Below are 119,547 nucleotides of genomic sequence, written 5' to 3'. Positions count from 1 at the left end.
TTCATTAGCATAGCTGACATTATTTAAACTAACTGGCTGGCTGCTAAGGAGCTACTCTCTTGATGTCCTACGTGATGAGGCCAAGCTCTCTATAGACTTGCTTAAAACTGTAATGGAATAATCATGATAATATAAGTACATAAATTAATGTCACATTTCTGCATGTACCCAACTTGGTTTACAGATTAGACAAAATCACTAAACAAAGTATTACATACACCGTGGGGGGGAGATATGGGGTTGCGGGGGGTGCAGGGTCGGCGCTAAAGTGGTGCTAGCTGGGGCTACAACCCCAGCAGAAATTGCAATAGCACCACCAAGAAATTAACTGCAGCTGCTTTGCTTTCTCTGTATACTTTTGAATACAGCTTGTTTCTCCAGCTGATCTAGTGAAACAGCGCCCCCAATTACCATAGCAACCACACAGCAATAAAGTTATAAACTCTGTCAGATCCACTCTACACTTCTGCTTATTCGTTCGTTGTCAATGTCTTGCCGTTGCTGTCCTCAGATCAGTTAAGCTGATCTAAGATCACTTAAGGTGACGTCACTCACTCTCACTCACGAGAGAGATTGATTGTATACATCCAGGCGCAGATCCATGTTCTCACGAGACTAACGGATGCCCCACACACACACACATTGTGCTTTTACAAGCGAGCGTGGGCCTGGCACGTGCATTATTTTGGCTGGTGTGGAAAAATGTATCAATTTTTGGTCAGAAAATGACCTCATCCAGAGGAATCAGTGGTGTCTCAGCCTGAGCCTGTCTTAATTGAAAGTGACATGCAGAAAGAAGTAAGTGGGGATGAGGACGACAGCAGTTCATCGAAGGAGTATGAGGGCGAAGTAGAGGAACAAGAACTGGAGCGGGATTCGGAAGAGGACGTGGATGTAGCTGCTCTTAGTGCGAGTGGGAATACAGTTAGCGATGTTAGCCAGCAGCCTGAGGAAGGACCCTGTGGGCTAGCATTGAAAAAGTACCCTTCACTGCACGCAGCAGTTTGGCAATCAGCAAAGGAGTTTTATTTGTGGCTGGTTTGACCTGTACTCCTGGCTGGAATATTCAATCACAGAAGATGCTACATTCTGCTTCGCATGCAGGCATTTCCTGTGTGGAGGACATGGGTTCCATTCTGAGTCTACCTTCACTGTCACCGGTTACCGCAACTGGCGGAAAGCTACAACAGCTTTCAAAACCCACCATGTAAGTGCAGCTCATAAGTTTGCTATGGAGGCATGGGCTGAATTCAGATTGAGAAACAAGACGGTTCAAGATTGGGAAATATGCTAGACAAAGGACATGCAAAGATTGTCCAAGAAAATTGTGAGAAAATGAGAGCAGTGGTTGTGTCTCTACGCTATACTGCGTGCCAAGGCATTGCCCAGCGAGGACACCGGGAGAATGATGGATCTGGCAATAGGGGAAACTTTGTTCAGTTTCTCAGTGTAATTGGGAAGTTTGATAAGACTGTAGCTAAAAAAAATAGAGGACAATCCTGAAAATGCAAGATCCACCCATCACGATATCCAAAATGAAATTATGGGTATTATGGCGGATACGGTCAGACGTCAAGTAAGTGCAGAAATCAAGGAGGCTGGATATTTTCCCATCATGGTGGATGAAAGTAAAGACTTGAGCAAAAAGGAGCAAATATCAGTGGTAGTGCGGTATCTGAATAACGAAACAGTGTTTGAAGAATTCTTGCACTTCACTCCAGCAGAAAGGTTGGGTGCAGAGTCGCTTCTTAAAAGCATTGAACAGACACACGCCCAGTGTGTTATTGATAAGAACACCTACATAGGTCAGTGTTATGACAGTGATGTCCGGGTGCAATAACGAGGTACAAGAGAGGTTCAGGAAAGAGGTCCCGCAGGCATTATATATACACTGCCATGCTCACAGACTTAACCTTGTTTTAGTGGATGTTGTGAGCAATGTACCACAAGCGGGTGAGTTTTTTGAAACTGTGCAGCTGCTTTACAACTTATTTTCAACTCTGTTGCCCATGATCTTTTCATGAAGAAACCAGGAGAACTGGAATCATCTGCACAGCCCGTGGAATTGAAGAAATTATCAGATACACGCTGGGCGTGGCAGTATACAGCTTTGTGGGCTATAAGGAAATCACTCCCTGCCATTCTATCTACACTACAGGATATTATGCGTCAAGCAAATGCACGGAGGAAAACGGAGGTCAGAGCTGTAAATGGACTGATTGATGAGCAGTTTGCTTTACTTCTCACTCTGTTTGAGGATTTATTCTCAGTCACCAAGTTCATGTCAGCCCAGCTACGATCTCCCAGTTTGGAACTTTCATCCGCTGTGGACTTGGTTCAGTCTGTCATCGATGCACTCTCAGCAAAACGGGGAGAGGAATCATGGGGTGAAATTCAGGCAAGAGCTAGGGACCTGTGCGACAAGGCCGGTATGCAGAGCAGACCACATGAAAGGAGACAGGCCCAGCCACCCCGCCGCCTACATGATTTTGTTGTTGAGGCCCAAACTGAACGCACACCTGACACATCCTCTGATGACCTTGGCAACCACTGTTTCTATCCTGTTATAGACAGACTTCTGACTGAAATGAAAAGACAGTTCTTAATTGAGACTGGGGGTGTTCTGACTGGAGTCTCACCATTCAGTCCCAAACACAAGTTCTTCCTCAACAGGAATTGTCATTGGCCAATTGCCGAATACTATGCAGTGACTGAGTGAACCTGACTGCAGAGCTACATCAGGTTCAGCGTCTGCTGGAAACAAAACAAAAGCAAGGACAGACAGTGAATGACACAGTGGAATTTCTAGCTCTAACGAGACCCTACCGCGATGCATTTGTAGAATTATGCAAACTGATCTGCATATTACTGACTCTTCCTATTACATCTGCCTGCCTCATGCGAACGGAGTTTCTCTTGCCTCAGACGTGTCAAAAACTACTTAAGGAATAGCAGCGTTGATGCTCGGAACAGCAACTTGGCTCTGTTGACCATAAACAGCCAGAGGACCAAAGCACTTGACATCCAGAAAATCATTGATGCCTTCGCCACCAATCACAACAACAGACAGATTGTGCTTCTCTGAAAACATTAATGGTGAGTGCAGTTGATTTTTTAAAAATTTGGGCCAAGGTTAATTCTGATTATTATTGTTATTTTCTACCCCATAGTCCTTATGTTTCCTGCAAACCCTAAAATACTACATTTACTGCTATTAAGCCTACTGGTTTTGCTTACACTTCCAAGGGTGATTCTGTTGATTTTTGTTTTAAATTCAATAGCCAAATTAATTGAGGTATTGCATGGTCAGAGTACGATTTGTCCAACTCCTGGTAAAGCCTTGCATCTGTTGTTTGCCCTATTTGACTTGCATAACAATGTATCTTTTGGCATTGCTGTCTATGTAATGCGAATAGCAGTGGGTTCATTTTGTGTCTTTCAGTTGAAAAGCACACATTTGATGCTGATTGCGGGATTGGTGCGTGATTCACGTTGTCCGCTGTTGCTCGGATGCTCTGTTTGTTTTTTTTGTTTCTGCTCCATGTAGCCCAGGTTGCCTCCGATGCCGTTGACACTGTAACAGTTCAGTTCTATATTAGATCTATAAGTTGCTGTTGCTTGTGAATATACAGAGGCATTTATAGTAGGCACATAATGCTTGAAACTGACTTTTTAACGCCACGCGTCTGGCCTTGCGAATACGTATTACCATACAGTGCATCCCTCAGCACCATCAATGACTAATTCAGCCCCTCCGTAGCACCAGCAAGCAAAAATCTCTGGCGCCGCCACTGGTGGGGGGGTGAGGGGTGAGCGTTTTTTGCAGGGTGGGATGTCTGTGCACAGGCATTTTGAGCCGAAAGATCCGTTCGGGTGCTGTCCTGTGTTCAGTCTCCCCTCATAAGTGAAAAGCTGACCCCCCCTGCGACATCCTGGCTAATCTGCCCTGCACCCTTTCCAGCGCAATCCCGGTCTGCGGGGCTGGGGATGGGGCCGCCTTTTCATTCACCCTGTGGGCCTCAGGAAGCTCCCTGCATTTCCTCAAGGAAAACACTGACACCGTGCGGTCGGGTTCGGCAACGACCAGTCGCTGAAAACCAATCGTGGTGCACATTTCCTTTTTTAGAAAACATGCAGATTCAGGTCTGGGATTTCTCACCAGTAAACTACAGCAGCTAATCAAATAATCTAGATTTGCGGCATTTCTGGTAACGGTAGTCTAGGAGGAGCACGTGGAATAGTAGGAAATAGATCTTTAACAGATTTGTTCGCCTGATTATTGAGGGGTGTGGGTTAAGCATGCATGCGGATGGCAGAGAAGAAAAAGCATACTTACCTGGCAGGGGAGAGACCGTGATCATTAAGGCGGTTCTCCCAGGACGAGGCTATCCCATTGCACTTCGGGTGTGCTGACGCCTGCGATGTCCCCAAATGCGGGATACTCGACTGCAAAATTTGTGGTAGTGGGGGACTGCGTTCGCGCTCTCCCCTGATTTCTAATCTAAAAACAGAGAATCCCTCGTTAGAATTTTCTGCAAGTCCTGTGCAGTCTTCCAGTACTGAGTGCGTGTATTAACAACCGACGGTTCACTTCGTATGTCTCGCTGCTTCTAGAACCACTCCCTTGTATGCTTACTGAAATGCTGGGGGCCCTGCTGAAGGGTCTCGGCGGCTACTTACCTTTTCCCATCCCTTTTTTCCAAACAAAATACACTTGATAAAATTATTTATGACAAACCATTCAATAACTCTGAATTCATGACTATTTCATTCTGTAGTTTTAAAATTTTAGTCACTCACGTGGCACTCTGCTAGTTCATCTTCTATAACACAACCGTAGTTGAGGGGTATATTCCGCGCCACCCAACCACTCCCACTCGCAGGGGAGAAGAACCCGAAAGAAACATTCAGCGGATATTTTTTCCAACTTTCAGACCCAAGGCGATATTTCCTCCCTTAATATCTACATCCAGGAATCATAATCTCAATTTAAAAACTCCTTCAGGACAGAGTTGAAACCTCGAGATCAAGGGTCTGTCTCATCCGAAACGTCGACTGTCCATTTCCCTCTGCAGATGATGACTTCAGCCGACACTTAAAGTCTGTTGGTGCTGATCACAGCATCTTTTGTCCCTTGGAGTATTTTTTCCACCCCGTATTCAATCCTCCATGTTCTATTGTAGAGGGCAGAGGAAGTTCACTATTTAAGGGAGACAGTTTTAAATACCACAGGCGCCAATCAACACGGCGTTGATGCAGGAATATCTCACTGTGGTAAAATAGTTTAACTTGGTCCTCAGGCCAAGAGATAAAGTCCATGAGCAGGATACTTGTTGCCAGTGGATTGGATGAGTTTCTGCTTACAGTCTGCTGTTGGTCCACTGTTCATTTTCCCAACATAGATACTGCCTGACTTTCAAGGAGGAGGTACAGGAGCCACAGGAGCCAGAAAACACACACCCAACTTTTCAGGAACAACTTCTTCCTCCCTGCCATCAGAATTCTGACCTCAAGCCCACTAACTCACAATATTTTGCCGCCATTCTGCAATAATTATTTCATTTATTTTATATGTATTTCTTATCGTATTTCTATACAAAGTTTTAAAACTTATGATGTATTGCAATGTTCTGCTGCCACAAAACAAATCCCTTCAAACTCCTAGTCCTGAAAATATCATACAAAGGTGTCTCACTTTAAGGACTCTTTATCTTGTTATTTCATGCTCTCATTATTTATTGCAAAAGGTAAATAGATATATAGATTTGCATTTGCACAGTTTGCTGTCTTGTATGCTCCACTTGATCTTTCATTGATCCTGCTTACAGTTACTATTTTATACATTTGCTGAGTATCTCGGGGTGTCTATGTGGTGACTTGTATGTACTCTGATAATAAATCTTACTTTGAACTTTCAACTGCACCACCCTCTCAGACAACAAGTTTCCAGATTCCAACCACCCTCTGGGGGATGAAGTTCACTCTCAGGCCCCACTAACCCTCGTTTGTAAACTCTGGTTTGAACTCGACTGTCCACTGGGTAAACAATGACCTTGTCCATGCTACCTGGGCCTCTCTCTCCCATTTATGATCACCATTACCCTCCCAAAGAAAACAGATCTAAACTGACCCGTCACTGGATTTCTCTCAGTTGTCGGGAGATGGAGGCAAAACCCAACAGCTTGAAAATTGATGAGAAACACTTATAGAAGACGTTAAGAGATTTCCTCCGAATAGAAATATCAAATATTTGCATTTTTATGATGAGGGAGTTAGTTTAAAGGAGATTTTCTTTCACACAGAGGCTGGTGGTTTTCCCCGGAACGAGCTGCTTGTCGTGGTGGGGGAAGCAGATCTGGTGCAGTTTAAGAGCGTTTTAAATAAGAACATGACCGGGTATGAAGAGATAGGGATCGTGTGGAGAAGGGATTTAATTTAATTTGGCATAACGTTTTGTGCACAGACATCCGAACTCTCCCGGAAGTTCCGGGAGTCTCCCGCATATTGATTGCGGCTCCCTGACGCCCAGAAATTATATACAATATCCCGGAAATCGGTTTTTTTGAGAGGGAGAGGGAGTGTTGCAAGGACGTGGCTGGGGACGAATGCAAGTACAGGACACAGATGCTGAGGCAGAGTCGTTAGGCGTAGCACCACTGCGAACGGGGAGCCGATATCCAGGAGACGATGCAAAGCTTAGAGCTAACAGTTCTCAGGAATAAGAAACAAGGTTTACTCTCACAAGGGTCGACCAACGAACTGGTGGCTTCTTGCTGTGGTCACAGGGTTTTTATCCTGCCGTTTCTGATGGGAAGCAGGTGCGTGTAGTTAGTGGAACCTGGGAATGATTGGAATCTAAATGAGGTGATTGAGGCCCAATTCTTGAGGCAAATGGCAAGGTAGGGGTTTGCCAGAAGGGACCATGACAGGCAGAGGGAGAGCGAGCATCCTGATTGGTCTCCTCGTGCTAAGAGTGGTCCCCAACCACCGAGAAAACGATATGATTTGGCGATATGAGTCAGCTGTACCTTCCCTCATTCCCTCTGTTGAACTTGAATGCATGCGAGGTCATTACGCACGCGTCATCCATGTCAGCGTGGGAAGAAGATCAACTCCTCGAGCTTGCAAGTGATGGTGGGCTGAAAAGTTGCAATGATTTTATATGTCCATACGAGGAAAATATGCGCTGTGTATTTAGTATCGAACCGTTACTTAAAATGTTATGATGCTATTGACTTATTGACTTATCACTATATTCATGCGACGAAAATATGCGCTGTGTGTTTAATATTAAATTCGTTACATACACCCTTTTAGAAACAAAGTTGAGTGTATTAGCCACTTATAAGTGACCTATAGTTGACCTATCACTTATATTTCGGTCGTGATTAACACGCACCTACCCCACCCCACACTCACCACGCCCCCCCCGTCGTCAAAAATATTGTCAATATTAAACTGATCTCCGTTTAAAAAATGGTTGGGGACCCCTGCTAAGTAGACCTATCAGTTTTCTCCGTGGGTGGGCTTTACAGTCGACCTCAAAAACAATGACAGTGTTGCTCGCTGCACTGTTTGCAAGAGTGACTTTTCTATTGCCCATGGTGGGTTAAAATGTAAAAGACAAGTTGAGGTGAGTTTAACAGGTGTCATTCGTTCATTAGCATAGCTGACATTATTTAAACTAACTGTCTGGCTGCTAAGGAGCTACTCTCTTGATGTCCTACGTGATGAGGCCAAGCTCTCTATAGACTTGCTTAAAACTGTAATGGAATAATCATGATAATATAAGTACATAAATTAATGTCACATTTCTGCATGTACCCAACTTGGTTTACAGATTAGACAAAATCACTAAACAAAGTATTACATACACCGTGGGGGGGAGATATGGGGTTGCGGGGGGTGCAGGGTCGGCGCTAAAGTGGTGCTAGCTGGGGCTATAGCCCCAGCAGAAATTGCAATAGCACCACCAAGAAATTAACTGCAGCTGCTTTGCTTTCTCTGTATACTTTTGAATACAGCTTGTTTCTCCAGCTGATCTAGTGAAACAGCGCCCCCAATTACCATAGCAACCACACAGCGATAAAGTTATAAACTCTGTCAGATCCACTCTACACTTCTGCTTATTCGTTCGTTGTCAATGTCTTGCCGTTGCTGTCCTCAGATCAGTTAAGCTGATCTAAGATCACTTAAGGTGACGTCACTCACTCTCACTCACGAGAGAGATTGATTGTATACATCCAGGCGCAGATCCATGTTCTCACGAGACTAACGGATGCCCCACACACACACACATTGTGCTTTTACAAGCGAGCGTGGGCCTGGCACGTGCATTATTTTGGCTGGTGTGGAAAAATGTATCAATTTTTGGTCAGAAAATGACCTCATCCAGAGGAATCAGTGGTGTCTCAGCCTGAGCCTGTCTTAATTGAAAGTGACATGCAGAAAGAAGTAAGTGGGGATGAGGACGACAGCAGTTCATCGAAGGAGTATGAGGGCGAAGTAGAGGAACAAGAACTGGAGCGGGATTCGGAAGAGGACGTGGATGTAGCTGCTCTTAGTGCGAGTGGGAATACAGTTAGCGATGTTAGCCAGCAGCCTGAGGAAGGACCCTGTGGGCTAGCATTGAAAAAGTACCCTTCACTGCACGCAGCAGTTTGGCAATCAGCAAAGGAGTTTTATTTGTGGCTGGTTTGACCTGTACTCCTGGCTGGAATATTCAATCACAGAAGATGCTACATTCTGCTTCGCATGCAGGCATTTCCTGTGTGGAGGACATGGGTTCCATTCTGAGTCTACCTTCACTGTCACCGGTTACCGCAACTGGCGGAAAGCTACAACAGCTTTCAAAACCCACCATGTAAGTGCAGCTCATAAGTTTGCTATGGAGGCATGGGCTGAATTCAGATTGAGAAACAAGACGGTTCAAGATTGGGAAATATGCTAGACAAAGGACATGCAAAGATTGTCCAAGAAAATTGTGAGAAAATGAGAGCAGTGGTTGTGTCTCTACGCTATACTGCGTGCCAAGGCATTGCCCAGCGAGGACACCGGGAGAATGATGGATCTGGCAATAGGGGAAACTTTGTTCAGTTTCTCAGTGTAATTGGGAAGTTTGATAAGACTGTAGCTAAAAAAAATAGAGGACAATCCTGAAAATGCAAGATCCACCCATCACGATATCCAAAATGAAATTATGGGTATTATGGCGGATACGGTCAGACGTCAAGTAAGTGCAGAAATCAAGGAGGCTGGATATTTTCCCATCATGGTGGATGAAAGTAAAGACTTGAGCAAAAAGGAGCAAATATCAGTGGTAGTGCGGTATCTGAATAACGAAACAGTGTTTGAAGAATTCTTGCACTTCACTCCAGCAGAAAGGTTGGGTGCAGAGTCGCTTCTTAAAAGCATTGAACAGACACACGCCCAGTGTGTTATTGATAAGAACACCTACATAGGTCAGTGTTATGACAGTGATGTCCGGGTGCAATAACGAGGTACAAGAGAGGTTCAGGAAAGAGGTCCCGCAGGCATTATATATACACTGCCATGCTCACAGACTTAACCTTGTTTTAGTGGATGTTGTGAGCAATGTACCACAAGCGGGTGAGTTTTTTGAAACTGTGCAGCTGCTTTACAACTTATTTTCAACTCTGTTGCCCATGATCTTTTCATGAAGAAACCAGGAGAACTGGAATCATCTGCACAGCCCGTGGAATTGAAGAAATTATCAGATACACGCTGGGCGTGGCAGTATACAGCTTTGTGGGCTATAAGGAAATCACTCCCTGCCATTCTATCTACACTACAGGATATTATGCGTCAAGCAAATGCACGGAGGAAAACGGAGGTCAGAGCTGTAAATGGACTGATTGATGAGCAGTTTGCTTTACTTCTCACTCTGTTTGAGGATTTATTCTCAGTCACCAAGTTCATGTCAGCCCAGCTACGATCTCCCAGTTTGGAACTTTCATCCGCTGTGGACTTGGTTCAGTCTGTCATCGATGCACTCTCAGCAAAACGGGGAGAGGAATCATGGGGTGAAATTCAGGCAAGAGCTAGGGACCTGTGCGACAAGGCCGGTATGCAGAGCAGACCACATGAAAGGAGACAGGCCCAGCCACCCCGCCGCCTACATGATTTTGTTGTTGAGGCCCAAACTGAACGCACACCTGACACATCCTCTGATGACCTTGGCAACCACTGTTTCTATCCTGTTATAGACAGACTTCTGACTGAAATGAAAAGACAGTTCTTAATTGAGACTGGGGGTGTTCTGACTGGAGTCTCACCATTCAGTCCCAAACACAAGTTCTTCCTCAACAGGAATTGTCATTGGCCAATTGCCGAATACTATGCAGTGACTGAGTGAACCTGACTGCAGAGCTACATCAGGTTCAGCGTCTGCTGGAAACAAAACAAAAGCAAGGACAGACAGTGAATGACACAGTGGAATTTCTAGCTCTAACGAGACCCTACCGCGATGCATTTGTAGAATTATGCAAACTGATCTGCATATTACTGACTCTTCCTATTACATCTGCCTGCCTCATGCGAACGGAGTTTCTCTTGCCTCAGACGTGTCAAAAACTACTTAAGGAATAGCAGCGTTGATGCTCGGAACAGCAACTTGGCTCTGTTGACCATAAACAGCCAGAGGACCAAAGCACTTGACATCCAGAAAATCATTGATGCCTTCGCCACCAATCACAACAACAGACAGATTGTGCTTCTCTGAAAACATTAATGGTGAGTGCAGTTGATTTTTTAAAAATTTGGGCCAAGGTTAATTCTGATTATTATTGTTATTTTCTACCCCATAGTCCTTATGTTTCCTGCAAACCCTAAAATACTACATTTACTGCTATTAAGCCTACTGGTTTTGCTTACACTTCCAAGGGTGATTCTGTTGATTTTTGTTTTAAATTCAATAGCCAAATTAATTGAGGTATTGCATGGTCAGAGTACGATTTGTCCAACTCCTGGTAAAGCCTTGCATCTGTTGTTTGCCCTATTTGACTTGCATAACAATGTATCTTTTGGCATTGCTGTCTATGTAATGCGAATAGCAGTGGGTTCATTTTGTGTCTTTCAGTTGAAAAGCACACATTTGATGCTGATTGCGGGATTGGTGCGTGATTCACGTTGTCCGCTGTTGCTCGGATGCTCTGTTTGTTTTTTTTGTTTCTGCTCCATGTAGCCCAGGTTGCCTCCGATGCCGTTGACACTGTAACTGTTCAGTTCTATATTAGATCTATAAGTTGCTGTTGCTTGTGAATATACAGAGGCATTTATAGTAGGCACATAATGCTTGAAACTGACTTTTTAACGCCACGCGTCTGGCCTTGCGAATACGTATTACCATACAGTGCATCCCTCAGCACCATCAATGACTAATTCAGCCCCTCCGTAGCACCAGCAAGCAAAAATCTCTGGCGCCGCCACTGGTGGGGGGGTGAGGGGTGAGCGTTTTTTGCAGGGTGGGATGTCTGTGCACAGGCATTTTGAGCCGAAAGATCCGTTCGGGTGCTGTCCTGTGTTCAGTCTCCCCTCATAAGTGAAAAGCTGACCCCCCCTGCGACATCCTGGCTAATCTGCCCTGCACCCTTTCCAGCGCAATCCCGGTCTGCGGGGCTGGGGATGGGGCCGCCTTTTCATTCACCCTGTGGGCCTCAGGAAGCTCCCTGCATTTCCTCAAGGAAAACACTGACACCGTGCGGTCGGGTTCGGCAACGACCAGTCGCTGAAAACCAATCGTGGTGCACATTTCCTTTTTTAGAAAACATGCAGATTCAGGTCTGGGATTTCTCACCAGTAAACTACAGCAGCTAATCAAATAATCTAGATTTGCGGCATTTCTGGTAACGGTAGTCTAGGAGGAGCACGTGGAATAGTAGGAAATAGATCTTTAACAGATTTGTTCGCCTGATTATTGAGGGGTGTGGGTTAAGCATGCATGCGGATGGCAGAGAAGAAAAAGCATACTTACCTGGCAGGGGAGAGACCGTGATCATTAAGGCGGTTCTCCCAGGACGAGGCTATCCCATTGCACTTCGGGTGTGCTGACGCCTGCGATGTCCCCAAATGCGGGATACTCGACTGCAAAATTTGTGGTAGTGGGGGACTGCGTTCGCGCTCTCCCCTGATTTCTAATCTAAAAACAGAGAATCCCCCGTTAGAATTTTCTGCAAGTCCTGTGCAGTCTTCCAGTACTGAGTGCGTGTATTAACAACCGACGGTTCACTTCGTATGTCTCGTTGCTTCTAGAACCACTCCCTTGTATGGTTACTGAAATGCTGGGGGCCCTGCTGAAGGGTCTCGGCGGCTACTTACCTTTTCCCATCCCTTTTTTCCAAACAAAATACACTTGATAAAATTATTTATGACAAACCATTCAATAACTCTGAATTCATGACTATTTCATTCTGTAGTTTTAAAATTTTAGTCACTCACGTGGCACTCTGCTAGTTCATCTTCTATAACACAACCGTAGTTGAGGGGTATATTCCGCGCCACCCAACCACTCCCACTCGCAGGGGAGAAGAACCCGAAAGAAACATTCAGCGGATATTTTTTCCAACTTTCAGACCCAAGGCGATATTTCCTCCCTTAATATCTACATCCAGGAATCATAATCTCAATTTAAAAACTCCTTCAGGACAGAGTTGAAACCTCGAGATCAAGGGTCTGTCTCATCCGAAACGTCGACTGTCCATTTCCCTCTGCAGATGATGACTTCAGCCGACACTTAAAGTCTGTTGGTGCTGATCACAGCATCTTTTGTCCCTTGGAGTATTTTTTCCACCCCGTATTCAATCCTCCATGTTCTATTGTAGAGGGCAGAGGAAGTTCACTATTTAAGGGAGACAGTTTTAAATACCACAGGCGCCAATCAACACGGCGTTGATGCAGGAATATCTCACTGTGGTAAAATAGTTTAACTTGGTCCTCAGGCCAAGAGATAAAGTCCATGAGCAGGATACTTGTTGCCAGTGGATTGGATGAGTTTCTGCTTACAGTCTGCTGTTGGTCCACTGTTCATTTTCCCAACATAGATACTGCCTGACTTTCAAGGAGGAGGTACAGGAGCCACAGGAGCCAGAAAACACACACCCAACTTTTCAGGAACAACTTCTTCCTCCCTGCCATCAGAATCCTGACCTCAAGCCCACTAACTCACAATATTTTGCCGCCATTCTGCAATAATTATTTCATTTATTTTATATGTATTTCTTATCGTATTCTATACAAAGTTTTAAAACTTATGATGTATTGCAATGTTCTGCTGCCACAAAACAAATCCCTTCAAACTCCTAGTCCTGAAAATATCATACAAAGGTGTCTCACTTTAAGGACTCTTTATCTTGTTATTTCATGCTCTCATTATTTATTGCAAAAGGTAAATAGATATATAGATTTGCATTTGCACAGTTTGCTGTCTTGTATGCTCCACTTGATCTTTCATTGATCCTGCTTACAGTTACTATTTTATACATTTGCTGAGTATCTCGGGGTGTCTATGTGGTGACTTGTATGTACTCTGATAATAAATCTTACTTTGAACTTTCAACTGCACCACCCTCTCAGACAACAAGTTTCCAGATTCCAACCACCCTCTGGGGGATGAAGTTCACTCTCAGGCCCCACTAACCCTCGTTTGTAAACTCTGGTTTGAACTCGACTGTCCACTGGGTAAACAATGACCTTGTCCATGCTACCTGGGCCTCTCTCTCCCATTTATGATCACCATTACCCTCCCAAAGAAAACAGATCTAAACTGACCCGTCACTGGATTTCTCTCAGTTGTCGGGAGATGGAGGCAAAACCCAACAGCTTGAAAATTGATGAGAAACACTTATAGAAGACGTTAAGAGATTTCCTCCGAATAGAAATATCAAATATTTGCATTTTTATGATGAGGGAGTTAGTTTAAAGGAGATTTTCTTTCACACAGAGGCTGGTGGTTTTCCCCGGAACGAGCTGCTTGTCGTGGTGGGGGAAGCAGATCTGGTGCAGTTTAAGAGCGTTTTAAATAAGAACATGACCGGGTATGAAGAGATAGGGATCGTGTGGAGAAGGGATTTAATTTAATTTGGCATAATGTTTTGTGCACAGACATCCGAACTCTCCCGGAAGTTCCGGGAGTCTCCCGCATATTGATTGCGGCTCCCTGACGCCCAGAAATTATATACAATATCCCGGAAATCGGTTTTTTTGAGAGGGAGAGGGAGTGTTGCAAGGACGTGGCTGGGGACGAACACAAGTACAGGACACAGATGCTGAGGCAGAGTCGTTAGGCGTAGCACCACTGCGAACGGGGAGCCAATATCCAGGAGACGATGCAAAGCTTAGAGCTAACAGTTCTCAGGAATAAGAAACAAGGTTTACTCTCACAAGGGTCGACCAACGAACTGGTGGCTTCTTGCTGTGGTCACAGGGTTTTTATCCTGCCGTTTCTGATGGGAAGCAGGTGCGTGTAGTTAGTGGAACCTGGGAATGATTGGAATCTAAATGAGGTGATTGAGGCCCAATTCTTGAGGCAAATGGCAAGGTAGGGGTTTGCCAGAAGGGACCATGACAGGCAGAGGGAGAGCGAGCATCCTGATTGGTCTCCTCGTGCTAAGAGTGGTCCCCAACCACCGAGAAAACGATATGATTTGGCGATATGAGTCAGCTGTACCTTCCCTCATTCCCTCTGTTGAACTTGAATGCATGCGAGGTCATTACGCACGCGTCATCCATGTCAGCGTGGGAAGAAGATCAACTCCTCGAGCTTGCAAGTGATGGTGGGCTGAAAAGTTGCAATGATTTTATATGTCCATACGAGGAAAATATGCGCTGTGTATTTAGTATCGAACCGTTACTTAAAATGTTATGATGCTATTGACTTATTGACTTATCACTATATTCATGCGACGAAAATATGCGCTGTGTGTTTAATATTAAATTCGTTACAAACACCCTTTTAGAAACAAAGTTGAGTGTATTAGCCACTTATAAGTGACCTATAGTTGACCTATCACTTATATTTCGGTCGTGATTAACACGCACCTACCCCACCCCACACTCACCACGCCCCCCCCCCCCCGTCGTCAAAAATATTGTCAATATTAAACTGGTCTCCGTTTAAAAAAAGGTTGGGGACCCCTGCTAAGTAGACCTATCAGTTTTCTCTGTGGGGGGGCTTTACAGTCGACCTCAAAAATAATGACAGTGTTGCTCGCTGCACTGTTTGCAAGAGTGACTTTTCTATTGCCCATGGGGGGTTAAAATGTAAAAGACAAGTTGAGGTGAGTTTAACAGGTGTCATTCGTTCATTAGCATAGCTGACATTATTTAAACTAACTGGCTGGCTGCGAAGGAGCTACTCTCTTGATGTCCTACGTGATGAGGCCAAGCTCTCTATAGACTTGCTTAAAACTGTAATGGAGTAATCATGATAATATAAGTACATAAATTAATGTCACATTTCTGCATGTACCCAACTTGGTTTACAGATTAGACAAAATCACTAAACAAAGTATTACATACACCGTGGGGGGGAGATATGGGGTTGTGGGGAGTGCAGGGGCGGCGCTAAAGTGGTGCTAGCTGGGGCTATAGCCCCAGCAGAAATTGCAATAGCACCACCAAGAAATTAACTGCAGCTGCTTTGCTTTCTCTGTATACTTTTGAATACAGCTTGTTTCTCCAGCTGATCTAGTGAAACAGCGCCCCCAATTACCATAGCAACCACACAGCAATAAAGTTATAAACTCTGTCAGATCCACTCTACACTTCTGCTTATTCGTTCGTTGTCAATGTCTTGCCGTTGCTGTCCTCAGATCAGTTAAGCTGATCTAAGATCACTTAAGGTGACGTCACTCACTCTCACTCACGAGAGAGATTGATTGTATACATCCAGGCGCAGATCCATGTTCTCACGAGACTAACGGATGCCCCACACACACACACACACACATTCTGCTTTTACAAGCGAGCGTGGGCCTGGCACGTGCATTATTTTGGCTGGTGTGTAAAAATGTATCAATTTTTGGTCAGAAAATGACCTCATCCAGAGGAATCAGTGGTGTCTCAGCCTGAGCCTGTCTTAATTGAAAGTGACATGCAGAAAGAAGTAAGTGGGGATGAGGACGACAGCAGTTCATCGAAGGAGTATGAGGGCGAAGTAGAGGAACAAGAACTGGAGCGGGATTCGAAAGAGGACGTGGATGTAGCTGCTCTTAGTGCGAGTGGGAATACAGTTAGCGATGTTAGCCAGCAGCCTGAGGAAGGACCCTGTGGGCTAGCATTGAAAAAGTACCCTTCACTGCACGCAGCAGTTTGACAATCAGCGAAGGAGTTTTATTTGTGGCTGGTTTGACCTGTACTCCTAGCTGGAATATTCAATCAGAAAAGATGCTACATTCTGCTTCGCATGCAGGCATTTCCTGTGTGGAGGACATGGGTTCCATTCTGAGTCTACCTTCACTGTCACCGGTTACCGCAACTGGCGGAAAGCTACAACGGCTTTCAAAACCCACCATGTAAGTGCAGCTCATAAGTTTGCTATGGAGGCATGGGCTGAATTCAGATTGAGAAACAAGACGGTTCAAGATTGGGAAATATGCTAGACAAAGGACATGCAAAGATTGTCCAAGAAAATTGTGAGTATATGAGAGCAGTGGTTGTGTCTCTACGCTATACTGCGTGCCAAGGCATTGCCCAGCGAGGACACCGGGAGAATGATGGATCTGGCAATAGGGGAAACTTTGTTGAGTTTCTCAATGTAATTGGTAAGTTTGGTAAGACTGTAGCTAAAAAAAAATAGAGGACAATCCTGGAAATGCAAAATCCACCCATCACGATATCCAAAATGAAATTATGGGTATTATGGCGGATACGGTCAGACGTCAAATAAGTGCAGAAATCAAGGAGGCTGGATATTTTGCCATCATGGTGGATGAAAGTAAAGACTTGAGCAAAAAGGAGCAAATATCAGTGGTGGTGCAGTATCTGAATAACAAAACAGTGCTTGAAGAATTCTTGCACTTCACTCCAGCAGAAAGGTTGGGTGCAGAGTCGCTTCTTAAAAGCATTGAACAGACACTCGCCCAGTGTGTTATTGATAAGAACGCCTACATAGGTCAGTGTTATGACAGTGATGTCCGGGTGCAATAACGAGGTACAAGAGAGGTTCAGGAAAGAGGTCCCGCAGGCATTATATATACACTGCCATGCTCACAGACTTAACCTTGTTTTAGTGGATGTTGTGAGCAATGTACCACAAGCGGGTGAGTTTTTCGAAACTGTGCAGCTGCTTTACAACTTATTTTCAACTCTGTTGCCCATGATCTTTTCATGAAGAAACCAGGAGAACTGGAATCATCTGCACAGCCCGTGGAGTTGAAGAAATTGTCAGATACACGCTGGGCGTGGCAGTATACAGCTTTGTGGGCTATAAGGAAATCACTCCCTGCCATTCTATCTGCACTACAGGATATTATGCGTCAAGCAAATGCACGGAGGAAAACGGAGGTCAGAGCTGTAAATGGACTGATTGGCGAGCAGTTTGCTTTACTTCTCACTCTGTTTGAGGATTTATTCTGAGTCACCAAGTTCATGTCAGCCCAGCTACGATCTCCCAGTTTGGAGCTTTCATCCGCTGTGGACTTGGCTCAGTGTGTCATCGATGCACTCTCAGCAAAACAGGGAGAGGAATCATGGGGTGAAATTCAGGCAAGAGCGAGGGACCTGTGCGACAAGGCCGGTATGCAGAGCAGACCACGTGAAAGGAGACAGGCCCAGCCACCCCGCCGCCTACATGATTTTGTTTTTGCGGCCCAAACTGAACGCACACCTGACACATCCTCTGATGACCTTGGCAACCACTGTTTTTTGCGGCCCAAACTGAACGCACACCTGACACATCCTCTGATGACCTTGGCAACCACTGTTTCTATCCTGTTATAGACAGATTTCTGACTGAAATGAAAAGACTGTTCTTAATTGAGACTGGGGGTGTTCTGACTGGAGTCTCACCATTCAGTCCCAAACACAAGTTCTTCCTCAACAAGAATTGTCATTGGCCAATTGCCGAATACTATGCAGTGACTGAAGTGAACCTGACTGCAGAGCTACATCAGGTTCAGCGTCTGCTGGAAACAAAACAAAAGCAAGGACAGACAGTGAATGACACAGTGGAATTTCTAGCTCTAACGAGACCCTACCGCGATGCATTTATAGAATTATGCAAACTGATCTGCATATTACTGACTCTTCCTATTACATCTGCCTGCCTCATGCGAACGGAGTTTCTCTTTTCTTTTTCTGCAAGTCCTGTGCAGTCTTCCAGTACTGAGTGCGTGTATTGACGACCGACGGTTCACTTCGTATGTCTCGCTGCCTTGTAAGGTTACTGAAATGCTGGGGGCCCTGCTGAAGGGTCTCGGCGGCTACTTACCTTTTCCCATCCATTTTTCCAAACAAAATACACTTGATAAAATTATTCATGACAAACCATTCAATAACTCTGAATTCATGACTATTGCATTCTGTAGTTTTAAAATTTTAGTCACTCACGTGGCACTCTGCTAGTTCATCTTCTATAACACAACCGTAGTTGAGGGGTATATTCCGCGCCACCCAACCACTCCCACTCGCAGGGGAGAAGAACCCGAAAGAAACATTCAGCGGATATTTTTTCCAACTTTCAGACCCAAGGCGATATTTCCTCCCTTAATATCTACATCCAGGAATCATAATCTCAATTTAAAAACTCCTTCGGGACAGAGTTGAAACCTCGAGATCAAGGGTCTGTCTCATCCGAAACGTCGACTGTCCATTTCCCTCTGCAGATGCTGACTTCAGCCGACACTTAAAGTATGTTGGTGCTGATCACAGCATCTTTTGTCCCTTGGAGTATTTTTTCCACCCCGTATTCAATCCTCCATGTTCTATTGTAGAGGGCAGAGGAAGTTCACTATTTAAGGGAGACAGTTTTAAATACCACAGGCGCCAATCAACACGGCGTTGATGCAGGAATATCTCACTGTGGTAAAATAGTTTAAGTTGGTCCTCAGGCCAAGAGATAAAGTCCATGAGCAGGATACTTGTTGCCAGTGGATTGGATGAGTTTCTGCTTACAGTCTGCTGTTGGTCCACTGTTCATTTTCCCAACATAGATACTGCCTGACTTTCAAGGAGGAGGTACAGGAGCCACAGGAGCCAGAAAACACACACCCAACTTTTCAGGAACAACTTCTTCCTCCCTGCCATCAGAATTCTGACCTCAAGCCCACTAACTCACAATATTTTGCCGCCATTCTGCAATAATTATTTCATTTATTTTATATGTATTTCTTATCGTATTCTATACAAAGTTTTAAAACTTATGATGTATTGCAATGTTCTGCTGCCACAAAACAAATCCCTTCAAACTCCTAGTCCTGAAAATATCATACAAAGGTGTCTCACTTTAAGGACTCTTTATCTTGTTATTTCATGCTCTCATTATTTATTGCAAAAGGTAAATAGATATATAGATTTGCATTTGCACAGTTTGCTGTCTTGTATGCTCCACTTGATCTTTCATTGATCCTGCTTACAGTTACTATTTTATACATTTGCTGAGTATCTCGGGGTGTCTATGTGGTGACTTGTATGTACTCTGATAATAAATCTTACTTTGAACTTTCAACTGCACCACCCTCTCAGACAACAAGTTTCCAGATTCCAACCACCCTCTGGGGGATGAAGTTCACTCTCAGGCCCCACTAACCCTCGTTTGTAAACTCTGGTTTGAACTCGACTGTCCACTGGGTAAACAATGACCTTGTCCATGCTACCTGGGCCTCTCTCTCCCATTTATGATCACCATTACCCTCCCAAAGAAAACAGATCTAAACTGACCCGTCACTGGATTTCTCTCAGTTGTCGGGAGATGGAGGCAAAACCCAACAGCTTGAAAATTGATGAGAAACACTTATAGAAGACGTTAAGAGATTTCCTCCGAATAGAAATATCAAATATTTGCATTTTTATGATGAGGGAGTTAGTTTAAAGGAGATTTTCTTTCACACAGAGGCTGGTGGTTTTCCCCGGAACGAGCTGCTTGTCGTGGTGGGGGAAGCAGATCTGGTGCAGTTTAAGAGCGTTTTAAATAAGAACATGACCGGGTATGAAGAGATAGGGATCGTGTGGAGAAGGGATTTAATTTAATTTGGCATAACGTTTTGTGCACAGACATCCGAACTCTCCCGGAAGTTCCGGGAGTCTCCCGCATATTGATTGCGGCTCCCTGACGCCCAGAAATTATATACAATATCCCGGAAATCGGTTTTTTTGAGAGGGAGAGGGAGTGTTGCAAGGACGTGGGTGGGGACGAATGCAAGTACAGGACACAGATGCTGAGGCAGAGTCGTTAGGCGTAGCACCACTGCGAACGGGGAGCCGATATCCAGGAGACGATGCAAAGCTTAGAGCTAACAGTTCTCAGGAATAAGAAACAAGGTTTACTCTCACAAGGGTCGACCAACGAACTGGTGGCTTCTTGCTGTGGTCACAGGGTTTTTATCCTGCCGTTTCTGATGGGAAGCAGGTGCGTGTAGTTAGTGGAACCTGGGAATGATTGGAATCTAAATGAGGTGATTGAGGCCCAATTCTTGAGGCAAATGGCAAGGTAGGGGTTTGCCAGAAGGGACCATGACAGGCAGAGGGAGAGCGAGCATCCTGATTGGTCTCCTCGTGCTAAGAGTGGTCCCCAACCACCGAGAAAACGATATGATTTGGCGATATGAGTCAGCTGTACCTTCCCTCATTCCCTCTGTTGAACTTGAATGCATGCGAGGTCATTACACACGCGTCATCCATGTCAGCGTGGGAAGAAGATCAACTCCTCGAGCTTGCAAGTGATGGTGGGCTGAAAAGTTGCAATGATTTTATATGTCCATACGAGGAAAATATGCGCTGTGTATTTAGTATCGAACCGTTACTTAAAATGTTATGATGCTATTGACTTATTGACTTATCACTATATTCATGCGACGAAAATATGCGCTGTGTGTTTAATACTAAATTCGTTAGATACACCCTTTTAGAAACAAAGTTGAGTGTATTAGCCACTTATAAGTGACCTATAGTTGACCTATCACTTATATTTCGGTCGTGATTAACACGCACCTACCCCACCCCACACTCACCACGCCCCCCCCCCCCGTCGTCAAGAATATTGTCAATATTAAACTGGTCTCCGTTTTAAAAAATGGTTGGGGACTCCTGCTAAGTAGACCTATCAGTTTTCTCTGTGGGGGGGCTTTACAGTCGACCTCAAAAATAATGACAGTGTTGCTCGCTGCACTGTTTGCAGGAGTGACTTTTCTATTGCCCATGGTGGGCTAAAATGTAAAAGACAAGTTGAGGTGAGTTTAACAGGTGTCATTCGTTCATTAGCATAGCTGACATTATTTAATCTAACTGGCTGGCTGCTAAGGAGCTACTCTCTTGATGTCCTACGTGATGAGGCCAAGCTCTCTATAGACTTGCTTAAAACTGTAATGGAATAATCATGATAATATAAGTACATAAATTAATGTCACATTTCTGCATGTACCCAACTTGGTTTACAGATTAGACAAAATCACTAAACAAAGCATTACATACACCCTTGGAGGGCGACCGTCGAGGGGAGATATGGGGTTGCGGGGGGTGCAGGGGCGGCGCTAAAGTGGTGCGAGCTGGGACTATAGCCCCAGCAGAAATTACGATAGCACCACCAAGAAATTAACTGCAGCTGCTTTGCTTTCTCTGTATACTTTTGAATACAGCTTGTTTCTCCAGCTGATCGAGTGAAACAGCGCCCCCAATTACCATAGCAACCACACAGCAATAAAGTTATAAACTCTGTCAGATCCACTCCACACTTCTGCTTATTCGTTCGTTGTCAATGTCTTGCCGTTGCTGTCCTCAGATCAGTTAAGCTGATCTAAGATCACTTAAGGTGACGTCACTCACTCTCACTCACGAGAGAGATTGATTGTATACATCCAGGCGCAGATCCATGGTCTCACGAAACTAACGGATGCCCCACACACACACACATTGTGCTTTTACAAGCGAGCGTGGGCCTGGCACGTGCATTATTTTGGCTGGTGTGGAAAAATGTATCAATTTTTGGTCAGAAAATGACCTCATCCAGAGGAATCAGTGGTGTCTCAGCCTGAGCCTGTCTTAATTGAAAGTGACATGCAGAAAGAAGTAAGTGGGGATGAGGACGACAGCAGTTCATCGAAGGAGTATGAGGGCGAAGTAGAGGAACAAGAACTGGAGCGGGATTCGGAAGAGGACGTGGATGTAGCTGCTCTTAGTGCGAGTGGGAATACAGTTAGCGATGTTAGCCAGCAGCCTGAGGAAGGACCCTGTGGGCTAGCATTGAAAAAGTACCCTTCACTGCACGCAGCAGTTTGGCAATCAGCGAAGGAGATTTATTTGTGGCTGGTTTGACCTGTACTCCTGGCTGGAATATTCAATCACAGAAGATGCTACATTCTGCTTCGCATGCAGGCATTTCCTGTGTGGAGGACATGGGTTCCATTCTGAGTCTACCTTCACTGTCACCGGTTACCGCAACTGGCGGAAAGCTACAACAGCTTTCAAAACCCACCATGTAAGTGCAGCTCATAAGTTTGCTATGGAGGCATGGGCTGAATTCAGATTGAGAAACAAGACGGTTCAAGATTGGGAAATATGCTAGACAAAGGACATGCAAAGATTGTCCAAGAAAATTGTGAGTATATGAGAGCAGTGGTTGTGTCTCTACGCTATACTGCGTGCCAAGGCATTGCCCAGCGAGGACACCGGGAGAATGATGGATCTGGCAATAGGGGAAACTTTGTTGAGTTTCTCAATGTAATTGGTAAGTTTAGTAAGACTGTAGCTAAAAAAAATAGAGGACAATCCTGGAAATGCAAAATCCACCCATCACGATATCCAAAATGAAATTATGGGTATTATGGCAGATATGGTCAGACGTCAAATAAGTGCAGAAATCAAGGAGGCTGGATATTTTGCCATCATGGTGGATGAAAGTAAAGACTTGAGCAAAAAGGAGCAAATATCAGTGGTGGTGCAGTATCTGAATAACAAAACAGTGCTTGAAGAATTCTTGCACTTTACTCCAGCAGAAAGGTTGGGTGCAGAGTCGCTTCTTAAAAGCATTGAACAGACACTCGCCCAGTGTGTTATTGTTAAGAACGCCTACATAGGTCAGTGTTATGACAGTGATGTCCGGGTGCAATAACGAGGTACAAGAGAGGTTCAGGAAAGAGGTCCCGCAGGCATTATATATACACTGCCATGCTCACAGACTTAACCTTGTTTTAGTGGATGTTGTGAGCAATGTACCACAAGCGGGTGAGTTTTTTGAAACTGTGCAGCTGCTTTACAACTTATTTTCAACTCTGTTGCCCATGATCTTTTCATGAAGAAACCAGGAGAACTGGAATCATCTGCACAGCCCGTGGAGTTGAAGAAATTGTCAGATACACGCTGGGCGTGGCAGTATACAGCTTTGTGGGCTATAAGGAAATCACTCCCTGCCATTCTATCTACACTACAGGATATTATGCGTCAAGCAAATGCACGGAGGAAAACGGAGGTCAGAGCTGTAAATGGACTGATTGACGAGCAGTTTGCTTTACTTCTCACTCTGTTTGAGGATTTATTCTGAGTCACCAAGTTCATGTCAGCCCAGCTACGATCTCCCAGTTTGGAGCTTTCATCCGCTGTGGACTTGGCTCAGTCTGTCATCGATGCACTCTCAGCAAAACGGGGAGAGGAATCATGGGGTGAAATTCAGGCAAGAGCTAGGGACCTGTGCGACAAGGCCGGTATGCAGAGCAGACCACATGAAAGGAGACAGGCCCAGCCACCCCGCCGCCTGCATGATTTTGTTTTTGCGGCCCAAACTGAACGCACACCTGACACATCCTCTGATGACCTTCGCAACAACTGTTTCTATCCTGTTATAGACAGACTTCTGACTGAAATGAAAAGACAGTTCTTAATTGAGACTGGGGGTGTTCTGACTGGAGTCTCAGCATTGAGTCCCAAACACAAGTTCTTCCTCAACAGGAATTGTTATTGGCCAATTGCCGAATACTATGCAGTGACTGAAGTGAACCTGACTGCAGAGCTACATCAGGTTCAGCGTCTGCTGGAAACAAAACAAAAGCAAGGACAGACAGTGAATGACACAGTGGAATTTCTAGCTCTAACGAGACCCTACCGCGATGCATTTATAGAATTATGCAAACTGATCTGCATATTACTGACTCTTCCTATTACATCTGCCTGCCTCATGCGAACGGTGTTTCTCTTGCCTCAGACGTGTCAAAAACTACTTAAGGAATAGCAGCGTTGATGCTCGGAACAGCAGCTTGGCTCTGTTGACCATAAACAGCCAGAGGACCAAAGCACTTGACATCCAGAAAATCATTGATGCTTTCGCCACCAATCACAACAACAGACAGATTGTGCTTCTCTGAAAACATCAATGGTGAGTGCAGTTGATTTTTTAAAAATTTGGGCCAAGGTTAATTCTGATTATTATTGTTATTTTCTACCCCATAGTCCTTATGTTTCCTGCAAACCCTAAAATACTACATTTACTGCTATTAAGCCTACTGGTTTTGCTTACACTTCCAAGGGTGATTCTGTTGATTTTTGTTTTAAATTCAATAGCCGAATTAATTGAGGTATTGCATGGTCAGAGTACGATTTGTCCAACTCCTGGTAAAGCCTTGCATCTGTTGTTTGCCCTATTTGACTTGCATAACAATGTATCTTTTGGCATTGCTGTCTATGTAATGCGAATAGCAGTGGGTTCATTTTGTGTTTTTCAGTTGAAAAGCACGCATTTGACGCTGATTGCGGGATTGGTGCGTGATTCACGTAGTCCGCTGTTGCTCAGATGCTCTGTTTGTTTTTTTTGTTTCTGCTCCATGTAGCCCAAGTTGTCTCCGATGCCGTTGACACTGTAACAGTTCACTTCTATATTAGATCTATAAGTTGCTGTTGCTTGTGAATATACAGAGGCATTTATAGTAGGCACATAATGCTTGAAACTGACTTTTTAACGCCACGCGTCTGGCCTTGCGAATACGTATTACCATACAGTGCATCCCTCAGCACCATCACTGACTAATTCAGCCCCTCCGTAGCACCAGCAAGCAAAAATCTCTGGCGCCGCCACTGGTGGCGGGGTGGGGGGTGAGCGTTTTTTGCAGGGTGGGATGTCTGTGCACAGGCATTTTGAGCCGAAATATCCGTTCGGGTGCTGTCCTGTGTTCAGTCTCCCCTCATAAGTGAAAAGCTGACCCCCCCTGCGACATCCTGGCTAATCTCCCCTGCACCCTTTCCAGCGCAATCCCGGTCTGCGGGGCCGGGGATGGGGCCGGCTTTTCATTCACCCTGTGGGCCTCAGGAAGCTCCCTGCATTTCCTCAAGGAAAACACTGACACCGTGCGGTCGGGTTCGGCAACGACCAGTCGCTGAAAACCAATCGTGGTGCACATTTCCTTTTTTAGAAAACATGCAGATTCAGGTCTGGGATTTCTCACCAGTAAACTACAGCAGCTAATCAAATAATCTAGATTTCCGGCATTTGTGGTAACGGTATTCCAGGAGGAGCACGTGGAATAGTAGGAAATAGATCTTTAACAGATTTGTTCGCCTGATTATTGAGGGGTGTGGGTTAAGCATGCATGCGGATGGCAGAGAAGAAGAAGCATACTTACCTGGCAGGGGAGAGACCGTGATCATTAAGGCGGTTCTCCCAGGACGAGGCTATCCCATTGCACTTCGGGTGTGCTGACGCCTGCGATGTCCCCAAATGCGGGATACTCGACTGCAAAATTTGTGGTAGTGGGGGACTGCGTTCGCGCTCTCCCCTGATTTCTAATCTAAAAACAGAGAATCCCCCGTTAGAATTTTCTGCAAGTCCTGTGCAGTCTTCCAGTACTGAGTGCGTGTATTGACGACCGACGGTTCACTTCGTATGTCTCGCTGCTTCCAGAACCACTCCCTTGTAAGTTACTGAAATGCTGGGTTTCGGGACAGAGTTGAAACCTCGAGATCAAGGGTCTGTCTCATCCGAAACGTCGACTGTCCATTTCCCTCTGCAGATGCTGACTTCAGCCGACACTTAAAGTATGTTGGTGCTGATCACAGCATCTTTTGTCCCTTGGAGTATTTTTTCCACCCCGTATTCAATCCTCCATGTTCTATTGTAGAGGGCAGAGGAAGTTCACTATTTAAGGGAGACAGTTTTAAATACCACAGGCGCCAATCAACACGGCGTTAATGCAGGAATATCTCACTGTGGTAAAATAGTTTAACTTGGTCCTCAGGCCAAGAGATAAAGTCCATGAGCAGGATACTTGTTGCCAGTGGATTGGATGAGTTTCTGCTTACAGTCTGCTGTTGGTCCACTGTTCATTTTCCCAACATAGATACTGCCTGACTTTCAAGGAGGAGGTACAGGAGCCACAGGAGCCAGAAAACACACACCCAACTTTTCAGGAACAACTTCTTCCTCCCTGCCATCAGAATTCTGACCTCAAGCCCACTAACTCACAATATTTTGCCGCCATTCTGCAATAATTATTTCATTTATTTTATATGTATTTCTTATCGTATTCCATACAAAGTTTTAAAACTTATGATGTATTGCAATGTTCTGCTGCCACAAAACAAATCCCTTCAAACTCCTAGTTCTGAAAATATCATACAAAGGTGTCTCACTTTAAGGACTCTTTATCTTGTTATTTCATGCTCTCATTATTTATTGCAAAAGGTAAATAGATATATAGATTTGCATTTGCACAGTTTGCTGTCTTGTATGCTCCACTTGATCTTTCATTGATCCTGCTTACAGTTACTATTTTATACATTTGCTGAGTATCTCGGGGTGTCTATGTGGTGACTTGTATGTACTCTGATAATAAATCTTACTTTGAACTTTCAACTGCACCACCCTCTCAGACAACAAGTTTCCAGATTCCAACCACCCTCTGGGGGATGAAGTTCACTCTCAGGCCCCACTAACCCTCGTTTGTAAACTCTGGTTTGAACTCGACTGTCCACTGGGTAAACAATGACCTTGTCCATGCTACCTGGGCCTCTCTCTCCCATTTATGATCACCATTACCCTCCCAAAGAAAACAGATCTAAACTGACCCGTCACTGGATTTCTCTCAGTTGTCGGGAGATGGAGGCAAAACCCAACAGCTTGAAAATTGATGAGAAACACTTATAGAAGACGTTAAGAGATTTCCTCCGAATAGAAATATCAAATATTTGCATTTTTATGATGAGGGAGTTAGTTTAAAGGAGATTTTCTTTCACACAGAGGCTGGTGGTTTTCCCCGGAACGAGCTGCTTGTCGTGGTGGGGGAAGCAGATCTGGTGCAGTTTAAGAGCGTTTTAAATAAGAACATGACCGGGTATGAAGAGATAGGGATCGTGTGGAGAAGGGATTTAATTTAATTTGGCATAACGTTTTGTGCACAGACATCCGAACTCTCCCGGAAGTTCCGGGAGTCTCCCGCATATTGATTGCGGCTCCCTGACGCCCAGAAATTATATACAATATCCCGGAAATCGGTTTTTTTGAGAGGGAGAGGGAGTGTTGCAAGGACGTGGGTGGGGACGAATGCAAGTACAGGACACAGATGCTGAGGCAGAGTCGTTAGGCGTAGCACCACTGCGAACGGGGAGCCGATATCCAGGAGACGATGCAAAGCTTAGAGCTAACAGTTCTCAGGAATAAGAAACAAGGTTTACTCTCACAAGGGTCGACCAACGAACTGGTGGCTTCTTGCTGTGGTCACAGGGTTTTTATCCTGCCGTTTCTGATGGGAAGCAGGTGCGTGTAGTTAGTGGAACCTGGGAATGATTGGAATCTAAATGAGGTGATTGAGGCCCAATTCTTGAGGCAAATGGCAAGGTAGGGGTTTGCCAGAAGGGACCATGACAGGCAGAGGGAGAGCGAGCATCCTGATTGGTCTCCTCGTGCTAAGAGTGGTCCCCAACCACCGAGAAAACGATATGATTTGGCGATATGAGTCAGCTGTACCTTCCCTCATTCCCTCTGTTGAACTTGAATGCATGCGAGGTCATTACACACGCGTCATCCATGTCAGCGTGGGAAGAAGATCAACTCCTCGAGCTTGCAAGTGATGGTGGGCTGAAAAGTTGCAATGATTTTATATGTCCATACGAGGAAAATATGCGCTGTGTATTTAGTATCGAACCGTTACTTAAAATGTTATGATGCTATTGACTTATTGACTTATCACTATATTCATGCGACGAAAATATGCGCTGTGTGTTTAATACTAAATTCGTTAGATACACCCTTTTAGAAACAAAGTTGAGTGTATTAGCCACTTATAAGTGACCTATAGTTGACCTATCACTTATATTTCGGTCGTGATTAACACGCACCTACCCCACCCCACACTCACCACCCCCCCCCCCCCCCCGTCGTCAAGAATATTGTCAATATTAAACTGGTCTCCGTTTTAAAAAATGGTTGGGGACTCCTGCTAAGTAGACCTATCAGTTTTCTCTGTGGGGGGGCTTTACAGTCGACCTCAAAAATAATGACAGTGTTGCTCGCTGCACTGTTTGCAGGAGTGACTTTTCTATTGCCCATGGTGGGCTAAAATGTAAAAGACAAGTTGAGGTGAGTTTAACAGGTGTCATTCGTTCATTAGCATAGCTGACATTATTTAATCTAACTGGCTGGCTGCTAAGGAGCTACTCTCTTGATGTCCTACGTGATGAGGCCAAGCTCTCTATAGACTTGCTTAAAACTGTAATGGAATAATCATGATAATATAAGTACATAAATTAATGTCACATTTCTGCATGTACCCAACTTGGTTTACAGATTAGACAAAATCACTAAACAAAGCATTACATACACCCTTGGAGGGCGACCGTCGAGGGGAGATATGGGGTTGCGGGGGGTGCAGGGGCGGCGCTAAAGTGGTGCGAGCTGGGACTATAGCCCCAGCAGAAATTACGATAGCACCACCAAGAAATTAACTGCAGCTGCTTTGCTTTCTCTGTATACTTTTGAATACAGCTTGTTTCTCCAGCTGATCGAGTGAAACAGCGCCCCCAATTACCATAGCAACCACACAGCAATAAAGTTATAAACTCTGTCAGATCCACTCCACACTTCTGCTTATTCGTTCGTTGTCAATGTCTTGCCGTTGCTGTCCTCAGATCAGTTAAGCTGATCTAAGATCACTTAAGGTGACGTCACTCACTCTCACTCACGAGAGAGATTGATTGTATACATCCAGGCGCAGATCCATGGTCTCACGAAACTAACGGATGCCCCACACACACACACATTGTGCTTTTACAAGCGAGCGTGGGCCTGGCACGTGCATTATTTTGGCTGGTGTGGAAAAATGTATCAATTTTTGGTCAGAAAATGACCTCATCCAGAGGAATCAGTGGTGTCTCAGCCTGAGCCTGTCTTAATTGAAAGTGACATGCAGAAAGAAGTAAGTGGGGATGAGGACGACAGCAGTTCATCGAAGGAGTATGAGGGCGAAGTAGAGGAACAAGAACTGGAGCGGGATTCGGAAGAGGACGTGGATGTAGCTGCTCTTAGTGCGAGTGGGAATACAGTTAGCGATGTTAGCCAGCAGCCTGAGGAAGGACCCTGTGGGCTAGCATTGAAAAAGTACCCTTCACTGCACGCAGCAGTTTGGCAATCAGCGAAGGAGATTTATTTGTGGCTGGTTTGACCTGTACTCCTGGCTGGAATATTCAATCACAGAAGATGCTACATTCTGCTTCGCATGCAGGCATTTCCTGTGTGGAGGACATGGGTTCCATTCTGAGTCTACCTTCACTGTCACCGGTTACCGCAACTGGCGGAAAGCTACAACAGCTTTCAAAACCCACCATGTAAGTGCAGCTCATAAGTTTGCTATGGAGGCATGGGCTGAATTCAGATTGAGAAACAAGACGGTTCAAGATTGGGAAATATGCTAGACAAAGGACATGCAAAGATTGTCCAAGAAAATTGTGAGTATATGAGAGCAGTGGTTGTGTCTCTACGCTATACTGCGTGCCAAGGCATTGCCCAGCGAGGACACCGGGAGAATGATGGATCTGGCAATAGGGGAAACTTTGTTGAGTTTCTCAATGTAATTGGTAAGTTTAGTAAGACTGTAGCTAAAAAAAATAGAGGACAATCCTGGAAATGCAAAATCCACCCATCACGATATCCAAAATGAAATTATGGGTATTATGGCAGATATGGTCAGACGTCAAATAAGTGCAGAAATCAAGGAGGCTGGATATTTTGCCATCATGGTGGATGAAAGTAAAGACTTGAGCAAAAAGGAGCAAATATCAGTGGTGGTGCAGTATCTGAATAACAAAACAGTGCTTGAAGAATTCTTGCACTTTACTCCAGCAGAAAGGTTGGGTGCAGAGTCGCTTCTTAAAAGCATTGAACAGACACTCGCCCAGTGTGTTATTGTTAAGAACGCCTACATAGGTCAGTGTTATGACAGTGATGTCCGGGTGCAATAACGAGGTACAAGAGAGGTTCAGGAAAGAGGTCCCGCAGGCATTATATATACACTGCCATGCTCACAGACTTAACCTTGTTTTAGTGGATGTTGTGAGCAATGTACCACAAGCGGGTGAGTTTTTTGAAACTGTGCAGCTGCTTTACAACTTATTTTCAACTCTGTTGCCCATGATCTTTTCATGAAGAAACCAGGAGAACTGGAATCATCTGCACAGCCCGTGGAGTTGAAGAAATTGTCAGATACACGCTGGGCGTGGCAGTATACAGCTTTGTGGGCTATAAGGAAATCACTCCCTGCCATTCTATCTACACTACAGGATATTATGCGTCAAGCAAATGCACGGAGGAAAACGGAGGTCAGAGCTGTAAATGGACTGATTGACGAGCAGTTTGCTTTACTTCTCACTCTGTTTGAGGATTTATTCTGAGTCACCAAGTTCATGTCAGCCCAGCTACGATCTCCCAGTTTGGAGCTTTCATCCGCTGTGGACTTGGCTCAGTCTGTCATCGATGCACTCTCAGCAAAACGGGGAGAGGAATCATGGGGTGAAATTCAGGCAAGAGCTAGGGACCTGTGCGACAAGGCCGGTATGCAGAGCAGACCACATGAAAGGAGACAGGCCCAGCCACCCCGCCGCCTGCATGATTTTGTTTTTGCGGCCCAAACTGAACGCACACCTGACACATCCTCTGATGACCTTCGCAACAACTGTTTCTATCCTGTTATAGACAGACTTCTGACTGAAATGAAAAGACAGTTCTTAATTGAGACTGGGGGTGTTCTGACTGGAGTCTCAGCATTGAGTCCCAAACACAAGTTCTTCCTCAACAGGAATTGTTATTGGCCAATTGCCGAATACTATGCAGTGACTGAAGTGAACCTGACTGCAGAGCTACATCAGGTTCAGCGTCTGCTGGAAACAAAACAAAAGCAAGGACAGACAGTGAATGACACAGTGGAATTTCTAGCTCTAACGAGACCCTACCGCGATGCATTTATAGAATTATGCAAACTGATCTGCATATTACTGACTCTTCCTATTACATCTGCCTGCCTCATGCGAACGGTGTTTCTCTTGCCTCAGACGTGTCAAAAACTACTTAAGGAATAGCAGCGTTGATGCTCGGAACAGCAGCTTGGCTCTGTTGACCATAAACAGCCAGAGGACCAAAGCACTTGACATCCAGAAAATCATTGATGCTTTCGCCACCAATCACAACAACAGACAGATTGTGCTTCTCTGAAAACATCAATGGTGAGTGCAGTTGATTTTTTAAAAATTTGGGCCAAGGTTAATTCTGATTATTATTGTTATTTTCTACCCCATAGTCCTTATGTTTCCTGCAAACCCTAAAATACTACATTTACTGCTATTAAGCCTACTGGTTTTGCTTACACTTCCAAGGGTGATTCTGTTGATTTTTGTTTTAAATTCAATAGCCGAATTAATTGAGGTATTGCATGGTCAGAGTACGATTTGTCCAACTCCTGGTAAAGCCTTGCATCTGTTGTTTGCCCTATTTGACTTGCATAACAATGTATCTTTTGGCATTGCTGTCTATGTAATGCAAATAGCAGTGGGTTCATTTTGTGTTTTTCAGTTGAAAAGCACGCATTTGACGCTGATTGCGGGATTGGTGCGTGATTCACGTAGTCCGCTGTTGCTCAGATGCTCTGTTTGTTTTTTTTGTTTCTGCTCCATGTAGCCCAAGTTGTCTCCGATGCCGTTGACACTGTAACAGTTCACTTCTATATTAGATCTATAAGTTGCTGTTGCTTGTGAATATACAGAGGCATTTATAGTAGGCACATAATGCTTGAAACTGACTTTTTAACGCCACGCGTCTGGCCTTGCGAATACGTATTACCATACAGTGCATCCCTCAGCACCATCACTGACTAATTCAGCCCCTCCGTAGCACCAGCAAGCAAAAATCTCTGGCGCCGCCACTGGTGGCGGGGTGGGGGGTGAGCGTTTTTTGCAGGGTGGGATGTCTGTGCACAGGCATTTTGAGCCGAAATATCCGTTCGGGTGCTGTCCTGTGTTCAGTCTCCCCTCATAAGTGAAAAGCTGACCCCCCCTGCGACATCCTGGCTAATCTCCCCTGCACCCTTTCCAGCGCAATCCCGGTCTGCGGGGCCGGGGATGGGGCCGGCTTTTCATTCACCCTGTGGGCCTCAGGAAGCTCCCTGCATTTCCTCAAGGAAAACACTGACACCGTGCGGTCGGGTTCGGCAACGACCAGTCGCTGAAAACCAATCGTGGTGCACATTTCCTTTTTTAGAAAACATGCAGATTCAGGTCTGGGATTTCTCACCAGTAAACTACAGCAGCTAATCAAATAATCTAGATTTCCGGCATTTGTGGTAACGGTATTCCAGGAGGAGCACGTGGAATAGTAGGAAATAGATCTTTAACAGATTTGTTCGCCTGATTATTGAGGGGTGTGGGTTAAGCATGCATGCGGATGGCAGAGAAGAAGAAGCATACTTACCTGGCAGGGGAGAGACCGTGATCATTAAGGCGGTTCTCCCAGGACGAGGCTATCCCATTGCACTTCGGGTGTGCTGACGCCTGCGATGTCCCCAAATGCGGGATACTCGACTGCAAAATTTGTGGTAGTGGGGGACTGCGTTCGCGCTCTCCCCTGATTTCTAATCTAAAAACAGAGAATCCCCCGTTAGAATTTTCTGCAAGTCCTGTGCAGTCTTCCAGTACTGAGTGCGTGTATTGACGACCGACGGTTCACTTCGTATGTCTCGCTGCTTCCAGAACCACTCCCTTGTAAGTTACTGAAATGCTGGGTTTCGGGACAGAGTTGAAACCTCGAGATCAAGGGTCTGTCTAATCCGAAACGTCGACTGTCCATTTCCCTCTGCAGATGCTGACTTCAGCCGACACTTAAAGTATGTTGGTGCTGATCACAGCATCTTTTGTCCCTTGGAGTATTTTTTCCACCCCGTATTCAATCCTCCATGTTCTATTGTAGAGGGCAGAGGAAGTTCACTATTTAAGGGAGACAGTTTTAAATACCACAGGCGCCAATCAACACGGCGTTAATGCAGGAATATCTCACTGTGGTAAAATAGTTTAACTTGGTCCTCAGGCCAAGAGATAAAGTCCATGAGCAGGATACTTGTTGCCAGTGGATTGGATGAGTTTCTGCTTACAGTCTGCTGTTGGTCCACTGTTCATTTTCCCAACATAGATACTGCCTGACTTTCAAGGAGGAGGTACAGGAGCCACAGGAGCCAGAAAACACACACCCAACTTTTCAGGAACAACTTCTTCCTCCCTGCCATCAGAATTCTGACCTCAAGCCCACTAACTCACAATATTTTGCCGCCATTCTGCAATAATTATTTCATTTATTTTATATGTATTTCTTATCGTATTCCATACAAAGTTTTAAAACTTATGATGTATTGCAATGTTCTGCTGCCACAAAACAAATCCCTTCAAACTCCTAGTTCTGAAAATATCATACAAAGGTGTCTCACTTTAAGGACTCTTTATCTTGTTATTTCATGCTCTCATTATTTATTGCAAAAGGTAAATAGATATATAGATTTGCATTTGCACAGTTTGCTGTCTTGTATGCTCCACTTGATCTTTCATTGATCCTGCTTACAGTTACTATTTTATACATTTGCTGAGTATCTCGGGGTGTCTATGTGGTGACTTGTATGTACTCTGATAATAAATCTTACTTTGAACTTTCAACTGCACCACCCTCTCAGACAACAAGTTTCCAGATTCCAACCACCCTCTGGGGGATGAAGTTCACTCTCAGGCCCCACTAACCCTCGTTTGTAAACTCTGGTTTGAACTCGACTGTCCACTGGGTAAACAATGACCTTGTCCATGCTACCTGGGCCTCTCTCTCCCATTTATGATCACCATTACCCTCCCAAAGAAAACAGATCTAAACTGACCCGTCACTGGATTTCTCTCAGTTGTCGGGAGATGGAGGCAAAACCCAACAGCTTGAAAATTGATGAGAAACACTTATAGAAGACGTTAAGAGATTTCCTCCGAATAGAAATATCAAATATTTGCATTTTTATGATGAGGGAGTTAGTTTAAAGGAGATTTTCTTTCACACAGAGGCTGGTGGTTTTCCCCGGAACGAGCTGCTTGTCGTGGTGGGGGAAGCAGATCTGGTGCAGTTTAAGAGCGTTTTAAATAAGAACATGACCGGGTATGAAGAGATAGGGATCGTGTGGAGAAGGGATTTAATTTAATTTGGCATAACGTTTTGTGCACAGACATCCGAACTCTCCCGGAAGTTCCGGGAGTCTCCCGCATATTGATTGCGGCTCCCTGACGCCCAGAAATTATATACAATATCCCGGAAATCGGTTTTTTTGAGAGGGAGAGGGAGTGTTGCAAGGACGTGGGTGGGGACGAATGCAAGTACAGGACACAGATGCTGAGGCAGAGTCGTTAGGCGTAGCACCACTGCGAACGGGGAGCCGATATCCAGGAGACGATGCAAAGCTTAGAGCTAACAGTTCTCAGGAATAAGAAACAAGGTTTACTCTCACAAGGGTCGACCAACGAACTGGTGGCTTCTTGCTGTGGTCACAGGGTTTTTATCCTGCCGTTTCTGATGGGAAGCAGGTGCGTGTAGTTAGTGGAACCTGGGAATGATTGGAATCTAAATGAGGTGATTGAGGCCCAATTCTTGAGGCAAATGGCAAGGTAGGGGTTTGCCAGAAGGGACCATGACAGGCAGAGGGAGAGCGAGCATCCTGATTGGTCTCCTCGTGCTAAGAGTGGTCCCCAACCACCGAGAAAACGATATGATTTGGCGATATGAGTCAGCTGTACCTTCCCTCATTCCCTCTGTTGAACTTGAATGCATGCGAGGTCATTACGCACGCGTCATCCATGTCAGCGTGGGAAGAAGATCAACTCCTCGAGCTTGCAAGTGATGGTGGGCTGAAAAGTTGCAATGATTTTATATGTCCATACGAGGAAAATATGCGCTGTGTATTTAGTATCGAACCGTTACTTAAAATGTTATGATGCTATTGACTTATTGACTTATCACTATATTCATGCGACGAAAATATGCGCTGTGTGTTTAATACTAAATTCGTTAGATACACCCTTTTAGAAACAAAGTTGAGTGTATTAGCCACTTATAAGTGACCTATAGTTGACCTATCACTTATATTTCGGTCGTGATTAACACGCACCTACCCCACCCCACACTCACCACGCCCCCCCCCCCCGTCGTCAAGAATATTGTCAATATTAAACTGGTCTCCGTTTTAAAAAATGGTTGGGGACTCCTGCTAAGTAGACCTATCAGTTTTCTCTGTGGGGGGGCTTTACAGTCGACCTCAAAAATAATGACAGTGTTGCTCGCTGCACTGTTTGCAGGAGTGACTTTTCTATTGCCCATGGTGGGCTAAAATGTAAAAGACAAGTTGAGGTGAGTTTAACAGGTGTCATTCGTTCATTAGCATAGCTGACATTATTTAATCTAACTGGCTGGCTGCTAAGGAGCTACTCTCTTGATGTCCTACGTGATGAGGCCAAGCTCTCTATAGACTTGCTTAAAACTGTAATGGAATAATCATGATAATATAAGTACATAAATTAATGTCACATTTCTGCATGTACCCAACTTGGTTTACAGATTAGACAAAATCACTAAACAAAGCATTACATACACCCTTGGAGGGCGACCGTCGAGGGGAGATATGGGGTTGCGGGGGGTGCAGGGGCGGCGCTAAAGTGGTGCGAGCTGGGACTATAGCCCCAGCAGAAATTACGATAGCACCACCAAGAAATTAACTGCAGCTGCTTTGCTTTCTCTGTATACTTTTGAATACAGCTTGTTTCTCCAGCTGATCGAGTGAAACAGCGCCCCCAATTACCATAGCAACCACACAGCAATAAAGTTATAAACTCTGTCAGATCCACTCCACACTTCTGCTTATTCGTTCGTTGTCAATGTCTTGCCGTTGCTGTCCTCAGATCAGTTAAGCTGATCTAAGATCACTTAAGGTGACGTCACTCACTCTCACTCACGAGAGAGATTGATTGTATACATCCAGGCGCAGATCCATGGTCTCACGAAACTAACGGATGCCCCACACACACACACATTGTGCTTTTACAAGCGAGCGTGGGCCTGGCACGTGCATTATTTTGGCTGGTGTGGAAAAATGTATCAATTTTTGGTCAGAAAATGACCTCATCCAGAGGAATCAGTGGTGTCTCAGCCTGAGCCTGTCTTAATTGAAAGTGACATGCAGAAAGAAGTAAGTGGGGATGAGGACGACAGCAGTTCATCGAAGGAGTATGAGGGCGAAGTAGAGGAACAAGAACTGGAGCGGGATTCGGAAGAGGACGTGGATGTAGCTGCTCTTAGTGCGAGTGGGAATACAGTTAGCGATGTTAGCCAGCAGCCTGAGGAAGGACCCTGTGGGCTAGCATTGAAAAAGTACCCTTCACTGCACGCAGCAGTTTGGCAATCAGCGAAGGAGATTTATTTGTGGCTGGTTTGACCTGTACTCCTGGCTGGAATATTCAATCACAGAAGATGCTACATTCTGCTTCGCATGCAGGCATTTCCTGTGTGGAGGACATGGGTTCCATTCTGAGTCTACCTTCACTGTCACCGGTTACCGCAACTGGCGGAAAGCTACAACAGCTTTCAAAACCCACCATGTAAGTGCAGCTCATAAGTTTGCTATGGAGGCATGGGCTGAATTCAGATTGAGAAACAAGACGGTTCAAGATTGGGAAATATGCTAGACAAAGGACATGCAAAGATTGTCCAAGAAAATTGTGAGTATATGAGAGCAGTGGTTGTGTCTCTACGCTATACTGCGTGCCAAGGCATTGCCCAGCGAGGACACCGGGAGAATGATGGATCTGGCAATAGGGGAAACTTTGTTGAGTTTCTCAATGTAATTGGTAAGTTTAGTAAGACTGTAGCTAAAAAAAATAGAGGACAATCCTGGAAATGCAAAATCCACCCATCACGATATCCAAAATGAAATTATGGGTATTATGGCAGATATGGTCAGACGTCAAATAAGTGCAGAAATCAAGGAGGCTGGATATTTTGCCATCATGGTGGATGAAAGTAAAGACTTGAGCAAAAAGGAGCAAATATCAGTGGTGGTGCAGTATCTGAATAACAAAACAGTGCTTGAAGAATTCTTGCACTTTACTCCAGCAGAAAGGTTGGGTGCAGAGTCGCTTCTTAAAAGCATTGAACAGACACTCGCCCAGTGTGTTATTGTTAAGAACGCCTACATAGGTCAGTGTTATGACAGTGATGTCCGGGTGCAATAACGAGGTACAAGAGAGGTTCAGGAAAGAGGTCCCGCAGGCATTATATATACACTGCCATGCTCACAGACTTAACCTTGTTTTAGTGGATGTTGTGAGCAATGTACCACAAGCGGGTGAGTTTTTTGAAACTGTGCAGCTGCTTTACAACTTATTTTCAACTCTGTTGCCCATGATCTTTTCATGAAGAAACCAGGAGAACTGGAATCATCTGCACAGCCCGTGGAGTTGAAGAAATTGTCAGATACACGCTGGGCGTGGCAGTATACAGCTTTGTGGGCTATAAGGAAATCACTCCCTGCCATTCTATCTACACTACAGGATATTATGCGTCAAGCAAATGCACGGAGGAAAACGGAGGTCAGAGCTGTAAATGGACTGATTGACGAGCAGTTTGCTTTACTTCTCACTCTGTTTGAGGATTTATTCTGAGTCACCAAGTTCATGTCAGCCCAGCTACGATCTCCCAGTTTGGAGCTTTCATCCGCTGTGGACTTGGCTCAGTCTGTCATCGATGCACTCTCAGCAAAACGGGGAGAGGAATCATGGGGTGAAATTCAGGCAAGAGCTAGGGACCTGTGCGACAAGGCCGGTATGCAGAGCAGACCACATGAAAGGAGACAGGCCCAGCCACCCCGCCGCCTGCATGATTTTGTTTTTGCGGCCCAAACTGAACGCACACCTGACACATCCTCTGATGACCTTCGCAACAACTGTTTCTATCCTGTTATAGACAGACTTCTGACTGAAATGAAAAGACAGTTCTTAATTGAGACTGGGGGTGTTCTGACTGGAGTCTCAGCATTGAGTCCCAAACACAAGTTCTTCCTCAACAGGAATTGTTATTGGCCAATTGCCGAATACTATGCAGTGACTGAAGTGAACCTGACTGCAGAGCTACATCAGGTTCAGCGTCTGCTGGAAACAAAACAAAAGCAAGGACAGACAGTGAATGACACAGTGGAATTTCTAGCTCTAACGAGACCCTACCGCGATGCATTTATAGAATTATGCAAACTGATCTGCATATTACTGACTCTTCCTATTACATCTGCCTGCCTCATGCGAACGGTGTTTCTCTTGCCTCAGACGTGTCAAAAACTACTTAAGGAATAGCAGCGTTGATGCTCGGAACAGCAGCTTGGCTCTGTTGACCATAAACAGCCAGAGGACCAAAGCACTTGACATCCAGAAAATCATTGATGCTTTCGCCACCAATCACAACAACAGACAGATTGTGCTTCTCTGAAAACATCAATGGTGAGTGCAGTTGATTTTTTAAAAATTTGGGCCAAGGTTAATTCTGATTATTATTGTTATTTTCTACCCCATAGTCCTTATGTTTCCTGCAAACCCTAAAATACTACATTTACTGCTATTAAGCCTACTGGTTTTGCTTACACTTCCAAGGGTGATTCTGTTGATTTTTGTTTTAAATTCAATAGCCGAATTAATTGAGGTATTGCATGGTCAGAGTACGATTTGTCCAACTCCTGGTAAAGCCTTGCATCTGTTGTTTGCCCTATTTGACTTGCATAACAATGTATCTTTTGGCATTGCTGTCTATGTAATGCGAATAGCAGTGGGTTCATTTTGTGTTTTTCAGTTGAAAAGCACGCATTTGACGCTGATTGCGGGATTGGTGCGTGATTCACGTAGTCCGCTGTTGCTCAGATGCTCTGTTTGTTTTTTTTGTTTCTGCTCCATGTAGCCCAAGTTGTCTCCGATGCCGTTGACACTGTAACAGTTCACTTCTATATTAGATCTATAAGTTGCTGTTGCTTGTGAATATACAGAGGCATTTATAGTAGGCACATAATGCTTGAAACTGACTTTTTAACGCCACGCGTCTGGCCTTGCGAATACGTATTACCATACAGTGCATCCCTCAGCACCATCACTGACTAATTCAGCCCCTCCGTAGCACCAGCAAGCAAAAATCTCTGGCGCCGCCACTGGTGGCGGGGTGGGGGGTGAGCGTTTTTTGCAGGGTGGGATGTCTGTGCACAGGCATTTTGAGCCGAAATATCCGTTCGGGTGCTGTCCTGTGTTCAGTCTCCCCTCATAAGTGAAAAGCTGACCCCCCCTGCGACATCCTGGCTAATCTCCCCTGCACCCTTTCCAGCGCAATCCCGGTCTGCGGGGCCGGGGATGGGGCCGGCTTTTCATTCACCCTGTGGGCCTCAGGAAGCTCCCTGCATTTCCTCAAGGAAAACACTGACACCGTGCGGTCGGGTTCGGCAACGACCAGTCGCTGAAAACCAATCGTGGTGCACATTTCCTTTTTTAGAAAACATGCAGATTCAGGTCTGGGATTTCTCACCAGTAAACTACAGCAGCTAATCAAATAATCTAGATTTCCGGCATTTGTGGTAACGGTATTCCAGGAGGAGCACGTGGAATAGTAGGAAATAGATCTTTAACAGATTTGTTCGCCTGATTATTGAGGGGTGTGGGTTAAGCATGCATGCGGATGGCAGAGAAGAAGAAGCATACTTACCTGGCAGGGGAGAGACCGTGATCATTAAGGCGGTTCTCCCAGGACGAGGCTATCCCATTGCACTTCGGGTGTGCTGACGCCTGCGATGTCCCCAAATGCGGGATACTCGAATGCAAAATTTGTGGTAGTGGGGGACTGCGTTCGCGCTCTCCCCTGATTTCTAATCTAAAAACAGAGAATCCCCCGTTAGAATTTTCTGCAAGTCCTGTGCAGTCTTCCAGTACTGAGTGCGTGTATTGACGACCGACGGTTCACTTCGTATGTCTCGCTGCTTCCAGAACCACTCCCTTGTAAGTTACTGAAATGCTGGGTTTCGGGACAGAGTTGAAACCTCGAGATCAAGGGTCTGTCTAATCCGAAACGTCGACTGTCCATTTCCCTCTGCAGATGCTGACTTCAGCCGACACTTAAAGTATGTTGGTGCTGATCACAGCATCTTTTGTCCCTTGGAGTATTTTTTCCACCCCGTATTCAATCCTCCATGTTCTATTGTAGAGGGCAGAGGAAGTTCACTATTTAAGGGAGACAGTTTTAAATACCACAGGCGCCAATCAACACGGCGTTAATGCAGGAATATCTCTCTGTGGTAAAATAGTTTAACTTGGTCCTCAGGCCAAGAGATAAAGTCCATGAGCAGGATACTTGTTGCCAGTGGATTGGATGAGTTTCTGCTTACAGTCTGCTGTTGGTCCACTGTTCATTTTCCCAACATAGATACTGCCTGACTTTCAAGGAGGAGGTACAGGAGCCACAGGAGCCAGAAAACACACACCCAACTTTTCAGGAACAACTTCTTCCTCCCTGCCATCAGAATTCTGACCTCAAGCCCACTAACTCACAATATTTTGCCGCCATTCTGCAATAATTATTTCATTTATTTTATATGTATTTCTTATCGTATTCTATACAAAGTTTTAAAACTTATGATGTATTGCAATGTTCTGCTGCCACAAAACAAATTTCAAAATATACTTTATTCAAAAATAAATATATACAATAAACCATTCAATAACTTTTCATCCTTTACATACGTTTCCATTATACACAGTACATATCCATATTTATAGTCATCCACGTGGCTCTCCAGTAGTTCAGCTTACCATCTCATTTCATTGTTGAGGGGTATACTCCCCGCCCCCGACCCCTCCCACTCCCACGAGTGGAGAAACCTATACTGTGGTCCTTCCCCACCGGGCCCTTGCGGTGTCTGCACCGAGTTTCAGTGCGTCCCTCAGCACGTACTCCTGCAGTCGAGAATGTGCCAGAAACAAATCCCTTCAAACTCCTAGTCCTGAAAATATCATACAAAGGTGTCTCACTTTAAGGACTCTTTATCTTGTTATTTCATGCTCTCATTATTTATTGCAAAAGGTAAATAGATATATAGATTTACATTTGAACAGTTTGCTGCCTTGTATGCTCCACTTGATCTTTCATTGATCCTACTTACAGTTACTATTTTATACATTTGCTGAGTATCTCGGGGTGTCTCTGTGGTGACTTGTATGTACTCTGATAATAAATCTTACTTTGAACTTTCAAATGCACCACCCTCTCAGACAACAAATTTCCAGATTCCAACCACCCTCTGGGGGATGAAGTTCACTCTCAGGCCCCACTAACCCTCGTTTGTAAACTCTGGTTTGAACTCGACTGTCCACTGGGTAAACAATGACCTTGTCCATGCTACCTGGGCCTCTCTCTCCCATTTATGATCACCATTACCCTCCCAAAGAAAACAGATCTAACCTGACCCGTCACTGGATTTCTCTCAGTTGTCGGGAGATGGAGGTAAAACCCAACAGCTTGAAAATTAAAGAGAAACACTTATAGAAGAGGTTAAGAGATTTCCTCCGAATGGAGGAGGGACAAGTGGCTGAGGAACTGGTCTAGGGGGCAGGGTTTCAGATTTCAGGATCATTGGGACCTCTTCTGGGGCAGGTGGGACCTGTAGAAGAGAGACGGGTTACACTTGAACTACAGGGGGACCAATATCCTTTCAGGGAGGTTTGTTAGTGCTATTGGGGAGGCTTTAAACTGGATTTACAGGGGGATGGGAACCAGAGTGCCGGAGCTGACAGTGTGGCTGGGGTGAAAATAAATGATGTTGAAAGTTTAAGCAAATCCGCTGATAGAAAGGTTGTGAGTGGTGGTAAAAATCTTCTGAGGTGTATATATTTCAATGCTAGGAGTATTGCAGGGAAGGCAGATGAGTTGAGGGCGTGGATTGACACGTGGAATTATGATGTTATAGCAATTAGTGAAACTTGGCTACAGGAGGGGCAGGACTGGCAGCTTAATATTCCAGGGTTCCGATGTTTCAGATGTGATCGAGGCAGAGGAATGAAAGGTGGGGGAGTAGCTTTGCTTGTTCGGGAAAATATTACAGCAGTGCTCAAGCAGGACTGATTAGAGGGCTTGTCTACTGAGTCCTTATGGGTGGAGCTGAGAAACAGGAAAGGTATGGCCACATTAGTGGGATTGTATTACAGACCACCCAATAGTCAACGAGACTTGGAAGAGCAAATCTGCAGAGAGTTAGCAGGCAACTGCAGGAAACATAAAGTTGTGGTGGTAGGGGATTTTAATTTTCCATACATTGATTGGGACTCCCATACTGTTAGGGGTCTAGATGTTTTAGAGTTTGTAAAATGTGTTCAGGAAAGTTTTCTAAATCAATATATAGAGGGACCAACTAGAGGGGATGCAATATTGGATCTCCTGTTAGGAAACGAGTTGGGGCAAGTGACGGAAGTCTGTGTAGGGGAGCACTTTGGTTCCAGTGATCATAACACCATTCGTTTCAATTTGATCATGGAGAAGGATAGATCTGGTCCTAAGGTTGAGGTTCTGAACTGGAAGAAGGCCAAATTTGAAGAAATGAGAAAGGATCTAAAAAGCGTGGATTGGGACAGGTTGTTCCCTGGCAAAGATGTGATTGGTAGGTGGGAAGCCTTCAAAGGGGAAATTTTGAGAGTGCAGAGTTTGTATGTTCTTGTCAGGATTAAAAGGCAAATTGAATAGGAATAAGGAACCTTGGTTCTCAAGGGATATTGCAACTCTGATAAAGAAGAAGAGCGAGTTGTATGAAATGTACAGGAAACGGGGAGTAAATCAGGTGCTTGAGGAGTATAAGAAGTGCAAGAAAATACTTAAGAAAGTAATCAGGAGGGCTAAAAGAAGACATGAGGTTGCCTTGGCAGTCAAAGTGAAGGATAATCCAAGTATATTAATAGCAAAAGGATTGTAAGGGATAAAATTGGTCTTCTTGAAGTTCAGAGTGGTCGGCTATGTGTGGAACCAAAGGAAATGGGGGAGATCTTAAATAGGTTTTTTGCCTCTGTATTTACTAAGGAAACTGGCATGAAGTCTATGAAATTGAGGGAATCAAGTAGTGAGATCATGGAAACTGTACAGATTGAAAAGGAGGAGGTGCTTGCTGTCTTGAGGAAAATTAAAGTGGATAAATCCCCGGGACCTGACAGAGTGTTCCCTCGGACCTTGAAGGAGACTAGTGTTGAAATTGCGGGAGCCCTGGCAGAAATATTTAAAATGTCGCTGTCTGTGGGGGAGGTGCCGGAGGATTGGAGAGTGGCTCATGTTGTTCTGTTCTTTAAAAAAGGATCGAAAAGTAATCCGGGAAATTATAGGCCGGTGAGTTTAACGTCAGTAGTAGGTAAGTTATTGGAGGGCGTACTGAGAGACAGAATCTGCAAGCATTTGGATAGACAGGGACTTATTAGGGAGAGTCAACATGGCTTTGTGCGTGGTAGGTCACGTTTGACCAAACTGTTGGAGGTTTTCGAGGAGGTTACCAGGAAAGTGGATGAAGGGAAGGCAGTGGATATTGTCTACATGGACTTCAGTAAGGCCTTTCATAAGGTCACGCATGGGAGGTTAGTTAGGAAAATTCAGTCGCTAGGTATACATGGAGAGGTGGTAAATTGGATTAGACATTGGCTCAATGGAAGAAGCCAGAGAGTGGTGGTAGAGAATTGCTTCTCTAAGTGGAGGCCTGTGACTAGTGGTGTGCCACAGGGATCAGTGCTGGGTCCATTGTTATTTGTCATCTATATCAATGATCTGGATGATAATGTGATAAATTGGATCAGCAAGTTTGCTGATGATACAAAGATTGGAGGTGTAGTAGACAGTGAGGAAGGTTTTCAGAGCCTGCAGAGGGACTTGGACCAGCTGGAAAAATGGGCTGAAAAATGGCAGATGGAGTTTAATACTGACAAGTGTGAGGTATTGCACGTTGGAAGTACAAACCAACGTAGAACATACAGGGTTAATGGGAAGGCACTGAGGAGTGCAGTGGAACAGAGGGATTTGGGAATACAGATACAAAATTCCCTAAAGTTGGCGTCACAGATAGATAGGGTTGTAAAGAGAGCTTTTGGTACATTGGCCTTTATTAATCAAAGTCTTGAGTATACCCAGCCTCCCCCCTCCCCCCTCTGATCCCAGCTCTCATCCGTGCCGGGTCTTTACCATCCCCTCCGACCTTCAACTGTCGGAGGCAGAACACTCTGTTCTCAGTAAGGGCCTCACGTTTGTCCCCCTTCGCCCACACCTCAGCGAGTTCCGTGTTCGCCACGATGCGGAACTTTTCTTCCGCCGTCTCCGTCTCCGAGCCTACTTCTTCGGCAAGGACTCTTCCACCCCCACCGATGACCCCTTCTCCCGTCTTCAACCCTCCTCTTCTTCATGGACACCCCGCTCTGGTCTTCTGCCTGCTCTGGATCTCTTTATTGCCAAATGCCGACGGGACATCAACCGTCTCGACTTCACCGCACCTTGTCCCCATTCCAACCTCACTCCTTCGGAACGCTCTGCTCTCCACTCCCTCCGCACTAATCCTAACATTATTAAACCCGCTGATAAAGGGGGTGCTGTTGTAGTCTGGCGTACTGACCTCTACCTTGCCGAGGCACAGCGACAACTCGCGGATACCTCCTCTTATTTACCCCTCGATCGTGACCCCACTAAGGAGCACCAGGCCATTGTCTCCCACACTATCAACGACTTTATCCGCTCAGGGGATCTCCCATCCACTGCTACCAACCTTATAGTTCCCACACCCCGCACTTCCCGTTTCTACCCCCTACCCAAGATCCACAAACCTGCCTGTCCTGGCCGACCTATTGTCTCAGCTTGCTCCTGCCCCACCGAACTCGTTTCTGCATACTTCGACACGGTTTTATCACCCCTTGTTCAATCCCTTCCGACCTATGTTCGTGACACTTCTCACGCTCTTAAACTTTTCGATGATTTTAAGTTCCCTGGCCCCCACTGCTTTATTTTCACCATGGATGTCCAGTCCTTATATACTTGCATCCCCCATCAGGAAGGTCTCAAAGCTCTACGCTTCTTTTTGGATTCCAGACCTAATCAGTTCCCCTCTACCACCACTCTGCTCCGTCTAGCGGAATTAGTCCTTACTCTTAATAATTTCTCCTTTTGCTCCTCCCATTTCCTCCAAACTAAAGGTGTAGCTATGGGCACCCATATGGGTCCTAGCTATGCCTGCCTTTTTGTTGGGTTTGTGGAACAATCTATGTTCCGTGCCTATTCTGGTATCTGTCCCCCACTTTTCCTTCGCTGCATTGGCGCTGCTTCCTGCACGCATGCAGAACTCATTGACTTCATTAACTTTGACTCCAACTTTCACCCTGCCCTCAAGTTTACCTGGTCCATTTCCAACACCTCCCTCCCCTTTCTAGATCTTTCTGTCTCTGTCTCTGGAGACAGCTTATCCACTGATGTCTACTATAAGCCTACTGACTCTCACAGCTATCTGGACCATTCCTCTTCTCACCCTGTCTCTTGCAAAAACGCCATCCCCTTCTCGCAATTCCTCCGTCTCCACCGCATCTGCTCTGAGGATGAGGCTTTTCATTCTAGGACGAGGGAGATGTCTTCATTTTTTAAAGAAAGGGGCTTCCCTTCCTCCACTATCAACTCTGCTCTTAAACGCATCTCCCCCATTTCACGTACATCTGCTCTCACTCCATCCTCCCACCACCCCACTAGGAATAGGGTTCCCCTGGTCCTCACCTACCACCCCACCAGCCTCCGGGTCCAACATATTATTCTCCGTAACTTCCGCCACCTCCAACGGGATCCCCCCACTAAGCACATCTTTCCCTCCCCCCCTCTCTCTGCATTCCGCAGGGATCGCTCCCTACACAACTCCCTTGTCCATTCGTCCCCCCCATCCCTCCCCACTGATCTCCCTCCTGGCACTTATCCGTGTAAGCGGAACAAGTGCTACACATGCCCTTACACTTCCTCCCTTACCACCATTCAGGGCCCCAAACAGTCCTTCCAGGTGAGGCATCACTTCACCTGTGAGTCGACTGGGGTGATATACTGCGTCCGGTGCTCCCGATGTGGCCTTTTATATATTGGTGAGACCCGACGCAGACTGGGAGACCGCTTTGCTGAACATCTACGCTCTGTCCGCCAGAGAAAGCAGGATCTCCCAGTGGCCACACATTTTAATTCCACATCCCATTCCCATTCTGACATGTCTATCCACGGCCTCCTCTACTGTAAAGATGAAGCCACGCTCAGGTTGGAGGAACAACACCTTATATTCCGTCTGGGTAGCCTCCAACCTGATGGCATGAACATTGACTTCTCTAACTTCTGCTAGGCCCCACCTCCCCCTCGTACCCCATCTGTTACTCATTTTTATGCACACATTCTTTCTCTCACTCTCCTTTTTCTCCCTCTGTCCCTCTGAATATACCTCTTGCCCATCCTCTGGGTCACCCCCCCCCGTCTTTCTTCCCGGACCTCCTGTCCCATGATCCTCTCGTATCCCCTTTTGCCTATCACCTGTCCAGCTCTCGGCTCTATCCCTCCCCTGCCTGTCTTCTCCTATCATTTTGCATCTCCCCCTCCCCCTCCAGCTTTCAAATCCCTTACTCACTCTTCCTTCAGTTAGTCCTGACGAAGGGTCTCGGCCTGAAACGTCGACTGCGCCTCTTCCTATAGATGCTGCTTGGCCTGCTGCGTTCACCAGCAACTTTGATGTGTGTTGTTTATTGAGTATAAGAGCTGGAATGTTATGATGAGGTTGTATAAGGCATTGGTGAGGCTGAATCTGGAGTATTGTGTTCAGTTTTAGTCACCAAATTATAGGAAGGATATAAATAAGGTTGAAAGAGTGCAGAGAAGGTTTACAAAGATGTTGCCGGGACTTGAGAAACTCAGTTACAGAGAAAGGTTGAATAGGTTAGGACTTTATTCCCTGGAGCGTAGAAGAATGAGGGGAGGCTTGATAGAGGTATATAAAATTATGGTGGGTATAGATAGAGTGAATGCAAGCAGGCTTTTTCCACTGAGGCAAGGGGAGAAAAAAACCAGAGGACATAGGTTTAGGGTGAGGGGGGAAAAGTTTAAAGGGAACATTAGTGGGGGCTTCTTCACACAGAGAGTGGTGGGAGTATGGAATGAGCTGCCAGACGAGGTGGTAAATGCGGGTTCTTTTTTAACATTTAAGAATAAATTGGACAGATACATGGATGGGAGGTGTATGGAGGGATATGGTCCATCTGCAGGTCAGTGGGACTCGGCAGAAAATGGTTCGGCACAGCCAAGGGCCAAAGGGCCTGTTTCTGTGCTGTTTCTATCGTTCCTCATTCCCTGTCACGCCCACTGTTGAACTTGAATGAATGCGAGGTCATTACCCACGTGTCATCCATGTCAGCGTGGGAAGAAGATCAACTCCTCGAGCTTGCAAATGATGTTGGGCTGAAAAGTTGCAATGATTTTATATGTTCATACGAGGAAAATATGCGCTGTGTGTTTAATATTAAATTAGTTAGATAAACCCTTTTAGAAACAAAATTGAGTGGATTAGCCACCTGTAAGTGACATATAGTTGATTTATCACTTATATTCGGTAGTGATTAACGCACACCTCCCCCAGCCCCCCTGTCAGCAAGAATATTATCAATGTTAAACTGGTCTGCGGTGCAAAAAAGGTTGGGGACCCCTGCTAAGTAGACCTATCAGTTTTCTCTGTGGGTGGGCTTTACAGTCGACCTCAAAAATAATGACAGGGTTGCTTGCTGCACTGTTTGCAAGAGTGACTTTTCTATTGCCCATGGGGGGTTAAAATGTAAAAGACAAGTTGAGGTGAGTTTAACAGGTGTCATTCGTTCATTAGCATAGCTAACATTATTTAAACTAACTGACTAGCTACTAAGGAGCTACTCTATTGATGTCCTACGTAATGAGGCCAAGCTCCCTGTAGACTTGCTTAAAATTGTAATGGAATAAACATGATAATACAAGTATATATATTAATGTCACATTTCTGCAGACACCCAACTTGTTTAACAGATTAGACAAAATCACTAAAGAAAGTATTACATACACCCTTGGAGGGGGCGCGGGGTGCTTTTGCAGGGTGGGATGTCTGTGCACAGGCATTTTGAGCCGAAACATCTGCTCCTCTGCGCACTCTCCCTGCATAAGTGAAAAGCTGACCCCGCTCCAGCAACATCCTGGCTAATCTCCCCTTCACCCTTTCCAGCGCAATCCTGGTCTGCGGGGCCGGGGACGGGGTCGCCTGTTCATTCACCCTGTGGGCCTCAGGCAGCTCCTTGCATTTCCTCAAGGAAAACACAGACACCGTGCGGTCGGGTTCGGCAACGACCAGTCGCTGAAAACCAATCGTGGCGCACATTTCCTTTTTTAGCAAACATGCAGATTAAGGTCTGGGAATTGCTAACAATAAACTACAGCAGCTAATCAAATAATCTGCTAAGGAGCTACTGTACTGATGTCCTACATGATGAGGCCAAACTCCCCGTAGACGTGCTTAAAGTTGTAATAGAATAAACATGATAATATGAGTACATATATTAATGTCACATTTCTGCATATACCAAACTTGGTTTACCCATTAGACAAAATCACTAAACAACCTTTGAGGTCGACCGTGGGGGGGAGATACGGGATTGCGGGGGGCGCAGGGGTGGCGCTAAAGTGGTGCTAGCTGGGGCTATAGCCTCAGCAGAAATTGCAATAGCACCACCAAGAAATTAACTGCAGCTGCTTTGCTTTCTCTGTATAGTTTTGAATACAGCTTGTTTCTCCAGCTGATCTAGTGAAACAGCGCCCCCAATTACCATAGCACCCACACAGCAATAAAGTTATAAACTCTGTCAGATCCACTCTACACTTCTGCTTCTTCGTTCGTTGTCAATGTCTTGCCGTTGCTGTCCTCAGATCAGTTAAGCTGATCTAAGATCACTTAAGGTGACGTCACTCACTCTCACTCACGAGAGAGATTGATTGTATACATCCAGGCACAGATCCATGGTCTCACGAGACTAACGGATGACACACACACATTGTGCTTTTACAAGCGAGCGTGGGCCTGGCACGTGCATTATTTTGGTTGGCGTGAAAAATGGATCGATTTTTAGTCAGAAAACAACCTCATCCAGAGGAATCAGTGGTGTCTCAGCCTGAGCCTGTCTTAATTGAAACTGACATGCAGAAAGAAGTAAGTGGGGATGAGGACAACAGCAGTTCATCGAAGGAGTATGAGGGCGAAGTAGAGGAACAAGAACTGGAGCGGGATTCGGAAGAGGACGTGGATGTAGCTGCTCTTAGTGCGAGTGGGAATACAGTTAGCGATGTTAGCCAGCAGCCTGAGGAAGGACCCTGTCGGCTAGCATTGAAAAAGTAGCCTTCGCTGCAAGCAACAGTTTGGCAATCAGCGAAGGAGTTTTATTTGTGGCTGGTTTGATCTGTACTCCTGGCTGGAATATTCAATCTCAAAAGATGCTACATTCTGCTACGCATGCAGGCATTTCCTGTGTGGAGGACATGGGTTCCATTCTGAGTCTACCTTCACTGTCACCGGTTACCACAACTGACGGAAAGCTACAACAGCTTTCAAAACCCACCATGTAAGCGCAGCTCATAAGTTTGCTATGGAGACTTGGGCCGAATTCAGATTGAGAAAATAAGATGGTTCAAGATTGGGAAATATGCTTGATAAAGGACATGCAAAGATTGTCCAAGAAAATTGTGAGTATATGAGAGCAGTGGTTGTGTCTCTACACTATACTGCGTGCCAAGGCATTGCCCAGTGAGGACACCGGGAGAATGATGGATCTGGCAATAGGGGAAACTTTGCTGAGTTTCTCACTGTAATTAGGAAGTTTGATAAGGCTGTAGCTAAAAAAATAGAGGACAATCCTGGAAATGCAAAATCCACCCATCACGATATCCAAAATGAAATTATTTCTATTATGGCAGATATGGTCAGATGTCAAATAAGTGCAGAAATCAAGGAGGCTGGATATTTTGCCATCATGGTGGATGAAAGTAAAGACTTGAGCAAAAAGGAGCAAATATCAGTGGTGGTGCGGTATCTGAATAACGAAACAGTGTTTGAAGAATTCTTGCACTTCACTCCAGCAGAAAGGTTGGGTGCAGAGTCGCTTCTTAAAAGCATTGAACAGACACACGCCCAGTGTGTTATTGATAAGAACGCCTACATAGGTCAGTGTTATGACAGTGATGTCCGGGTGCAATAACGAGGTACAAGAGAGGTTCAGGAAAGAGGTCCCGCAGGCATTATATATACACTGCCATGCTCACAGACTTAACCTTGTTTTTGTGGATGTTGTGAGCAATGTACCACAAGCGGGTGAGTTTTTTGAAACTGTGCAGCTGCTTTACAACTTATTTTCAACTCTGTTGCCCATGATCTTTTCATGAAAAAACAGAGAGAACTGGAATCAACTGTACAGCCCGTGAAGTTGAAGAAATTGTCAGATACATGCTGGACATGGCAGTATACAGCCTTGTGGGCTATAAGGAAATCACTCCCTGCCATTCTAACTACACTACAGGATATTATGAGTCAACCAAATGCACGAAGGAAAACGGAGGTCAGAGCTGTAAATGGACTGATTGACGAGCAGTTTGCTTTACTTCTCACTCTGTTTGAGGATTTATTCTCAGTCACCAAGTTCATGTCAGCCCAGCTACTATCTCCCAGTTTGGAACTTTCATCCGCTGTGGACTTAGCTCAGTCTGTCATCGATGCACTCTCAGCAAAAGAGGGAGAGGAATCATGGAGTGAAATTCAGGCAAGAGCTCGGGACCTGTGCGACAAGGCCGGTATGCAGAGCAGACCACGTGAAAGGAGACAGGCCCAGCCACCCCGCCGCCTACATGATTTTGTTTTTGCGGCCCAAACTGAACGCACACCTGACACATCCTCTGATGACCTTGGCAACCACTGTTTTTTGCGGCCCAAACTGAACGCACACCTGACACATCCTCTGATGACCTTGGCAACCACTGTTTCTATCCTGTTATAGACAGATTTCTGACTGAAATGAAAAGACTGTTCTTAATTGAGACTGGGGGTGTTCTGACTGGAGTCTCACCATTCAGTCCCAAACACAAGTTCTTCCTCAACAAGAATTGTCATTGGCCAATTGCCGAATACTATGCAGTGACTGAAGTGAACCTGACTGCAGAGCGACATCAGGTTCAGCGTCTGCTGGAAACAAAACAAAAGCAAGGACAGACAGTGAATGACACAGTGGAATTTCTAGCTCTAACGAGACCCTACCGCGATGCATTTATAGAATTATGCAAACTGATCTGCATATTACTGACTCTTCCTATTACATCTGCCTGCCTCATGCGAACGGAGTTTCTCTTGCCTCAGACGTGTCAAAAACTACTTAAGGAATAGAAGCGGCGATGCTCGGAACAGCAACTTGGCTCTGTTGGCCATAAACAGCCGGAGGACCAAAGCACTTGACATCCAGAAAATCATTGATGCTTTCGCCACCAATCACAACAACAGACAGATTGTGCTTCTCTGAAAACATTAATGGTGAGTGCAGTTGATTTTTTAAAAACTTGGGCCAAGGTTAATTCTGATTATTATTGTTATTTTCTACCCCATAGTCCTTATGTTTCCTGCAAACCCTAAAATACTACATTTACTGCTATTAAGCCTACTGGTTTTGCTTACACTTCCAAGGGTGATTCTGTTGATTTTTGTTTTAAATTCAATAGCCAAATTAATTGAGGTATTGCATGGTCAGAGTACGATTTGTCCAACTCCTGGTAAAGCCTTGCATCTGTTGTTTGCCCTATTTGACTTGCATAACAATGTATCTTTTGGCATTGCTGTCTATGTAATGCGAATAGCAGTGGGTTCATTTTGTGTTTTTCAGTTGAAAAGCACGCATTTGACGCTGATTGCGGGATTGGTGCGTGATTCACGTTGTCCGCTGTTGCTCGGATGCTCTGTTTGTTTTTTTGTTTCTGCTCCATGTAGCCCAGGTTGTCTCCGATGCCGTTGACACTGTAACAGTTCACTTCTATATTCGATCTATCAATTGCTGTTGCTTGTGAATTAACAGAGGCATTTATAGTAGGCACATAATGCTTGAAACTGACTTTTTAACGCCACGCGTCTGGCCTTGTGAATACATATTACCATACAGTGCATCCCTCAGCATCATCACTGACTAATTCAGCCCCTCCATAGCACCAGCAAGCAAAAATCACTGGCACTGCCACTTGGTGGGGGGCGTTTTTAACAGGGTGGGATGTCTGTGCACAGGCATTTTGAGCCAAAAGATCTGTTCGGGTGCTGTCCTGTGTTCAGTCTCCCCTCATAAGTGAAAAGCTGACTGCCCCTGCGACATCCTGGCTAATCTCCCCTGCACTCTTTCCAGCGCAATCTCGGTCTGCGGGGCCGGGAACGGGGTTGCCCTTTCATTCACCCTGTGGGCCTCAGGCAGCTCCCTGCATTTCCTCAAGGAAAACACTGACACCGTGCGGTCGGGTTCGGCAACGACCAGTCGCTGAAAACCAATCGTGGTGCACATTTCCTTTTTTAGAAAACATGCAGATTAAGGTCTGGGATTTCTCACCAGTAAACTACAGCAGCTAATCAAATAATCTAGATTTGCGGCATTTCTGGTAACGGTAGTCTAGGAGGAGCACGTGGAATAATAGGAAATAGATCTTTAACAGATTTGTTCGCCTGATTATTGAGGGGTGTGGGTTAAGCATGCATGCGGATGGCAGAGAAGAAAAAGCATACTTACCTGGCAGGGGAGAGACCGTGATCATTAAGGCGGTTCTCCCAGGACGAGGCTATCCCATTGCACTTCGGGTGTGCTGACGCCTGCGATGTCCCCAAATGCGGGATACTCGACTGCAAAATTTGTGGTAGTGGGGGACTGCGTTCGCGCTCTCCCCTGATTTCAATCTAAAAACAGAGAATCCCCCGTTAGAATTTTCTGTAAGTCCTGTGCAGTCGCAGTCTTCCAGTACTGAGTGCGTGTATTGATGACCGACGATTCACTTCGTATGTCTCGCTGCTTCCAGAACCACTCCCTTATAAGGTTACTGAAATGCTGGGGGCCCTGCTGAAGGGTCTCGGCGGCTACTTACCTTTTCCCATCCCTTTTTTCCAAACAAAATACACTTGATAAAATTATTTATGACAAACCATTCAATAACTCTGAATTCATGACTATTTCATTCTGTAGTTTTAAAATTTTAGTCACTCACGTGGCACTCTGCTAGTTCATCTTCTATAACACAACCGTAGTTGAGGGGTATATTCCGCGCCACCCAACCACTCCCACTCGCAGGGGAGAAGAACCCGAAAGAAACATTCAGCGGATATTTTTTCCAACTTTCAGACCCAAGGCGATATTTCCTCCCTTAATATCTACATCCAGGAATCATAATCTCAATTTAAAAACTCCTTCGGGACAGAGTTGAAAACTCCAGATCAACGATCTGTCTAATCTGAAACGTCGACTGTCCATTTCCCTCTGCAGATGCTGACTTCAGCCGACACTTAACGTCTGTTGGTGCTGATCACAGCATCTTTTGTCCCTTGGAGTATTTTTTCCACCCCGTATTCAATCCTCCATGTTCTATTGTAGAGGGCAGAGGAAGTTCACTATTTAAGGGAGTCAGTTTTAAATACCACAGGCGCCAATCAACACGGCGTTGATGCAGGAATATCTCACTGTGGTAAAATAGTTTAACTTGGTCCTCAGGCCAAGAGATAAAGTCCATGAGCAGGATACTTGTTGCCAGTGGATTGGATGAGTTTCTGCTTACAGTCTGACATGATCCTTTACATCCTGACATGATACAATGTTGGTGATGCACAGAAACTCCAACAATTGTGTGGAGAGCAGCTGGGAAATGGCCCTTCCACCCAACTTGTCCAAGCCCCACAACAGCATCCTCCCGTGTAGTCCCAGTTGCCCGCAACCTGTCAATCACCTCCCCTCCATGTACCTGTCCAAACACACATCTCAAAACTCAGCCTGCTGCCAATACCAATCGTCATTCCCAGCATATGGGATTCTCTCCCAAGGCAGCGAATTAAGCTGTTTTTGGTGACAATGCAGGAGCTACTGGCGAAGGGCAACATCACCTTGTCAACTTTGGGGACTGGTCACCTTCTTGAAGAACCAAAAGCCTTCTGGTAAAGTAATGCCAAACTGCACCTGTGAGAGTCGGGAAGTGTTGACAAAAGAGATCCAGAAAGAAGGTGTGCTGGAAATTAAAAGGAAGATATCCCTGGGAAAGGGAGTTAGAGGAGGGAACATTTAATGAGATACAGTGATACTTTAACACCCATAAATTGTTGACTTCATGTTTTTGAAAACAAAATGGCAAGTTTTCCTTCTCTGATGATGAAATATAATTACACCCAATTTTTTAAAAAATTAAAAGATAATGCCAAACTGCACCTGTGAGAGTCGGGAAGTGTTGACAAAAGAGATTCAGAAAGAAGGTGTGCTGGAAATTAAAAGATTTATTAAAAACATGTTACAAGATACCTAAAACTGTACAAAGTTTACATTCCAAAATAGATGACATTAAAAAAAATAAAGTAACCCAATACAGAAAACCCGATCAAAGGAATTGAATAGACCTAGTTACCGGTGTTCACAATTAGTACATCACAGCCAGATTCAGGACATTGACATGACCCCGTGGTGTTACAGTGAAGACTATTCCCAAGTGCCAACATCAGCATCAGTCCCACTGAAGTGTCCAGAGAGCTCAAACTGTGCAAGCCCCAGACAGTCACATTTACAGTTCTTTAATCCACCTCCTCAATAGTTGGTCCAGCAGAACTGGCATTCCCAGCCTCTGCCCTCCACGATTCCCCTGTGGCTGCTCCTTGGTACAGTTTGGCAATGATGGGATTGCAGAGTTTTTCCAGCTCTTTCTGCTTGTGCTCAAACTTCTCCTTCTGATTCTTCTCCAGCCAGGATATTGTCTCATTGCACAGGTCAATGACTTTCCTCTTGTCCTCAGCACTGATCTTTCCGGCCATCTTCTCATCCTCCACAGAGCCCTTCATGTTGAAAGCATAGGACTCCAGGGAGTTCTTGGCTGCAATCTTCTGCCGCTGCATTTCATCCTCATTCTTGTACTTCTCTGCATCTTGCACCACCCTGTCAATTTCCTCCTTACTCAGCCTGCCCTTGTCGTTGGTGACGGTGATCTTGTTTGTTCTCCCGGTGGTCTTGTCAACAGCAGAGTCATTGAGAATGCCATTGGCGTCAATATCCAGGTCACTTCAATCTGGGGTATGCCATGAAGAGCAGGACGGATTCCACTCAACTCAAACTTGCCCAGAAGGCTTATTCAGAAAGTTAGAAGGCATGGGATCCAGGGAAGTTTGGCCAGGTGGATTCAGAATTGGCTTGCCTGCAGAAGGCAGAGGGTGGTGGTGGAGGGAGTACATTCAGATTGGAGGATTGTGACTAGTGGTGTCCCACTCGGATCTGTTCTGGGACCTCTACTTTTTGTGATTTTTATTAACGACCTGGATGTCAGGGTAGAAGGGTGGGTTCGCAGGTTTGCAGACGACACAAGGTTGGTGGTGTTGTAGTTAGTGTAGAGGATTGTCAAAGATTGCAGAGAGACATTGATAGGATGCAGAAGTGGGCTGAGAAGTGGCAGTTGGAGTTTAACCTGGAGAAGTGTGAGATGGTACACTTTGGAAGGAGAAACTCCAAGGCAGAGTACAAAGTAAATGGCAGTATACTTGGTAGTGTGGAGGAGCAGAGGGATCTCGGGGTACATGTCCACAGATCCCTGAAAGTTGCCTCACAGGTGGATAGGGTAGTTAAGAAAGCTTATGGGGTGTTAGCTTTCATAAATCGAGGGATAGAATTTAAGAGTTGTGATGTAATGATGCAGCTCTATAAAACTCTGGTTAGACCACACTTGGTGTACTGTGTCCAGTTCTGGTCACCTCACTATAGGAAGGATGTGGAAGCATTGGAAAGGGCACAGAGGAGATTTACCAGGATGCTGCCTGGTTTAGAAAGTATGCATTATGATCAGAGATTAAGTGAGCTAGGGCTTTACTCTTTGGAGAGAAGGAGGATGAGAGGAGACATGATAGAGGTGTACAAGATAATAAAAGGAATAGATAGAGTGCATAGCGAGCGCCTCTTCCCCAGGGAACCACTGCTCAATACAAGAGGACATGGCTTTAAGGTAAGGGGTGGGAAGTTCAAGGGGGATATTAGAGGAAGGTTTTTTACTCAGAGAGTGGTTGGTGCGTGGAATGCACTGCCTGAGTCAGTGGTAGAGGCAGATACACTACTGAAGTTTAAGGGACTACCAGACAAGTATATGGAGGAATCTAAAGTGGGGGCTTATATGGGAGGTAGGGTTTGAGGGTCGGCACAACATTGTGGGCCGAAGGGCCTGTACTGTGCTGTACTATTCTATGTTCTATTAAGATTGTTGTCCTTGGTCACGGCTCTCTCGCCTTCAAACACCTGAATAAGGACCCCAGGCTGGTTATCAGAGTAGGTGCTGAAGATCTGGGTCTGCTTGGTGGGGATGGTGGTGTTACACTTGATAAGGGTGGTCATGACTCCACCTGCCGCGTCCACCCCAGTGACAGAGCAGCAACATCCAGGAGTAGCAGATCCTGAACATTCTCTGACTTGTCGCCCATCAGAATGGCCGCCTGGACAGCTGCCCCATAGACCACAGCCTCGTCGGGGTTGATGCTCTTGTTCTGCTCCCTACCGTTGAAGAAATCTTGCAGCAGCTTCTGGATCTTGGGGATTCGGGTGGAGCCTCCGACCAGGACAATTTCATGGATCTGGGGTTTGTCCAGCTTGGCATCTCTCAGAGCTTTCTCCACTGGCTCCAGAGTGCCCCTGAACAGGTCAGAGTTCAGCTCCTCAAAGCGAGCCCTGGTGATTGAGGTGTAGAAATCAACACCCTCAAACAGAGAGTCAATCTCAATACTGGCTTGGGCGCTGGAAGACAGAGTTCTCTTTGCTCTCTCACAGGCCGTCCGCAGCCTCCTCACCGCTCTCTTGTTCTGGCTGATGTCTTTCTTGCATTTCCGCTTGAACTCCTCAATGAAATGATTGACCATGCGGTTGTCAAAGTCCTCTCCTCCCAGGTGGGTATCTCCAGCTGTTGATTTCACTTCAAAGATACCGTCATCGATGGACAGAATGGACACATCGAAGGTGCCACCACCCAGGTCAAAGATGAGAACATTACGCTCCCCTTTGCCTTTCTTGTCCAGACCATAGGCAATGGCAGCTGCTGTTGGCTCATTGATGACACGCAGGACATTGAGACCAGCTATCACACCAGCATCTTTGGTTGCCTGGCGTTGGGAGTCATTGAAGTAAGCAGGAACGGTGATGACAGCGTTGGTGACATTGTAGCCAAGGTAAGCCTCAGCAATTTCCTTCATCTTGGTCAGTACCATGGAGGAGATTTCCTCTGGGTAAAAGGTCTTGTTCTCCCCCTTGTACTCCACCTTCACCTTTGGCTTCCCCACATCACTCACCACCTGGAAGGGCCAGTGCTTCATGTCGGACTGCACCGTCGGGTCATCAAACCTCCTCCCAATAAGCCGCTTGGCATTAAAGATGGTATTGGTGGAGTTCATTGCCACCTGGTTCTTGGCTGCATCACCGATGAGCCTCTCGGTGTCGTTGAAGGCCACATAGCTGGGGGTGGTGCGGTTGCCCTGGTCATTGGCGATGATTTCCACCTTGCCATGCTGGAAGACTCCAACACAGGAGTAGGTGGTGCCCAGGTCGATACCGATGGCTGTCCCCGTTGATGCAGACATCTGTGTTTCTGACGAAAGCTCCAACGTTTTTTATTGAAATACCAGAAGGAATTCCTTGCTTCTCCAAGCCGATCGTTACTGCCTGGTCCGCTGCTCCGCCCCTTAATGTAGTCCCAGCGCAGCGGTCTGGGCGGTGCTTTGTTCTTGAGGGACGACCCTGTAAACCAATGAAAACGCCGGCCAGTGACTCACCGCCGAAGGTTGGAGAAGGTTCGAGGCGGCGGCCAATCACAGTGCTGCTAGTCCAAGACTTGCCGGGGCTTCGCGAAAATTCTGGTAATAGCGAGGAAGATCTGGAGCAGGCAGGGAGCTTCCGGCTGAAAACCAAGTCATTCGGGAAACCTTTGAAACACTTCTTAAACAAAACGAAACCAGCAATTTCTTCCAAAAGTTCCCCACGCGCAAGAAAAAGTCTCAAGCACCTTCTGGGGAGAGAATTCCCTGGCCTTAAGGGACGAAACCAGCAAACAAGGAACGACAGCTCTGGTTAATATCTGCAGGACGAAATTAGTAACAGAGCACTTAAAAGTATAGAACTGAAAGTCAGAGTTTATGACATTAAATTTTGACAAAAGGACTTTTGCGGTGTTTGTGACCAAAACAGGACGTGACACGGAGTTTAAAAAATATTATCAGACTGACAGAAGTGATGGTGAAGTTTGCACATGATGTTTTTTTTTGTTTTGGTATAAATATACAGGTTCAAATGTCATAATTACTCCTTTTGCAGCCCTAGCATAGTACATTGCTAAGGGAAGGTGACTTAAACAGGTTAAAATAAATTATCTGTAACGCAGCGATGTTAGTGTTGTCAGATTCTCCCAGACTCTGCACCAGATCTACCTCGCCACCTCCAGAATTTTCGCAAAGTCCCAGCGGCTTGCGGGCTCTCAGCGATACTCCCCGCGTAGGGTCGGTTATGAAACAAACAACGAATGTGTATGTGGTGTGGGGATAATATTGTTTTTCAGATTTATGAAACGACAATTTACGATGGAAAGCATTTATTTTATTTGTTAATGGGATTGAAATTTACCCGATGACTTTTTAGCTAATTTCTATCGAGGTTGACAGCGCTGAACTCCACCTCACCTCTGACCGGGAGCCTTTTTCTTTCTTTAGCCGTGGATTGGCCAGAATACAGCATGATATTGTAAGATTGAGTGGCAATCTTAGATATTTGGCGACAGTGCGGAAAATAATTAATTGAGGTGAAATCAGCATGTACATTTAAAAAATGGTGTAAAAGCCAGCTGAGATTAATCAGCCAGAGCATTAATTTTATTTTATAACAATTTCATGGCTGTGGTGTCGGAAAGCTTTACTGTTTAATTTGGCTCAATGCTGAGATGTAATCCTGGAGGATACAGAAGACTTGTGGAGGTTGTGGATGATGTCTATATTAGTGATATTGCCCTAATATGTTGACCCGCTGCTGGAGGTTCCTTTGGGCCAGAGGTGTAAGGTGCTTGGATCAGCTCCGGATCAGAATCGGGTTTGTCACAGACGGACACTCAGTGGCCACTTTACTAGGTACAGGTGTGTGTCTGCTGGTTAATGTAAACCACTAAACAGCCAATCATGTGGCAGCAGCTCAGTGCATAATAGCATGCAGACATGGTCAAGTTGTTGTTCAGACCAAACATTGGATTGAGGAAGAAATGTGATTTTTACTGTGGAATGACTGTTGGTGCCAGACAGGGTGGTTTGAGTATCTCAGAAACTAATGATCTCTGGGATTTTCGTTCACAACATTCGCTAAAATTTACAGAGAATGGTGTGTAAAACAAAAACCATGCAGTGAGCAAAAATGCCTTGTTATTGAGAGTGGTCAGACTGGTTCTGGACGACAGGAAGGTGACAGTAACTCAAGTAACCACGTGGTACAACAGTGGTGTGCAGAAGAGCGTTTGAATGAACAGCATGGAGAACATTGAAATGGACCTGCTTGAGCACAGACGCACTCTAAGACAGCACTTTATTACAGTAAGAATATATATATATATATATATATATATATATATATGCATATTAAACAGTTAAATTAAGATACGTAGTGTAACCGCACAAATTTTTAAAAAAGCATTGAGGTAGTGTTCATAGCTTGTTGGTCAGGACTGTGGGAATGGTGGTGTTAAATATTGATGGTGACAACGAACAGCATCCTGTCCAGGTGGTCTAAGGCCGTGTGAAGAGCGAGTTAATTTGAAGTGGAATGGCTTAAAGAAACAATTGAAAAAGCTGCACTGAAAGCCCGTGAGTTTGGAACATTCAGCTATGAGAAATAGTTATGTAGAATGCAGAAAATGATGTTACCTGCGTGGGTTTTCACGCATGCAAGAGTTGCTGGAGAATTTACAAGTGGAAAGAAGTGGAGTGATATTTGGAAACTTGTCTTTTGGAAACGTCCTTTAGCAAGCAAATCACAAATGGATGGTGTACAAAAGCTTCGGTAAGAAAATCCTTCATTACCCGCTACAGGCCCTACCTGTGTTTTGTGAGGGTGCAGGTGAAGGAGAGCGAATACGATCAATTCCAGAGGAGAGCAAGTTCCTATTCACAGCATTTTGCTGACTGTTAAAATGAATCCCTGCATACATTCAGTTCAACACACTGATGAACAAATGGAAAAGTGTGTCCAAACCCCGGACAGCTGGAGAAGCAAAGATTACCTGTTTCCATTTCTTGACGTTATCAAAGCTCAAAGTAAGATTTCTTCTCAGAGTACATACATGTCACCACATACAACCCTGAGATTCTTATTCTGTGGGCATACTTAGCAAATATAGAAATAGTAACTGTGAACTGTAAACATCCAGAACTGTAAACAGTAAACAAGCTGTGCAAATATAAATAAATAGCAATAAGTAACGAGCATGAAATAACATAAGAAATAGGAGCAGGAGAAGGCCATCCGGCCCATCGAGCCTGTCCCGCCATTCAATAAGATCATGGCTGATCTGTCTGTAAACTCAGCTCCATCTGCTTGCCTTTCCCCATATCCCTTAATTCCCCTACTATGCAAAAACCTATCGAACTGTTTCCTAAAAATATTTAGTGAAGAAGCCTCAACTGCTTCCCTGGGCTGAGAATTCCACAGATTTACCACTCTCTGGGAAAGACAGTTTCTCCTCATCTCCGTCCTAAATCTTCTGCCCTGCATCTTGAGGCAATGTCCCCCAGTTCTAGTCTCACCTGCCGATGGAAACAAGTTTTCTACTTCTACCTTATCTATCCCTTTCAAACTTTTGTATGTTTCTATAAGATCCCTCCTCATTCTTCTGAACTCCAGAGAGTATAGTCCCAGGTGACTCAATCTGTCCTCATAGGTTAACCCCTTCATCCCTGGAATCAACCTGGTGAATCTCCTCTGCACTCCTTCCGAACCAGTATATCCTTCCTCAAGTATGGAGACCAGAACTGCACACAGTACTGCAGGTGCAGCCTCACCAGTACCCTGTATAATTGCATCATAACCTCCCTGCTCTTGAATTCAATCCCTCCAGCAATGCAGACCAATATTCCATTCACCTTCTTACTAACCTATCGTACTTGCAAGCCAACTTTTTGCGATTCATGAACAAGCACTCCCAAGTCCCTCTGCACAACAGCATGCTGCAATCTTTCACCAATTAAATAATAATCTACTCTTCTATTATTCCTTCCAAAGTGGATGATCTCGCATTTACCAACATTGTATTCCATCTGCCAGACCTTGGCCCACTCACTTAACCTATCTATATCCCTCTGCAGACTCTCCACATCCTCTGTACACTTTGATTTTCCACTCAGTTTAGTGTCATCAGCAGATTTTGCTACACTACACTCAGTCCCCTCTTCCAAATTATCAGTGTTAATGGTAAACAATTGCGGGCCCTGTGACATCCCACTCACCACAGACTGCTCACCGGAGAAGCACCCATTTATGCCAACTCTCTGCCTTCTATCAGTTAACCAATCCACTATCCATGCCAATACACTTCCTCTGACACCATGCATTCGTATCTTATTTATGAGTCTCTTCTGCAGCACCTTATCGAACGCCCTCTGGAAATCCAAGTATATGACAGTCACCTGTTCTCCTCTATCCACTGCACTCATTATAAAAATATAACAGAGTCCTTAAATGAGTGTAGATATCCCCTTTTGTTGAAGAACCTGATGGTTGGGGTGTAGTAACTGTTCATGAATCTGGTGGTGTGAATCCTGAGGCACTTTTACCTCACCTGATGGCAGCAGCAAGTAAAGAGCACGGCCTGGGAGGTTTCTGGGTGTTTTCTCAATCTTCAACTAAAAGATGCACTTTTAAAGGAATTGCAAACACTTCTGGAAATGAAGCTGTTGCTTTCAGACCAGTGAATAAAGTGAGATGCTGTCTAGACACGTTATACTGCAGGCAATCATAAACATGTATGAGGCATTGATTGTATATTTTGAGGACGATATTACAGAAGAAATATTGTCACAATAAGTTGATAAGCAGTGAATAAAAATAGCTTTAGAGCTGTTAAATGATGTCTTTGAAGAAGAGGCTCCATTGTTGAAGACTCTGCAAAGGAGTGTCTTAATGACAATTGATGCACTTCATTTTGCACGAGGCAAAATTAACAAGATAAGAAAGAAGCATCTGGGAGACAAAGAGTCTTGGAGTGAGGAAGTTAAATTTTTCTGAGCTACAGTTGTGACAGTAGCTACAAATTCTCTGTTGACCTTGATAAGCTATCTCTGTGTTCATTTAGAAGAGAGGTTTCCTGAGGGCGAGGTACAAGGACGGGAGGCTTTTGATTTTTCTGTGCGTGCAGACTGTGACCTCCAGTTTGGCAAAGTCTGGGTGAGTGCTGTGTGTGGAACATATCCTGATTTCCTTGCTGAAAATGCTGTCACAGTTAAGCAGTACAATGACTTCAAATTATCTGTACAAGAAAAAATTAAATCCAAACTGATTACCAGCTCTTCTGAAATGGTGACATTTGCAACTCAAAATGAAGAGTTTTGTGAGCTTGCAATGCTGACGGACATTGGCGGAACCTTTCTTACATCTAGCACTGCTCGTGAAAGAGGTTTTACCGTCACGACTCAGACCAAAAAGAAACTGAGAAACCGTTTAAGTGAGTGTCATTTGGATATGCCAATGAGAATTCTCTGCTGGAAGGCAGATTTACTCGTCTGGTCAAAGATTGGGTAGATGTCAAAGACAGCAGGGAGAAAAATGACGAAGCAACTTTGATATGTTCCTTATCTTGTTCACGATTATGTCTCTTATGTAATTAAGTTACCAATTCAGTGCTGTATGCAATGATTTCCAAATAAAACACCAATCTGGATATTTTGTCAACTATTTTAGACAACTTTAATAACATATGGAACCATTGATACTGTTGCTTGCAGTCGTATTGTCCATGAGAATGAAGACTCATTTATGTTAATTATTTTTTTCTTTTAAACAATGAACAACAAACTGCATACACTTGTTATCCTTAGAGTAACTTCAGCTTAACTTCCACCTTAAAATTCAGTGCGCACATGTTGTCGTTGTGCAGTACAAATTTTTGCTCACACTGGTCATTGCCAATTAGGGGGAACTTTGAGTTGAGGTGCTGAATGAAATGGTCCCCCAAATCAAATGTTAAATGTTGTGACAGTCCCTGTCTCCATGATGTCAGAGGACCTGCCCTGGACCTTTCGTAAAACTCTCATTGCAAAGGAAGCTTCTACTTCCTTCGGATTCTGCGGAGATTTGGCGTGTCGTCAAAAACCTTGACAAAACATCTTTAGATGTGTAGTGCAGCGGACCCCAACCACCGGGCCGCGGACTAGTGCCGGGCTACAAGGGAAGCGCTACCGGGCCGCGAGGAAACGATATGATTTGGCGATATGAGTCAGCTGCACCTTTCCTCATTCCCGGTCATGCGCTGTTGAGCTTGAACGCACGTGAGGTCATTACCCGCGCGTCGTCCGTGTCAGCGCGGGAAGAAGATCAACTCCTCGAGTTTGCAAATGACGGCGGGCTGAAAATTATGTTTGAAACAACATCTCTGCCGGCATTCTGGATCAAAGTCAAGGGCGAATATCCTGAGATAGCCACGGAAGCACTGAAAAAATTGCTTCCATTTCCAACTTATCTCTGCAATGAATGTAACAAAAACTAAATTGCGAAATAGACTGGACATAAGGAACCCATTCGAGTATCGCTGTCTCCCATCACCCCTCAATGGGACCGTGTTGTTGCAGGAAAACAAGTCCAGGGCTCCCACTAATTCAGCGATATTGGTGCGTTGCAATGATTTTATATGTTCATGCGTGGAAAATATGCGCTGTGTGTTTAATATCCAAATGTTACTTAAAATGTTATGATGTTATTGACTTACTTATATAACCATCTAACAATTACAGCACGGAAACAGGCCATCTCTGCCCTCCTGGTCCGTGCCGAACGCTACTCTCACCAAGTCCCACCAACCTGCACTCAGCCCATAACCCCCCATTCCTTTCCTGTCCATATACCGATCCAATTTAACTTTAAATGATAATATCGAACCTGCTTCTGCCACTTCTACTGGGAGTTCGTTCAACACGTATTTCAAGCCCCCCATCCTCCCCTAATAATTGACTTATCACTATATTCATGCGAGGAAAATATGCGCTGTGTGTTTAATATTAAATTTGTTAGATAAACCCTTTTAGAAACGAAATTGAGTGTATGAGCCACTGCTCACCTATATTCCGGTCGTGATTAACAGCGGCCCCCTCTGGAACAGAATCGCCGAAAACAATTCGTAGAAGGAGGGGAGAGAAGTAAAATCGGCAGGTCACGCATGCGCACTGGTTCCCGCGCAAGGCTTCATGGTCATTGTAGTTTTAATGCTGTAAACTCAACGTATTTGACGTTAGTCTCGTCCGTTGGCAACCCTACCCCCACTCCCGCCAGGTCGGCCGGTCTGCAAGAATATTGTCAATATTAAACCGGTCCACAGTGCGAAAAAGGTTGGGGACCCCTGGTGTAGTAGAAAGTGTATTGACTGGCTACATTAGCGCCTGGTATGGGAACACCAATGCCTTTGAACAGAAAATCAGAATCAGGTTTATTATCACAGGTATGTGTTGTGAAATTTGTTAATTTAGCAGCAGCAGTTCAATGCAGTACATAATATGGAAAACAAATCCATAAGTTGATCAATTACAGTAAGTCTATATATGTGTACTTAATAGATTAAAACCATTGCAAAACAGAAATATATATATGAGGTAGTGTTCACGGGTTCAATGACCATTCAGAAATCAGATTGTAGTGGGGAAGATGCTGTTCCTGAATTGCTGAGTGTGTATTTTTATGCTTCTCTACCTCCTTCCCAACAGTAACCATGAGAAGAGGGTATGCCCTGAGTGATGGGGGTCTTTAATAATGGACTTTACCTTTCTGAGGCACCGCTCCTTGAAGACATCTTGATGTCAGACAGTGATGTAGCCAGTGAGAATGCTCTCCACGGTCCATCTATACAAGTTTTTGACTGTCTTAGCTAACAAACCAAATCCCTTCAAACTCCTAGTCCTGAAAATATCATACAAAGGTATTTGATTCCTTCCAGTACATCAAGGGTAAAGCCCATCTCCCCACACAACCATTGAGCAGATCTACACGAAACGCTGTTGTAGGAAAGCAGCATCCACCATCAGTGATCCCACCAGCCAGGCCAAGCTCTTTTCTCACGGCTGCCATCAGATAGAAGGTACAGATGCCTCAGGACTCAATGCCACCAGGTTCAGGAACAGTTACTACCCCTCAACCATCAGGCTCCTGAACAAAAGAGGATAACTGCACTCATCTATGAGATGTTCCCACAACCTATTATCTCACTTTAAGGACTCTTTATCTTGTTATTTCATGCTCTCATTATTTATTGCAAAAGATAAATAGATATATAGATTTGTATTTGCACAGTTTGCTGTCTTGTATGCTCCACTTGATCTTTCATTGATCCTGCTTACAGTTACGATTTTATAGATTTGCTGAGTATCTCGGGGTGTCTATGTGGTGACTTGTATGTACTCTGATAATAAATCTTACTTTGAACGTTCAAATGCACCACCCTCTCAGACAACAAGTTTCTAGATTCCAACCACCCTCTGGGGGATGAAGTTCACTCTCAGGCCCCATTAACCCTCGTTCCTAAACTCTGGTTTATACTCGGCTGTCCACTGGGTAAACAATGACCCTGTCCACACTACCTGGGCCGCTCTCTCCCATTTATGATCACCATTACCCTCCCAAAGAAAACAGATCTAACCTGACCCGTCACTGGATTTCTCTCAGTTGTCGGGAGATGGAGGCAAAACCCAACAGCTTGAAAATTAAAGAGAAGCACTTATAGAAGAGGTTAAGAGATTTCCTCCGAATGGAGGAGGAACAAGTGGCTGAGGAACTGGTGTAGGGGGCAGGGTTTCAGATTTCAGGATCATTGGGACCTCTTCTAGGGCAGGTGGGACCTGTACAAGAGAGACGGGTTACACTTGAACTACAGGGGGACCAATATCCTTTCAGGGAGGTTTCTTAGTGCTATTGGGGAGGCTTTAAACTAGATTGGCAGGGGAATGGGAACCAGAGTGCCAGAGCTGACAGTGTGGCTGGGGTGAAAATAAATGATGTTGAAAGTTTAAGTAAATCCGTTGATAGAAAGATTGTGAGTGGTGGTTTAAATCTTCTGAGGTGTATATATTTCAATGCTAGGAGTATTGTGGGGAAGGCGGATGAGTTGAGGGCGTGGATTGACACGTGGAATTATGATGTTATAGCAATTAGTGAAACTTGGCTACAGGAGGGGCAGGACTGGCAGCCTAATATTCCAGGGTTCCGATGTTTCAGATGTGATCGAGGCAGAGGAATGAAAGGTGGGGGAGTAGCATTGCTTGTTAGGGAAAATATTACAGCAGTGCTCAGGCAGGACAGATTAGAGGGCTTGTCTACTGAGTCCTTATGGGTGGAGCTGAGAAACAGGAAAGGTATGGCCACATTAGTGGGATTGTATTACAGACCACCCAATAGTCAACGAGACTTGGAAGAGCAAATCTGCAGAGAGTTAGCAGGCAACTGCAGGAAACATAAAGTTGTGGTGGTAGGGGATTTTAATTTTCCATACATTGATTGGGACTCCCATACTGTTAGGGGTCCAGATGGTTTAGAGTTTGTAAAATGTGTTCAGGAAAGTTTTCTAAATCAATATATAGAGGGACCAACTAGAGGGGATGCAATATTGGATCTCCTGTTAGGAAACGAGTTGGGGCAAGTGACGGAAGTCTGTGTAGGGGAGCACTTTGGTTCCAGTGATCATAACACCATTAGTTTCAATTTGATCATGGAGAAGGATAGATCTGGTCCTAAGGTTGAGGTTCTGAACTGGAAGAAGGCCAAATTTGAAGAAATGAGAAAGGATCTAAAAAGCGTGGATTGGGACAGGTTGTTCCCTGGCAAAGATGTGATTGGTAGGTGGGAAGCCTTCAAAGGGGAAATTTTGAGAGTGCAGAGTTTGTATGTTTCTGTCAGGATTAAAGGCAAATTGAATAGGAATAAGGAAACTTGGTTCTCAAGGGATATTGCAACTCTGATAAAGAAGGAGAGGGAGTTGTATGAAATGTATAGGAAACAGGGAGTAAATCAGGTGCTTGAGGAGTATAAGAAGTGCAAGAAAATACTTAAGAAAGTAATCAGGAGGGCTAAAAGAAGACATGAGGTTGCCTTGGCAGTCAAAGTGAAGGATAATCCAAAGAGCTTTTACAAGTATATTAAGAGCAAAGGGATTGTAAGGGATAAAATTGGTCCTCTTGAAGATCAGAGTGGTCGGCTATGTGCGGAACCAAGGGAAATGGGGGAGATCTTAAATAGGTTTTTTGCGTCTGTATTTACTAAGGAAACTGGCATGAAGTCTATGGAATTAAGGGAAACAAGTAGTGAGACCATGGAAACTGTACAGATTGAAAAGGAGGAGGTGCTTGCTGTCTTGAGGAAAATTAAAGTGGATAAATCCTCAGGACCTGACAGAGTGTTCCCTCGGACCTTGAAGGAGACTAGTGTTGAAATTGCGGGGGCCCTGGCAGAAATATTTAAAATGTCACTGTCTACGGGTGAGGTGCCACTGGATTGGAGAGTGGCTCATGTTGTTCCGTTGTTTAAAAACGATCGAAAAGTAATCCGGGAAATTATAGGCCGGTGAGTTTAACGTCGATTGTAGGTAAGTTATTGGAGGGAGTACTAAGAGACAGAATCTACAAGCATTTGGATAGACAGGGACTTATTAGGGAGAGTCAACATAACTTTGTGCGTGGTAGGTCATGTTTGAGCAATCTATTGGAGTTTCTTGAGGAGGTTACTAGGAAAGTGGATGAAGGGAAGGCAGTGGATATTGCCTACATGGATTTCAGTAAGGCCTTTGACAAGGTCCCGCATGGGAGGTTAGTTAGGAAAATTCAGTCGCTAGGTATACATGGAGAGGTGGTAAATTGGATTAGACATTGGCTCAATGGAAGAAGCCAAAGAGTGGTAGTAGAGAATTGCTTCTCTGAGTGGAGGCCTGTGACTAGTGGTGTGCCACAGGGATCAGTGCTGGGTCCATTGTTATTCGTCATCTATATCAATGATCTGGATGATAATGTGGTAAATTGGATCAGCAAATTTGCTGATGATACAAAGATTGGAGGTGTAGTAGACAGTGAGGAAGGTTTTCAGAGCCTGCAGAGGGACTTGGACCAGCTGGAAAAATGGGCTGAAAAATGGCAGATGGAGTTTAATACAGACAAGTGTAAGGTATTGCACGTTGGAAGGACAAACCAAGGTAGAACATACAAGGTAAATGGTAAGGCACTGGGGAGTGCAGTAGAGCAGAGGGATCTGGGAATACAGATACAAAATTCCCTAAAAGTGTCGTCACAGGTAGATAGGGTCGTAAAGAGAGCTTTTGGTACATTGGCCTTTATTAATCAAAGTACTGAGTATAAGAGCTGGAATGTTATGATGAGGTTGTATAAGGCATTGGTGAGGCCGAATCTGGAGTATTGTGTTCAGTTTTGGTCACCAAATTACAGGAAGGATATAAATAAGGTTGAAAGAGTGCAGAGAAGGTTTACAGGGATGTTGCCAGGACTTGAGAAACTCAGTTACAGAGAAAGGTTGAATAGGTTAGGACTTCATTCCCTGGAGCGTAGAAGAATGAGGGGTGATTTGATAGAGGTATATAAAATTATGATGGGTATAGATAGAGTGAATGCAAGCAGGCTTTTTCCACTGAGGCAAGGGGAGAAAAAAACCAGAGGACATGGGTTAAGGGTGAGGGGGGAAAGGTTTAAAGGGAACATTAGTGGGGGCTTCTTCACACAGAGAGTGGTGGGAGTATGGTATGAGCTGCCAGACGAGGTGGTAAATGTGGGTTCTTTTTTAACATTTAAGAGTAAATTGGACAGATACATGGATGGGAGGGGTATGGAGGGATATGGTCCGTGTGCAGGTCAGTGGGACTAGGCAGAAAATGGTTTGGCACAGCCAAGAAGGGCCAAAAGGCCTGTTTCTGTGCTGTGGTTTCTATGGTAAATATCAAATACTTGCATTTTTATGATGAGGGAGTTAGTTTAAAGGAGATTTTCTTTCACACAGAGGCTGGTGGTTTTCCCCGGAACGAGCTGCTTGTCGTGGTGGTGGAAGCAGATCCGGTGCAGTTTAAGACAGTTTTAAATAACAACATTACCGGGTATGAAGAGATAGGGATCGTGTACAGGGAGAAGGGATTTAATTTAATTTGGCATAACATTTTGTACACAGACATCCCACCTCACCCGGAAGTTCCGGGAATCTCCCGCATATTGATTGCGGCTCCCTGACACCCAGAAATTATACACAATATCCCGGAAATCGGTTTTTTTGAGAGGGAGAGGGAGTGTTGCAAGGACGTGGCTGGGGACAAACGCAAGTACAGGACACAGATGCTGAGGCAGAGTCGTTAGGCGTAGCACCACTGCGAACGGGGAGCCGATATCCAGGAGACGATGCAAAGCTTTGAACTAACAGTTCTCAGGAATAGGAAACAAGGTTTACTCTCACAAGGCTTGACTAACGAACTAGTGGCTTCTTGCTGTGGTCACAGGGTTTTTATCCTGCCGTTTCTGATGGGAAGCAGGTGCGTGTAGTTAGTGGAACCTGGGAATGATTGGAATCTAAATGAGGTGATTGAGGCCCAATTCTTGAGGCAAATGGCAAGGTAGGGGTTTGCCAGAAGGGACCATGACAGGCAGAGGGAGAGCGAGCATCCTGATTGGTCTCCTCGTGCTAAAAGTGGTCCCCAACCACCGAGGAAACGATATGATTTGGTGATATGAGTCAGCTGCACCTTCCCTCATTCCCTGTCACACCCACGGTTGAACTTGAATGCATGCGAGGTCATTACCCACGCGTCATCCATGTCAGCGTGGGAAGAAGATCAATGATGGTGGGCTGAAAAGTTGCAATGATTTTATGTGTTCATACGAGGAAAATATGCGCTGTGTGTTTCGTATCAAACTGTTGCTTAAAATATTATGATGCTATTGACTTATAAGTGACTTATAATTGACTTATCACTATATTCATGTGACGAAAATATGTGCTGTGTGTTTAATATTAAATTCGTTAGATAAACCCTTTTAGAAACAAAATTGAGTGGATTAGCCACTTATAAGTGACCTATAGTCGTGATTAACGCACACCTACCCCACCCCACACCTCCCCCGCCCCCGTCAACAAGAATATTGTTAATATTAAACTAGTCCGCGGTGCAAAAAAGGTTGGGGACCCCTGCTAAGTAGACCTATCAGTTTTCTCCGTGGGTGGGCTTTACAGTCGACCTCAAAAACAATGACAGTGTTGCTCGCTGCACTGTTTGCAAGAGTGACTTTTCTATTGTCCATGGGGGGTTAAAATGTAAAAGACAAGTTGAGGTGAGTTTAACAGGTGTCATTCGTTCATTAGCATAGCTGACATTATTTAAACTAACTGGCTGGCTTCTAAGGAGCTACTCTCTTGATGTCCTACGTGATGAGTCCAAGCTCTCTATAGACTTGCTTAAAATTGTAATGGAATAAACATGATAATATAAGTACATAAATTAATGTCACATTTCTGCATGTACCCAACTTGGTTTACAGACTACACAAAATCACTAAACGAAGTATTACATACACCCTTGGAGGTCGACCGTGGGGGGGAAATTAGGGGTTGCAGGGGGCGCAGGGGTGGCGCTAAAGTGGTGCTAGCTGGGGCTATAGCCCCAGCAGAAATTGCAATAGCACCACCAAGAAATTAACTGCAGCTACTTTGCTTTCTCTGTATAGTTTTGAATACAGCTTGTTTCTCCAGTCGATCTAGTGAAACAGCGCCCCCAATTACTATAGCAACCACACAGCAATGAAGTTATAAACTCTGTCAGATCCACTCTACACTTCTGCTTATTCGTTCGTTGTCAATGTCTTGCCATTGCTGTCCTCAGATCAGTTAAGCTGATCTAAGATCACTTAAGGTGACGTCACTCACTCTCACTCATGCGAGAGATTGATAGTATACATCTAGGCACAGATCCATGGTCTCACGAGACTAACGGATGCCCCACACACACACATTGTGATTTTACAAGCCTGGCACGTGCATTATTTTGGCTGTCGTGAAAAATGGATCAATTTTTAGTGAGAAAACGACCTCATCCAGAGGAATCAGTGGTGTCTCAGCCTGAGCCTGTCTTAATTGAAAGTGACATGCAGAAAGAAGTAAGTGGGGATGAGGACGACAGCAGTTCATCGAAGGAGTATGAGGGCGAAGTAGAGGAACAAGAAATGGAGCAGGATTCGGAAGAAGATGTGGATGAAGCTGCTCTTAGTACTAGTGGGAATACTGTTAGCGATGTTAGCCAGCAGCCTGAGGAAGGATCCTGTGGGCTAGCATTGAAAAAGTACCCTTCGCTGCATGCAACAGTTTGGCAATCAGCAAAAGAGTTTTATTTGTAGCTGGTTTGACCTGTGCTCCTGGCTGGAATATTCAATCACAGAAGATGCTACATTCTGCTTCGCATGCAGGCATTTCCTGTGTGGAGGACATGGGTTCCATTCTGAGTCTACCTTCACTGTCACCGGTTACCGCAACTGGCGGAAAGCTACAACAGCTCTCAAAACCCACCACGTAAGTGCAGCTCATAAGTTTGCTATGGAGGCACGGGCCGAATTCAGATTGAGAAAACAAGACGGTTCAAGATTGGGAAATATGCTTGATAAGGGACATGCAAAGATTGTCCAAGAAAATTGTGAGTATATGAGAGCAGTGGTTGTGTCTCTACGCTATACTGCGTGCCAAGGCATTGCCCAGCGAGGACACCGGGAGAATGATGGATCTGGCAATAGGGGAAACTTTGCTGAGTTTCTCAGTGTAATTGGGAAGTTTGATAAGACTGTAGCTAAAAAAAATAGAGGACAATCCTGGAATGCAAAATCCACCCATCATGATATCCAAAATGAAATTATGGGTATTATGGCAGATATGGTCAGACGTCAAATAAGTGCAGAAATCAAGGAGGCTGGATATTTTGCCATCATGGTGGATGAAAGTAAAGTCTTGAGTAAAAAGGAGCAAATATCAGTGGTGGTGCGGTATTTGAATAATGAAACAGTGCTTGAAGAATTCTTGCACTTCACTCCAGCAGAAAAGTTGGGTGCAGAGTCGCTTCTTAAAAGCATTGAACAGACACTCGCCCAGTGTGTTATTGATAAGAACGCCTACATAGGTCAGTGTTATGACAGTGATGTGCGGGTGCAATAATGGGGTACAAGAGAGGTTCAGGAAAGAGGTCCCGCAGGCATTATATATACACTGCCATGCTCACAGACTCAAGGGCCCGGTGGGGAAGGACCACAGTATAGGTTTCTCCACCCGTGGGAGTGGGAGGGGTCGGAGGGCGGGGAGTATACCCCTCAACAATGATATGCTAAGCTGAACTACTGGAGTGCCACGTGGGTGGCTATAAATACGGATATGTACTGACTATAATGGAAACATATGTAAAGGATGAAAAGTTATTGAATGGTTTATTGTATATATTTATTTTTGAATAAAGTATATTTTGAAATTAAAAAAAACGGGTGGGAAACAGACAGCTTCCCCATCAGGTCTGGAGTCAGGCAGGGCTGTCCCCTCTTCCCTGTCTTGTTTGTGTGTTGTATAGATCCCTTTGCCGAGGCCATCAGGAGGGATGAGGGCATAGGAGGGGTGACGCTGCCAGGCAGTGGAGGGACCCAAGTGAAAACCTCCCTGTACATGGACGACGTCACCGTCTTCTGCTCTGATCCGAGGTCAGTTCGCAGGTTGATTGGCATCTGCGAACAGTTCAAGCTAGTGTCGGGGGCCAGGGTCAACCGCACGAAGAGCGAAGCCATGCTCTTCGGCAACTGGCACGACCGATCTAGCGTCCCCTTCACCATCAGGTCTGACCACATGAAGGTGTTGGGGATCTGGTTCGGAGGGGCTGAGGCGTGCAACAAGAACTGGCGGGAGCGGACTTCCAAGGTGAAACAGAAACTGGGACTGTGGGGATGGCGCTCCCTGTCGATAACGGGCAAGAACCTGGTCATCAGGTGTGAGGTGCTCTCAAGGCTGCTGTACTCGGCGCAGGTCTGGCCCGTACCCTGCTCCTACAGCTTGCAAATCACCCGAGCTGTCTTCAGATTCGTCTGGGGATCCAAGATGGAGCGGGTGAGACGGACCGTCATGCACAAAGTCCCTGGACAACGGAGCAAGAACGTCCCCAATGTCACCCTCACCCTGATGACCAGCTTCGTGTGTGGCTGCATCAGGCTGTGCGTAGATCCCAGATACGTTGGCACAAAGTACTACTATGTGCCCATGTTTTACCTGTCGCCCTGGCTACGAAGGATGGGTCTGGCCCCTTTACCGCGCAACACCCCTGTCAGCTGGTCGTTGCCTCCTTACCTGTCCTTCGTAGAAAAATTCTTCAAGGTCAACGCATTTGACCACAGGGCCATTAGACAGTGGTCGGCACGTAATGTCCTGCAGGCACTGCAGGAGCAGGACGTAATGGACACAGTGGGGTGATTCCCTGAGCAGACCGTCCAGTTCATCTGGCAAAATGCCTCATCGCCAGATCTCACCAACAGGCACAAAGACCTCGCCTGGCTGGCGATGAGAGGGGCCCTCCCAGTCAGATCCCTCCTGTACGCCCGGAACGGTTCCTCCACACCCCGTTGCCCACGGGAGGACTGTAATGGGGTGGAGTCGGGGGCTCACCTCTTTGCACACTCTGGGTTCGCGAAGAAGGTGTGGAAGAGAATGGAAGGGACAGTACTAGGATTCATGCCCAGCAGCTGCGTTACCGAGGACTCCGTGATCTACGGGCTGTTCCCGGGGACGCACACGGAGACTAAAATCCGGTGCTGCTGGCAGATCATCAATTCAGTGAAAGACGTGCTTTGGTCGGCCCAAAACTTGGTGGTTTACCAGCAGATGGAGATGTCCGTAATTTGATTGTTAATAAGTCTTAATCTTGACCAAGGGTTGAGAGTAAATGCATGGTTTATTGTAAACATCTTTCATTTGTAAATGAACAGAGAGTCAACGCATAATTTTTATTGTTAATAACTTTATTGAATAAGGACTCACAGTCAACGAATGTTTTTTTCTTTATGTAATTAACTTTATTTTGTAACACTTCTGAATAAAGTATTTTTGGGAAAAAAAAGCTTCTCCCAGGACAAGGCTATCCCATTGCACTTCAGGTGTGCTGACGCCTGCGATGTCCCCAAATGCGGGATACTCGACTGCAAAATTTGTGGTAGTGGGGGACTGCGTTTGCGCTCTCCCCTGATTTCTAATCTAAAGACAGAGATTCCCCCGTTAGAGTTTTCTGCAAGCCGTGTGCAGTCTTCCCGTACTGAGTGCGTGTATTGACGACCGACAGTTCACTTCGTACCTCTCGCTGCTTCCAGAACTACTCCCTTATAAGTTTACAAAAATGCAGCATCTCCAAGTTTGCGGATGACACGAAGCTGTGTGGCAGTGTTAGCTGTGAGGAGGATGCTGGGAGGACGCAGGGTGACTTGGATAGGTTAGGTGAGTGGGCAAATTCATGGCAGTTGCAATTTAATGTGGATAAATGTGAAGTTATCCACTTTGGTGGCAAAAACAGGAAAACAGATCTGAATGGTGGTCGATTAGGAAAAGGGGAGGTGCAACGAGACCTGGGTGTCATTTTACACAAGTCATTGAAAGTGGGCATGCAGGTACAGCAGGCGGTGAAAAAGGCGAATGGTATGCTGGCATTTATAGCAAGAGGATTCGTGTACAGGAGCAGAGAGGTACTACTGCAGTTGTACAAGGCCTTGGTGAGACCACACTTGGAGTATTGTGTGCAGTTTTGGTCCCCTAATCTGAGGAAAGACATCCTTGCCATAGAGGGAGTACAAAGAAGGTTCACCAGATTGATTCCTGGGATGGCAGGACTTTCATATGATGAAAGACTGGATGAACTAGGCTTATACTTGTTGGAATTTAGAAGATTGAGGGGGGATCTGATTGAAACATATAAAATCCTAAAGAGATTGGACAGGCTAGATGCAGGAAGATTGTTCTCGATGTTGGGGAAGTCCAGAACGAGGGGTCACAGTTTGAGGATAAAGGGGAAGCCTTTTAGGACCAAGATTAGGAAAAACTTCTTCACACGGAGAGTGGTGAATCTGTGGAATTCTCTGCCACAGGAAACAGTTGAGGCCAGTTCATTGGCTATATTTAAGAGGGAGTTTGATATGGCCCTTGTGGCTAAAGGGATCAGGGGGTATGGAGGGAAGGCTGGTGCAGAGTTCTGAGTTGGATGATCAGCCATGATCATACTGAATGGCGGTGCAGGCTCAAAGGGCCGAATGGCCTACTCCTGCACCTATTTTCTATGTTTCTATCCACACCACCACCTATCTTAGTATCATCTGCATATTTACGAATCCAATTTACCACCCCATCATCCAAATCATTAATATATATTACAAACAAAATTGGACCCAATACAGATCCCTGAGGCATACTGCTACACACCGTCCTCCAATCTGACACACAGTTATCCACCACTACTCTCTGGCATCTCCCATCTAGCCACTGTTGAATCCATTTTACTACTTCCATATTAATGCATAATGATTGAACCTTCCTAACTAACCTTCCATGTGGAACCTTCTCAAAGGCGTTACTGAAGTCCATATAGACAACATCCACCGTTTTACCCTCGTCAACTTTCTTAGTAACCTCATCAAAAAATCCAGTAAGATTTGTCAAACATGACCTTCCACGCACAAATCCATGTTGACTGTTCCTAATCAGACCCTGTCTATCCAGAAAATTATATATAACCATCTCTGAGAATGCTTTCCATCAATTTACCCACACTGACGTCAAACTCACAGGCCGATAATTGCCAGGTTTACTCTTAGAACCGTTTTTAAACAATGGAACCACATGAGCAATATGCCAATCCTCCGGCACCATCTCCGTTTCTAATGACATTTGAAATATTTCTGTCAGAGCCCCTGCTATTTCTACACTAACTTCCCTCAAGGTCCCAGGGAATATCTTGTCCGGATCCAGAGTCTTATCCACTTTTATATTCCTTAAAAGTGCCAGTACTTCCTCTTCTCTAATTGTCATACATTCCATAACTACCCTTCTTGTTTCCTTTACCTTACACAATTCAATGTCCTCGTGGTGGTGGAAGCAGATCCGGTGCAGTTTAAGAGCGTTTTAAATAAGAACATGACCGGGTATGAAGAAATAAGGATCGTGTGGAGGTAGAAGGGATTTAATTTTATTCGGCAGAACGTTGTGCACAGGCATTTTCAGCCAAAAAACCTGCTCGTGTGCTGTCCTGTGTTCACTCTCCCTTCATAAATGAAAAGCTGACCCCCCCCCAGCAACATCCTGGCTAATCTCGCCTGCACCCTTTTCAGCGCAATCCCGGTCTGCGGGGCCGGGGACGGGGCCGCCTGTTCATTCACCCTGTGGGCCTCAGGCAGCTCCCTGCATTTCCTCAAGGAAAACACTGACACCGTGCGGTCGGGTTCGGCAACGACCAGTCGCTGAAAACCAATCGTGGCGCACATTTCCTTTTTTAGAAAACATGCAGATTAAGGTCTGGGATTTCTCCCCAGTAAACTACAGCAGCTAATCAAATAATCTAGATTTGCGGCATTTGTGGTAACGGTAGTCTAGGAGGAGCACGTGGAATAGTAGGAAATAGATCTTTAACAGATTTGTTCGCCTGAATATTGAGGGGTGTGGGTTAAGCATGCATGCGGATGGCAGAGAAAGAAAAGCATACTTACCTGGCAGGGGAGAGACCGTGATCATTAAGGCGGTTCTCCCAGGACGAGGCTATCCCATTGCACTTCGGGTGTGCTGACGCCTGCGATGTCCCCAAATGCGGGATACTCGACTGCAAAATTTGTGGTAGTGGGGGACTGCGTTCGCGCTCTCCCCTGATTTCAATCTAAAAACAGAGAATCCCCCGTTAGAATTTTCTGTAAGTCCTGTGCAGTCGCAGTCTTCCAGTACTGAGTGCGTGTATTGACGACCGACGGTTCACTTCGTATGTCTCGCTGCTTCCAGAACCACTCCCTTATAAGGTTACTGAAATGCTGGGGGCCCTGCTGAAGGGTCTCGGCGGCTACTTACCTTTTCCCATCCCTTTTTTCCAAACAAAATACACTTGATAAAATTATTTATGACAAACCATTCAATAACTCTGAATTCATGACTATTTCATTCTGTAGTTTTAAAATTTTAGTCACTCACGTGGCACTCTGCTCGTTCATCTTCTATAACACAACCGTAGTTGAGGGGTATATTCCGCGCCACCCAACCACTCCCACTCGCAGGGGAGAAGAACCCGAAAGAAACATTCAGCGGATATTTTTTCCAACTTTCAGACCCAAGGCGATATTTCCTCCCTTAATATCTACATCCAGGAATCATAATCTCAATTTAAAAACTCCTTCGGGACAGAGTTGAAACCTCGAGATCAAGGGTCCGTCTAATCCGAAACGTCGACTGTCCATTTCCCTCTGCAGATGCTGACTTCAGCTGACACTTAAAGTATGTTGGTGCTGATCACAGCATCTTTTGTCCCTTGGAGTATTTTTTTCCACCCCGTATTCAATCCTCCATGTTCTATTGTAGAGGGCAGAGGAAGTTCACTATTTAAGGGAGACAGTTTTAAATACCACAGGCGCCAATCAACATGGCGTTGATGCAGGAATATCTCACTGTGGTAAAATAGTTTAACTTGGTCCTCAGGCCAAGAGATAAAGTCCATGAGCAGGATACTTGTTGCCAGTGGATTGGATGAGTTTCTGCTGTTGGTCCACTGTTCACTTTCCAACATAGATACTGTTTGACTTTCAAGGAGGTGGTACAGGAGCCAGAAGACACACACCCAACTTTTCAGGAACAACTTCTTCCTCCCTGCCATCAGAATTTTGACCTCAAGCCCACTTTCTCGCTTCTCGGCCTTTTGGCTAAGATCAAGTGTAGTATCTGTTCTTATCAGACCAGAAGGCGGAGGAGAAGAGTTCGTGATGACGCAGGGGTGGATCCTAATGCTGATTGGCCTCCAATCTAACACCCCATACCAGCGACGACTGCAGTGAGGAAGATGGCAGCAGCGAGCAGTGCATCGGCTCGAGGCCCGGGTATCACGAACACTGTCAGGCTGACAGTGCGAGACCGGAACGGGGGCACCGGCTTCACCCAAGAGACCTTCATCTGGAAGGTCTTGATGGAATGCTGCGGATTTACGCTCGACGACATCTACTGCGTCCAGGACTTCGCAGGTTTCTTCGATGTCACTTTCCGGCAGGCTGCAGGGTGGCAGAAGCTGTACCAGCAGCTTCAGCTGAAGGGGACAGAGGCGCCGCTGTCGCTGCTGAAAGCACAGGCCCTCTTTGCAACGGCTACTCAACAGGAACGGACAATCACGGTACATGTGTTCAACCCGCACGTGCCAGTGGTGGATGTCCTTACATTCCTCACTTGGTATGTGCAGAGCGTAGGAACACCAGCGGACGTTAAGGACGGACTGGGAATCTGGACCAGCAAAAGACAGGTCAAGGTGAAGCTGAGGTTGGACTCCAACGGCGGCGTCATCCACCCCCCCTCCGTCTTCGCCATCGGAGAGAACCGAGGGTACATGGTGTACACGGGGCAACCTAGGGTGTGTCGAAACTGCGACAAGGCAGGGCACATCGCAGCCCAGTGCAGGGTGGTGATGTGCAAGAACTGTAAAACCGAGGGCCACTTGACCAAAGACTGCACGCAGGCCAAGTCCTGCAACCTTTGCGGACAGGCTGGCCACCTGTACAGGGCCTGCCCGAGGCGTGGGGGCACCTACGCACAGGCGACCAGGGGAGGTGCTGGCCCTGAAAGGGCCCAGGCAGTTCTGGACGTACCCGCCAGCTCTGCAGACGAGGCACCCGACAGGATGGACGATGAAACCAGGGAGGAAGGTGCAAGCACCCCAAGACCTGCCACCCCACTGCAGACCCTCCAGGACCAGGCAAACGACGAGCAGGAGTCCATGGAGGAGGGGAGAGCTGAGGTGGAAATGGAATGGAAGGTCGTGAAACGCAAAAAGACCCAAAAGGCGACAGCCAAGCGACAGAAGGCAGAGCAACGCAAGAAAAGGGCAGGGAACCACACAGCCTCTGGTACCCTGTCCTCTTCAGAGGAGGAAGGAGTTGGGGGGGGGGCAGCAGCCCCAGCGGAAGAAGCGGCTGGCAGAACAGGTGGAGAGGAGGAGAGAGGAGGGAGGAAGTCTGTTGGCCACCCCCGAAGTACAGGAGGCGGAGAGCAGCAGACACACAGAGCTCCGGGAATCCGGGAGCAGAGCCACGGCTGGCACCCAGCAGCCGGAAGGGAAAGCAGCCCAGGAAGTCAACAACCCCCCGGGCCCAGAACCAGAACTGCCACACCTGGGGGAGTACTACCAGCAGTACCTGAGCCCACAGGAGGTGGAAAACTTCACAAAGGCGGTGGGAATGAAGGCTCAGGATGGCAAGGGTGAGGACGGAGAGCAGCCAAAATAAAGGACTTGCAATGATGGCAGACCTTAAATTGGCATGCTTGAACGTGCGAAGTTTGAAGACTACTGGACGATGCGTCAGCACGCTCCAATACCTGGACACTGTAAAGTCCGACGTGACCTTCCTCCAGGAGTGCGGACTACCACACCTCCGGAACTACCGGAGGTGGTCACGATGGTGGAAAAAAGGTTTGTCTGTGTGGTCGGGGGGCAACAGAATCCACAGCCTCCCGCAACTTCCTGTCGTCTATCACGCAGGTCTTAGACGACGGCAAGCGGGAGAGTCTGGATCAGCCACTGACCCTGGACGAGCTGACAGGCTCCATCCATTCCTTTGGGTCGGGTAAGACTCCCGTAAGCGACGGCTTACCGGCTGAGTTGTACTCGGCTCTGTGGAACTGGATGGCCCCAGACCTGCTGGAAGTGTACAACGCTATGCTTCTGGTGGGTAGCATGTCTGAGTCCATGAGGAAGGGCATCATCACCCTCATCTACAAGCAGAAGGGGGAAAGGGAGGACATTATAAATTGGAGACCCATCTCTCTCCTGAATGTGGATTACAAGATCGCCAACAGGGTCAGGTCTGCTCTGGGGCAGGTGATTCACCCAGACCAAACCTGTGCTGTACCGGGCAGGGGGGTGGACGGCTGCCTGGTCAGCTTGGACCAGGAGAAAGCCTTCGACAGGATATCGCACACGTACGTGGCGGACGTGCTCTCCAAAATGGGATTTGGGGAGGGAATCCGGAATTGGATTAGACTGCTCTACACAGACATCCGTAGTGCAGTCCAGGTCAACGGGTGGGAAACAGACAGCTTCCCCATCAGGTCTGGAGTCAGGCAGGGCTGAACCCTCTCCCCTGTCTTGTTTGTCTGCTGCATTGAATCCTTTGCCGAAGCCATCAGGAGGGATGAGGGCATAAGAGGGGTGACGCTGCCAGGCAGTGGAGGGACCCAAGTGAAAACCTCCCTGTACATGTTCGACGTCACTGTCTTCTGCTCTGATCCGAGGTCAGTTCGCAGGTTGATTGGCACCTGCGAACAGTTCGAGCTAGCGTTGGGGGCCAGGGTCAACCGCACGAAGAGCGAAGCCATGCTCTTTGGCAACTGGCCCGACCGATCCAGCGTCCCCTTCACCATCAGGTCTGACCACATGAAGGTGTTGGAGATCTGGTTCGGAGGGGCTGAGGCGTGCAACAAGAACTGGCGGGAGCGGACTGCCAAGGTGAAACAGAAACTGGGACTGTGGGGAGGGCGCTCCCTGTCGATAAAGGGCAAGAACCTGGTCATCAGGTGTGAGGTGCTCTCAGGGCTGCTGTACTTGGTGCAGGTCTGGCCCGTCCCCGGCTCCTACAGCTCGGAAATCACCCGGACTGTCTTCAGATTCGTCTGGGGATCCAAGATGGAGCAGGTGAGACGGACCGCCATGCACAAGTCCCTGGACAACGGGGGCAAGAACATCCCCAATGTTGCCCTCACCCTGATGGCCAGCTTCGTGTGTGGCTGCATCAGGTTGTGTGTAGAACCCAGGTATGTGGGCACCACTATGTGCCCAGGTTCTACCTGTCGCCCTGGCTACGAAGGATGGGTCTGGCTCCACTCCCGCACAACGCCCCAGTCAGCTGGTCGTTGCTGGCCTACCTGTCCTACGTAGCAAAGTTCTTCCAGGAGAACGCCTTTGACCACACGGCCATCAGGCCATGGTCAGCACGCAATGTCCTGCAGGCACTGCAGGAGAAGGACGTGATGGACACAGTGGGGTGATTCCCTGAGCAGACCGTCCAGTTCATCTGGCAAAATGCCACATCGCCAGATCTCACCAACAGGCACCAGGACCTCGCCTGGCTGGCGGTGAAAGGGGCCCTCCCAGTCAGATCCCTCCTGTACGCCCGGAATGTCGTCTCCGCACCCCACTGCCCACGGGAGGACTGCAGTGAGGAGAAATCTATGACCCACCTCTTTGCACATTGCCAGTTCGCAAAGTGGGTGTGGAGGAAGATGGACGGGCTAGTGTCACGTTTTATCCCCAGCAGCGGCGTAACAGAGGACTCTCTGATCTACGGGCTGTTCCCGGGGATGCACACGGAGACCAACATCCGGTGCTGCTGGCAGATCATCAACTCGGTGAAAGACGCTCTTTGGTCGGCCTGAAACTTGATGATCTACCAGCACATGGAGATGTCCGTGGGAGAATGCTGCCGACTGGCACATTCTCGGCTGCAGGAGTACGTGCTGAGGGACGCACTGAAACTTGGTGCAGCCACCACAAGGGCCCGGTGGGGAAGGATCACAGTATAGGTTTCTCCACCCGTGGGAGTGGGAGGGGTCGGAGGGCGGGGAGTATACCCCTCAACAATGATATGGTAAGCTGAATTACTGGAGTGCCACGTGGGTGGCTATAAATACGGATATGTACTGACTATAATGGAAACGTATGTAAAGGATGAAAAGTTATTGAATGGCTTATTGTATATATTTACTTTTGAATAAAGTATATTTTGAAATTAAAAAAAAGGTTCTCCCAGGACGAGGCTATCCCATTGCACTTCGGGTGTGCTGACGCCTGCGATGTCCCCAAATGCGGGATACTCGACTGCAAAATTTGCGGTAGTGGGGGACTGCGTTCGCGCTCTCCCCTGATTTCTAATCTGAAGACAGAGATTCCCCTGTTAGAGTTTCCTGCAAGTCGTGTGCAGTCTTCCAGTACTGAGTGCGTGTATTGACGACCGACGGTTCACTTCGTACGTCTCGCTGCTTCCAGACCTACTCCCTTATAAGGTTACAAAACTGCTGGGGGCCCTGCTGAAGGGTCTCGGCGGCTACTTACCTTTTCCCATCCGTTGCTTCCAAACAAAATACACCTGTTAAAATTATTTACGACAAACCATTCAATAACTCTGAATTCATGCCTATTTCATTCTGTACAGTTTTAAAATTTTAGTCACTCATGTGGCACTCTGCTAGTTCATCTTGTATAACACAACCGTAGTTGAGGGGTATATTCCGCGCCACCCAACCACTCCCACTCGCAGGGGAGAAGAACCCTAAAGAAACATTCATCGGACATTTTTTCCAACTTTCAGACCCAAGGCGATATTTCCTCCCTTAATATCTTCATCCAGCAGTCATAATCTCAAGATAAAAACTCGTTCGGGACAGAGGTAAAAACTCGAGATCAAGGTTCTGTCTAATCCAAAACGTCAACTGTCCATTTCCCTCTGCAGATGATGACTTCAGCCAACACTTAAGGTATGTTGGTGCCAATCACAGCATCTTTTGTCCCTTGGAGTATTTTTTCCACCCCGTATTCAATCCTCCATGTTCTATTGTAGAGGGCAGAGGAAGTTCACTATTTAAGGGAGACAGTTTTAAATACCACAGGTGCCAATCAACGCGGCGTTAATGCAGGAATATCTCACTGTGGTAGAATACTTCCCCTTGGTCCTCAGGGCAAGAGATAAAGTCCATGAGCAGGATACTTGTTGCCAGTGGATTTGATGAGCCTGCTGTTGGTCCACTGTTCATTTCCCAACATAGATACTGCCTGACTTTCAAGGGAGAGGTACAGGAGCCAGAAGACCCACACCCAACTTTTCAGGAACAACTTCTTCCTCTCTGCCATCAGAATTCTGAATGGACAATAACCTCAAGCCCACTACCTCACAATATTCTGCCGCCATTCTGCAATAATTATTTCATTTATTTTATATGTATTCCTTATCGTATTTTATACAAAATTGCAATGTTCTGCTGCCACAAAACAAAAAAATCACAACATATATCAGTGGTATTAAATTGTGTGCATGTGTTGTGTGTGTCCAGTGTTGGCGGTATCACTCCAGTGCCTTGAAGACCTGCTGCAGATTGTCCTTGGCTGAAAAAGTTCCTTTACATCCTGATACTGTATGATACGACGTTGGTGATAAACAGAAACGCCATCAGCTGTGCGGAGGACAGCTGGGGAAAGGCTCTTCCACCCAGCTTGTCCAAGCCCCACAACAGCATCCTCCCGGCTAGTCCCAGTTGCCCACAACCTGTCAATCACCTCCCCTCCAGGTACCTGTACAAACACACACCTCAAAACTCAGCCTGCTGCCAATACCAACCATTGTTCCCAGCATATGGGATTCCCTCCCAAGGCAGCGAATTAAGCTGTTTTTGGTGACAATGCAGGAGCTACTGACGAAGGGCAACATCACTAGATCTGTCAACTTTGGGGACTGGTCACCTTGTTGAAGAACCAAAAGCCTTCTGGTAAAGTAATGCCAAACTGCACCTGTGAGAGTGGGGAAGTGTTGACAAAAGAGATCCAGAAAGAAGGTGTGCTGGAAATTAGAAGGAAGATATCCCTGGAAAAGGGAGGAAGAGGAGGGAACATTTATCGAGATACAGTGATACTTTAACACCCATAAATTGTTGACTTTATGTTTTTGAAAACAAAATGGCAAGTTTTCTTTCTCTGATGATGAAATATAATTACACCCAATTTTTAAGAAATTAAAAGATTTATTAAAAACATGTTACAAGATACCTAAAACTGTACAAAGTTTACATTCCAAAACAGATGACATATAAATAAAATTAAAAAAACCCAATACAGAAAAACTGATCAAAGGAATTGAATAGACCTAGTTAGTAGTGTTTACCATTAGTATATCACAGCCAGATTCAGGACATTGACATGACCCCGTGGTGTTACAGTGAAGACTATTCCCAAGTGCCAACATCAGCATCAGACCCACTGAAGTGTCTAGACAGCTCAAACCATGCAAGACCCAGACAGTCACATTTACAGTTCTTTAATCCACCTCCTCAATAGTTGGTCCGGCAGAACTGGCATTCCCAGCCTGTGCCCTGCATGATTCCCCTGTGGCTGCTCCTTGGTACAGTTTGGCAATGATGGGATTGCAGAGTTTTTCCAGCTCTTTCTGCTTGTGCTCAAATTCCTCCTTCTCTGCCATCTGATTCTTCCCCAGCCAGGATATTGTCTCATTGCACAGGTCAATGACTTTCCTCTTGTCCTCAGCACTGATCTTTCTGGACATCTTCTCATCCTCCACAGAGCCTTTCATGTTGAAGGCATAGGACTCCAGGGAGTTCTTGGCTGCAATCTTCTGCCGCTGCATTTCATCCTCATTCTTGTACTTCTCTGCATCTTGCACCATCCTGTCAATTTCCTCCTTACTCAGCCTGCCCTTGTCGTTGGTGATGGTGATCTTGTTTATTCTCCCGGTGGTCTTGTCAACAGCAGAGACATTCAGGATGCCATTGGCGTCAATATCGAAGGTCACCTCAATCTGGGGTACGCCACGAGGAGCGGGAGGGATGCCACTCAACTCAAACTTGCCCAGAAGATTGTTGCCCTTGACCATGGCTCTCTCGCCTTCAAATACCTCAATAAGGACCCCAGGCTAGTTATCAGAGTAGGAGCTGAAGATTTGGGTCTGCTTGGTGGGGATGGTTGTGTTACGCTTGATAAGGGTGGTCATGACTCCACCTGCCGTCTCCAGCCCCAATGACAGAGCAGCAACATCCAGGAGTAGCAGATCCTGAACATTCTCTGACTTGTCGCCCATCAGAATGGCCGCCTGGACAGCTGCCCCATAGGCCACGGCCTCATCGGGGTTGATGCTCTTCTTCAGCTCCTTACCGTTGAAGAAATCTTGCAGCAGCTTCTGGATCTTGGGGATTCGGGTGGAGTCTCCGACCAGGACAATTTCATGGATCTGGGGTTTGTCCAGCTTGGCATCTCTCAGGGCTTTCTCCACTGGCTCCAGAGTGCCCCTGAACAGGTCAGAGTTCAGCTCCTCAAAGCGAGCCCTGGTGATTGAGGTGTAGAAATCAACTCCCTCAAACAGAGAGTCAGTCTCAATACTGGCTTGGGTGCCGGAAGACAGCGTTCTCTTTGCTCTTTCACAGGCCGTCCGCAGCCTCCTCACCGCTCTCTTGTTCTGGCTGATGTCTTTCTTGTATTTCCGCTTGAACTCCTCAATGAAGTGATTGACCATGTGGTTGTCAAAGTCCTGTCCTCCCAGGTGGGTATCTCCAGCTGTTGATTTCACTTCAAAGATACCGTCATCGATGGAGAGAATGGACACATCGAAGGTGCCACCACCCAGGTCAAAGATGAGAACATTACGCTCCCCTTTGCCTTTCTTGTCCAGACCATAGGCAATGGCAGCTGCTGTTGGCTCATTGATGACACGCAGGACATTGAGACCAGCTATCACACCAGCATCTTTGGTTGCCTGGCATTGGGAGTCATTGAAGTAAGCAGGAACGGTGATGACAGCGTTGGTGACATTGTAGCCAAGGTAAGCCTCAGCAAATTTCTTCATCTTGGTCAGCACCTTGGAGGAGATTTCCTCTGGGTAAAAGGTCTTGTTCTCCCCCTTGTACTCCACCTTCACCTTTGGCTTCCCCACATCACTCACCACCTGGAAGGGCCAGTGCTTCATGTCGGACTGCACCGTCGGGTCATCAGACCTCCTCCCAATAAGCCGCTTGGCATTAAAGATGGTATTGGTGGAGTTCATTGCCACCTGGTTCTTGGCTGCATCACCGATGAGCCTCTCGGTGTCGTTGAAGGCCACATAGCTGGGGGTGGTGCGGTTGCCCTGGTCATTGGCGATGATCTCCACCTTGCCATGCTGGAAGACACCAACACAGGAGTAGGTGGTGCCCAGGTCGATACCGATGGCTGTCCCCGTTGATGCAGACATCTGTGTATCTGACGAAAGCTCCAACGTTTTTTATTGAAATACCAGAAGGAATTCCTTGCTTCTCCAAGCAGATCGTTACTGCCTGGTCCGCTGCTCCGCCCCTTAATGTAGTCCCAGCGCAGCGGTCTGGGCGGTGCTTTGTTCTTGAGGGACGACCCTGTAAACCAATGAAAACGCCAGCGAGTGACTCACCGCCGAAGGTTGGAGAAGGTTCCGAGGCGGCGGCCAATGACAGCGCTGCTAGTCCGAGACTTGCCGGGGCTTCGCGAATATTCTGGTAATAGCGAGGATGATCTGGAGCAGTCAGGGAGGTTCTGGCTGAAAACCAAGTCATTCGGGAACCCTTTGAAACACTTGTTAAACTATACGAAACCAGCAATTTCTTCCAAAAGTTCCCTACACACAAGAAAAAATCTGAAGCACCTTCTGGGGAGAGAATTCTCTGGCTTTAAGGGACGAAACCAGCAAACAAGGAACGACAGCTCTGGGTCATATCAGCAGGGCGAAATTAGTAACGGAGCACTTAAAGGAAGTAGAGAACTGAAAGTCAGAGTTTGTGACATTCAATTTTGACAAAAGAACTTCTGCAGTTACCCGATGACTTTCTATCGAGGTTGACAGCGCTGAACTCCACCTCACCTCTGACCGGGAGCCTTTTTCTTTCTTTAGCCATGGATTGGCCAGAATACAGCATGACATTGTACAATTGAGTGGCGATCTTAGATATTTGGCGACAGTAATTAATTAAGGTGAAATCAGCATGAACATTTTAAAAAATGGTGTAAAAGCCAGCTGAGATTAATTATCCAGAGCATTAATTTTATTTTATAACAATTTCATGGCTGTGGTATCGGAAAGCTTTAGTGTTTAATTTGGCTCAATGCTGAGATGTCGTCCTGGAGGATACAGAAGACTTGTGGAGGTTGTGGATGATGTCTATATTAGTGATATTGCCCTAATATGTTGACCCGCTGCTGGAGGTTCCCTTGGGCCAGAGGTGTAAGGTGCTAGGATCAGCTCCGGATCAGAATCGGGTTTGTCACAGACGGACACTCAGTGGCCACTTTACTAGGTGCAGCTGTGTGTCTGCTGGTTAATGTAAACCACTAAACAGCCAATCCTGTGTGTCTGCTGGTTAATGCAAACAACTGAACAGCCAATCCTGTGTGTCTGCTGGTTAATGCAAACAACTGAACAGCCAATCCTGTGTGTCTGCTGGTTAATGTAAACCACTAAACAGCCAATCCTGTGTGTCTGCTGGTTAATGCAAACAACTAAACAGCTAATCATGTGGCAGCAGCTCAGTGCATAATTGCATGCAGACATGGTCAAGTTGTTGTTCAGACCAAACATTGGAATGAGGAAGAAATGTGATTTTTACTGTGGAATGACTGTTGGTGCCAGACAGGGTGGTTTGAGTATCCCAAAAACTAATGATCTCTGGGATTTTCATTCACAATATTCGCTAAAGTTTACAGAGAATGATGTGTAAAACAAAAACCATGCAGTGAGCAAAAATATCTTGTTATTGAGAGTGGTCAGACTGGTTCTGGACGACAGGAAGGTGACAGTAACTCAAGTAACCACGTGGTACAACAGTGGTGTTTACAAGAGTGTCTGAATGAACAGCATGGAGAACATTGAAATGGACCTGCTTGAGCACAGATGCACTCTAAGACAGCACTTTATTACAGTAAGTATATATATATATATGCATATTAAACAGTTAAATTAAGATAAGTTCTCTAGTATAAAAGCACAAATTTAAAAAAAAGCATTGAGGTAGTGTACATAGCTTGTTGGTCAGGACTGTGGGAATGGTGGTGTTAAATATTGATGGTGACAACGAACAGCATCCTGTCCAGGTGGTCTAAGGCCGTGTGAAGAGCGAGTTCATTTGAAGTGGAATGGCTTAATCAAACAATTGAAAAAGCTACACTGAAAGCCCGTGAGTTTGGAACGTCCAGCTATGAGAAATATTTATGTAGAATGCAGAAAATGGTGTTACCTGTGTGGGTTGTCACGGATGCAAGAGTTGCTGGAGAATTTACAAGTGGAAAGAAGTGGAGTGATATTTGGAAACTAGTCTTTTTGAAACGTCATTTAGCAAGCAAATCACATATGGATGGTGTACAAAAGCTTCGGTAAGAAAATCCTTCATTACCCGCTACAGGCCCTACCTGTGTTTTGTGAGGGTGCAGATGAAGGAGAGCGAATACGATCAAATCCAGAGGAGAGCAAGTTCCTATTCACAGCATTTTGCTGGCTGTAAATGAATCCCTGCATGCATTCAGTTCAACACACTGATGAACAAATGGAAAAGTGTGTCCAAACCCCGGACAGCTGGAGAAGCAAAAATTATGTGTTTGCATTTCTTGATGTTATCAAAGTTCAAAGTAAGATTTCTTCTCAGAGTACATACATGTCACCACATACAACCCTGAGATTCTTATTCTGTGGGCATACTTAGCAAATCTATAGAACAGTAACTGTGAACTGTAAACATCCAGAACTGTAAACAGTAAGCAAGCTGTGCAAATATAAATAAATAGCAATAAGTAACGAGCATGAAATAACATAAGAAATAGGAGCAGGAGAAGGCCATCCGGCCCATCGAGCCTGCCCCGCCATTCAATAAGATCATGGCTGATCTGTCTGTAAACTCAGCTCCATCTGCTTGCCTTTCCCCATATCCCTTAATTCCCCTACTATGCAAAAACCTATCGAACTGTTTCCTAAAAATATTTAGTGAAGAAGCCTCAACTGCTTCCCTGGGCTGAGAATTCCACGGATTCACCACTCTCTGGGAAGAACAGTTTCTCCTCATCTGCATTCTAAATCTTCTGCCCTGAATCTTGAGGCAATGTCCCCCAGTTCTAGTCTCACCCACCAATGGAAACAAGTTTCCTACTTCTACCTCATCTATCCCTTTCAAAAGTTTGTATCTTTCTATAAGATCCCCCCTCATTCTTCTGAACTCCAGAGAGTATAGTCCCAGGTGACTCAATCTGTCCTCATAGGTTAACCCCTTCATCCCTGGAATCAATCTGGTGAACCTCCTCTGCACTGCCTCTAAACTAGTATATCCTTCCTCAAGTATGGAGACCAGAACTGCACAGAATATTCCAGGTGCGGCCTCACCAGTACCCTGTATAGTTGCATCATAACCTCACTGCTCTTGAATTCAATCCCTCTAGCAATGAAGGCCAATATTCCATTCGCCTTCTAACTAACCTATTGTACTTGCAAGCCAACTTTTTACGATTCATGCACAAGCACTCCTAAGTCCCTCTGCACAACAGCATGCTACCATTTTTTACCATTTAAGTAATAATCTACTCTTCTATTATTCCTTCCAAAGTGGATGATCTCGCATTTAGCAACATTGTATTCCATCTGCCAGACCTTGGCCCACTCATTTAACCTATCTATATCCCTCTGCAGACTCTCCACATCCTCTGTACTACTCAGTTTAGTGTCATCAGCAGATTTTGCTACACTATACTCAGTCCCCTCTTCCAAATCATTGATGTAACACTGGTAAACAGCTGCAGGCCCAGCACCAACCCCTGCGGCACCCCACTCACCACAGACTGCCAACCGGAGAAGAACCCATTTATGCCAACTCTCTGCCTTCTATCGGTTAACCAATCCACTATCCATACCAATACAGTTCCTCCGACTCCATGGATCCGTATCTTATTTATAAGTCTCTTGTGCAGAACCTTATCGAATGCCTTCTGGAAATCCAAGTATATGACATCCACCTGTTCCCCTCTATCCACTGCACTCACTATGTCCTCATTATAAAAATATAACAAAATCCTTAAGTGAATGTAGCTATCCCCTTTTGCTCAAGAGCCTGATGGTCGGGGGGTATTAACTGTTCATGAACCTGGTGGTGTGAATCCTGAGGCACTTTTACCTCACCTGATGGCAGCAGCAAGTAAAGAGCATGGCCTGGGAGATTTCTGGGTGTTTTCTCAATCTTCAACTAAAAGATGCACTTTTAAAGGAATTGCAAACACTTCTGGAAATGAAGATGTTGCTTTCAGACCAGTGAATAAAGTGAGATGCTGTCTAGACACATTACACTGCAGGCAATCATAAACATGTATGAGGCATTGATTGTATATTTTGAGGACGATATTACAGAAGAAATATTGTCACAATAAGTTGATAAGCAGTGAATAATAATAGCTTTAGAGGTGCTAAATGATGTCTTTGAAGAAGAGGCTGCACTGTTGAAGACTCTGCAAAGGAGTGTCTTAATGACAATTGATGCACTTCATTTTGCACGAGGCAAAATTAACAAGATAAGAAAGAAGCATCTGGGAGACAAAGAGTCTTGGAGTGAGGAAGTTAAATTTTTCTGAGCTACAGTTGTGACAGTAGCTACAAATTCTCTGTTGACCTTGATAAGCTATCTCTGTGTTCATTTAGAAGAGAGGTTTCCTGAGGGCGAGGTACAAGGACGGGAGGCTTTTGATTTTTCTGTGCGTGCAGAATGTGACCTCCATTTTGGCAAAGTCCGGGTGAGTGCTGTGTGTGGAACATATCCTGATTTCCTTGCTGAAAATGCTGTCACAGTTAAGCAGTACAATGACTTCAAATTATCTGTACAAGAAAAAATTAAATCCAAACTGATTACCAGCTCTTCTGAAATGGTGACATTTGCAACTCAAAATGAAGAGTTTTGTGACCTTGTAAAGCTGACGGACATTGGCGGAACCTTTCTTACAACAAGCGCTGCTCGTGAAAGAGGTTTTGGCCTCATGAATCAGATCAAAAGCAAACTGAGGAACCGTTTAAGTGAGTGTCATTTGGATATGTCTGGACTAAGAATGGGTAATTGCCAAAGACAGCAGGGAGAAAAATGACGAAGCAGGTGTGGCCCGTCCCCCGCTCCGACAGCTCGAAAATCACACGAGCTGTCTTCAGATTCGTCTGGGGATCCAAGATGGAGCGGGTGAGCGGACCGCCATGCACAGGTACCTGGACAACGGGAGCAAGAACGTCCCCAATGTCGCCCTCACCCTGATGACCAGCTTCGTGTGTGGCTGCATCAGGTTGTGCGTGGATCCCAGATACGTGGGCACAAAGTACTACTATGTGCCCAGGTTTTACCTGTCGCCCTGGCTACGAAGGATGGGTCTGGCCCCTTTCCCGCGCAACACCCCTGTCAGCTGGTCGTTGCCTCCTTACCTGTCCTTCATGGAAAAATTCTTCAAGGCCAACGAATTTGACTACAGGGCCATTAGACAGTGGTCGGCACGTAATGTCCTGCAGGCACTGCAGGAGAAGGACGTAATGGACACAGTGGGGTGATTCCCTGAGCAGACCATCCAGTTCATCTGGCAAAATGCCTCATCGCCAGATCTCACCAATAGGCACAAAGACCTAGCCTGGCTGGCGGTGAGAGGGGCCCTCCCAGTCAGATCCCTCCTGTACGCCCGGAACGGTTCCTCCACACCCCACTGCCCACGGGAGGACTGTAATGGGGTGGAGTCGGGGGCTCACCTCTTTGCACACTGTGGGTTCGCGAAGAAGGTGTGGAAGAGAATGGAAGGGACAGTACTAGGATTCATGCCCAGCAGCTGCGTTACCGAGGGCTCCGTGATCTACGGGCTGTTCCCGGGGACGCACACGGAGACAAACATTCGGTGCTGCTGGCAGATCATCAAATCGGTGAAACTTGGTCTTTGGTCGGCCGAAACTTGATGGTCTGCCAGCAGATGGAGATGTCCGTGATTGAATGCTGCCGACTGGCACACTCTCGTCTGCAAGAGTCCGTGCTGAGGGATGCACTCCAGCTTGGTGTGGCCACCGCGAAGGCCCGGTGGGGAAGGAGCACAGTTTAACGTTCATCACCCGTGGGAGTGGGAGGGGTTGGGTGGGGAGGAGACTAACCCTCTTCAGCGGTGTGGACAGATAATCAACATGGTGCCCAAGGAGTGGGTGGAATTGTTAATTTGGGAAAGTATTAGAGCCATTGCCTGCCTTTATTGTTGATAATTTGATTGTTAATAAGTCTTAACCCTTGACCAAGGGTTGAGAGTAAATGCATGGTTTATTGTAAACATCTTTCATTTGTAAATGAACAGAGAGTCAACGCATAATTTTTATTGTTAGTAACTTTATTGAATAAGGACTCAGAGTCAACGAATGTTTTTTTTCTTTATGTAATTAACTTTATTTTGTAACACTTCTGAATAAAGTATCTTTGAAAAAAAAGGTTCTCCCAGGACGAGGCTATCCCTTTGCGCTTCGGGTGTGCTGACGCCTGCGATGTCCCCAAATGCGGGATACTCGACTGCAAAATTTGTGGTAGTGGGGGACTGCGTTCGCGCTTTCCCCTGATCTTTAATATAAAAGACAGAAAGTGCCCTTGTTCAGTTTTGCGTTTTCTTCCGATGTCGCGTGAATTGACGACCGCCGGTTCAGTTCGATAATCTCGGTTCCTCCAGCCAACTCATCCAGCCGCTCGCTTACTTTGCCTTATACGATTACAATGTTCATTCAGCCTTTCAGTCGTTCCGTTCTCTCAACCAAACAAAGAAGAATACTGTACTTACACTGTAACAAATTGCGCATCAACTTCTTATTTAGTAAGAGATGATAAGCAACGACAGAAGAAGGTGAGAAAAATAACAATAGGTGCCGGAAACAACCACTCACACCACATCTGCAGAAAAGGACAAACACGAGGAAATCTGCAGATCCCGTGCCACATCATACAATAAATGCTGGGGGCCCTGCTGAACGGTCTCGGCGGCTGCTTACCTTATTCCATCGTTTTTTAAAATATATATATATTTAATAAAATTACTTACAATAAACCATTCAATAACTCTGAATTCATGATTCATTCTAAACAGTTTAAACATTTTAGTCAGTCACGTGGCTCTTGCTCGTTCATCTTCTACAATACAACCGTAGTTGAGGGGTATACTCCCCGCCACCCAACCCGTCCCACTCGCACGGGAGAAGAACCATTCATCGGATTTTTTCCAACTTTTAGACGCAAGGCGATGTTTCCTCCCTTGATAGCTGGATCCAGGAATCATAGTCTCAAAATAGATACTTGTCAAATCTTAAATTTTATTACTGGGCAACTAATATTCGATATTTAACGTTTTAGACGCAAGAGTTCGATGTCCACGATGGATGAACCTCGAGGGGCAGTCTGTACAGGGGTTTTCGCTGGCTTCCATTTTCGGAGCTGCGCTTGAATAAACAAATGATAAATCCAACAATTAAACATACAGTACGAATATGGTTTCAATTTCGTAAATTTTTTGGATTGAATAAATTGATCTTGTCAAGTTCAATGATATCTAATTTTTTCTTTCAATCATCTAGAATTGATCAAGCTTTTCTACTATGGAAAAACAAAGGGAATAACATGTTTTCGTGATTTATTCATGGATGATTGTTTTAAGTCTTTTGAACAGTTGTCTAATAAATATAATTTGCCTAGATCACAGTTTTTCAGATATTTACAGGTAAGAAACTTTATGAACGCTACTTTACCTATTTTTCCGATATCGCATCAAATTGAAGTTACAGAAGAAATTTTAGGTTTAATCCCCATCAGAAGAGTTCAACCTCATCCAATTACTGCTATCTTTGGACTACCAATGATAGACTTAAATAACTTCACCTCTTCATCACGAAGGATGATTGCATTTCTTACTTTAATAGCTAGAAGGTCCATTTTGTTGAACTGGAAAGAGATTAACCCTCCTACTGTATTTCATTGGTTTTCACAAACTATGGTGTGTTTAAATTTGGAGAAAATTAGAAGTGCAGTTTATGACCTTTCCATTAAGTTTGAAAAAACTTGGAGGCCGTTCATTCAGCATTTTCATTTGATGTAATTTGATCATTTCCAAACTTGTTTTATCTCTCTGTACTGTTGTTGGAGGGGAATGGAGTCGTCGACACTGAGGTTTTCTTCTTTTCCATTTTTAAGTTGTTAGTTTCGCCCAAGTCTTTTAGTTTAGTTCTACATGTTTGGGAGCTTTGTTAATTTATACTACTTGGTTTTGCAATTACTTTTTTTAAGTGTAATAATATATCTCCTACTATTTGTATTATTGCTATGTTTTGTTTCTATATTTTGAAATTAATAAAAAGATTGAAAAAGAAAGAAGAGTTTAATAGCAATTATTTATGATCTGATTACAAACATACGTCTAGGTACATCTGATAAAGTTAAGAATGAGGGGAAAGAGAACTTCAAATATCTTTATCTACAGAGAACTGGGAGAAAATTTTTCGACTGGTTAATACTTCTTCAATGTGTGCCAAACACGCCCTGACACGAGTTAAGGTGGTTCACAGGGCACATATATCCAAGGATAAGTTAGCTCGTTTTTAGTGCCATATAAATCCTGTTTGTGATAGATGTAATACTGAAGTAGCTTCCTTGACACATATGTTCTAGGAAAATATTGGAAAGATATTTTTTGGTACTGTGTCAGTAGTTCTGTGTGTTGATTTACAACCTCACCCTATTACTGCAATTTTTGGACTACCAGTGACAGACTCCAGTCATTTATCCTCATCAGCTTGTCGTCTAATTGCATTATGTACGTTAATAGCCAGAAGATCCATTCTATTTCAATGGAAATATTCCAACCCCCCTACCACATTTCATTGGTTTTCCCAAACGATAGCACGTTTAAACTTGGAAAAAATTGGGTGCGGTACTATGGATCCTTCGGTTAAATTTGAAGAAACTTGGAGGCCATTTATTCAATACTTTCATATCATGTAAGCTGACCCTTTCTGAATCCTTTTTTTTTAGTAATTTTTTTTCTCCATGTAAAGAGGAGCGGAGTTAATGACAAATTATAATTTTAACCGATGAAATATGGCAGCCCAACCTTTAGCTTTTTTTCAGTTTAGGGATTTTTCTTTTTCTCTCTCTATAAAATTTTGTTTTCATGGTTAGTTACTACACATTTATTACTTAGATTCTGTGGTTGTACATGTTAACCGTTTTTAATGCAATCCCGATCTCTATGTATCATTATTGCTATGTTTATTAATTTGAAACTTAATAAAAAGATTGAAAAAGAAAGGATTTCAGGTTATTTAAATTTCACTTAAAGATGAGGTTGATAGTTTCTTGATTAGTGAGCGTATCAAAGGTTATCGATGGAGAGAAAGCAGGGGAATGGGATTAAGAAGGAAAATAAATCAGCAATGATCGAATACCAAAACAATATCGATGGGCTGAATGGACTCATTCTGTTCCTCTGTATGAAGGTGATTTAAATCAGGAGCTCAATAACCTATTGCTTACAGATATCTCTGCAAGGTTTGACATGATTACTAGGTAAAATACCTTGTAACTGCTAAAGTTCCTTTACATCCTGATACTCTATGATACGATGTTGGTGATAAACAGAAACGTCAACAGTTGTGCGGAGAACAGCTGGGAAAAGGCCCTTCCACCCAACTCGTCCAAGCCCCACACAGCATCCTCTCGGCTAGTCCCAGTTGCCCGCAACCTGTCAATCACCTCCCCTCCATATACCTGTCCAAACACACACCTCAAAACTCAGCCTGCTGCCAATACCAATCGTTGTTCCCAGCATATGGGATTCTCTCCCAAGGCAGCAAATTAAGCTGTTTTTCGTGTCAATGCAGGAGCTACCAGCGAAGGGCAACATCACTAGATCTGTCAACTTTGGGGACTGGTCACCTTCTTGAAGAACCAAATGCCTTCTGATAAAGTAATGTCAAACTGCACCTGTGAGAGTGGGGAAGTGTTGACAAAATAGCTCCAGAAAGAAGGTGTGCTGGAAATTAGAAGGAAGATAGCCCTGGGAAAGGGAGGATGAGGAGGAAACATTCATTGATATACAGCAATAATTTAACACCCATAAATTGTTGACTTTATGTTTTTGAAAACAAAATGGCAAGTTTTCCTTCTCTGGTGATGAAATATAATTACACCCAATTTAAAAAAATTAGAAGATTTATTAAAAGCATGTTACAAGAAACTTAAAACTGTACAAAGTTTACATTCCAAAACAAATGACATTAAAAAAAAAATACCCCAATACAAAAAACCCAATCAAAGGAACTGAATACAACTAGTTACCAGTGTTTACAATTAGTACATCACAGCCAGATTCAGGACATTGACATGACCCAGTGGTGTTACAGTGAAGACTATTCCCAAGTGCCAACATCAGCATCAGACCCACTGAAGTGTCCAGAGAGCTCAAACCGTGCAAGCCCCAGACAGTCACATTTACAGTCCTTTAATCCACCTCCTCAATAGTTGGTCCAGCAGAACTGGCATTCCCAGCCTGTGCCCTGCACGATTCCCCTGTGGCTGCTCCTTGGTACAGTTTGGCAATGATGGGATTGCAGAGTTTTTCCAGCTCTTTCTGCTTGTGCTCAAACTCCTCCTTCTCTGCCATCTGATTCTTCTCCAGCCAGGATATTGTCTCGTTGCACAGGTCAATGACTTTCCACTTGTCCTCAGCACTGATCTTTCCGGCCATCTTCTCATCCTCCACAGAGCCCTTCATGTTGAAGGCATAGGACTCCAGAGAGTTCTTGGCTGCAATCTTCTGCCGCTGCATTTCATCCTCATTCTTGTACTTCTCTGCATCTTGCACCATCCTGTCAATTTCCTCCTTACTCAGCCTGCCCTTGTCGTTGGTGATGGTGATCTTGTTTGTTTTCCCGGTGCTCTTGTCAACAGCAGAGACATTGAGAATGCCATTGGCGTCAATATCGAAGGTCACCTCAATCTGGGGTACGCCACGAGGAGCGGGAGGGATGCCACTCAACTCAAACTTGCCCAGAAGATTGTTGTCCTTGGTCATGGCTCTCTCACCTTCAAACACCTGAATAAGGACCCCAGGCTGGTTATCAGAGTAGGTGCTGAAGATTTGGGTCTGCTTGGTGGGGATGGTTGTGTTACGCTTGATAAGGGTGGTCATGACTCCACCTGCCGTCTCCAGCCCCAGTGACAGAGCAGCAACATCCAGGAGTAGCAGATCCTGAACATTCTCCGACTTGTCGCCCATCAGAATGGCTGCCTGGACAGCTGCCCCATAGGCCACGGCCTCATCGGGGTTGATGCTCTTGTTCAGCTCCCTACCGTTGAAGAAATCTTGCAGCAGCTTCTGGATCTTCGGGATTCTGGTGGAGCCTCCAACCGGGACAACTTCATGGATCTGAGATTTGTCCAGCTTGGCATCTCTCAGGGCTTTCTCCACTGGCTCCAGAGTGCCCCTGAACAGGTCAGAGTTCAGCTCCTCAAAGCGAGCCCTTGTGATTGAGGTGTAGAAATCAACTCCCTCAAACAGAGAGTCAATCTCAATACTGGCTTGGGTGCTGGAAGACAGCGTTCTCTTTGCTCTCTCACAGGCCGTCCGCAGCCTCCTCACCGCTCTCTTGTTCTGGCTGATGTCTTTCTTGTATTTCCGCTTGAACTCCTCAATGAAGTGATTGACCATGCGGTTGTCAAAGTCCTCTCCTCCCAGGTGGGTATCTCCAGCTGTTGATTTCACTTCAAAGATACCATCATCGATGGAGAGAATGGACACATCGAAGGTGCCACCACCCAGGTCAAAGATGAGAACATTACGCTCCCCTTTACCTTTCTTGTCCAGACCATAAGCAATGGCAGCTGCTGTTGGCTCGTTGATGACACGCAGGACATTGAGACCAGCTATCACACCAGCATCTTTGGTTGCCTGGCGTTGGGAGTCATTGAAGTAAGCAGGAACGGTGATGACAGCATTGGTGACTCTGCAGCCAAGGTAAGCCTCAGCAATTTCCTTCATCTTGGTCAGCACCATGGAGGAGATTTCCTCTGGGTAAAAGGTTTTGTTCTCCCCCTTGTACTCCACCTTCACTTTTGGCTTTCCCGCATCACTCACCACCTGGAAGGGCCAGTGCTTCATGTCAGACTGCACCGTCGGGTCATCAAACCTTCTCCCGATGAGCCGCTTGGCATCAAAGATGGTGTTGGCGGGGTTCATTGCCACTTGGTTCTTGGCTGCATCACCGATGAGCCTCTCGGTGTCGTTGAAGGCCACATAGCTGGGGGTGGTGCGATTGCCCTGGTCATTGGCGATTATCTCCACTTTGCCATGTTGGAAGACCCCCACACAGGAGTAGGTGGTGCCCAGGTCGATACCGATGGCTGTCCCCGTTGATGCAGACATCTGTGTTTCTGACGAAAGCTCCGACGTTCTTTATTGAAATGCCGGAAGGAATTCCTTGCTTCTGCAAGCCGATCGTTACTGCCTGGTGCGCTGCTCCGTCCCTTAATATAGTCCCAGCGCAGCGGTGTGGGCGGTGCTTTGTTCTTGAGGTACGACCCGGTAAACCAATGAAAACGCCGGTGAGTGACTCACCGCCGATGTTGGAGAAGGTTCCGAGGCGGCGGCCAATGACAGCGCTGCTAGTCCGAGTCTTGCCGGGGCTTCGCGAAAATTCTGGTAACAGCGAGAAAGATCAGGGCAGTCAGGGAGCTTCCGGCTGAAAACTCATGATCCTTTAGATACGCCTCTTAAAGCATGTGAATCACCTTCCCCGCCCTCGAGCTGGCAATACTGCACCTCATTCAAAAGTTACCTGCATACAAGAAGAATTCTCATGCCACTTCTAGGGAGCGAATGTAACTGGTGCCTTACGGGATGAAGCAAGAAAAGCGAGAAGCCGGAAACAGAGCACTTTATAAAAATTATAAGACTGAAATTCAGGATTTGTGATTTTGATAGATGGACTTTTGCGGTGCCTGTGACCAGACAAACAGGATGTAAAAAGTTATTTTTTCTAATTTTGGACCGAAATGCGCCATGTTTGTCCGCTCTATTTTATTGTAAGGTTTTAACTATTCTAAAAATAGCTTTTGACGCATCCGCACAGTACGTAACGAACATATTTGCTAATTTACTGAACAAAATAAGCATAACGACCTTGTATCTTGGTTGGTAGTACTGTTAGGCTTTTTCAGGTCGGTTCTTAAACAAATCTTGCGTGCATAGTGTGGGGATAATGTTAACCTTAAAAAAAAGTTCGTGTTCGCGATGATTAACTGGGCTAAACTCCGCCTCTCGCCATCCGTAATCCAGCCCCTTCTCTTTTCTTTACCTGTCATTGGCCAGGATACAGACCGACGTCCAAAACTCTGCTTCCTCCCAATCAATTCTCTCTTTCTTGATTGGCTCTTACGGCAACTCTCCTCCAATCAGTGATGGCTCTGACACCACTCCCTCCGTGGTTGGCTGCTCTAAGGACAGCGGGACTGAATAGCTCTCACTGATTGGATAACATTTTTTTCTCTGGAGTTTGATACGAAGATGGCTGCGTTTCAAAATGGCAGTTGATAGCGATCTTGTTCGTGAATCGGGGTCTCTCTCTCTCTCTCCTCTCTCTCCTCTCTCTCCTCTCTCTCCTCTCTCTCTCTCCTCTCTCTCTCTCTCGCTTCTTCGTCGATTCCGTGGAGTTGGAATGCGAGTTATTCTGCTGCTGGTATTTATGCGAGTTATTCTGGGGCTATTTGGCCTCCTGCGCTGAATGTCGAAGAGTAAGGGAGGTGAGTTTGCGCTCATAATTAAGGTTGAGATCAAAGTAATAAGTAAGAATCGATATAAAAAACAAAGAAACAGAATGATTTTAACCAAGGTAAACTTTATTGATATTAAAAAATATTTACAAGAATAAACTGTGCAACGCATTTTGATTCTTACGGTCATAGACAATGCGTTAAGAGGTGTTTACAATTACATTTCTTAAAAAGCAACAGGACTGTTGTCTCTTAAGTGACATCCTCCCAGCCCCCTGCCCCCCGCGTGTGGTGCACCGTCCAGAAGCGGGACCCTCTACCGTGGTACGAACACATTACTCGTCAAGTTTCAGTGATCTGTTTCGGGGACGCCCACTCGTAAGTCGTGCTCTCTGCTGTGATCAGGAAGAAAGTACAGGAGTATCAGGACTCACAGCACCAGGATCAGGAACTATTATTACCCCTAACCCACCAGGCACGTAAACCCAATTTCGCATGTCCCATCACAGAAACCTTCCCACAACCTATCGATTCGCTTTCAATGTCATGTTTTTATCATTTATTTTTGTGTCTCTACACTGGTTAATGTGGCTTTTCATTGATTTCCCTGTGGTTTTATTGTCAGTATGCCCACAAGAAAGGGGATCTCAGGGTTGTAGGTGGTGGCATTGATAATAAACTTACTTCACACTCTACTTTGTCCTTTCCTGCCAGAGCCACCTTCTGTGCAGATGGGTGCTCCTGCTGCATCACATCTGGAGTAACTATTACTTTGTGTTCGAAATGACATTAAATGTTTTTGCAAACATAAGAAAATCTGCAGATGCTGGAAATTCAAGCAACACACACAAAATGCTGGTGGAACGCAGCAGGCCAGGCAGCACCTATAGGAAGAGGTACAGTTGACATTTCGGGCCGGGACCCTTTGTCAGGTCTAATGGAAAAAAGAGATAGTAAATGGGAGATTGAAAGTGGGAGGGGGAGAGGGAGATCCGAAATGATAGGAGAAGACAGGAGGGGGAAGCCAAGAGCTTGGAATTTGATTGGCAAAAGGGGTACAAGGCAGGAGAAGGGGGAGTATCATAGGACGGAAGGCCTAGGGAGAAATGTCTTCAGCAGTTTGAATGGGGCTCGACTGCGCAATCGTGTGGAGGTCAGCCAGTGAGAACGGTGGGAAGAGTTTAAAAGGAAGGCAGATTTACAGAGCGTGCGTCAGAGTAGAGGGAGACAGAGTAGGAAGGCTTTGGCTCAACGGGGCTTCAACGATAAAGGGTCGAGACAAGGTAGGTTATCTGTTTAGAATAAAGATGGAGAGTATGTGTGTGAGGCCGGTTTTCTGTGCTCGGTGTCAGATGTGGGAGGCCCTGGAGACTCCTGGCCTCCCGGACAACCACATCTAAAGTAGGTGCGTCGAGCTGCAGCTAGATGACCTTCATCTGGTCACAGAGAATGAGGAGGTGATAGAGAGGAGCCTATGGGCAGGTAGTCACCTCGGGACCACAGGAGACAAAGAAGTGGGTAACAGTCAGGAGAGGGAAGGGCAAGAAGCAGGTACTAGAGAGTACCCCAGTGGCTGTCCCCATTAACAATAAGTATTCCTGCTTGAGTACTGTTGGGGTGGACGGCCTACCTGGGGGAAGCAACAGTGATCGTGCCTCTGGCACAGAGTCTGGCCCTGTGGCTCAGAAGTGTAGGGAAAGGAAGAGGACGGCAGTAGTAATAGGGGACTCTATAGTTAGGGGGTCAGATAGGCGATTCTTTGGACGCAGGAAAGAAACTCAGATGTAGTTTGCCTCCCAAGTGCCAGGGTCCGGGATGTTTCTGATCGCATCCATGATATCTTGAAGTGGGAAGGAGAACAGCCAGAGGTCATGGTACATATTGGTACTGAACTGAAGTGATGGAGGAAAGGGAGGTTGGCTTACAAATAGAGAAAGCTTGGAGACAGTGTGAAAGGGAGGATAGGCAGGTGATAGAGAACGGATGTGCTCAAACCAATGGCTTGAGATGTGTCTGTTTTAATGCGAGGAGTATCATGAATAAAGAGGACGAGCTTAGAGTGTGGATCAGCACTTGGAGCTATGATGTTGTGGCCATTACAGAGACTTGGATGGTGCAAGGGCAGGAATGGCTACTTCAAGTGCCAGGCTTTAGATGTTTCAGAAAGGACAGGGAGGGAGGCAAAAGAGGTGGGGGCCTGGCACTGTTGATCAGAGATAGTGTCACGGCTGCAGAAAAGGAGGAAGTCATGGTGCGATTGTCTACGGAGTCTCTGTGGGTGGAAGTTAGGAACAGGAAGGGGTCAATAACTCAACTAGGTGTTCTTTATAACCATCCAATAGTAACAGAGACATCAAGGAGCAGATAGGGAGACAGATTCTGGAAAGGAGTAATAATAACAGGGTTGTTCTGGTGGGAGATTTTAATTTCCTAAATATTGATTGGCATCTCCCTAGAGTGAGGGGTTTAGATGGGGTGGAGTTTGTTAGGTGTGTTCAGAAAGGTTTCTTGACACAATATGTAGATAAGCCTCCAAGAGTACAGGAGGAGAGACTGTACTTCATCTGGTATTGGGAAATGAACCTGGTCAGGTGTCAGGTCTCTCAGTGGGAGAGCATTTTGGAGATAGCAATCACAATTCTATCTCCTTTACCATAGCATTGGAGACGGATAGGAAAGACAAGTCAGGGAAATGTTTAATTGGAGTAAGGGGAAATATGAGGCTATCAGGCAGGAAATTGGAAACAGATGTTCTCAGGGAAACGGAAGAAATGTGCAAATGTTCAGGGGATATTTGCATGGGTTTCTGAGTAGGTACGTTCCAATGAGACATGCAAAGGATGGTAGGATACAAGATCCGTGGTGTACAAAGGCTGTTGTAAATCCAGTCAAGAAGAAAAGAGCTTATGAAAGGTTCAAAAGACTAGGTAATGATAGAGATCTAGAAGATTATAAGGTTAGCAGGAAGGAGTTTAAGAATAAGATTAGGAGAGCCAGAAGGGGCCATGAGAAGGCATTGGCGGACAGTATTAAGGAAAACCCCAAGGCATTCAACAAGTATGTGAAGAGCGAGAGGATAGACATGAGAGAATAGGACCAATCAAGTGTGACAGTGGAAAAGTGTGTTTGGAACTGGAGGAAATAGCGTAGGTATATTAGACAGTCAATTCTGTGGACGCAGGAAAGAAACACAGATGACAGTTTGCCACCCAGGTGCCAGGGTCGGAGGTGTTTCAGATTGCATCCAAAATATCCTGCAGTGGGAAGGAGAACAGCAAGAGGTCGTGGCATATATTGGTACCAATGACATAGGTAGGAAAAGGTAAGAGATCCTGAAAAAAGACTTTGGGGAGTTAGGAAGGAAGTTAAGAAGCAGGACCGCAAAGGTAGTAATCTCGGGATTACTGCCTGTGCCATGTGACAGTGAGTATAGGAATAGAATGAGGTGGAGGATAAATGCATGTTTGAGAGATTGGAGCAGGGGGCAAGGATTCAGATTTCTGGATCATTGGGACCTCTTTTGGGGCAGGTGTGACCTGTACAAAAAGGACGGGTTGCACTTGAATCCCAGGGGGACCAATATCCTGGCAGGGAGGGTTGCTAAGGCTACTGGGCAGAAATTAACCTAGAATTGTTGGGGGGTGGGAACTGAATTGAACAGACTGGGGAAGAGGCATTGGCTCACAAATAGAGAAAGCTTGGAGATAATGTGTGAGGGAGGATAGGCAGGTGATAGAGAAGGCACGTGCTCAGACTGTTGGTTTGAAATGTGTCTATTTTAACGCAAGGAGTGTTGTGAACAAAGTGGATGAGCTTAGAGCATGGATAAGTACTTGGAGATATGATATGGTGGCCATTACAGAGACTTGGATGGCTCAGGGACAGGAATGGTTACTTCAAGTGCCGGGTTTTAGATGTTTCAGAAAGGACAGGGAGGGAGGCAAAAGAGGTGGGGGCATGGCACTGTTGATCAGAGATAGTGTTGTGGCTGCAGAAAAGGTGGACGTCATGGAGGGATTGTCTACGGAGTCTCTGTGCGTGGAGGTTTGGAACAGTAAATATAACTCTACTGGGTGTTTTTTATAAGCCGCCCAATAGTAACAGGGATATCGAGGAGCAGATAGGGAAACAGATCCTGGAAAGATGTAATAATAACAGAGTTGTCGTGATGGGAGATTTTAATTTCCCAAATATCGATTAGCATCTCCCTAGAGCGAGGGGTTTAGATGGGGTGGAGTTTGTGAGGTGTGTTCAGGAAGGTTGCTTGACACAATATGTAGATAAGCCAACGAGAGGAGAGTCTGTACTTGATCTGTATTGGGAAATGAACCTGGTCAGGTGTCAGATCTCACAGTGGGAGAGCATTTTGGAGATAGTGATCATAATTCTATCGCCTTTACAATAGCATTGGAGAGAGATAGGAACAGACAAGTTAGAAAAGCGGTTAATTGGAGTAAGGGGAAATATGAGGCTATCAGGCAAGAAATTGGAAGCTTAAATTGGGAACAGATGTTCTCAGGCAAAAATACGGAAGAAATGTGGCAAATGTTCAGGGGATATTTGTGTGGAGTTCTGCATAGGTACGTTCCAATGAGACAGGGAAGTTATGGTAGGGTATAGGAAGCATAGTGTACAAAGGCTGTAATAAATCTAGTCAAGAAGAAAAGAAAAGGTTCAGAGAGTTAGGTAATGTTAGGGATCTAGCAGATTATAAGGCTAACAGGAAGGAGCTTAAAAAGGAAATTAGGAGAGCCAGAAGGGAGCATGAGAAAGCCCTGGCGGGCAGGTTTAAGGAAAATCATAAGGCATTCAAGTATGTTAAGAGCAAGAGGATAAGATGTGAAAGAATAGGACGTATCAAGTCTGACAGTGGGAAAGTGTGTATGGAACCGGAGGAAATAGCAGAGGTACTTAATGAATACTTTACTTCAGTATTCACTATGGAAAAGGATCTTGGTGATTGTAGTGCTGACTTGCAGCAGACTGAAAAGCTTGAGCATGTAGATATTAAGAAAAGATGTGCTGGAGCTTTTGGAAAGTATCAAGTTGGATAACTTGGCGGGACTGAATGAGATGTACCCCAGGCTACTGTGGGAGGCAAGGGAGAAGATTGCTGAGCCTCTGGCGATGATCTTTGAATCATCAATGGGAACGGGAGAGGTTCCAAAGGGTTGGAGGTTTGTGGATGTTGTTCCCTTATTCAAGAAAGGGAGTAAAGATAGCCCAGGAATATAGACCAGTGAGTCTGACTTCAGTGGTTGGTAAGTTGATGGAGAAGATCCTGAGAGGCAGGATTTATGAACATTTGAAGAGGTATAATATGATTAGGAATAGTCAGCATGGCTTTGTCAAGGGCAGGTCATGCCTTACAAACCAAACTGAATTTTTTAAGGATGCGACTAAACACATTGATGAAGGAAGAGCAGTAGATGTAGTGTTTATGGATTTCTGAAAGGCATTTGATAAGGTACCCTATGCAAGGCTTATTGAGAAAGTAAGGAGGCATGGGATCCAAGGGAACATTGCTTTCTGGATCCAGAACTAGCTTGCCCACAAAAGTCAAAGAGTGGTTGTAGATGGGTCATATTCTGCATGGAGTTCGGTGACCAGTGGTGTGCCTCAGGGATCTGTTCTGGGACCCTTACTCTTCATGATTTTTATAAATGACCTGGATGAGGAAGTGGAGAGATGGGTTAGTAAGTTTGCTGATGACACAAAGGTTGAGGGTGTTGTGGATAGTGTGGAGGGCTGTCAGAGGTTACAACGGGACATTGATAGGATACAAAACTGACCTGCCAAGTGGCAGATGGAGTTCAACCAGGTAAGTGTGAAGTGTTTCATTTTGGTAGGTCAAATATGATGGCAGAATATAGTATTAATGGTAAGACTCTTGGTAGTGTGGAGGATCAGAGGGATCTTGGGGTCCGAGTCCATAGGACACTCAAAGCAGCTACGCAGGTTGACTCTGTGGTTAAGAAGGCGTACGGCGTATGGGCCTTCATTAATCATGGAATTGAATTTAGGAGCCGAGAGGTAATGTTGCAGCTATGTATGACCCTGGTCAGACCCCACTTGGAGTACTGTGCTCAGTTCTGGTCGCCTCACTACAGGTAGGATGTGGAAGCCATAGAAAGGGTGCAGAGGAGATTTACAAGGAGGTTGCCTGGATTGGGGAGCATGTCTTAGGAAAACAGGTTGAGTGAACTCGGCCTTTTCGCCTTGGAGCGATGGAAGGCGAGACGTGACCAGATAGAGGTGTATAAGATGATGAGAGGCATTGATCGTGTGGATAGTCAGAGGCTTTTCCCCAGGGCTGAAATGGTTGGCACTAGAGGACACGGGTTTAAGGTGCTGGGGAGTAGGTACTGAGGTGATGTCAGGGGTAGGTTTTTTACTCAGAGAGTGGTGAATGCGTGGAATGGGCTACTGGCAACGGTGGTGGAGGTGGATACGATAGGGTCTTTTAAGAGACTTTTGGATAGGTACATGGAGCTTAGAAAAATAGAGGGCTATGGGGAAGTCCAGTAATTTCTAAGGTAGGGACATGTTCGGCACAACTTTGTGGGCTGAAGGGCCTGTGTTGTGCTGTAGGTTTTCTATGTTTCTACTTAATAAATACTTTCTTTTCAGTATTCACTGCGGAAAAGGATCTTGGCGATTGCAGGGATGACTTGCAGTGGACTGAAAAGCTTGAGAATGTAGATATTGAGGAAGAGGATGTGCTGGAGCTTTTGGAAAGCAAGTTGAATAAGTCACCGAAACTAGATGGAATACCCAGGCTACTGTGGGAAGCAAGGGAGGAGATTGCTGAGCCTCTGGCAATGATCTTCGCATCATCAATGGGGACGGGAGAGGTTCCGGAGGATTGGAGGGCTGCGGATGTTGTTCCCTTATTCAAGAAAGGGAGTAGAGATAGCCCAGGAAATTATAGGTCAGTGAGTCTTACTTCAGTGGTCGGTAATTTGATGGAGAAGATCCTGAGAGGCAGGATTTATGAACATTTGGAGAGGCATAATATGATTAGGAATAGTCAGCATGACTCTGTCAAAGGCAGGTCATGCCTTCTGAGCCTGATTGAATTTTTGACGATGTGACTAAACATATTGATGAAGGTAGAGCTATAGATGTAGTGGATATGGATTTCAGCAAGGCATTTGATAAGATGCCCCATGCAAGGCTTATTGAGAAAGTAAGGAGGTATGGGATCCAAGGGGACATTGCTTTGTGGATCCAGAACTGGCTTGCCCACAGAAGGCAAAGAGTGGTTGTAGATGGGTCATATTCTGCATGGAGATCAGTGACCAGTGGTGTGCCTCAGGGATCTGTTCTGGGACTCCTAGTCTTTGTGATTCTTATAAATGACCTGGATGAGGAAGTGGAGGGATGGGTTAGTAAATTTGCTGATGACACAAAGGTTAGGGGTGATGTGGATTGTGTGCAGGGACGTTGATAGGATGCAAAATTGGGCTGAGAAGTGGCAGATGGATTTCAACCCAAATAAGTGTGAGGTGGTTCATTTTGGTAGGTCAAATATGATGGCAGAATATAGCATTAATGATAAGATTCTTGGCAGTGTGGAGGATCAGAGGGATCTTGGGGTCTGAGTCCATAGGAGACTCAAAGCTGCTATGCAGGTTGACCCTGTGGTTAAGAAGGCATACGGTGCATTGGCCTTCATCAATCATGGGATTGAGTTTAAGAGCCAGAGGTAATGCTGCAGCTATATAGGACCCTGGTCAGACCCCACTTGGAGTACTGTGCTCAATTCTGGTCGCCTCACTACAGGTAGGATGTGGAAGCCATAGAAAGGGTGCAGAGGAGATTTACAAGGATGTTGCCAGGATTGGGGAGCATGCCTTATGAGAACAGGTTGAGTGAACTCGGCCTTTTCTCCTTGGAGCAATGGAGGATGAGAGGTGACATGATAGAGGTTATTAAGATGATGAGAGGCATTGATCATGTGGATTGTTGGAGGCTTTTCCCCAGGGCTGAAATGGCTAGCATGAGAGGGCATAGTTTTAAGGTGCTTGGAAGTAGGTACAGAGGAGATGTCAGTGGGTAAGTTTTTTTTATGCAGAGAGTGGTGACTGCGTGGAATGGGCTGCTGGCAGCGCTGGTGGAGGTGGGAATGATAGGGTCTTTCAGGAGACTCCTGGATGGCTACATGGAGCTCAGGAAAGTAGAGGGCTATGGGTAAAGTCTGAGTAGTTCTAAGGTAGGGACATGTTCGGCACAGCTTTGTGGGCCGCAGGGCCTGTATTGTGCTGTAGGGTTTCTATGTTTCTAAATAATGACATTAGGGTTAGGGATACTGGCCGGTGGGATTGTCAATTGAACACCAATGTGGTGACACAGTAATAAACAAGGAAATATTTGCTGAATGTAATAATGGGGCAGTAGTTGTCATGGGAGACCTTAACATGCACGCAAGTTAGACAAATCAAATTCATCGAAGCAGTCTTGAAGAGGGTTTTATAGAATGCATCTGTGATAACATTATTGAACAGCAGGATGTGACATCTTAAATCTGGTCCTGTGCAATGAGACAAGTCAAACTAACAAAGCTTTAGTTAAGAATCCACTTGGAAAGAGTGATCATTGAGTGATCAGACAAGTGGAGGGCGAAATGGTTCGATGTGAAGCCAGTCTGTTGCACCAGAATGAGAGAGACTGCAACAGTACACGGGAGGAGTTAGCTCACTTCAACTGGGAACACAGACCACTTGACAGGACAGTGGAAACACTGGAAGATATTCAAAGAGAGTTTTCACATTGTTCATCAGAAGTACTTCCAGTTGAAAACAAAGATAGTGAGGGTGGGGGAGAGCCAGCCTTGGAATACTGGGGAAATTACGGCAGATATTAAACTAAATCCTCATGAAAAGTCACCAGGAATAGTGTGAGCAACACACACACAAAGTGCTGGAGGATCTCAGCAGGCCAGAGTAGCACCTATGGAAAAGAGTACAGTTGATGTTTTGGGCCGAAACCCTCTGGCAGGACTGGAGAAAAAAGCAGAAGAGTGGACTTAAAAGGTGGGGGAGTGGAGGGGAGAGAGAAACACCAGGTGATGAGCGAGACCTGGAGGGGGAGGGATGAAGTAAAGAGCTGCGAAGTTGATTGGTGAAAGAGACAGAAGGCCACAGAAGAAAGGACAGAGAGGATAGCACCGGAGGCAGGTGATGGTCAGATAAGGAGGTAAGGTGAGAGAGGGAAAAGGGGATGGGGAGCGGTGAAGGAGAGGGTGGTGGGGGGCATTACCGGAAGTTTGAGAAATTGATGTTCATGCCTTCAGGTTGGAGGCTACCCAGACAGATTATAAGGTGTTGTTCCTCCAACCTAAGTGTGGCCTCATCACGATGGTAGAGGATAGATGTATCGGAATAGGAATGGGAAATGGAATTAAAATAGGTGGCCACTGGGAAATCCCACTTTTTCTGGTGGACGGGGCATAGGTGCTTGGTGAAGCAGACTCCCACTCTACGTCAGATCTCACCGACATTCAAGAAGCCACACCAGGAGCTCTGGACGCGGTATATGAACCCAACTGACTGTTTAGGGCCTGAATGGTAGTGAGGGAGGAGATGTAGGTGCAGGTGAAGCACTTGTTCTGCTTGCAAGGATGTGCCAGTAGGGAGATCAGTGGGGAGGGATGAATGGACAGGGGAGTCATGTAGGGAGTGATCCCTGTGGAAAGCAGGAAGTGGAAGGAGGGTGGGAGGGAAGAGGTGCTTGGTGGTGGGATCCCGCTGGAGGTTGCAGTAGTTTCGGAGAATTATGTGCTGGACAAGGTGGCTGGTGGGGTGGTAGGTGAGGACAAGAAGAACCCTACCCCTGGTAGGGTGGCAAGAGGCTGGAGTAAGAGCAGACGAGTGTGTCAGATGCAGTTGAAGGCAGCGTTGATTGTGGAGGAAGGGAAGCCCCTTTCGAGAATGAAAAGCCTCTGGTGGAGATGAAGGAATTGAGAGAAGAGGATGGTGTTTTAACAAGTAACAGGGCGGGTTGAGGTAGAGTCCAGGAATACTGGGAGACTGAGAAAATGGGAAAATGTTTAAAAAGTAACAGTTAACCACTGAGCAAACAAGAAAGAAAGGGAAGATTGTGTATGCAATCAGAATGGTTAAAGTGAATATATGCCCTTGATAATAAGATGAGGGAAATAATATTGGTTAATACAGAAATGGCCAAGGCTTTAAATAACTAATTTAACACCTACAAAGTACATCTTCAACAGGAAATGCCTCAAAGAGATGGTATCCATCATTAAGGACATCACCCAGAACACGCCCTCCTTCTCATCACTACCATCAAGCTGGAGGTACAGGGGCCTGACGATACACACTCAACATTTTAGGAACAGCTGCTTCTCCACTGCCATCAGATTTCTGAATGGACAACTAACCACGAACACTTCCTCAGTATTTATTTCTTTATTTTTACTCACTTTTTACACGACTAATTTAATTATATCCAGTACTGTGCAAAAAACCTAGGCACATATAGGGTGCCCAAATCTTTTGAACAGTACTGTAACTTCAACTTACTACTTGCAAATTACAATTTACACTAAGCACTGAAGACTGGTTCTTGTTTGAATTAACATCGGCTGTATTTACACAAGTCCAGAATACTCCCTAACAGCAAGCATAAAAGGCTTTGAGCTCATCAGAGAGTGAACCTCGGGGCCATTTACAATACTGTGCAAATGTCTAAGGCAGCAAAGCTATTATATGTGTGCCTTGGACTTTTGCACGGTACACTACATGGCAATGATGAGTTCAATGTATATACAGTTGCAAGAAAACGTTTGTGAACCCTTTGCAATTACCTGTTTTTTGGTATTAATTACTCATAAAATGTGGTCTGATCTTCACCCAAGTCACAATAATAGACAAGTACAATCTACCTAAACTAATAACACATATTGTAATTCTTCACATCAACACTGAATACACCATTTAAACAATCACAGTCTAGGTTGAGAAAAGTATGTGCGCCTCTGGGGTAATGCCTTCTACAAAAGCTGTTTGGAGTCAGTTGTTCCAATCAATGAGATGGGAGGTGTGTGTTGTAGAGGTGCCCTGCCCCATAAAAAAAGACACAAGAGCCTGCTCTTCTCAAGAAAGATCTGTTTATGTGCACCATGCCGAAATCAAAACAAATTTCAGAGATCCTTAAAAGAAAAATTCCAGAGATGCATGAAGCTGGAAAAGGGCACCGCACACCGACACCAAAACCTCATCCCAGCTGTGAAGCCTGATGGGAGGAGCCCCGTGGTCTGGGGCTGCTTTGCTGCCTCAGGTCCTGGACAGCTTGTAATCATTGAGGAAGAATGAATTCAAAACTGTATCAAGACATTTTACAGGGTAGCAGTCCTTCACCTGAAGCTTAATAGGAGTTGAATGATGCAACAAGACAATGATCAGAAATCCCAGAGTAAAGGAACAACAGAATGTTTAAAAAGAAGAAAAGAAATTGTGTTTTCCAATGATGAAGTCAGAGTCCAGACCTTGACCCAATTGCCATGCTGAGGTAGAACCTGAAGAGGGCTGTTCCTGCAAGGTATCCCAGAAATACTGATGAACCGAAACATTTTTGTACAGAGGAAATGGTCTAAAATTCCTCCTCTTCATTGTACAAGTCTGATCAGTAGCTACAAGAAACATTTGGTGGAAGTTATTGCTAGTAAAAGAAGTTCTACCTGTTATTAAATACAAAGGATCACATACATTTTCCAGCCTGGATTGAGAATGATTGAACAGTGTGTTCAATAAAGACATAAAAAGTACAATTGTTTGTGTGTTATTAGTTTAGGCAGATTCTGTCTATTATTATGACTTAGATGAAGATCAGACCACATTTTATGAGTAATTAATGCAGAAAACCAAGTAATTGCAGAGGATTCACAATCTTTTCCTTGCAACTGTCTGTGTGTGTGTATGTGTATACATTTCTTATTATCATTTATAGATCTTTTGTTACGAATTGCAACACTGCTGCTGCAAATCCATGCTTTTTACAACATATGCCTTTGATATTAAACATTATTCTGACTTTGTGTTGGGATCTAACCTACCAAAGAGAGGTGCCATGGATGCCCTCTTCTCATTTCTACCATCAGGAAGGAGGTACAGAAGCCTGAAGGCTCACACTCACAAATTCAGGAACTGCTTCTTCTCCTCTGCCATCCATTTCTAAATGCACATTGAAGCCATGAACACTACCTCACTTTTTTTATTTCTGTTTTTACACTGCTTATCTTAATTTAACTATTTAATATGCAAATATACATTCTTACTGTAATTAATTCTTTCTCTATTATCATGTATTGCATTGCACTCTTGCCTCAAAGACAACAGCCTGTGATCTTAAACCTGATTCTGACTTTGCGTCGAGGACACATCTAACAGGTCAAGGAGAGATGTTATGGATGCAATGCAAGGTGGGAACCCCAGGCAATCACTGTCACCCATTTGGTGATGAGCAGATGGGTAAGCCGAGCAAACAGTAGGCAAGTCCCCGGACCCTGAAGGAAAGCATTCCAGGGAACCGACAGAAATGGCTGACTATATAGTAGATGTGTTTGTGATAATTTACCAATTTTTTTTTGTGAGGAACAGTCCCAAATTTCAATATTCAGCCTCCCAGAATGAATTGGAGGTCAGTAGTCAACTCTAGCTAGAGCCTTGTTTAACTGCTTGGTGGGAAGATAAAGATTTCGACCTGTTAGTGGGTATGAAAGGACAGTAAAGTCATGGCATCATTTTGTATAAACCAATCCCCATTATTCTGCACTAACCAACAAACACACACTTACACCAATCAATCAATCATCCACACACTGGGGACGGGGTGGGCTTTACACTCAGTGGCCTCTTTATTAGGTACATCCTACACATGTGCTCTAGCAGGTCCATTTCAATGTTCTCCATGCTGTTCATTCAGACGCTCTTCTGCACACCACTGTTGTACCACGTGGTTACTTGAGTTACTGTCACCTTCCTGTCGTCCAGAACCAGTCTGACCACTCTCAATAACAAGGCATTTTTGCTCACTGCATGGTTTTTGTTTTACACTCCATTCTCTGTAAACTTTAGCGAATGTTGTGAACAAAAATACCAGAGATCAGTAGTTTTTCAGATACTCAAACCACCCTGTCTGGCACCAAGTCATTCCACAAATCACATTTCTTACCCATTCTGATGTTTGGTCTGAACAACAAATGAACCTTCTTGACCATGTCTGCGTGCTGCTATGTGCTGAGCTGCTGCTACATGATTGGCTGTTTAGTTGTTTGCATTAACCAGCAGCTGTACAGCTGTACCTGGTAAAGTGGCCACGGAGTGTACGCCTGAGACTAACCCAATCCTGAGCTGTACATTCTAGCCCCTTGCACTTTCGGGCCAAGGGAACCTCCAACAGCAAGTCAACGCGCTAATAATACCGGATATTATCCGCAACCTCCACAAGTCTCCTGTATCCTGCAAGACTACGTCTCACCATTGAGCCAAATTAGACTCGAAAGCTTGCCAACCCCACAGATATAAAATAAAATTGATGCTGTTCTGCTTTTTACACCATTCATAAATATACATGCTGATTTTACCTTCATTAATTACTTTCCGCACTGTCGCCAAATATCTAAGATCGCCACTCAATCGTACAATGTCATGCTGTATTCTGGCCAATCCACGGCTAAAGAAAGAAAAAGGCTCCCGGTCAGAGGTGAGGTGGAGTTCAGCGCTGTCAACCTCAACAGCAAGTCACTAAAAAGTCATCGGGTAAATTTCAATCCCATTAACAAATAAAATAAATGCTTCCATCGTAAATTGTCGTTACATAAATCTGAACAACAATATTATCCCCACACCATACACCGACACTACATGGGTATTAGCGCTGGGAGCCGCAGGGACTTGCGAAAGTTCTGGAAGTGGCGAGGTAGATCTGGTGCAGAGTCTGGGAGGATTTGATTATACTGACATCGCTGCGTTACGGATAATTTATTTTAATTTGCTTCTATCACCTTCTCCTTGCAATGTACTATACGGGGGCTGTAAAAAGATTATTTATGACATTTAAACCCTGTATGTTTAAAACGCAAATCAAAAAAAAACTTCTCGCGGAAACTTCACCATCACTTCTGTCAATCTAATAATTTTTTTAAACTTCGTGTCAAGTCCTCTTCTGGTCACAAACACCGCAAAAGTCCTTTTGTCAAAATTAAATGTCACAAACTCTGACTTTCAGTTCTACACTTCCTCTAAGTATTCTGTTACTAATTTCGTCCTGCAGGTATTAACCAGAGCTGTCGTTCCTTGTTTGCTGGCTTCGTCCCTTAAGGCCAAAGAATTCTCTCCCCAGAAGGTGCTTCAGATTTTTTCTTGCGTGTAGGGAACTTTTGGAAGAAATTGCTGGTTTCGTATAGTTTAAGAAGTGTTTCAAAGGGTTCCCGAATGACTTGGTTTTCAGCCGGAACCTCCCTGACTGCTCCAGATCTTTCTCGCTATTACCAGAATTTTCGCGAAGTCCCGGCACGTCTCCGACTAGCAGCGCTGTGATTGGCCGCCGTCTCAGAACCTTCTCCAACCTTCGGCCGTGAGTCACTCGCCGGCGTTTTCATTGGTTTACGGGTCGTCCCTCAAGAACAAAACACCGCCCACACCGCTGCGCTGGGACTATATTAAGGGACGAAGCAGCGGACCAGGCAGTAACGATCGGCTTGGAGAAGCAAGGAATTCCTTCCGGTATTTCAATACAGAACGTCGGAGCTTTCGTCAGAAACACAGATGTCTGCATCAACGGGGACAGCCATCGGTATCGACCTGGGCACCACCTACTCCTGTGTGGGGGTCTTCCAGCATGGCAAAGTGGAGATCATCGCCAATGACCAGGGCAACCGCACCACCCCCAGCTATGTGGCCTTCAACGACACCGAGAGGCTCATCGGTGATGCAGCCAAGAACCAGGTGGCAATGAACCCCGCCAACACCATCTTTGATGCCAAGCGGCTCATCGGGAGGAGGTTTGATGACCCGACGGTACATTCCGACATGAAGCACTGGCCCTTCCAGGTGGTGAGTGATGCGGGGAAGCCAAAGGTGAAGGTGGAGTACAAGGGGGAGAACAAGACCTTTTACCCAGAGGAAATCTCCTCCATGGTGCTGACCAAGATGAAGGAAATTGCTGAGGCTTACCTTGGCTACAATGTCACCAACGCTGTCATCACCGTTCCTGCTTACTTCAATGACTCCCAACGCCAGGCAACTAAAGATGCTGGTGTGATAGCTGGTCTCAATGTCCTGCGTGTCATCAATGAGCCAACAGCAGCTGCCATTGCCTATGGTCTGGACAAGAAAGGCAAAGGGGAGCGTAATGTTCTCATCTTTGACCTGGGTGGTGGCACCTTCGATGTGTCCATTCTCTCCATCGATGACGGTATCTTTGAAGTGAAATCAACAGCTGGAGATACCCACCTGGGAGGAGAGGACTTTGACAACCGCATGGTCAATCACTTCATTGAGGAGTTCAAGCAGAAATACAAGAAAGACATCAGCCAGAACAAGAGAGCGGTGAGGAGGCTGCGGACGGCCTGTGAGAGAGCAAAGAGAACGCTGTCTTCCAGCACCCAAGCCAGTATTGAGATTGACTCTCTGTTTGAGGGAGTTGATTTCTATACCTCAATCACCAGGGCTCGCTTTGAGGAGCTGAACTCTGACCTGTTCAGGAGCACTCTGGAGCCAGTGGAGAAAGCCCTGAGAGATGCCAAGCTGGACAAATCCCAGATCCATGAAATTGTCCTGGTCGGAGGCTCCACCCGAATCCCCAAGATCCAGAAGCTGCTGCAAGATTTCTTCAACGGTAGGGAGCTGAACAAGAGCATCAACCCCGATGAGGCCGTGGCCTATGGGGCAGCTGTCCAGGCGGCCATTCTGATGGGCGACAAGTCGGAGAATGTTCAGGATCTGCTACTCCTGGATGTTGCTGCTCTGTCACTGGGGCTGGAGACGGCAGGTGGAGTCATGACCACCCTTATCAAGCGTAACACAACGATCCCCACCAAGCAGACCCAAATCTTCAGCACCTACTCTGATAACCAGCCTGGGGTCCTTATTCAGGTGTTTGAAGGTGAGAGAGCCATGACCAAGGACAACAACCTTCTGGGCAAGTTTGAGTTGAGTGGCATCCCTCCCGCTCCTCGTGGCGTACCCCAGATTGAGGTGACCTTCGATATTGACGCCAATGGCATTCTCAACGTCTCTGCTGTTGACAAGAGCACCGGGAAAACAAACAAGATCACCATCACCAACGACAAGGGCAGGCTGAGTAAGGAGGAAATTGACAGGATGGTGCAAGATGCAGAGAAGTACAAGAATGAGGATGAAATGCAGCGGCAGAAGATTGCAGCCAAGAACTCCCTGGAGTCCTATGCCTTCAACATGAAGGGCTCTGTGGAGGATGAGAAGATGGCCGGAAAGATCAGTGCTGAGGACAAGCGGAAAGTCATTGACCTGTGCAACCAGACAATATCCTGGCTGGAGAAGAATCAGATGGCAGAGAAGGAGGAGTTTGAGCACAAGCAAAAAGAGCTGGAAAAACTCTGCAATCCCATCATTGCCAAACTGTACCAAGGAGCAGCCGCAGGGGAATCGTGCAGGGCACAGGCTGGGAATGCCAGTTCTGCTGGACCAACTATTGAGGAGGTGGATTAAAGGACTGTAAATGTGACTGTCTGGGGCTTGCACGGTTTGAGCTCTCTGGACACTTCAGTGGGTCTGATGCTAATGTTGGCACTTGGGAATAGTCTTCACTGTAACACCACTGGGTCATGTCAATGTCCTGAATCTGGCTGTGATGTACTAATTGTAAACACTGGTAACTAGTTGTATTCAGTTCCTTTGATCGGGTTTTTTGTATTGGGGTATTTTTTTTTTAATGTCATTTGTTTTGGAATGTAAACTTTGTACAGTTTTAAGTTTCTTGTAACATGCTTTTAATAAATCTTTTAATTTTTTAAAATTGGGTGTAATTATATTTCATCACCAGAGAAGGAAAACTTGCCATTTTGTTTTCAAAAACATAAAGTCAACAATTTATGGGTGTTAAATTATTGCTGTATATCAATGAATGTTTCCTCCTCATCCTCCCTTTCCCAGGGATATCTTCCTTCTAATTTCCAGCACACCTTCTTTCTGGATCTCTTTTGTCAACACTTCCCCACTCTCACAGGTGCAGTTTGACATTACTTTATCAGAAGGCATTTGATTCTTCAACAAGGTGACCAGTCCAAAAAGTTGACAGATCTAGTGATGTTACTCTTCGCTGGTAGCTCCTGCATTGACACGAAAAACAGCTTAATTTGCTGCCTTGGGAGAGAATCCCATATGCTGGGAACAACGATTGGTATTGGCAGCAGGCTGAGTTTTGAGGTGTGTGTTTGGACAGGTATATGGAGGGGAGGTGATTGACAGGTTGCGGGCAACTGGGACTAGCCGAGAGGATGCTGTGTGGGGCTTGGACGAGTTGGGTGGAAGGGCCTTTTCCCAGCTGTTCTCCGCACAACTGTTGACGTTTCTGTTTATCACCAACATCGTATCATAGAGTATCAGGATGTAAAGGAACTTTAGCAGTTACAAGGTATTTTACCTAGTAATCATGTCAAACCTTGCAGAGATATCTGTAAGCAATAGGTTATTGAGCTCCTGATTTAAATCACCTTCATACAGAGGAACAGAATGAGTCCATTCAGCCCATCGATATTGTTTTGGTATTCGATCATTGCTGATTTATTTTCCTTCTTAATCCCATTCCCCTGCTTTCTCTCCATCGATAACCTTTGATACGCTCACTAATCAAGAAACTATCAACCTCATCTTTAAGTGAAATTTAAATAACCTGAAATCCTTTCTTTTTCAATCTTTTTATTAAGTTTCAAATTAATAAACATAGCAATAATGATACATAGAGATCGGGATTGCATTAAAAACGGTTAACATGTACAACCACAGAATCTAAGTAATAAATGTGTAGTAACTAACCATGAAAACAAAATTTTATAGAGAGAGAAAAAGAAAAATCCCTAAACTGAAAAAAAGCTAAAGGTTGGGCTGCCATATTTCATCGGTTAAAATTATAATTTGTCATTAACTCCGCTCCTCTTTACATGGAGAAAAAAAATTACTAAAAAAAAGGATTCAGAAAGGGTCAGCTTACATGATATGAAAGTATTGAATAAATGGCCTCCAAGTTTCTTCAAATTTAACCGAAGGATCCATAGCACCGCACCCAATTTTTTCCAAGTTTAAACGTGCTATCGTTTGGGAAAACCAATGAAATGTAGTAGGGGGGTTGGAATATTTCCATTGAAATAGAATGGATCTTCTGGCTATTAATGTACATAATGCAATTAGACGACAAGCTGATGAGGATAAATGACTGGAGTCTGTCACTGGTAGTCCAAAAATTGCAGTAATAGGGTGAGGTTGTAAATCAACACACAGAACTACTGACACAGTACCAAAAATATCTTTCCAATATTTTCCTAGAACA

General features: G+C 45.4%; 4 protein-coding genes, 1 long non-coding RNA gene, 10 other non-coding genes and 1 pseudogene across 15 annotated transcripts; 13 read left to right on the top strand and 3 right to left on the bottom strand.

Moving 5' to 3' along the window:
* The first annotated feature begins 4,328 nt into the window (after positions 1 to 4,328).
* LOC134347367 (U1 spliceosomal RNA) lies at positions 4,329 to 4,492 on the top strand. Its single transcript, XR_010018123.1, has one exon. It is a non-coding gene; the product is annotated as a U1 spliceosomal RNA (small nuclear RNA).
* A 7,492-nt stretch (positions 4,493 to 11,984) lies between these two features.
* LOC134347366 (U1 spliceosomal RNA) lies at positions 11,985 to 12,148 on the top strand. Its single transcript, XR_010018122.1, has one exon. It is a non-coding gene; the product is annotated as a U1 spliceosomal RNA (small nuclear RNA).
* A 9,606-nt stretch (positions 12,149 to 21,754) lies between these two features.
* LOC134346599 (uncharacterized) lies at positions 21,755 to 39,412 on the top strand. Its single transcript, XR_010017959.1, has 3 exons — positions 21,755 to 24,535; positions 31,690 to 31,860; positions 39,013 to 39,412. It is a non-coding gene; the product is annotated as an uncharacterized LOC134346599 (long non-coding RNA).
* Positions 25,768 to 25,931, top strand: LOC134347365 (U1 spliceosomal RNA). Its single transcript, XR_010018121.1, has one exon. It is a non-coding gene; the product is annotated as a U1 spliceosomal RNA (small nuclear RNA).
* Positions 33,093 to 33,256, top strand: LOC134347364 (U1 spliceosomal RNA). The gene has a single exon (XR_010018120.1). It is a non-coding gene; the product is annotated as a U1 spliceosomal RNA (small nuclear RNA).
* A 1,003-nt stretch (positions 39,413 to 40,415) lies between the features above and the next one.
* On the top strand, positions 40,416 to 40,579 carry LOC134347378 (U1 spliceosomal RNA). The gene has a single exon (XR_010018134.1). It is a non-coding gene; the product is annotated as a U1 spliceosomal RNA (small nuclear RNA).
* Positions 40,580 to 53,533: 12,954 nt separating this feature from the next.
* LOC134347363 (U1 spliceosomal RNA) lies at positions 53,534 to 53,697 on the top strand. Its single transcript, XR_010018119.1, has one exon. It is a non-coding gene; the product is annotated as a U1 spliceosomal RNA (small nuclear RNA).
* Positions 53,698 to 55,571: 1,874 nt separating this feature from the next.
* On the bottom strand, positions 55,572 to 58,598 carry LOC134346597 (heat shock cognate 71 kDa protein-like). The gene is given in 4 exon segments (XM_063048036.1): positions 55,572 to 56,047; positions 56,050 to 56,117; positions 57,233 to 57,386; positions 57,389 to 58,598. Coding segments are annotated over 4 exon segments (1,908 nt in total).
* A 16,717-nt stretch (positions 58,599 to 75,315) lies between these two features.
* Positions 75,316 to 75,474, top strand: LOC134347392 (U1 spliceosomal RNA). Its single transcript, XR_010018146.1, has one exon. It is a non-coding gene; the product is annotated as a U1 spliceosomal RNA (small nuclear RNA).
* Positions 75,475 to 77,967: 2,493 nt separating this feature from the next.
* Positions 77,968 to 78,131, top strand: LOC134347409 (U1 spliceosomal RNA). The gene has a single exon (XR_010018151.1). It is a non-coding gene; the product is annotated as a U1 spliceosomal RNA (small nuclear RNA).
* Positions 78,132 to 79,146: 1,015 nt separating this feature from the next.
* Positions 79,147 to 79,278, top strand: LOC134347401 (U2 spliceosomal RNA; annotated as a pseudogene).
* A 3,921-nt stretch (positions 79,279 to 83,199) lies between these two features.
* LOC134347383 (U1 spliceosomal RNA) lies at positions 83,200 to 83,366 on the top strand. Its single transcript, XR_010018139.1, has one exon. It is a non-coding gene; the product is annotated as a U1 spliceosomal RNA (small nuclear RNA).
* A 2,160-nt stretch (positions 83,367 to 85,526) lies between these two features.
* Positions 85,527 to 87,449, bottom strand: LOC134346596 (heat shock cognate 71 kDa protein-like). The gene is given in 1 exon segment (XM_063048035.1): positions 85,527 to 87,449. A coding segment is annotated over 1 exon segment (1,923 nt).
* A 6,202-nt stretch (positions 87,450 to 93,651) lies between these two features.
* LOC134347387 (U1 spliceosomal RNA) lies at positions 93,652 to 93,808 on the top strand. The gene has a single exon (XR_010018142.1). It is a non-coding gene; the product is annotated as a U1 spliceosomal RNA (small nuclear RNA).
* Positions 93,809 to 97,456: 3,648 nt separating this feature from the next.
* On the bottom strand, positions 97,457 to 99,878 carry LOC134346595 (heat shock cognate 71 kDa protein-like). Its single transcript, XM_063048033.1, has one exon. It carries the CDS (start codon positions 99,650 to 99,652, stop codon positions 97,730 to 97,732), a length of 1,923 nt encoding a protein of 640 aa, XP_062904103.1. The 5' UTR covers positions 99,653 to 99,878; the 3' UTR covers positions 97,457 to 97,729.
* Positions 99,879 to 115,318: 15,440 nt separating this feature from the next.
* LOC134346598 (heat shock cognate 71 kDa protein-like) lies at positions 115,319 to 117,983 on the top strand. Its single transcript, XM_063048037.1, has one exon. The coding sequence runs from the start codon at positions 115,788 to 115,790 to the stop codon at positions 117,708 to 117,710; it is 1,923 nt and encodes a 640-aa protein (XP_062904107.1). The 5' UTR covers positions 115,319 to 115,787; the 3' UTR covers positions 117,711 to 117,983.
* The last annotated feature ends 1,564 nt before the right edge of the window (positions 117,984 to 119,547 follow it).

The sequence above is a fragment of the Mobula hypostoma genome, chromosome 5 (assembly GCF_963921235.1).
Source record: "Mobula hypostoma chromosome 5, sMobHyp1.1, whole genome shotgun sequence".
NCBI lineage: Eukaryota > Metazoa > Chordata > Chondrichthyes > Myliobatiformes > Myliobatidae > Mobula > Mobula hypostoma.
This window is presented reverse-complemented; position numbering and strand designations above follow the sequence as displayed.

Excerpts from the sequence above, each read along its gene's own strand:
- LOC134346595 (XM_063048033.1), bottom strand. The coding sequence starts at position 99,652 with ATGTCTGCATCAACGGGGACAGCCATCGGTATCGACCTGGGCACCACC.
- LOC134346598 (XM_063048037.1), top strand. The coding sequence starts at position 115,788 with ATGTCTGCATCAACGGGGACAGCCATCGGTATCGACCTGGGCACCACC.